The sequence below is a fragment of the Thunnus maccoyii genome, chromosome 15 (genome assembly GCF_910596095.1).
Source record: "Thunnus maccoyii chromosome 15, fThuMac1.1, whole genome shotgun sequence".
In the NCBI taxonomy this organism is placed as follows: domain Eukaryota; kingdom Metazoa; phylum Chordata; class Actinopteri; order Scombriformes; family Scombridae; genus Thunnus; species Thunnus maccoyii.
Window position 1 is genome coordinate 28,831,090 of NC_056547.1, and position 125,528 is coordinate 28,956,617.

The 125,528-nt window shown below is 39.0% G+C and overlaps 1 protein-coding gene and 1 long non-coding RNA gene across 2 annotated transcripts; both read right to left on the minus strand.

Moving 5' to 3' along the window:
- Positions 1–24,322: 24,322 nt before the first annotated feature.
- Positions 24,323–29,486, minus strand: LOC121912608. Its single transcript, XR_006100120.1, has 2 exons — positions 25,153–29,486; positions 24,323–24,705 (listed from the first exon to the last, which is right to left on the minus strand). It is a non-coding gene; the product is annotated as an uncharacterized LOC121912608 (long non-coding RNA).
- A 24,407-nt stretch (positions 29,487–53,893) lies between these two features.
- Positions 53,894–104,404, minus strand: nxph1 (neurexophilin 1). Its single transcript, XM_042435989.1, has 2 exons — positions 103,872–104,404; positions 53,894–55,860 (listed from the first exon to the last, which is right to left on the minus strand). The coding sequence occupies exons 1-2, from the start codon at positions 103,923–103,925 to the stop codon at positions 55,105–55,107; spliced, it is 810 nt and encodes a 269-aa protein (XP_042291923.1). The 5' UTR covers positions 103,926–104,404; the 3' UTR covers positions 53,894–55,104.
- Positions 104,405–125,528: the final 21,124 nt, after the last annotated feature.

Sequence of the window (125,528 nt, forward strand, 5' to 3'; positions counted from 1 at the left end):
ATAACTATTAACAGTAATGAAACAGCACCGTAATTGAGCTTCCAGATCAATGGTGTCCTCTGCCTCTGGTTAATATCTGTAGCACAGTGTTATAAATCCACACACAGGCACCACTTTAAAACAGTGTCACTCTAGTACAGACACCAGTGTATCCATGATGTTCAACCCATCATGAAGTGTGCTTGCACGCTATGGTAGCCTTAAAAATGCGAATATCATAAAAAAAACTTCCAAGTTGTTAGTAGGATTAATTTGCAAATATATTGGTTGGTTCTATGTGACATAATCAATCTATTTATATGGGCCTGAGGATAGTAATGCTGGGTAGTGTCTTTCCATCTAACACTTTGGTCCAGAGCAAGATATCTCAAAAACTAGTGGCCAGATTGACACTTCCTGTAGGATGATTCCAAATGTTTTTGTTGATCCCCTGACCCTTTTTCTGGTGCCAGTCTACAGCAACGCTAGCAGCTCTGTAAGATTTAACCTCAGCACATCTATGCTTTCAGCATACTAACATGGTCATGTTGATACTGCTAATATGCTGACAATATTTACAGTGTTCATAATCTTAGTTTTGCATGTTTGCATGCTAACATTTGCTAAGTTGCTAATTAGCACTAAGCACAATGTACAGCTGAGGCTGATGGGAATGTCACTTACATAATTAAACTCAAAACCACAACTTTTAACCTCATGGTGGTGTTTGTGGAAAGGTCAGGGAATCACCAAAGTCATTAGCATACATCACCTGAGATCAATGAATGTCTGTACTGATCCATCCAATATTTGTCAAGCTGAGTCATCTCCATTTTTGTCTCTTTCCTACCCTCTGGTGTGAATTTCACAACAAAAGTCAGTTTGATATGTCGGCTTGGTTAAAATGCTAAAAAAAAATTAACCTCAATAGCTGTACAGGATAAGATGTCAGCCAAAAGCTAATTTTGGCCACATGTATCCGTGATCTCATTCTTTTGGTCATTACCCAAAGATCATGACCATAGGTGTGGGTTGAAACATACATCGACTGGTAAAATGAGAGCTTTACCTTCTGGCTTGGTCTGGTCTCACCAAATGGCGTGTGAATAATACACTAGGGGTGTGCCCGAATACAAATACATTATTCGGCAAATAGGTTTTTTTATGAATGTTTGTTTCATACAGATTTTAAAAATTATTTGTTTTCAGGAAGAAAAAAAAACCATGTCAAATACCAGCCCACTATCTCAGTCTCTCTCTTCTGCTCCGCTGTTACGTCTATCAGAAGGTCTCAACGAGGGGAGTCACATCTACCTGCTACATGATGCACATTTCCTAATAGGGACATGACTCCCGGAGTTGGGGGTGTTCCCCAGAGATAAAGCTGGCCTACTGACACACGCGAAGTGCTCCCAAGGGACTCTCCATAACCTGTTGTTCCCTGTTCTCCTTTCCAAAAATTTAGGTTGTAAAAAATAGGCAATAAATGAAAAGTGCAAAGCAAGAATTGCCTTTGAAGTTCTTCCCTACATGTTACACAGTGTGCTGTCTCTGTGTTATGGGTGTATAAATAGGTAGAGGTCTGTGTGCAATGAGGCAATGAGTAAAGTTTTAGCTCAGTAGTCAGTACAGTCATCTATGATCTGGGAGACTCGAGTTCAGTCCCCAGTGTGGGGACCTCCTTCCTAAGGCAGTTCATTCATGAACACTTATTTTAACGCTTTAAATTTCTAAAATTAAAAGTGTAATAAAAACAAAAACAGGATTTTTAAGCCTCTTTCCCCTTTTATTCAAATACAAATACAAATAATTTTGTTGCCTTAACAAATACAGATACAAATAAAAATACTTGGCCCTCTGCACATCCCTATAACACACCTATTTTTTACGTCATTTCACATTATCACTACACATTTTTTGCTTTTAGCATGTCATTTCACACCATTTAGGCTGTAAATTCAGTCGGCAAAAGCATCCTATAGTTCCGTTTGAGTGACAGGAAGTGAGACATTTCAGATTTTGTCAATATACTGTGACTTTATTTTCTCTTATGAGGTGATTTTCGCTTATTAGGAGGAGGTAGTTTGGGTGGATGGCTAGACAGTTAACAGGCAAAAAGTTGCTAAAGCAGGAGGACAGCACTGTGTGAGGCATTTTACTATCATTAAATCAGACATTTTTACCATCATGTCAGGACATTTTAACCAGGCATTTTTACCGTAATGTCAGGCATTTTACTGCCCTTGAACCAGACATTTTTACTGTAATGTTTGCCATGCTCATTGGTATATAACGCATTCATCACTCTTGTATTGGGTTTTTTAACTGATGTTGATTTGTCTCTGTGCTGCTAAGATGCCTTCAGCCTTCTACTGTTGTAGAAGTATGGGGTTTCTCAACACCACTGTACATCCACTGGAGCCCCTCAACAGTAAAATGTATATGGTTATGATCACATGATAACAAGTGGTCATAAATGCCCTCCTTCGTCTTTGTCCAGCTGTCCAAGAACAACTGATCGATGACCTTCCCAGGGTGTACTAGCAGAGACCTAAAGGTGTTGAATGGTTTGTGCTAAGTGCTGACTTCTTGTGACTGAAAGACTTTAGGTAGAGGTTTTGACAGTCTAGCCACAGGTCCTTGGTGTGTTAGCAGAGTCCATTCAGGTCTTAAGTTGGGGCATCATCCACTATTGTACTCCTTTGCCTTGAGTGCCTCCCAGATTGGGGGCATCTCCCTCTCTCCATCCTCCTCTTCACTGATAAGATGTTGAGCTCTGTGTAGGAGGATCCTCACCACTGATCTTTTATGTTGCAATTGGTGGTTAAAGTGAAAATCGATATGTCTCCCCCATATACAGTACCAGTCAAAAGTTTGGACACACAAACTTTTGACTGGTACTGCATGAGCGCTTTTGATCACATCTATTGTCCCACACACCGGAGGCAGCTCCATTTATTGATGAAGACCATGAGATGCCGTTGAAAGCTTTGTAAATGCTAGCACATGGACCTTGAGTTAAGACAACATATTGATCCCAAGATCAAGAATTAACTTCAAAATCAAATATGGAATATTAATACACCTTTATCGATGTAGAATTTTTAGAAATCAGTATATGAGACCATGGGGAGCCAGATTTTTCCTCCATTAGATTCAGGTATTTTCATAAATGAAATCTCAGATTTGTAAAAGTTGATTTTTATTCATGCATTCTGCAGTGGGATGAGAGAAAGTGTTGGGTCCCACGATGCTTTTCATTACAGAGAGGATTGATCAGCAGATGGGTTCAGCTGCTGCTCTGAATCTGAATGACTTTTCCAAAGCTCATATTCTCTCAACAAGAATTTATTAAATACTGTACCTACATATGAAACTAATATGGAGCACTAAATCAACATATTAGGTAGCACTGTTTAACATCTTAATTGTGTATGTTTGATGATGCCACTTAAGTTAATTCAGAGGTGTGTACTTTTTATAATAATGAAGGGTATAATCATCTAACCATACTGTATATTGTAGCTTTTATTGCACTTGAATGTTACAATTAAATATTTATTTGTGGTAAATGCATCCATGTAACTAATGACTGCAAAAATATATTTATTGACCTATCTATCAGAATTTAATTGACGGTGCTGAGCGGTGAAGCAGAAGAAAAATAAATCTCTCTGTTGAGTGCAAACATAAAATATGAAATATATCTTGCAATAATAATCATATGGTACCAACATTATTAGCTTTGTTCCTTTGCATATTATTACTATGTACACTTTTTAATACATGCTAATTATACAGAAAGACGTTTTCAGACGTCAACAGCTGCTCAGAGTTTAATAACCTCCTCAGTGCCTCATATGAGTAATATTTTCTTGACTAATTCATCTTCTTCTGTAATTTCTTGCAGCATGCTCAAGATACATTCACTACACGTGTGAATGAAGCCTCACTGTTATCGATTATTATAATCGGGTGGTGTGTGGTGTATTGAAAATATTGTTTCATAAAAATGTACAGTACATTCCAAAACTGACTTTGCAATTATCAAAGGAATGAGATTTTTACACAAAACAATAAATATCTTTCGGATTTATTAGTATTCCTAATGGGGAACAGGTTGTGCATGACTGCATCCAGGGCTGCCCCTGGTCTTACTGGGGCCCTGTGCAGCCCCTCTTCCCGAACAAGTCCTCTAAACTAAATGACAATATATCCATAATCGGCAGCACAATTTTGTTTGCACTAAAGTTGATAAAGCCTGATAATAAGACCGAACTGACATTTTGTTTCACTTCATTCATCCAGTCTGACATTGTCTTCATGTTAGCCAATTTCTGTTTGGGAGGGGCTTTGCCTTGTTTTGCCAAAACAAATCAGTAGTGAGGGATGTATCTGCTCTGCCAACATCATTTTCAGTTGACATGGAAGCCTTGGTTGCAGTTGCAATTTATATTTCTGTAAATCAACCAGCTGTGTCAATCTAATCTATGTAAGTAGCCACTTTTAAAGCCATTTTCTGTCGCTATTTTCCATGGATGTAGCTAGTAGTCAGGTAGCTATGTAGAAAGATGACGTCCCCATTCTTGCTCCTGTATACCAAGCTCTAATTGGTTGATTGTTTCTCCAACCTGTGGAAACTTCAGAGGTCTGGAAGACTTGACTTGACTAAGCCTTCCCTGAGTTGAACAGTCCGCATCAACCCTTATGTGGCATCAAGGTGTGAAGGGCCGACAGAGGTTTAAACTCCTAAATCTCCCCACTAATAGTAGATCTGAAAAGATTTTTGAATCAGTAAAGAAGCATTAAGACTAAAACAGGAAGTCCAGTTGACTTTAAACCTTCAATATTTTGATATTAATAACAGATCGAATGACTATGTCATAGATAATTATCACCCAACTCTGCAGTTTCCCTCAGCTCTACTGAGCTTTTTAGCATCTTTTAGCTCATTGTTTTGTTTTCAATCCCTCAAACACCACTCTGACCCATGTCATTTCCAGCAGGCAGCTGTTTTCAGTGACTAAGTTCTGATAAACTCACTGTACACTACCTGCCCCGCACCAAACAGCAGACAGACACAGTTAGAAACTTCCTAGTAAATATAGTGGAGCATTTAGCAGCTAAAGAGACAGGAGTTGATGAAAACAAAAACTGAAAGAAGAGTGAATATTAGCTTACATTCATCACTTGAACACATGACTCCAACTGAATGTTTTGCTGTGTCTCCTGTTTTTTTTTTTTTTTTTAATATTGATTTCCAAAGGGTCAGACAACTAAGGATGGAAGAGCATGATAAAAATATATACTCTTTTCCAACTTTACCCTAAACACCGAACACATTCTCCACACACACAAGAGAACCAAAAATATTCAGATAATCAAAAAAAAGAAAAGAATAAAATAAAGAAATAAATAACAGAGATAAAACACCAAGACAAAAGGCTTATACACTTTTGTATAACAAGGGTAATCAGGCCTAATGATGAGATAATGGCATATTAAACATTAAGACCTACATGGAAATTTGCCTCAAGATCTAGGTCCATGCTAGTCCACAGAGTGAACTCTGAAGGGCCTGGGCCCCATCATTTCCAATATAGTCCAGAATGGGGTCCTAAATATGAAAAAACTTGAGCAAGAAGCTTATAGCTTCTAAAGGGATGAGTTCCATAACACTCCGGAAAAACCGTGGGGACAGAATCTGAAATCCACTGAAGAACACATCTCTTTGCACTAAAAAGAAGGACCTTATGCATCTTCAGTTAAGTGGGGCTAAGGTTCAAAGCTGCTGATTGTACTCCCCAGAATGCAGAAATAGGTCCAAGGCCCAGTTTTTTCTTAAATGTAATCTCAATTTCTTTACACACTTTGACCCAGAGTCATTAATAAGAGGGCATTGAAAAATGCAGTGGAAATATGAACTTTCAGCAGTCTTACACTTATTACAGTATTTTGAAACCAAAAGATTAAATTTGTTACGTTTCACCAGAGTAATTTGAAGCTTGCGTATAACCTTGAACTGCAACTCCCTGGCTTTGTTAATAAGCAACCTGAACGACTTGACCAAACACTGTCCCCCATTCATCATCTCGGATAGTCTCTCCCAAGTCACCTTCCCAGAGAGACCTGACACAAACCATGTTTGGGATTGACAATATTAGGATTTTGAATAACCTTATCCACAGCCAAAAGAGAAAACCCATTGGAGTGCAACTTAATAGCAGAAGTGATAAAGCTGCGTATTTGCAAATATCTGAAAAAGTTATTCTGAGGGAGGTTGTATTTCTCTCTGAACTGATCAAAGGACATCACAGTGCCATCCATCACCGAGTAGCCCACAGTCCCTATACACCCTACCAGACCATAAGGAGAAGGTGCGGTCCATCAGACCAGGGGGGAATTCTGGGTTTAAGTGGACAGGTGTTTTCTGTCAGTCTCCAGACTTTTAGTGTTTGTAGGATAAAGTTGCTCTTTAAATTAAGACGAACCCATTTCTTAGAAGCATATAAAATGTTACAGAGAGGAACAGGGGCCACTGGGGCAGCGTCCAGGGTAAGCCAGGTAAATTCAGGGTCATCTCTAAACCAATGCCACAGATAACTACAGAGGCATGCAATATGGTAGCATTTAATATCTGGTGCCGCCAAACCCCCTTTCCTCAAGAGGACGTTGCAGTGTAGTAAGTTCCAACCTAGCTTGCTTATTTCTCCAGAGAAAGGAAGACAAAGAGCTGTTTATAACCAAAAGTGATTTCCTTGTTAAAAGAGCCAGGATCATTTGAAAGGTGTAGAAAAACCCTGGAATTATATTCATCTTAAAAAGGTTCACTCTTCCTAGGAGAGTGGGCCAGGTCTTCTCTAATCTTGCAAATTAGGGGCCTTGTCTCCTATGAGTAGATGCAAAACAGTTTGTTAACACATTTGCCAACAACTTTATAAGGTGAAAATATGTCTGCGTCAGCCTGTTCAAACATATATTAATGCCGCTTTAAATTGGTGCCTCTATATATCCTGTGATGTGATATCCTAAATGACTAATAGACAGATGGACCAAAGTAATGCCAGATACATACATAAAATCCTGTCTCACAGTACCATAAACCCCTGTGCAGAGTTTTTGGAACTGCCTTCAAACTCATGGATCTGTTACCCATATGCAAACCCATCAATACAGCCCCTTGTATGTTATAAAGCAGCTTTTGAACACCCATTAAAATAAAATCAGTGCAAATCCTTTTTTTGGATGGACTGCAACAGCAGGGCCAGTCCTATAACTGCAGTTGTCTATGAGTGAGTGAGAGAGTGAGTGAGTGATGAAGTTTCCCCATTGGCTGTTACTCTTTCAAAATGAATCGGTGCGAGATGAAGGACGCAGTGACTGTGCTCTAAGCTCTGATGCTCTCATCTCCGGTGTTAAACGCAGCGGAGTTGGCTAAACTCCTATTTATACAGACATATACCAGCGTCTCCTCGTCTACCATCCAGTGTGATCAACTCTCCAGCGGACAGTGCTGTCAGCAGCCAATCAGGAGAGATGCTCCGCAGTGCATTTAGATTTTATAACTGAACTAATACCAGGAGACAAGCTGTGTATTTCTCTGATGTTTTCACATCACAAACAATGAACAACAGTATTAAACATGAGTCTTGCAGGTAAAACATGCGACTCAAGAGCTGTTATATCAGTTTAGTGTGGGGCGTCTGCTCTGCAGGTGCACTTGATTTGACTGTAACTGCAGTAACTGGGTGGAGATAAACCTCTTGAAAATGCTGTCAAAACTTTCTCACCACAGCCTCCTTAACTGGGAAAGAGGCTGAAAAAAGGTGCATAGAGGCATGAGGGAGTTAAAGCACAGCTGAAGCACCCCAAATAATCACTGTGACAAAACACTCAATACAGAGTGAAAAACGAGAGACATCCGCTGAGAGAAACAGATGAAAGAGCAAGGGGACTTAATAATAATTAGAACAGTCATAATTAAATAAAATTAATTCTCTTTCAAATCAAACATCCCAAGGTATGAGTGGAAAGTATTGTTCCTGCAACTGCATTTATAAGCTTTTTTTACTCATTGTGTGATGCTACTTCAGTAAATATTACTGGGGCCACGACAGAAAATTGCAGATGAACATTTAATATCCAGGAATTCACATTGTACACACTGACTATTCCTGTAACAAACTGGCCACAATTTCACACATTGACCATACATGGTCAGTCCAGCCATATATTAGGTTTTGACCTAGTCTTGTTTAACTTTAACTTGGTCTCTAACTCAGGGAGCATTAAGAGGAAGGGTTATGTACTTATGTAATTGGTCATACCATGTAATTGTTTGTGTAATAGCAGGGTAGCAGCTACTGTACGATGATGCCAGCTAATCAGGAATAACATAAAGAAATAAAACAGCTGAAACAACATTTAGACCACTGTGTTAGCCTCTGTATTGAACCCCAGATGAATTAAAAAAAAACTTGAAAGCAGGGTTATCCACCACAAAAATTCAGAAGAAGAAACTCTGGTGCACACGTGTTAACTCTATCCTCCTACATGCATCCAGCAGCTTTCCTTGCTCTTTGTTAGGTTGCTTCTCATTTTAATGACCCTGGTTTCATGCCAATTGTGTTAATTTCCTCAATATGTAAATTCTGTTAATGTGAACCCCCCTTTGACTGGCAAAACTGTCGAGAGTTAATGAACCTTTTGTAATTACGATTGCTATAGCAACAGCGGTACCTGGGCCTGGATGATATTACATGCAGTCTGTTTTCGCAGTCAGCAGACACAGGCGACCAAAGCCGATTAAAAATGTCTCATAATGCAGAGACATTGCCTCAGAGCGCAAATAGGTAGGAGCACAATGCATCGTTAGCCTCTGAAAAACGAAACACTAATGCCATTAGGCCCACAGAATGTAGCATTACAACGGGCCCGGTATTTTCACTTTAGCTTTTCATTAGATCTTGTTGTCTGGTGTCGGTTGGCCTAATGAAATCCACAATGAGCCAAATCAGGATTTAGCAATTTGGTTCTGACTAATACAAGAATCGCATAACACCTCGTAATTACTGAATTGAACGTGAGACATGAAAATGAGAAATAGAGAAATGATGGCCTGATTAACCTCCACACTGAGAGATGAAATGAAACAAGGAAATCAGAGGAGTGAGAAGATCTATGTGTCCACTCAGGTAAAAGTGGACTGGACTACTTATTGCAAATCTGCATTTCCTGTTTTCATGACAGTATACAATGATTCTCCAATTTCATATTTTGATTGCATATCGTATCCGAATGTATCACAGGGGACATGCATTTACATTAAACATAGACCTTGCAGATATTACTATGCTACAAATAAGAAGTAAGCTTTGCACTCTATCATAACCTACCTGATCATAGTTGGCAAAACAATCTCACCACAAAAACCATTTAGAGGCTGTTCACTGTTCACTTCCACTCATGATCTTCATCAGTAGAAGGTCAAGGTCAAAAATGAACCATGAACCTCTGCTTTTAAGTGGCACTCAAACCACAAATTGACATTTGCTCATCCATGCATAATAGGTTGGTCCAAAAGCTTGGTGATATAGTCTCTACTAGCAGGGCTAGTTGGTGAACTGCTGTAGCTGGTGCTATCAGTCACATTAGCTCCTGGAGTTACTGTCTACTTTCACTCTACTGTTCTGTTTACTTGCCCCTGGCATGAACTAATGTCCTAACCTAACAAACTTGCTAACAGTCAGTTAGCAAACTCATTAGCTTGTTAGCTTAACTCAGTTGCTAGGGGACAGTAATTTCTCACAGTTCATTTGCACAGTCCACTCTGGTCTTATAACTGCCTACAAACCACTGCTCTTTTGTTGAACAGTTTTTACTTTGATAGAGAAGGTTAAATAGAAGTGAAGAGTGCAACACAGCTAATAAGATACGATAGCTTCCTCAATTTTGGATGCTCTGGGTCTCTGTCTCCTCAAAGGTCAGCACTGTCAGAGAATTTGCAGGTCAAAGTTCTCCAAAGTTGAACTCAACATGAGAATGTGCCGATACAGTAATCTTGGTGATAAAAAAAAAACACAGATGTGCCTGAAAAATCCAAGAAGCATGAATGCCTCACATCACCCGCAGTCTGTGCTCAAAGTAATACAAGCCTAATTAATTAATTAATCAATTACTAAACTAATTAATTCAATGATTTAATGACATAACCGCTCACAGGTCATAAACATGGGGGTCTCTCCCATCTAGATTAAACTATGGACTAGGATAATCCTAGTAATCCCAGTGAGTAAACAGTGGATCAGAAAACAAACCACAGCTACATATACAGTTTTTCTTATATCAATGACTAAACTCAAGCATTTGAACTCTTAGTTAAACTGTCAACTAGTCATTGTACTGTTTTTGATTCTCACTAACATATATCATATTTCATTTGATAGAAGAGACAGATCTCAGTCTGGCCCCTCTAATACTCCCCTTTGTGAGCCACAGAGGGAGGCACAGTGATGGAGAAAGCCCAGCATCTGACAGCCTGTCATAGAATTAAACTCAGTGTCAGCCGGGCTACACTTTCCCTCTGACATTAATTGCAGGTGACAGGGCTAAGTAAGAGGCTCCACACAATGACAATGATGACTCTGGATGAAATTCTTCATGGTCTCCCCTACGTCTGCTGTGACAGGAGTGATTATGCAGACTAGGAACTTGTCAAGACCACAATATTGGACCCTGGCTGACAGAGGACACCTAATGTGGGACAAAAGATGGGATCCAAACATAACCAGAAACCTCTTTTTTTCACTCTAGAGGCTGAATTTAGAAATTGTTCTTGTTGTAGATAAACTTTTGTTTGTCTCCTTACTTCCTGTGTCTCACCCTCACTCTCTTAAATGACCTTGGCAGTTAAATTTGTTGATTTTTGATACTATGTATGACCGGAATCCTAAGGGAATCATCAGTAACAATTACAAAAACAACAAATACATCAGATGGTTTCATGCATTTCAAGGAATAAAAAGTAAAAAACAAACAAACATATATACAACATCACAGAGACAATCGACTACGGACACAGGAGTCAAATCTGAAGATAAAGTAAATATAAATCTTTTTTGGGTAAATTACCTTCAAGCTACAGGCCCACTATGGTTGTTCAGACAACAGCAATTTTCAAAGATTAATCTATATGATGGTGTCTAAGATTTATGTTTAACTCTATATGATTCTTTTGATATTTGATTGTTTCCTTAATGATATGTAGCAGCGTGACTTTGAATGGCAATGGCTAGGTGGTTGGTGCGAAGGTGTATATATTACTTTGATTCAGATTGGAATACTTCAACAAATATTGAATGTGATGACATTAAATTTTGTACATGGATTCAAGGTCCTCAGAGGATGAATCTTAATGACTTTCCACCTAGACCCACCATGACGTTGATATTTTCAGTTTTCATTGAATTGTCTGGACAACTATCAACTATCAATAATTGCCATTAAACTTGAAATTGATTTTCCCCTCAGGAGGAATTCTAATAACTTTGATGATCTCCTGACTTTTCCTCTAGAGCCACCATCTAGTCAAATTTCCAATTTCTCCAATATTTTGGTTTATACCTAATTACCTGCAAAACTAAAGCTGTACTTTGTGTTAAGTGCTAATACGACCATGGTAAACATTACCTGCTTAACATCAAATCTTAACATTGTAATTGTGAGCATGTTAGCATCAAGCAGCAACTACCACAGCTTGAGGCTGAAGTCAACGATAAAGTAACCGATGGCCACTAAATGCTGGCTCCACCTGACTCCCATTCAAAAAGCTTCAACTTCTCTTTAGAAATATTAAATCAATAATTTTTTTCAGTGAGTCACTATGGTCTCAATCTCTAAATTCAGGCCCTCTGAGTCAGACTGTTGTTGCAATATTTCACTAATTTTAATGTTACTGGATTACAATACCTGACGTGTTAGCATACTTTAGCTAAAGTAGATAATGCAACACACTGCACTCCTTATTTGGAAGGTCCTGGCTCCAAGCGGAAAAGATGGCAAAGCTGTAACTTTGGGCTTCAAAGTGACTCCAATGAAACCAACGGGTGACGTCACACCTCACTACATCTTTGTATGGAGTCAGTGATTCGCATGCTTACATTAGCATTTAGCTCAAACAATCACTTATTTAAAGGATGTGTTAAGACTTGGAAAAAACTCACCCCCCTTACTACATGTTTGTACTTGGGTTCGGCCAAAGTTGAGCATTAGAAGGAACAACATACTGTTGGACTAACCTACCACAAGACAGAATTTTTGTTGACATCACCAAAGTGCGTACTTGGAGCAGGACTAGGCCCACACCACTTGCAACAGGGTTTTACTGATGTTTTTTGGGAAGTCTTTAAAAAATCACTTATTTGGGACAGCCAACAAGCTGTCAACAAGAGTAATTTAATACATCTTTAAACATGCTGTGCAATGCATTCTTTGATCCCCCCACCCACCTCCAAACATGCACCACTGTAAATGCACACACACAAATACATGGTCCCCACACACCTTACCCTCATCATCCAGTCTTTTGCTCCTGTGCTTTTTCCAACACCTTAAGGTGTCATCTGTGGAGCTGTAATGGCTGTTTTAATGGTCCTGAGATAAGTGCTTTGAACTCGTTGAGCATAATCACCTTAGAAATTTCCCACTGAATCATTTCACATATTTGCAGCATTCCAATCACTCTATAATTTATGCCCTTAGTAAGCTCTGCACTTAGATTATGGGACACTAACACTTTCCACTGAAACTCAGGGTAATAACAATAAATGAATTGTAGTGATGGAAACTTAACGCAGAATTCTAATTTTTCATAGAATAAGTTGAGGTTCAAGCTTTCCTGTACAAAATCAGCGGGGTAATGAATTCTAAAAATATACTTTCAAGTGGGTATACCAGGGTCCAAGCACACATCACAACTAGGACCTGAAAGTATGCAGACTTGGAGCTACAAGGACACCTCGGACCTAACAAAAATTCAAAATGTGCACAATGCTAACCTTGTTCCTAAGAATGTTTAAACTTTTTTTCCATTGAGATTCAGAGAACAAGAGTGAAAAGTAGGTTTTGCATGTTTTGAATTGTTGCTGTAACAGTCAGAGTTTGCACTGTGGTTTTGATTCCAAATTGCATGTATGACTAGTGAATGTAGTGCTGTGGCTACCAGCTAACTAGCTAGCTATTGCTGGGCTTCCGCAACCTACCTTCACCTTCACTAGCCATGTTACACTGTGACAAAAATGTATGGGTAGAAATTAGTGTGGCCTATAACACAAGTTGCAGCAGCATGTAACTAATGACTAGTGTGAAAATGTCGCTCTTTCCTTTTCACTCAGCCATGGTTCCCAATATTACGTGTTTTTATGTGTTAAAGGTGCAATATATAAGAATTATGTAAGAATTTTAGTTTGAAACAATCAAAAATTAACCAAAACTATCAACAAAATGTGAAGAAATAATAAAATGAGACCTTCCCAGACTTTCTTGGTAGCCTATAACAGCCTATGGACTGATTTCTATGTAAAGGACTCGGGGCAGTTTTGCTGTGAGGATCCAAAGGATGTGACATTTATGCACAATCTTAAGTGCCTAGCCTCTCTCCTGTCCCCTTACAGTGCCAACAGGGTGCAACACTAGCTAACATTAGCTTAGAAATAGAGTCCGCTAATGTCAACAAATGACCGGCACCCACCATAACACAGAGTCCAACACAAAGTCCACCTAAGCCCAAAAAAACAGAAGTTTTATCTAGTGAAGCCTGTCTAGCCAAATGGCAATGTGACCGACAACCAGGGAAAACTAGGGTAAACATTGGCAAGGCATTTGATTCATGGAGGGACCTCTGTTTGGTTTTGGGGATCAAACCAAACCCCGAGCTGGCTTTCTTCCTATTGGACAGGTAAGCTAACATTACTGCAAAGCATGTGAAATATATTGTGATATTGTGGTTTTAGCTGGCTAATGTTAGCGCCGCTGCTCACTCGTGCTGACAAGAGTGCGAGCAACAGGATACTGACTGCAGCCCGCATAATGGCCACCGGTGTCATTAATGAGAAGGAATTTCTGATTCTTACATATTGCACCTTTAAATCATTAATTTCAGTCCAATGTTTCAGTCAATCTGTTAAGTTATCAGTCATTGTTAGACAAATAATACATGTTTCAGTTGGGTAATTTGTTTCACAGGGTTATGTTTTGTTGAAAGGCTTCAGTCCTGCTGTGATGTTAGTGTGGATTATCTGCTCTATCAGCAAAAGTGAAAACAGGTGTGCATAATTATGTGCACTAAGCAGTGAGTCACTCGTCTCTGTCAGATTGAGGGAGGAAATGTAAAACTGTTTTGTAGTAAATCTGCCTTAGTGCACTCATGGCTGTAAGTGTGTGTTTACGTGTTTTCCCATAGATATAATGTGACTGTCAGCAGCAACAGTAATCTTATATTCATGTTACTCTGGTATTATGTATTGTTTGAAAGCTTTGTGTCAGTCTAGGTTACCGTGTGGTAACCTGCAGATGGGAGGCTCCTATGAGCTGAGGGAGAATAGACTGCAGCTTGCTGTGAGGCTGCGGCTTTTAAATTGTAATTTTTATTAGTTGATTATTTTCTTTCAATTTTGAATTATCTTTGTTGCATTTCCTATGGTTATTTTTTTGCTTCTGTTTCATTAATATTTTTGTAAATAAATGCCACATACTCCTGCCTTCTGCCGTGCTCCTTCAACATCCCTTTTCAAGTTTTCCAGTGCCAAACATTTTCTGCCCTTTATATGGGGTGGTGGCTCAACACATAGACTCAAAGCATGTGAATATGCGAAGTACATAACAGTAATTAACAAAAACACATTTCTTTTTATGTCCTTTTATGGTGGACTTGGGTCTTTTTTTCTTTTCTTTTGCATCCAAACAGATGTCAAAATCTAATGCTGACCCTGTAAATTTCACCCTCACACCTTGGATTGTTCATGATGTAGAACCGCTTTTATACAAAAAAATGTAGTGATGATCATTATAAATCCAAGGAAACAATAGGGTTCCATTACCACATAATGCTTGGACCTCTAATAAATACATCTACTGTATCAGAGACAGACTACATTAAACAGACTAGTCAACATCGACTTCATGACTAATGTTTGGTTAAGTGTGTATGTCCTCGAGTGTGTGTTGAAGCTACATGGTGAATCTGCCCTCTGACAAATCCATATGAAGCAGTGGCCTGGTGTCTGCTGTGTGATTAGCCTGTCACAGGAGGAGAGAGCAGAGTGGATATTAATTCTCCTTTTGATACATATCTCTCTGCTCTCATGGAGAGTCACAGAAACCCTTGGCTCACTAAAGCATTCCATCTGATTGATGAAGATCGCATTTCAGATAGGCTTCCATGCTGGAGCTGATACCACCCTCCTGTCCTGCACATACTGCAGAAGCTGCAGGCTGCTCATTCAGTAAGTCTTTTTGGTCGCATTTTCTTTTACAGTATACTAATAAGATGCAATAAGAAGTACTTCATATCAAAAAGACAAAAACTAGAAATAATATGTTTTATATTAGACAGTAAACAAACACAGTTATACCCTAATTAGACACCATACAACTAAATTATGCTGTAAATCACCACGAGAGTTGAAAGCTGAGGATGTGCTGCTTGCAACAGGACAAAGAGGACAGAAACGGAACAGAAATAACCTTGTTGGGTAAGTTTGCTTTTATGTTGGCGTGTATGTTCTATAACGCTCATGTTCATGAAGAGTTTAGTGATTTAGTTTTCCTCACAGAGTATGGACGAGGACTGTTGGCAGCTCCTGGAGTTAGCATTAGCATTAGCCTGCTTCATCGCCGTGGTGGAAACTGGAGCAAAGTGAATCAGATGGAGTTAGAAGAGTTAAGAATTCAAACTGTTAGATCACCTACAAAAAGCTGTACTTCTGATGATTATCCTTTTCTGTGTTGTTTATTCAAATAAAATAAAAAAAAAAACCCAAATAAATGTATTGTCCTCTGAGGTCTCAGCGTTTTGTTTGTTATAAAGGGTATGTGTGATATTATATCTCATTACATTCATCTAATTACAACCTGTGTTGTCTAATTAAGCTATGATAGGCCTATGTTAGTAGCATTAAATGTGGTGTCTAACAACATTATAATTTGGTAGTAAGGGTAGAATAGTGTATTAACTGTAGCATATTTTGGATCAGATATGGCATTGTATTTGATTTCTAATTAGACTATGATCTTGTAAAATGGTGTCTAAGTGTATTCTTCTATCTAGGAACTTCTATTTGGTTTCTGATTAGAGTATAATTTGGTATAATAGTTTCTAAGTATAGTATATTTTGGGTGTAATACAGTATTGTAAACGGTTTTTAACTACAGCATAATTTAGGAGTATGGTGTCTCATTAGGGTATCCCTATGTTTGTTTACTGTCTAATAAAGAACATATTTCTAGTTTTTGTCTAATTTGATACAAAGTACGGCTTTTTACATCTTATTAGTGTACCCTATAATAAAGTGCGACCCCTTTTCTTACTCCTGGCTCTACTTTCAGGTTGCTCACTGTGTGACCTGTTCAACTCTTACTTTGTTTCTCTGCTTTTTGGTAGTATGGCAGGGTTTCATTCTTTGTCTTAAGGGATTCTATTTGGTCTTATTTATGTAGTTATAGCCACTGAAATCTGGAAACAGTTACTTTGCTAAAAGAAATCTGATGAGGCACAAAACAGGAACAGTGAGATGACTTTAGATAATCTGGCTGAACTGTTGATTTGTTTACAACTTGTCTCATCATCTGGCTGATCATGTTCCCTGACCCACTGGAGTTTGTTGTTATGTCGCCATGTTCTCAGCAATTACTTGATTAATAATTAACATAACTGATAGAAATAAAGGACAAAACAACAAAAAAGACCCAAGACCGAAGTTCTAAAAAGCATTAAAAGCTTAAAAAAATCACTTTAAAATTCAATGAACTTCACATATTTTTCATAAAGTTGTTATGGATGATGTGTTAGCAATTGGTTGCTTATTTACACATCCAGCAGACACAGAGCAACATTAGCATTCATTCGGAGTCGGTTTTCTAGCAAACTGATGAATTTATAGCCAATATTTATCCTTTATTAGCTCTGGTTCGGTCTCCAAAGCCCGAGAAATACTGTGTATCTGGCTCTTTAGCCAGCTTGCTAATTGTATCTGTTTGGTGCTGGAGAGGTAGTGTACAGTAGACTTTTCTGGAAAGAACGTTGATGAGAGCTGTTAATTTTGACATGTTTAAGTCATCAAAAGAAACACCATACTTATGACCCATACATGAGCATGGGAGAGGCCTGCAGGATTCACAAATTGATCTGAAATTTACGAGTGATGATCATTTGTGAAATGGGGTGTTGGCAACATTTGTGATCTGTGTGTAAGTAGTGCTTGCAAATTTCTTTTGCGAATCGGGCCCATGGAACGGTCAAGTTGCGGGCAGTAAAACCAAAACAATGAGATTAAAAAAAAGCCTAAAAGCTCTGTATATACACTGTTCCATTGCTCATATAAACATATTGATTAGTGCAGCTTCAAATACATTTATGAACAAAATCATTGCAATTTATGATTATTTTTCTCCATTGCAGTGGTCAGGTTGACACTGATTGGCTGATATCAAATATCTAATCAAGTATATTAGTGCCATGCGCCTCTCTCATGCTCATGTTTTATCCTGTCCTTTCACTTTGTTTTCTAATACCATGGACATACACACAAGAGTTGAATGTGTACAGCATCTGTATATAAAAAACAGGAGAGAGCATTCAGCACAGTTCTAGCTGCTGAACAACCTAATAGTCTTGTTTTGGATGTTCAAGCATGATTGCCTTTTCAAATGATGAATAATGTGATCAAGCAAAAACATGCAGCCCATTGAAGAGATGGGTTTCTGTACAAAAACAAGCTGCTTTGCATGGGGAGGCTGGGGAATTCGATGACACAATGTCAGGATGATATTCCATTAAACAGCATTATCAGTTATTCTTTGTTTAATCATGTAGTCTCATTGAGATGGAGCTGTGGCTTTTAAAGAGAAACAGAGAACGACAATGACAATACAATGATGACAGAAAACCATATGTTAGTCCAGGAATCAGCAATGTCCAAAGACCTAGATTATAAAACACAATCTTGATAAAAATCTTAACTCAAGGTCCACTCGCTAGCTTTTTCCCATTTTCTACAGCATCTCAAGGCCTTCCTCAGCAGATGGAGGCCCTGAGGGGTAAATTGGCTTACAGGGGGAAGTTTGCTCTGTTATCATGGAACAAACTCTTAACAAATGCCATCTGCTGATGAAGAACACAAGATATGGTTGAAAGTGCTTTTTTAATGTTAAACAATAAGACTTCATATAGTATTTTTTTCAAAACATGAAACAGCAGTAAAAACAAGATAAATAAAGTAAAAAAACAAACATTTCTAAGACAAAACCGTGCCACAAAAAAATCAAAAGTAAGGAATAGAAATTATAAAACAATGTGCCCACATATACATAATATAAACACATGTATATACATACACATATGAATATATACACTTACTGTATACCATGGCCACTGAGAATTCTTGGAAGATGTGGATTTCAGATATCCCTGGTTCTGGAAATAAAAGTTCCATTGATTTTTCCCATAGACAATGTTACATGACTCACAGTTAGAGCTCTTCTACGTCTTGAATCAACATGAAACTCTCCTGGTTAAAGTATCAGTACAAAAGATGAATAACTGTGTTAGAGAACATCTGGTTGTTTGATAAAAAGTCTAACATACTAGGCTGTGTACAAAAAACTTTGAGTAGAAGTTAACTATGACTACCAAGATGCCTCTTCTTCTCGGCTTAGATTCATGAAGGATCACGAAGGATGTTGAACATGCTTGGTGCAGACTCATGCGGCTGCAGGGCCTCCTGCAGCGGCCACAGTTGAATATCAGGCATGCGGGGGGTGCTGATGGGTCTTGGTTCCAGGTCTTTCTCCTTTGCCTGTTGGCCTCTAGGCTAGCGACTTGCTTCAAAGCTGGTCGAGGCTTGACAAGAAACATCCAGTGACAGAGCACAGAAGTGTTGTGAAAACTGATTTTACAATAAACAATGTAAATCAGTTCATTTTGAAGTGAATTCAGCAACTATGGCACCATGTTTGTTTACAACTGCAACAATGAAGCATTTTGAATTCATTACCACTCTGACTGGCTTCTTCTCCAAAGCAACGGCAGCCGAGGCTCATGGTAATTGCAGTATGTTTAGTTGTCCACGAAAATGAAAAACAACACATGATTTTTCAGAAATTATTCAAAATAATTTAAACCGATGGTCATAACAAATACGATTGTTACATTATCCAGGGGAGTACAAGTTTCTGTGTTAAGCAACAGTGAGGATATTGTACAAAGAAAAATGGGAATACAGAAAGGGGAAAAACACTTCTGGAACCAGCAGCCCATCCCACCTCACAATTGTATTTTATGATGATTAAAACAGAAGTGAGATGTAAAATGTATATAAGTGGATATATGACCAATATTCTTAATTTGATTACATATTGCATTTTGTGGGTTAATACCCTCCAAGTTGTAAGTTGTAATGGATGACGTGGAGGCTAAGAACCACCTGACACAAACTTGTTGGATATTATCCCATATACAGTACACATGCACATATACACATTTGCATACCTACAGACAAATATATAATGTTACATAAAGAAATGTAATCCTAGAGAATGAGTCTTTACAACCCCTGCATGTTTCGAATGCAGACAGGACAACTCTTAAATGACAGGACCAGCCCTTTCTTCAACCCCCTTGGATTGCTGGCCAAAAGACATCAGTGAGATTTACAATATCCTGCAAACAGCAATGATCAAGATAAGAAGACCCCTTTTCTCCTACATGGCCACTAAACCAGGCCACTGACCCAAATCACCTTTTGATCCTTCAAGATCTCCAAGAGCCAGCAAGATGGAAAGACCCATTCACACCCCAGTGTGAGCTGTTAGCACAACATGGATAAACGACTCCCACCATTGGCTATCAGCTATAACTCACCTCTAAGAGCCAGTCATATACAGAGACTAGCTGGCACCAACTTTAATCCCACTGTGAACTGTGATTTTCAGGACTTGAGTAACCAACCAAAAAACTGATCACTGGGCAAACCAGCATAAGAGCAGCAGACAGCTTGCAAGTCATCACCTTCAACAACAAGGAGAACTTCCTGCACATGTCATGTCCCAGTGACATACAGACACTCATGGACATTTACCAACACAATCCGCACCAAACATGTGGACACACACACACAAACTCTAAAATGTAATTGGGATTTTGGATCAAGGACTATAATGTAGTGCATTAGTATGTGTGTGTAACATGTGTTTGCCTTGGTTAGGCTTTCATTCCACTGCCTTTAAGCTAGGAAGTGTACCACTAACATTTTTTCCATCATCTTTGATAACACTAACATCATATTCAGTACCACTCTGCTTGTTTCACTCTTAAAACACTAAAGCTAAATCATGCAACTGTTAAACTGTAACAATTTTGATCAAAAGAGTGACAGCATTCAAGAGTTGAACCCCCGCCCCCATCCATGGACAGGACAACAGCCGAATTCCCTTTGGTTGCAAAATTGTACTGAAGAACAGGAAGACGTAACTGTTAGAGGATCTATGACCACAGTCACATGTTGTCTACACAGTCTGAGCTGTGTTTTAATAGTTAGTAATTATATTTTAAAGGGGACATATTCTGCACATGTCCAGGTCTGTATTTATATTCTGGGACTCTACTGTAATATCTTTGCATGATTTACAGTTAAAAACTCCTTAGGTATCTTATACTGACCCTTTACTTAGCCCCTCAGTTCAGCCTCTGTTTGAAACAGGCTATTTTAGCTCCTGTCTCTTTAAGGCCCCCCTCCTAATGAACTCATTCTGTTCTGATTGGCCAGCTCTTGGAAGCTTCCACTCCAGAGGCTACATTAGAAAACCATCAATCAGTGGTAGGATTTTATTACTTTTTCTTGTTCTATACTGGAAATGTTAACTTCTCAAATCCATCTGTGCATATTTGAGCATTTCTACATACATTACCCTCTAGTTTTAAAAATCTGACCGTGTTTAACATAGATATCTGACATCATAACAGTATATAAATAACCAGATAAAGCATATGTTTCCTTTAAAATAAATCCTACAATGTATTCTGACTGAGGGGACTAAAGAGAGAAAAAATAGAGGCCTGTATGACATTGTTCATATCACTGAAGGACAGGAAAGATATGATTATAGAAACAGATCATTATGAAAAGCTGTTGGGATTACATGTAAGTGTAATGGAGTGTTGGATTAATTTCCTTATATAACAGAGTTCTTTCTGATTAAGAACTGGTCGAAAGGTAGATATTCCACATAGAATTCCATTTTTAGAATATAACAGTAGAAATACAAATGACACCAAATCTATCATGATGGAAAAGAAACAGGCTGATATTTGCATTTATCTGGTTTGCTCAACACCTGCCTCTAATAAGCCAGTTACTGGCTCTCCTTCTTTTGTTTTTATTTGCGTATGATGGAAAAATTAGTTCCTGTCCGTCAAATCCCGCACAGCTGTCACAACCGATGAAGGAGTCCATTTGTTTCTCGACGTTCCCACGCTACACATTTACACCAATACCAGGACAGAGGGCAAGGTAGGCCAAAAATCAATAGAGATTGGACACAGTCCAGTTCCTGCCTCAATTCTCCTTTTAGACAGAAAGGCTGCCGGGGAAAACAAACCTATTGAGTTAAGAGGTAAACAGGCTTCACCTCCAAATTTCAATAATGGGTGTATTTACAGGTGGAAAAACTTTTTTATTAAGTAAATGGAAAGATGAAATAGAGTGAATGTATTTAATATTTTAGCATACGTACACAATACCTATAATAACCACATTTACATATCACTTCCATTTAAGTCTGTAAAGTAACAGTGGCACAGCAGTCTATGGAAATAAATTATGTTAACCATGTGTTTATTTGTGTGTGTCATGCTTCAGTTTTATGCATAACAGTGTATTAATCTCACATGCTCAGTCTAGTTTGTTTTATTTTAATTGATTTTAATTGTATTATTATTCACATGTTCAATGCTGTATTAAATCTGATCATGTCTACATTTATGGAGCCCAGCAGGTGCCATGGAGGAAAAAACAAATAACCACGGATGACTAGAGGTTGTTAGCCAATAGTTGTAGTCTTTGGCTGACTGGTTAGCGTAGCATGTGTGGTCTGGGAGACTGGGGTTTGAGACCTGGTGTGGGAACCCTCCTTTGCTACACATAGAGTTTCTTTTTTTTCCTCACTTTACCTACAGCACCTAATGACCATCTAGAGTAACTTATAATCACATTATAATGCACTATAACAGTGATTATAATGCTTTATAAAATGATTATAATGTATTACAACTATGACAATCATAATACACTGATCCTTGCAAAAAAGTGTCAGTGAGTGACCAGCAATGATGAAGTATTATACTTGACCTTATAAGTCATTATAAAATGCTTTAAATGTGTTATGATTATCGTTATAAAGCATTATGAATATATATGAGTGCTTAAAACTATAATTATACAGTGCTATACACATTATAAGTATGTTTATAATGCATTATAGACATGGGCTTCATAGAAATTGTCCAAAACATATTTTCTCTTGCAATTTAATTATACATAAATGTAATTTGTAGGAGACAGAGTTGCTTGACAATGAGAGGAGTTAAAATATTAAAAGCCTTTATTTAGTCTTGCATATAGGTTAAGACACCAATCAGTTTAAACTTCACTGGGTCACCGGGGGAGAAACGGTAAAAACAGCGTTACACCTGATACTCTAAATAAATGATACACAGGAAGTAAATATGGCATCGCATAATAAATTGACAACAGACACAAAGAATACAAATTTCACAATGTCCTCAAAATATTAATATCATTAAAAGAAAAACTATATAATGACCATACAAATCATATCATTCAGAATGATGCCGTTCCATCAAAAGGTACAATTAAGAATGTTTATAAAAAGGATTTCCTCTTTCAAACCTGGTTTAAAAATCCAGTAGATTTCCCTTCTCTAATGGACTGTTCAACACATTCTATTCTTTCTGCCCCCAAAAGGTGATCATTGTACCTGTGATATTCAGAAAAGTGTCATTCCATCTCGAAGTGGAGTCTCCCAGATCATAGACGACTGCGCTGATTACTGAGCTAAAACTTTACTCATCATCTCCCTGCAGGCAGACCTCTACCTATTTATACACCCATATGCCAGAGACGTGTAGGGACTTCAAAGGCAATTATTGCTTTGCACTTTTCATTTATTGCCTATTTTTTACAACCTAACTTTGTGGAAAGGAGAAGGGGAACAACAGGTTATGGAGAATCCCTTGGGAGCACTTCCCATGTGTCAGCAGCTCAGCTTTATCTCTTGGGAACACCCCCAACAAATAATTTTTAAAATATTTGTATGAAACAAATATTTGTATAAAACCCACTATTTGTGTTTTGTCGAATAATGCATTTGTATTCGGGCATACTCCTACTATATACTGTATGTGGTGTTAAAATGAATGAATAGTTTATTTTTGTATGTTTTATGTTTTTAAATCTTACAGGTTTCAAGTCTTTAAATAAATTACAGGTTGTTGTGGCTACTCCGGTTACTTACAGAGGAGTAGCCAGAGTAGAGCAGCAGGCTAGCAGCTGTGTTTTGTGCCTAGTAATGCTGAATTCATTATTCAAAATCATTAGGTGATCTCATTAATTACATTTGGCCCTGTCCCCTCAAAACTTTTTTAACCAGCTCGGATGCTACATTAGACCTTGTTTCAGCAATGCTGGCAAGCTTTGGCTGCTATCAGATAGCTGCACATATACTACGGTTGCTGATTTGTAATACTGATGTACTTTGATTTCATATCCAATAAAGCAATATACTATTTACTTTTGATATACTTAGAATTTTGACTTTAAAGGAGCAGTGTGTAGGATTTAGGGGGATCTATTGGCAGAATTTGAATATAATATTCATAAGTATGTTTTCATCAGTATATAATCACCTGAAACTAAGAATCGTTGTGTTTTCGTTACCTTAAAATGAGCCTTTATATCTACATAGGGAACAGGTCTTCTTCCACGGAGCCCACCATGTTGTGTGCAGATTCATGGATACATCCAACCAGAAAACAGAAAACACTCGTTTATACTTTTCAGTTTAGATTCAGTTTTATTATGTAAGGTTGAAAGTAATGTGGAAATAGTACCTGGCAAAAAGTACCTGGCTTTATAGAATGCTTCATTTTGGTGAAGCATTTTATAAAGTGTGGAAAAGAGTGAACCAATAAACTAGGGTTGATTGGTTTGTGTTTCAATATTACAGGTGTTGAAGGTAAAGTGAGTGTGCAACTCATTATGCTATAACTGTACAATGAAAATCTTAATGATGTCACGATCTTTACTAAAATGTACTTTGATTCATTACTTTGAAGCGGAGAGCTGGTAAATGACAGAGTGGTGTTTAATGTTATATGGCTGAGGGGTTTCCCCTGGAGCTGGATAAGCACTGGTCGGCCATCTGGTCAGAGCAGCACTACCCGAGAGAGCGTTTAGGGAGATAAAAAAAAGAAGAGGGAGGGGATGAAATACACACACTCACACACCTTGGGCCAAAAAAAGCACATGACAAAGCAGAATTACTATATTGGTACAGTGATATTTAATCTCTTCCCCAGACATTTTTTTGGATCTTTTCTCTGCTGGAGGAAAATAACTTTCTTTTGTTTGTCAATTACAGGTCAGTAAACTTGTAGCCATAGAACTGTTAATGTTGTTGTCATTCATGTTCACACTGATTACAGATAACTGTTGATTTTTGTCAATCAGTTTTGTGGACCCTTGTCTCATGTCACCCCCATCCCTCTCTCCACAGTTTCCTGTCACTCTCTACTGTCACCCAGGAAATAAAGGGAAAATTCCCATCAGTCCCACAAGAGCAGCGACGAACCATCTGTTGTTCCAACTAACTGGTGTGTCTCACCTGAAAATGAGATATCATATTTAGCTGTAATGCCTCCTGTCCTGTTGCTTTGGTGATCAAAGCATCACATACCCATCAAGTTAGCGTCCCGCTCTCCTGAAGTGGTGGAAGAAATTGTAAAGACTTAAAAAATATTGCACTGGTTTAACATTGCACACCTGAAACATTGTTAGACTCATGGACCCATCCAGCAGAAACAGAGAAATCGTCTTTTTTATTCCATGCGTTCTTCTTTGCCAAAACTTGGCACCTACATTACCCACAATGCAACTCAACTATGATCACTCAACTGTTCAGATTTGGGTTTGTGGTAGTAGTGGCTAATTTAGCCTGGAGCTGCTAGCCTCCGGCAGAGATGAGGGGTGGGCTACAGAGGTCTGGTAACCTAATTTCTTTTACAGTCTTTTCATTTTCAAACTTGTAGCCTTCAGCCCCAACTGACACTGATTCAGGTGACATCACTCGAGGCAATTTATCAGATTTAACACAGCTCCAAAAGACTTTACACTACTTTTTTCCACATATGCAGCAGTATTCCTCAACCCCTTGAAACGCATGCTGATGTGTAAAACTGGTGGAGATCCCCTTTTAGTACTGCAGACAAATATAGTTAGTTGTGTTATTTATTAGTCATGGTATGGCATAGGGCCTTTCTCCATACAGAGGAAGTTCAAAATGGCATTCTAACTTGAACTCGGTGGTCCAAACTCCTGCAAATGGGAGGATGTTGCACAGTTATCTTGTAACAAGGACAACAGCGTTCTTGCCTACATCATCAGCTTAGCTGGGCTCCGGTAATAGTTATCACAATTGTAAGACTGTTGTGTTACAAAATTATCTCAACTCAGAGGTTCACTTACTGTGTTACTTACTTTCAACCATCAATGTAATGGTTGGACTGGGATGACAGTACTTTTGCCCAACTAACAGGTCCATCTCTGAAAATGCCGAAGCAAATTTTCAGGTATTTATTTACTACTTGTTTTTGATGGTCAACTACATATTCAAAATTTCACCAATGAATTTCTCTTGGAACTGTACATATTCAAATTGCCACTCCTCTGAACACTACAAGGACTTATCATCCACAAGTGCATAACAGTTTAAATTGAAGTTCATTATTGACCTTGGAAACAGCAATCAAAACAATCTCACCACAAGGTCCATTTAGTGGCCCTGTATCACACAATCTTCTTTAGTAGCTGATGGTTTGCTAGTTGTCACAGAACATGATACAATGGAACATGACATGACTGAAAGCTCCAGGAAAGCTACTAAATGGACTTTATGAAGCTGTTTTGTCAATTACGTTTCCCAAGGTCAAGAGAGAATTTTTTAATCTCAAATTTAAATTGTAGTTGAAAAAAATCTCAAAACTAATTTTGGTTGTAGTGTTACGGTTGGACCATACTTGGCTGAATGCTGACTTTGAATTGGGACAGTTCTTGAGTGTGACTCCAGTACAGACAAGAATGCAGATTAAGAATGGCCTATGATTTGACTCCAGTAAAATCTGAGTAAAATCTACTTCTGGTTTGTTTCTGCAACAAACCTTTTCTGTGTCAGTCATGATGTTGTAAATCCATAGTTGCTGTCAGTTACACCAAATCCTCACAGATTTTAATATTGATTTATATTTAACAAGAGCATTTAAAAAGAGCATTTATTTTCTAGATGACCCTAAATTGTACATGTATGGTTTATAATCCATTAAAAAATGATTCTAACTAATCTAACTATTCACATCATATGTTTATTTTTCATCAAATCGTCCTGGTTGTCCTTTGCAATACTTTCATTTTGAAGCTTGTAAGAGTCTTTCAGAAGCAGATAAATGGAAGTAGTAAAAACTGCTTTTGGACTTGGACTGAATGAAAAAAGTGTTGAATGTGTGCTCAGTCAACCAGTTAATGCCTATTCTTAAAAATGGACATTTGCTCTTTGTCATGTTTTATTGTATCTGATGATTTTCCATCAGAATTCACATAAAGATGTCTTACCAGAGCAGAATCATTTTTTTTTTCTCTTGCTACGGTCAAATTGCATTGACATTTTAAGATCAACTCGGTATTGACCTTGGCGACTTTTATTTTGCAATCTTATTTAATAATATGACAGATGATGTGTGGTCTCATGAACTGTCTTTGATGTGAAGCTGTAGACATATCCCTTATTCTTCAGGATCCAGATCTGCCTGCGTTGACCCTGCAGAGTCACCTTGGACATAACAAATGATACAGACAGGTCACACTGACGGCACAGATGCAGCTGAGGCCATGTGAAGCCTATCACAGGTCACTTCTGGAAGGATATTTCTTGTTTGGTTGTTTTTTTTATTTTTTTTTTAATGAGGAACACAGTGGAAAACACCAAATGAAACAGGAAATATGTGATTCAGTTCTGGCTTTACAAACATGAGTGATCATCCACAGCTAGTGCTAAATGAATGGTAACCATATGTTTGTGTTGTAAATGTAACATTACCCTACTACAAATAATGTAGCAGAGAAGAAAAAATATAGTAAGAGAGGAAGTTATATATTTGTTTTTCATTCAAACATACATCAACAACATACAGATAAAAACACAATGCAAAAAGCGTTGTTTGTCTTACTTATAAATATACTGTTGCTAACAACTTAACACTAGAATATGGTGATGTTATGGTGTTAACAATAGTTACAGTGGTGACCCATGCACAATCAAATACAAATCCTGATGATTTGATGAAATCCATTCCATTTTCACAACCTGAAGTCATGTAACATTCAGACAGCATTGCAGGGTTTTAAGACTTCTAGATTGTAAATTGTTTTATGCAGTGTACCTTGACAGTGTACACAGTATATAACAGTATGTAACAAACAGCGGCATTGCCACCCCTAAAGCTCCGCTGCAAGCATGGCTAAAAAGCAGAGGTCTTCATTTGTTATAGTGACATGATTGTGCAGCAAAACACACTTCTGATCACACCCAACCTCAACCAGCGGCGATGCTTATGGCTGTCCAGTAAGTCATTTTTTACAGTGCAAAGAGAGTCTCAAGGTTTAGGAGATGTTTAAGAGTCATTGCATGGTCAGTAGTGACAGCTTGGGGATGTTCACTAAGGATTAGCTGCCTTTTTTTTGCATTTGTCCTAATTTACCAAAGGAAAACTGTGTATTTCGGCTCATGCAATATGTATTTTAAGTCAAACAGTAATTAATTGCTGGTTGGTCAAACTGTATAAAACCATTTGAACAACAATTCCTTCAGTGCATATTTTAGTATATTTGAGGAACTCTTGATGAAAAGTTTCCTCTGTTCAGCTTTTGGATCTTTCTGTTTATCAGTATAGTATTGTTTTCTTCCTAAAAATCCAACTAACTAAATATCAATAATAAAACAAAGCAGATAAAGAAATTACGGTTTATTTCTTTCTGTGACGCTGAGGAAGTTTAATAACAAAGACATATCTGCAGAAAAAAAAGAAGATCAGTCTTAATCTCTGAGCGGCACACAGCCAATGGACTCAGATCAACCTCTGGGTGTCAAACTAGAGAAGATCTAGTGTGAGTGAGGAAGTGGACCACAGTGCCAGCTGTCACACAGCTCACCTTAAGACTCAAAATACTGTGTGAGAGCGCTTTCTAACCCCCAGTCAGAAGACATCTAATTGCTAATCTATAATCCTTTTAATACGCTTTTGCCTTTTTCCGATTGATCCTTTTCCAACTGGAACAGCAGCACCGGGGGCTACATTAATCCTGTTATTGAAAGCCTGGAGTGTGGCTCTAGAAATCCAAATAGCTCTTTTACCCTTGTCACCCACACTCCCCACCCATTGGGTCCCCGGTTATTGTCTGTAATTGATAACCCCATCAAAATGAAACAAAAGCAACATAAGACAACAAGAGCTTTGTTCAGCTGCAGAAGAGAGGATTTTTTTTCTGCGTTGTATCTGTTGACAAATCTTTCCTTTTCATGAAACAATATGTATTGCAGTTTGTAAAGTGTAATACTTTGCCATTCATGTAATTGGTGACTCTGTTGAAATGTGGTCAGGTACTGTATGCAAATTATTTGCCTGAGGATGGGGGCTGCACCCTTATGTTTCATTTTTGAAAAAGCAAAACTCTACCCAATTATTATTATTATTATTATTATTATTATATTTGGACCCTCCCCAATATCTAAAGATAATGTGACATTATTGAATTGGTTCATCTGTTTGTTTGTTTTTTAAATAAAGAGCCACGAACAAATAAATCCATATTGCACACTAAAGCATTTTTAACTATAATCATTTTTTAATAATAAATTGCCTTTAAGTTCCTTTAATTTTTAATAGCATGAGAATTGATAATATAATATATATTAAGGATGTGCAGAGGGCCCAGTATTTGTATCTGTATTTGTATTTGTTGAGGCAGCAAAATTATTTGTATTTGTATTGGTATAAAAGTAGAAACAGGCTTAAAAATCCTGTTTTTGTTTTTGTTATGCTTTTAATTTTAGAAAATGAAAGTGTTACAATAAAATGTTCATGAATAAACTGTCTTATGAAGGAGGTCCCCACACTGGATCTCGAACTGGAGTCTCCCAGATCATAGACGACTGCGCTGATAACTGAGCTAAAATTTTACTCAATCACCTCTACCTATTTATACACCCATAACACAGAGAAAGCACAGCATGTAATGTGTAGGGAGGTGTTTCAAAGGCGATTCTTACTTTGCACTTTTCATTTATTGCCTATTTTTTACAACCTAACTTTGTGGAAAGGGGAAGGGGAACAACAGGATATGGAGAGTCCCTTGGGAGGACTTTAAATGTGTCAGTAGTTCACCTTTATCTCTGGGGAACACCCCCAACTCTGGGAGTGATGTCCAAATTAGGAAATGTGCATCATGTAGCAGGTGGATGTGACTCCCCTCGTTGAGACCTGCTGATAGATGTAACAGCAAAGCAGAGGAGAGAGACTGAGATAGTGATGTAACCCACCTGCGTGCTGGTATTTGAGGGGTTTTTTTTCTTCCCAAAAACAAATATTTTTCAAAATATTTGTATGAAACAAATATTCGTGAAAAACCCACTTTTTGTGCTTTGCCGAATAATGTATTTGTATTCCAGCACACCCCTAATATATATTATTAGAATTGATAATTAAAATAATTGTTAACTGTGTCTATTACAGTTATTTATCTATTTATTTTGTTTTGTTTTAATTATTTAACTGTATTTTACATATTTCTGTAAAACACTTGGGTCTACTTCTGTTGTTTTTAAATATATTCTAAAAAAATAAATTTGACTTGACATCACTAAATCTTGCAAGGTTAGGCTGAAATAAAATATTTCTCCAGCAGGAAGAAAAATTCCATAATTCCTCCATCCTGCCTAATAATTTTCATACAGTCCTTAATCTGAGACAAACATGAGGTCATCTTGGTTCAATTAATAATTGGATTAGAGAGCTCAACAATTCAAACCCAACTACAACACACTAAATGTCAGCACACTGAATAACAACTAACATTTAGCACAGGTAATGATGTGTGAGTGATACCAGCTGAACCTCAGAGAGCCCTGACATTATAGGGATACTGAGATTTTCTCACCTTTTGCCGTTTGCTAATCATCTAGACAATACTGTATTTCAAAGTAAAACATGTTTAGTTCCAACATCAATAAATCAGTAGCATTTTATTTTGGGACATTAGCAGGCACTGTGTTTTTTAATCAGGCAATCCAATTCAAATAATGTGTTTTTAGTTTTTGTAGAATCTCCTGCAAATCTCTGTAACCTTTGACCTAGACTGTCCAACCACCTTCTCGATTGATTTTTTTATATCCTGCATAGTGAAAGATTACAACAGAAAAGGGATGAATTTTGTTTTATTTTAACATTGCAGTATTGCCAGTGATAGCCTATATGTTTACTCACTCACACAACCAGGTTTGGACAGTGTATTAATTACCTGACAGTATCCATCATAATTCAGCATCCTCTGTAGCTCTAATGTTCATGAAACAGTAGTAGACAAAATGATCACAGGTCCGTTTAGTAGTTGTTCTGAAATGTTACATCATATATACATTGTAGATGTTCAGAGATCAAATCTTAAGCCCACATGGACAAGACATCCTTAACTCTTTGAACCCTAGGCTTTTTTTGCTCACTTTTCAATCGCTTTATTTACAGGCTTTTAGCAGTGTCACTACATGCCATGTATAGTTATTTTCAGAATACATTCGGCTACTCAGAAATGCCAGATTGCATGTGAGTTGTACTATGCATGTTTTAGTTTTTGTGAAAATTGTTTTGTGCAACTTCAAACTGAGTTTTTTTGTCAGTATGTCCACAGCTTCTCAACACAAAAATAACCAAATAACCAAAAATAGATCATATTACTGGATTTTGTTTTATTATTTTTTGTCTTTTATTGGAGTAATCTAGAACTATGTTTTGGAGCTACAGTTCCCATAATGCTGGATAAATGGATAAAGGCAGGAAGTGATGTTGCAATGGAGTCAGTGTGTGGTTATCTACATTCTGGAAAACTGTCAGTATGAAAAGTCCTGCTGAATGAACTATTAGCACTTCCTGTTTGCACTGTGACCATGCATGTTCAGACAACTATCACCGGATTACACTGACACTGAAGAAAACTCAAAACATGACGATTAGTGTACAAGGTGAGATCCGCAGTTATGGGGAGCGTCTTTTTTAAATTGACTTCAAAGCGGATTTATGATCGCGACATCAGAGATATTTATATCCCAGAATAGTGAAAATCACACTTAATCAATCAAGATGTGTGTCACGTCTGTGCGATATTCAGAGTTATGACTCTGAGAAGGAGTGTGCTTATTGACTCAGTTGCGTCCTTTGGGTGCGATGGGTTAAAGCGCTCAGAAAAATGAAAATTTGAACATCTACAACTCCATGACTACTAAGCAAACTCCATCTGCATATTTTTTTATTCTGGGGTGAATATCTTTGCATGATTTAAACTTCAAAAAACTCCTTATTTATCTTACACTGGTCCTTTATGCAGCCCCTCAGTTCAGCCTCTTTCTGAAACAGGCTGTTTTAGCTCCTGTCTCTTTAACACCCCCCTTCCTGATGAGCCCACTCTGTTCTGGGTGTAGAGGCTTGGCAAGCTTCCGCTGGCTCTGGAGGCTACACGCACTGAGTTTTGAAGCACATTTTCCGCTGGTCCAAATGAAAATCCACTCATATCATTCGGCCATGTTTGGATAGCACGTGATCGCCTGCTGACAGCATTTGATTTTCCTGAGGGGGACACAATGCATTGTATATTTCTTTATCCTGTCAACCAACAAGTTGAACACCGATCAGTCACCAGTCAACACCGGTCAAAAACGAACGAACGTGGTCTTTGCAAAAGGTAATGATGTACGTGTTTAGTTGCATATAGAGGACGTGAGATCCGTTAGATCAGATGTAGGTACACTTAGCTACATTTTGCGTTTGTACTCATTCTGTTTTATGAATAGTTGTGTTTTTTTTTTTTATTTATTGTTTAACGATAAAATGGTACATAAAAGAAGTCATCTTTTAAATGCTGTGCTGAAAATGTCTAAATCTTACCGCATAATTATCTACTGATTACACTAGCATTGAAAGGTTGTGGAGAGATGTCTGGATGTCAGTCTACAGTGGCCCTACAGGTTGGATGGTATGACTTCTGGTCTATTTTCAATGCATCTTAATCACATTTACAACGTATAAAATCCTGCACCCTACTTTTGTTCCCCCAGCCTGCAACATCACTGCTTACTGTTGCTATGGTAACAGATACCGGTTCAGTAGCTAATGTTAGCTTAGCTGAATCTACATATTAACAGTGAACAATAAAACTACAATACATTTCTAAACCAAAGCAACTATCAACACCAACAGCCATTCTATCAAAGACCTTCACCAGGGTGCTGTCACTTGTCATATCTAACAACAGTTAACGTAGCCTCACTGAAACAATGTAACTTCACTAAACACGGTTCAGTTCACATAGACATTACAACTACATTAGTAAGGCTCCACAACTAATAAGATGTGAAGTGCTTTGTGACTTTTACCCACCTGAAAGAATAAATGAAAAATATAAAGGATGAGGTGGCTGATAACTGCCAACTGAAGAAGCAGCCAAGCCACCGCTTTAGAGAACTAAACATTGCCCACAAGCATCCTCGTGCCTTTCATACTCAATGTACCGAAATACAGAAATGTATACGAAAGTGTGTGCTAGATAATATACAGAACAAATAAACACACACTAGTAATCACTGTATGACATTAACATAAAACTGTAGCCCACCTATCCCTAGTCTAATCAGGGAAGGGACCTAATTTATTTAATGTATAATAAATACTACTTAAATGTTTCTCTTTTGTTTATATACACTTTTGTATTTGTCTTGGGTCCCTTTATTCACTGTTAATGAACTGTAACTCACTTATTAGGCTCTGGTTTACTTAACTCTTGTATTAAATCTATGCACTGTAATCTACTTGATGAATTAGACTACTGCAATGAAATAGGTGTATCACTCCTTTAAACAAAGCTGTCACTGATATCCACTGATAAATATCTCTAGTTAAAGAAATGACCAAACATCAATTTATTTTAAAATAAAATAAACCCCCCGTTGCAGGCCTGATTCGATGCTTGGGAACGGAAAGGCCCAAAACTATTTGGCCGCTTCACTCAAAGAGCAACAAAATAAAATGTGTTACCTTGGTCATGAAGTGTGACTCCAATCAGCAGTTTCTACCAGCCTCGGTCTCCGGGAAGGAACAGGATGCAGTTTATACCAGCCTTGGTCTCCGGAAAGGAACAGGATACACGCTGAAGTCCAAAGATGGCGGGTCCGGCCCATGTAGTGAAAAGTCTCTCTGAGCGATGACTTGGTAGCTCATAGCACTGTCCGATAAATCCTCAGGGTTTCCACGACGAAAACGATTAACTAAAGCCTTTAGCATAAACTGGGTTAGCTACACAGTGGCTATAAGTCCATTCACTGTGCTAATGAATGCTAATAAATCACTCGTGTGTTAGCTATCCATTCTTTGTGCTAATGAATGCTAACAACACACGTTCGGCTAATGAGCTAATAAACAAACAAACGTGAACAACTGTACAACAAACTTCAAGTAGAAGTATCTTCAGCTGCTCGCAGAAAATATGTAGCCTGAGTATCCTGGCATAGACTGTCGGGTAGATAATCTCAGGCACCAGCTACACATTTGTTTGTAAACACTGCGCATACGTCTACTCAGTCCGTCAAGTTACATGACTTTTTCTCACACTCTACTTCCTCTCTCTCTTTCTTTACATACACCTGTGCGATCCCCACCCACTTCAACCAATGAATGACCAGTATTAAACTTACTCTGGAATACTACTTCCTTTTACGACTATGAACTCTTCAAAATAAAATGAAATATTTATAACCATACATCTGCATGTTTTTAAAACTTATTTATTACATTGAACTTTTTAATTTTTTTAGGAAATAGCTGTTTTAACCATATTTATGATGTATCTTTTAACTTTAATTAACTTTCTCTTAACATAAACTTTATTACAATATATGGTATTTTTAACCTGGCTACAAAACAATGAACGCACGTTACTTATCGCTGATTATTTAAAAAAACAAACAAACAAAAAAAACAGCTCATAGAAAGACTGCGTGCTCTTACTTTGAAATGCTGAAATGATGACATCAGCATGCGACGGCAAATCCACAAGTGTAGACCTGAGATCCACAAATGTTTTTTCGATTCACAAATGCCTGTTGGAAAGTTGTAAATGTTAGTAAGATATTCACAAATGCTTTTCATTTCATAAATTTCATTAATTAATGAAATTAATTAATTTAATGTATTCACAGATATATTTTTTTTATTTGTGGAATTTGTTTGTGTATTTGCAGATACGTTTTATATTTGCAAAATATTTTTGTGAGTTTACAAATCATTATTAGTTATTAATTATATTATTATCATTATGAAACAAATCTATCTCCATACATGACAAGCTGATGTCAGGAAAGTAAAAGAGACCGTTGCAACTGAAGCACAGGGCTGGCTGAAACATGGGCTTTGTCTAACAGGGAACATTTTTAGATGACGTTCACCTCAGGTTTTGGAACTTGAACCATGTTTCACATGGACATCTGACATCATAACAGTACAGTATAAATGAGAGAAAATCACAAAAGCTTAATATGTCCACTATAATATTTTTTCTGTCTTTCCTTGCTCCTTTTCTGTCTTTCTTTCTTGCTTTCTATTTCTCTTCCTCTCTAAGCCTGTACTTTGGCTGACTAGGTGTCAAGTGTCCAATCAGAGAGCTGAACAGCCACTTGCCCTTGCTTCAGTTGGCTCATCAGGGACCTCATCAGGCATTCCAGTCGCCCGAGGAATTACATTCATATCGGGCAACTCAGCAGGAAACGATTTACATCCAATGCCAACATTCACTGCAGAAAGTAGTGTACTCTTTACAAACATGGAGATGATGAGGAGCTTGTGGAGGGTCATGTAACATATTTGACCTTGATACCACATGTGGTGGCTCTCGTTCTGTCTCAGACCAACAATTCTTTATGTTTGAGCGGGACAATAATATTTCGCTCACCTTAAAGCATGTCATTGTTTCATTTGCAAAGCAGTAGCCACTGTAACCACAAGTGACAATTACAGGTTAAACGGACTGGTAAATGGACTGTATTTATATGGCACCTTTCTAGTCTTCTGACCACTCAAAGCACTTTACATTACATGCTACATTCACCCATTCACACACACAATTATATGCTGATGGCAAAGGCTGCCATGCAAGGTGCCAACCTGCTCATCAGGAGATCTAATCTAATACTCATTCACACATACTGATGGTACAGCCTTAGGTAGCAATTTGGGGTTCAGTATCTTGTACAAGGACACTTCAACATACTGACTGAAGGAGACAGGGATCGAACCAATGATCTTCCGATTAGTAGATGACCTGCTCTACCTCCTGAGCCACAGCCACCCCATAGTGGGATGGCCACAGGATAGTGCTTAAGGCTCAATGTTAGTGTTGTATAGAGTAAAATTTAGCATGAATGTGATTGTAATGTGGCACAAGCAGACAAGAGTTATAATAATAATAATAAGTTTATTTAGTATAGCACCTTTCACAGAAATGAAATTCACAAAGTGCTTCACAGGAGTAAGAGTTAAAAATAAGACCATAAAAACATACATAGAGTAAAAACATATGCCACAGGTTAAAATTAACCTTAAAAAACAAAAAACAAAACACAGGCAGCAAGGTACCTCAAGTAGAAACACATGAACAAATGATTATTACACATCACACACTCCAATCACACAACTCAAAAAGACACAAAAGCCAATTAAAAAAGATGGGTCTTCTATAGAGACTGCTGACCATATATGTACAGGAAGAGAGTTCAATAGTGTTGGAGAGATGAAAGGGACCCAATATTCTTAGCTACCTTGGGAGCTATACTGTCAGAAACAATAATGAGAACCTCTGTCTTGTCAGTATTAAGCTGTAAGTAGTTGTTTGACATCCAGTCCTTAATAGCAGTCAGACAGTTGTGCAGCGCAGACAGTTTATCAAGGTTATCAGGCTTAAAAGATACATAGAGCTGAATATCGTCAGCATAACAAAGATAGGAAACATAACTAAATTTGCTGATAACCTGACCTAGGGGGAGCATATATACAGCAAAGAGAATAGGACCCAAAACGGAACCTTGCGGCACACCACAGGAAAGAGAAGCAGTTTCAGACGTGTAAGGACCAAGCGACACAGAAAAACTCCTATCTGCGAGGTAGGAGGTGAACCAGTCCAGGGCGCTCCCTGAGACACCCACACATTGCCTGAGCTTTTCAGTCATTATTCTGTGATCCACAGTGTCAAAAGCTGCGATAAGATCCAGCAGCACTAAAATGGAGCACTCACCCACATCTGAAGACATCAATATGTCATTGGAAACTCTGAGAAGAGCAGTTTCGGTGGAATGCTTCTGACGGAAACCTGATTGGAATTTATCAAAAATGTTGTGTGCAGACAAGACAGCAGTGAGCTGGCAACAACCTTCTCTGAAATTTTAGAAATAAAAGGCAGCTTGGATATAGGTCTGTAGTTATTGGGACTGTATGGATCAAGGTTCGTTTTTTTCGGGAGGGGCTGAACAACTGCATGTTTGAAGTAAGCTGGGACACAACCAGATTGCAGGGAGCTGTTTATAATGGAAACCAGGCATGGCCTAATACACTCAAGTGCATTTTTGAGCACAGAAGTGGGTGAAATATCAACAGGGGAGGGGGAGGATCTCATACTACTCACCAGATCCGTGAGTTCTTGCATGGAAATAGGAGAGGGGAAGAAATGAGGGGATAATGCTAGCTCTGACATCTCTACTTTTATCAACAAAGAAGGAAAGAAAATTGCTGCAGTCCTTATTTGACCAGACAGGCACATCCGGAGGTGCCGGAGTTACGATGTTGTTAATACAGTCAAACAGGACTTTGGGGTTGCGCTTACTGGTGGAGATGAGGTTGGAAAAATAAGAAGCCCTCGCATCTTTAGTCAAGTTGTTTAGCTCGGTTAAAAGGTCTTTGAAGTGAAGATGGTAAACATTGAGCTTAGTGGATTTCCACAGTCGCTCTGCCCCCCCACATCTATGCCAGAAACAATGAATGGTGTCATTTATCCAGGGAGATGAATTTATGGATGGAACAGGTCGCAATTTATAAGGAGCCACTTTGTCCAAGATTGTGGAGCAATGAGAGTTAAAAGACTGGACTAGACAATCTGTGTCTGCTTGAGGGAACACTACTGCACTCGGGTTAAAAGCTGCAGAAAACTTTCCAGCTGTGAAGTGATTTAAGATGCGAGAGCATTTCAAACTTTTACTAGGCAGAGAATCTAGGTTAAAAGACAGGTTGAACAAAACACAACTATGGTCAGTAATAGGCAGCACCTCAGAACAAACAGAGTCAATAGATAAACCATGTGTAAAAACAAGGTCCAGGGTATGCCCCCTTATGTGTGTGGGCCCAGACATGTATTAAAATAAAATTAAAAGACTCAGTGACGTTAAAGAAATCAGCAGCAAACCTGCAAGTGACATCATCCACATGAATATTGAAATCACCAACCAAAATAACTTTGTTCAAACTTTTGATGGAGGATAAAAAATCGCTGAATTCAGATATAAAAGAACTGTTAAAACCAGGTGGTCGGTAAATTAAAATACAATAAAACAGATTAGAAAGACCAGCTTTGGTTAACTGCAGTTCAAAAGAGGTGAAGATTGCAGTCTTCACCGTCCGACTCTGAAAGCAGTTCTTCAAGGCCACAGCAAGACCTCCACCCCGGCCCGTGGATCTCGGGGTGCAGATAAAAGTGCAATCAGGCGGGCACAGCTCAATAAAAGGGCTGTAATCCATACATTTCTGCCAAGTCTCAGTCAGAAACAGAAAGTCCAATCCTTTTGAGATGAAAAAATCGTTCAATAAAAGGAATTATTTAAAATGGAGTGAGCGTTCAACAGTACTAACCTGAGGGGCACAGAGTCATTGTTAGCAGCAGCCTGGGCCAAGGGGCGCAGGTATCGCGGGTCTGATCCATCATGCACAGAGGAGCGTGGACGGGGTGCCCTGACCCTGATAACTGGAATCAGTGAGCCAGGACTTGAAGTGGGAAGATGGACAGGTGAAAGACTTACTGCTGGTGGAGGACAATAGGGGGTGCTGGCGCAGGAGACGATGGGATGGGATGAGACAGGAGAGGAAGAGGAGGGTTTGGAGCGGGTGTGTGCTGTGTACACAGTCATGCACGTGGAGCAGACTGGATCGCATGCTGAAAATTTGCCAACAGCATTTGAATACCCTGCCGGTTGGGATGAATCCCATCTCCTTTGAAGAGCTATGCACAATCTCAGAACAAGTTAAAATAAAATACAAGTTACAATAAAAAACAAGTTTTGAGCGCTACATGTGGAGTGGAGCCAGGTGTTCAGGCTGAATGCGGCTAAAGCGCTCAGCTTTAGCTGAATTTCCAGTGTCCTTTAAAAGGTTAAAAAGGAGATTAAAGTTGCTTTTGGTGTGCTCAGACTCCCGACGGAACGTGTCGTTCGTCCCTACATGCAGCACTATTCGTGTGATGGAGGGTGGGAGTGAGGGCAGCAAGTAGAGGAATTTATCCAGAATCACAGGTACTATGGCACCAGGGAAACAGCGAATAATAGCATTAGTGAAACAAATGTGCCTGGTTATGGAGGACGGCTGGGACGGCATCGGAGTGGAGCTGTGGACTGGGGCCATTCCCATGCCGACCTCCGGATCAGTTGGCAGCTCCAGTGCAGCGGCGGAGGTGGTGGTATCTGGTGGCCCTACAACCAGCTCTCGTTCGGAGGAATGACCATCTGCTTCGGCCTCAGGACTCTCCAGGTGGGCAGTGCCGGTGTGCATTGAAGGCAGCCAAGGAAGGGTGGCAGCAGAGGCTGAGATCAATCGTGACATCGGGTAGGAGAGCGATTGGGCCGCCGGGGCGATAAGGCTGGAGGATTGCATATGGCAGATATACTTTGCCTGGGCGGTGGCGATGGAAAAAAAGCTGTCAATCAGCTGATCCTTTTTTTGGAGTTCTGTCTTCATGTGGTGGATATCCTCCTTCAACTGTGAGTACTGATTATTGCAGTCCACACACAGCCATTATAGCTGAATTTACAGCAGAATTCAGGTGATTGAAAATCCGTATCCAGTTAAACGATAGGGTTAAAATGACCAATATCTAAAAGTGCATTAAAATGGATATGGCGTAAAACTGGTTAAAAACTGGATAAAGAAGCAATTTCTGACACAGCTTCTGGCGGGACACAGGTTCTGGCGGGTAAACATAGATGCCAACGCATGCAAGTCAGCAAACTCATATTGTCACTTACAGCAATATCTATCTTGCTAACATTAGCTAACAAGCCACCATAAGCTACTGGTCATACCAGACCAAGTAATCTAAGACTGTAGCAGTAAAACCCCAGTGATGATGATCAAGGTTGTGTTTTAACCGATAATGAACTACTCAACCAATTTAACCTTGCAATCTTACATCATTGTCAGACTTATGATGGACAGTTTTTAGAAAAAGGATCAAAATTAAAAAATCCCAACAATACCCACAACTCAATTCAACTTGATTCACTCAACTCCAAAGATTCAGGTGTGTTATGCTAGTAGAATGTTAATGTAGCCTCAAGCCGCTAGCTATGCTAGTACATTCACCATCTTAGTATAGCATGCTAAAATGTGGAACATCACTGAGGGAAATCTTCTGGATTGGCTTCCAGCACAAAACAGAAATGTAGAGCTGTTCCACCAGCACACACTGAGCTGAAGCTTTATGGTAATGGATCTATACAGTCTTTAATGTCCTTATATGTAAGGAAAACGTGGTCTTCATACCAAATTCACACCACGCTACTAGCCTAAGATAAAGTGTCTCATTAATTTACAGCAATTTTACCAAGCTATAACCTTAATTTGACAATGATCCATTGAAGCTTAAACTGATCTATGTAGAATATTTAAATGGTAACTAGTAAAACATTTCCATTTTAAGTTGATGCTGTATTTTCTTATTTAAATTTCACTTGTGCTGCTGTTATGGCTGCAGGCAGAGTATTTTATAGTGCGTGTGAACGCAGAGTGTAGCATCGTTTATCTTTTTATGGGCTTAGCAGATAATGAACTTAGTTCTAACTTAATAGTATTTTACTACAAGTGTGGAATAATGGCCTTATTTCTTAAATATCTCCATAACACATGCTTATAATCTCCCCCTATTACCAAACACTTGAGCCTGACCCCTTGAGGTCAAATTGATGTGTGGAGAAAGTGACCTGCCCTGCATTTGACTCTATTAACCCTCAGTCAGTAGAGCCTGATAGCTCTGCTAGTACTAGAGTTCATCAGCGAGAACGTTTATAAAGAGGAGCAGTTTACAGCAGTTATGGCAGGAAATGTGCTTAAATAAAGGAGAGGAGGAGGAGAAAGGAAAAGATCAAAAAGATAAGCCCTGGAAGGGATGTAGCAAAGAGGGGTGTGTACTTTAGCAGGTAATTAATTCTCCTAGATTAAAATGCTACATGTTTCATCAGACATTTTCCGAGGCCCTGAGGCAGTGCTCTTTTAGACACAATCAGTATTAATTAAATTGTTTTCCATAGTGTTATTGAACTTTTAATAAGGATAATAAACACCCATTGAGAAGCCCTTTATAGCTGTCTTGAAAGCTCTCTTGAGTCCCTTGGGAAATGTATATCATTAAATATGAGGGTAACCTTTACCTCTGTGTCATTTCAGACTCACTCATGTAGGTCTAATGGAATTTGAGAATGAGAGTGGGAGGACATCATAAGTTTGATAAAGTTTGTCAAGAAGCAATAATTCAGGTGATTTTCACTGCTGTGCCTCTATTATGTGGTCATCATATGTTAAATAATGATTATGTCAAAACATAATAGGTACTAAAGATGTCCTACATAAGGGGCGTAAGTGCTAATTCACTTGTTTTATCAGCCTAAAGAAAAGAAGGACCCCACTGATCTCTTTATAAATTCATGCTCATGCACTATTCAGATTCCAGTTAAGATCCCAAAAAATTTTAGGCTGAGTTTTTGGTGTTTAAAATGTTACACACTGGTAGTCATGAGAGACCACAAAATGAAAAGTATGAACAATCAGATACCAGTGAATTTCAGACTGACCACCATGTACAGTATATCTGAGTTTATCAGTCAAATTATCAAATCATATCAAAAATATTTATCCATCCTCAATCCATAATATTTAAAGCTTTCCTTATGTATAAGAAAATAAAGACAATGTAAAAAGCAATACATGGTATTGATATAGTCTGTGGAACTCAAAATAACTAAATTTGAAGCTGTACTGATCCATATTTTCATATTAACAATTGGTCACTGTAATGTGTATAATGTGCACTGTAGTGCCTGTAATGATAAACCCACAGAGAATTATCAGTAAATCTGTGGTTTGTCTCAGCTCTACAGAGCTTTTTGGCCTCTTTTAGCTCCTTGTTTTGGTTTCACAGCCTGCAAATTCAACTTTCATAAACCTTGTTTCCAGCAGCAGGTGAAAAAGCTCTTACAGTATATACTAGTGATGTCACCATACTGGAATTACCACTGAAGTTCCACCGCTCTCAAAACCTGATTTGATACCGTGGCAAAACCAGGACATACTCCTTTATTTAAAAACTTTTCATAAACATTAAGAATTGAACAGAAACATGTGTGCATACAGGCTGCATTAGAGTAAGAGTTACAAATTAAATGTTGGCATGTAACCTTCAAGTAGAAAGCAAAGCAGCCCAATAAACAGTCATTTCAAACTGGAGGAACTGTATGAAATGTCATGCTGTAACAAAAAAATACAGCTGTGTGATTCTGTGCTCTCATTTTGGTTTCTTGTAAGTATGACCGAAACTTTAGGTGTTTCAGCATTTAAACAAGCACACTCTGGCTATATTAGAGTAATAACATATAATATAAGAGTTATAGAGTGAGGTGTTCATACTACTGATAGGCCTAACTAAAAACGCTGGTATTAGTATTAATTTCTAAATGCTGGTATTGATTTGGTATCTATGTATCTGTGTATTGATTCTTGTGAAATCCCTTAATTATTGACTTTTTAATGTGGTTGTCGAGTTGTTTACAAGAATGGTTCCCAAACTGGGATCTGATGACCACCAGAAGTCCTTGAGAGGGCTGCAGGGGTTCCCAGCAAAAGCACAAACAGATTAATTTCACTTTTATTACACTAACTTCAAGGGAATGTAGCTTCTTAGGACAAAATCCTCTCAAACATGGGTCTGTGGTCTATTGTGCATCTATTTTGGAGGTCCTTCACATGAAAAGTTTGAGACTGCCTGGTTTCTCAAAATCCCAAGAGTTCTTGATTTTTCTAGCTTCCATTTATATCCATTGCTCACTTTTTGCTCCTTTGGGAAGCAGTTATGTTTTGTCAGGTCATGTCATGTAATGTCTTTCTATTCAGAACATTCAGAATTTGTAAATCTGAACCCATGATTTGAAGGTTTTTGTTGTTTAATAAATTAAATTCTGAATTAATTTTTTTTTTTTTTTTACAAATTTTTGCTTTGATTCTTTCTTAAATTTAATAGCTAAATAAGTAAGCATAATAGTATGCATATTTATAATATTTTTTTCCATTGTTAAACATTACCATTTAGGTAGAGGCATTCAAGTTATGAAAACAGAATAGAAAGTATTTTGTTTTACTTTTGTACGGCACTTTGCAGGTGGGACGTAGATCTTGATGGCTAGCATCATTAAGGTCTTTGATAATACAGTAGTCACCCTCAGTCCAAAGTGGCGGAGGCATAGCTCTGCTGCTGCACGCTGATGTTGCAATGGCTGATGAAGCTTTCACTTCTTATCAATGTTCAATGTTCTTTGGTGTAACTGCACCCCTAGGTCTGAGCCTAACTCCACTCACAGCATAATTTTGAAAAATACTAAAAAGTGGGCAAGGGACTGAGGAGAGGAGAGGGGAATGGAGAGGAGGGGGGAGCTCAGTGGTGTACAATAATAATAATAATAATAATAATAATAATAATAATAATAATGATAATAATAATAAAACCTTAAATCGTGGTGTAGCAGCTCTGCTCCACAGTGGACAGGTTCAGTTTCAGGTTCAGCTGACAGACAGGGCAGACAGTTTCGGTGGAGCTCCAGTTACACCATGATTTAACATTTTAAAACACAATTTCACCAGGGCGAGACGTGAGGAGGATTTCTGTTGTTTTTGTGGCTGCCAGCAACTATTCCTCCCGTGGAGAGTTGCAGACTGACAGACTGTAGCTGCCATTAGCTCCTGAAGCTAAAACTGTCTCTTTTGATCAGCATATATTTGAAAATGAGCACGGGGCTGGGGGAGATGGGCGTTAACATTCTACCATCTATATAAATTTCATGACGTAGAGAACTCCCAAACGCTCGACTCTATGTTAGCGTTGACTCCAACTTTTCAAGGCCGACTTGAAACAGCAGATGACAGGTTGAGCTATTTTCAACCATGAAATGCTGATTTTTTTTTATAAATTTGGTGTCAAAGTCACTATTAACACCAGCATTGATGTGTTTCATCACAGTACAGTCTAATTTAGTTTACAGCTCAAAAAACACATTTAAGTGTGTAATACTTCTTTAATGGCTCTCTGGTTGACTTTTTGAGCCCTTTGTACATACTTTCCATGAGTCAACAATTCTGAAGGCCAACAATACTGTTTTTTAGTATCTGTCTGTCTATCCATCACTGCCATTGAAAGACATCTACATGGAAAGTTACCTGCAGCTGCCATACTTTTTTGAATAAAATTATTTTTTGGTACAAAATGTCCCTTTCTTATATTTCACAAAATGCCAGACAGTATAAATGAAAAGCACTCCTTCAGTTTACTTTTGCCCTTTGAAAATGTCATGCAAATACTCAAATGCATCATTTTCTTTCTCAGTCACAGTCAGGTAACATTCAGGGACTAATGTGTTCCGCTAAAGAAAGAAAGTGGAAGAGCTCCTGCTGAGGACAAATATGACGAGATGCAGGGAGGAACACAGATGTAGAGATAGTTTGTTTCTGTGTAGAGAAGGCCTGAGAGCTAGGGGAACGCTAGGAGATCTGAATAACTATTCCAGTTGAACTTTTTCACTGTGCCGAAGAGACCTTCAGGGACCTCCATCTGACAACTTCCAGGAGCCTTTTCACCTACCAATCATACAAGGTCAGCCAGGGACGGGAAATAGAAATTGCAGTTAATATTGTATTAGTATTTCTGTAATTATATCATTTATTTCAGGTTTAGTTTAGCGCTGTAGAATTTCAATGCCCTTCTTAGAAACTTCTTAGAGTTAGGGATATGGGAGTTTCCTCCCATACCCTTTAGGGTGCTTCTATCCCTGAAATTGTCTGAATAAAACAAAAGAATCCTAGAAAACAAACATCTTAATGAGGTAAACATCTTGTCTGACCCAAGATGAACCTTTTCTTGTCACTTACAATTCCATTTGGCCTCTCCATCGACATTGTCCAAAACCTTTCCGCGAAGTGACGAGCAACGGTTTGGGGAGGATTTGTAATGGCCGGTATCTAACTGTGAAGATTCAGAAGTGATTAATGAAAACTAATATTTCATGGCAATTAAAATAATTAAAGCTGGAGGGCTTTTTGCTGTTAGGCTGGATTGCTGCAGGAATGAGGTGGCAACAAAGCTGAGAAGCAAATTGCATTAGTAAGTTGAGGAGAACTGTATTAAAATGCAAATGTACAGCTGTTAATAGTTCTTCAAAAACCAATAATCCCCCACAGTCAGTCATGTGTCAAAATGGTTAATGGAAAAATATCCCAGAGGCACGCGGGGTCCTTTTTCCATTCCGCTTTTGATTAAAGCAGAAATTCTGTTCGGGGAAAAAGCGCGGTTTAGGTCAGCATGGGATTGGCAAAGATGGCTTAATGTGGGCAAGATCCCAAACTCATTGTTCTGATGCCCTGATTTCACAGACATGTCTTCTCATGGGAAGAATCCTTATCATGAACAAGAGGACGGCAGCCTGCATAAGATCTGCAGTTATTACAGGCATTCATCATGCAGCTGAGTGGGACACAACCTGTGTGAGGAAATATTGACATGAAATAATGCTCTGTGCTGATGAATGAAGAGGGAGCGGTTCAGAATGTTCCAGTTGCATCACCAATACTCAATAAATGTTCTGTCAGATTAGGCAAATTACATAACTGGCAGTTAGATTAGTTAGTTAGAGTAGGTCATACTTTATTTCATGGTAGATTGTACTCATAGTCTACTCACTTGCATAATCAGGTATTTAAAATGGAAAATATTGCCATATTTCTTTAATCTTATGTACATATTGTCACAAATATACTATTCTAATACTCTTACACTCATTTTCAGGGTAACATTTATTGTACGGTCACATTCCAGCAACTGGAACAAGTTGCTGTTATAAACATAGTTATCATTACTTTGTTACTTGCACTAAATATTTGTTTTCTTATAGGCTTGTAAGTGATACAGTTAGCAAATTGAGAAAAAACACACAACACAACTTTACATCTAAAGTCCCATGAGAATAACCTTGTGGGTGCCATTTACATTAAATAATCAATAAAGGCATCATATGAACATTGAAACAGATTTTGCTTGTTCCTCTTGTTCATACTGGCTTTTAAGAGACCCCTCTCTCACATTCCTCCCAATGTAAGGGATGTAGGATGAAACCCACTGTCCTCATTCAGTGTAAAAATATATTCCAACGTTTATCTGAAGTTTATACAAGGCTTCAGCAGACTGTCTTAATCAAATCACGTGGATGTTTTCCAAAGTTACAGTAAGTATGGTAATTTTAAGGAAGAAACCAAACCAAAACGATAGAGGCAAAACAAAAAAATAAGGTTATGTGACTTTGCTGCATTTTCAAACATCAGAGCAGCACAAATGACACAAGCTGATGATGTGTCTCTGCTTTCATTTACTTTTTTCCATTTACATCGTAGCACAACATTTCACTACACATTCATCGCACAATCTGACAGCCTCAAAATGATAATGATGAATACAGTCTGATATAGATTGCAACCAAGATTTTATTAGACCCATCTGGTAGCCTACATGCAATAACATGCAATAAATTTACACTATCGCTGCTGTTGCACAGTCTATAAGCACCTTGACAAATATTTTGCTACTAAAAACACTGTGACTTTGCAACATATCCACTTGATTAATTTAATAATTTTACTAACACAGTCTGCTAAAGCCTTTTATTACCTATAGGTAAACTTTGGAATGTATTTTTGCACAGAACAAGGGCTATGGATTTTGTCCCCCATTAATTACATTAAGAAGGAAAAGATATTTAAAAGGCCAGTATGAACAGGAGGAATGATCACAGCAAGAAAAAACAGTTCGATGTTCATATGAACACCTGACTATTGTTTTAAGAAAGACTTGAAAAATTTTGAACCTTTCCTTTAAAGTGTTGGACAGAACAAACAACATTTTCATGATTTATTGTAGCTGGTTGTAGCTGCTCCAGCAGTATGGCCCTAGGGATGGTGGTCATTTGGTGGGTTGGTCGGTTGATTGGTGCACCACTTAAGTCCAGACTGAAATATCTTGACATCTTTTGGATGAATTGTCATGAAATTTTGTACACACATTCAAGGTTCCCAGAGGATGAATCCAACTGACTTTCTTGAAACCCTGATGTTTTATCTCATGCCACCAGCAACTTGCCATTTTTTGTTACGAACCTTACCTGCTGAGCATCAGCATATTAGCATTGTCATTGTAAGCATGTTAGCAAGTTGATGTCACCATTACATTCAAAGCAGTTCTGTGCCTAAGTACAGGCTTACAGCACTGCTAGCATTGTTGTAGACCTTGTCAGTTTGTTTGTGGATTTAGTATTGTTCAGTATTTGCTGCCCAGCTAGTATGCAGACCTACTGGCTCTCTGGCAGCCTGCCTTGCAGCAGCCGCATCACTATCCAGTACAATGAAGACAAAGGCACCGACAGGAGCCGAAAGTAGAGTCAACTGGCAGTATTGTGTTCCAGTTGCCACCAGTGCCAAGTGAAACTAAGTCACTGTGCAGCAGTACGCTATGGTGTGGACTGTTTTTGTTGGATTGTGTTGCTGCTGCCTGCCTTTGGCAAAAATAAACCGAAACTGTGGGGCACATAGGCTCTCCAAACACTCTAAGCAGTCATTATGATTAATGATAATTGTGTTATAAATACTTTTGCATACAAATTCCATGCAGTGGTCACAGGTATGGGATTCAATGTATTTAAGACTCATGTCAGGATATGTTGTTCCCTATGTTTTCTTGACATCATATTGCTGATAGTACACAAAACTAATGACCATGCAATAAAGCTGTGGTCAGATTGTAAAATAGTGTTCATGTTTATTGGAATTTGTAAGACAGCTGTTAATGTGCAGTGTGTGCTTTACACAAAGGTTGGATGAGGGGGTAGGTGTCTCTTTGGTTTTCTCCAAATATTCATCATTGCTCAATATATACGTATGTGGATAGTTGCAATTAATACCCATTTTTTTTAAACTTTGTTCTGGAGCTGACTCAAACATGAGTCCTTTCCTGGATATGTTTTCTTGAGCCTCTCGTTTAAAATCCTCCACAGTGGAAATATGTGGAACAAATATGTTTCAGTCCCAAATGAGACTAAGAAGAGTGATTGAAATCTTACCACCTTGAAAGGAAGCTTCATGGCTGCTGTGTACCACATTAAATTTGATAGTGGGTCTCACTGTTAAAAAATGCTATGAATTCACAAAGTGTATCCAATAAAGCTTCCCACAGAGGAAAACAGTCAGTAATACATCTGTTACATATAAGTATGTGGAAAAAATTAAGTTCAAATGTGTAAATTTTTTAAAATAAGTAGAAATACATATCAAACTAAAATAATTTTTTTGGTCCAGACTCTCAGAGCATGGATATCAGAAAGTGTGCGAGGGCCACATGAGGTATATTGCTATACAGTATATATACGCAGTATAATAAAAAGCATTCACAGTGACAAGATGTAGTGGGTTGAATATTTGAGTCAGATAAATACTCAAGAAACATATCTTGTGTCCTTCAAATAAGGACATCACCAGCAATAAATGTTGGGTTTGCATTTGTGGTAACTTAATACAGCTCTGATACAGCTGTGGGAGAGGGAACAGTAAACAATGAGGGTGATGTCAATGAGATACAACACAAATAGAAACACTGGATTACATGCTGAAGCATTTACTGTGAGTCTCCTGTGCTTGTGAAGACTGTTTGAATCCAGTGTGGGAATGGTGGACTTAAACAGGGTTGAAACTCTCTTCAGTCTTAACCATCCTGTAGTTGTGATGAGCAGATATTATAGAAACCAAGCATATGTAAAATGCTGGCATTAAACAATAAATTATGTCATTGGTCATATTTCAGGCAAGTGCAGAATCATCCAGTATCAACATTCTGTCTGGTGAAAGGTTTGGGAAAGCAAACATGACAGGTGTTTGTTTTTTGCCATAAACATGGACATATAATCCTTGGTAAAGCTGTCTGAAAATAATCAATCCCTATTTTATATGTCTCTGTATAGGATTCCATTTAGTTTACAGCTTTTTGTCTGTGCATCAGTCAGTCTGTACACTACAATGTCCTACACTTCAATCGCAGTTCTGATCGTTTTCCTTCCTTCAGCTGTTGTACCTCTTTATTTAGTTGGACACAATTTATCAATTCATCAGTTATAAAATAAATCTTGTGAAGTAACAATTTCCTACAGGTATTCATAGAATTAAATTAAATAATTTTCTCTGTGGCATTGCTGTGAGATAAAATTGGCATCTGTGTTCAGTACATTTAAACTGAACAAGAACACTTGTGTTACATGTTTACCTCCACAGTGATGGTATTTAGTCATATACAATCACATGTTCAAGAAATCCCTGCTGGCTTGTTAAAAGTGAGCATTGAGGGCAAACTTTTGGAGGCAGCTCCTTAATGAGGACAGCTATAAAAGCACCCCACGGACCGCCAATGAACACACAAACCTGGCATCCACTTTAATTACTGATAAGTTGTGAGCCAGCTAAAGGCAGCGGATTTCCCTCCCCCAGAGGCTCTAATCTGTTTAAAGCCGACTGCTGATCCTAACTGCCGAGTCGGAGGATTCGATGGCAGGTGCCACTGTGAAGTCCCAGAACAGACGCTATCAGTCTCGCATCCCAATCTCCACATCTCCCAGGGACTGAATACAAGTTTGCCTCTATGTGTCCAACTTTCTGGCACGCTCGATTATTAGGAAATCTGCTCGATCACACATGGTGCGAGATCAGAAGAAGCTCCAAGAAGTAATTATAGTCAGGCACGGAGCTTATGTGTACTGGTTCTCTCTTACTGAGGAGGCAAAGTGACGCTTTCCACAGACTGTTTACACTCTGTACACTATCCACATGTGAATTATGGAGGCAGTGTAATTTGTCATAACACATACCAAGTGCTCCGAAAAATCCATATTTAATCATTTAGTCATTTCTTCAGCCTGAAGACAGACTTACTATATAGTACAGAAATAATGTGACTCCTGGCTGTGATTATGCTGCCTTATAATGCCTCATGAGGAGGTGCAAAGATTTCCTATATGCTGTGTATTCATGTGTAATAAATGGGTCAGACTATTTAACTACACTAGTTTTTGAGTACTGTCTGATTTGTAATAATCAAGCACTGAAAGTGGCACAAAATGCAAGGTCACTGAATATTAAGTCATCCTGCATGCTGCAGGATTGTAGATCCAGAGTGGTTCCTTTCATTTACCAGTATTTTTTCCAAAGTCAAGCTCTGCACAGAAAGCTGTAAGTCCTGGCTGTTGTTACTGGAGAGGTCTTCAGTGTCTGCAGATGAGTTTTGGAGATGCTTGTTGCCCAAGAACAAAAACCCAGTGACTGCAGGACAGTAATCTCCTATTCAGTAACAAGATGAGGCAAACCTTCCAATCTAGTACCTGAAAGAATGTAAACAATAACTGTGGTTAGTAATAATGGCCTGATCATGCAAAATATGTCTAATGTTGGGTGGTGCTAGCAAGGCAATCTGATGCTATGCTTATGTAAATCAAAACCCATGCCATTGTTCGGGACTGCTGCATCAACCTCTGTAACCCTTGTGTCAGGTATAAATCCAGATTCATGTTATACAGCACTGTGCGAAGTCTAGGTGAATGATTCAGAAGTAGAATACCCCAGATGATTGGTTACCGGTTGAATCACAGTTGCTCATTGGTAGAGTCTTGCAACAGTGTCATCTCTGCTCTGAGAATGCCAGTCAGACTGTATACCTAATCTTTGATCAGGTGAAGTGACACTGTCATATACCAGTTGTTGATATAAGGGAAAGCACACCCCTGAAAGAAATATGGTTCTGCCTGGACAGATTGGAGGGCATATTAAATGGGAGAGTGGTTGGTTAAGGGGAGAGCAATTTAAGAAAGAAAAAGAGAGAAAGAGATAGAGAAAAAATCAGGAAATAAATTTTATCTATTTTGTTTAATTACTTTAAGAAAGCAAATTTGATTAAGAGAATTTTAAGATTAAGAGTTTTTTAAAATCATTATTATAATAACAGCATCTTAGTTTAGCTTCCCAATCCACACTGCATACCAGCTAGTGGCGGTAATGCACCATTTCGTTGTTTGCCACCAACCAATAAACCTCAAGAAAAAGAAGGTGAAGAAGAAGGGAGCAGAAAAGAGGATGTCCGTGCAGCTGTGTGCATGTAATCATGCCTAAATTTATTGAGATGAGTTTCCTGAGTTAAACCAGATTAAGTATGATTTGTTTGTTTTCATGTCATTCTTTTTGAGACACTTGTTTTTTCGTTTTGGTTACGTTAGTCTGAATAAATTACTTTTTTAAGTCATTGAAAAAGTCTCTGAGTCTTCCTTCTGTCACTTTCCTTGACGCACTGGCACACAGGGACAGTTTGGAATTTTTGACATTTCTCACTGGTAATGAAATCTAGTCACGTTAATACTGGACAACTCAGCAGTGCATGATTTATATCTGGTGCCAACATTCAGCGCCCGTGCAGGAAGTAGTGTGGCTTATCTGTAGCAAGGTGGAAAGTAAGGATGTGAACTGTAGTTTCAAAATCAAAATCAAAATCAATTATTATTATCTTTAAACATAGCCATGATATTTCCCTAATATTAATCAGTATATAATCTGAAAGGACCAGTGTGTAAGATTTAGTGGCATCTACTGATGAGGGTGCAGATTGCAACCAAATGAATACCCTTCCCCTCATCCTCCCCTTCCAAGTGTGTAGGAGAAGCTACGGTGGCTGCTAAACTTGCACAAAAGTCCCTCTCTAGAGCCAGTGTTTGGTTTGTCCATTGTTGGCTACCATAGAAACATGGTGGTGCAACATGGTGGGTTCCGTGGAAGAGGACCCACTCCCTGTGTAGATATAAAGGGCTCATTCTAAGGTAACAACAACACAACGATTCTTATTTTTAAGTGATTATACACTAATTAAAACATACTTATGAATATTATATTCCATTTCTGCCAAGTCTGTTCCACTAGACGCCACTAAAGCTTACCTCCTCCTTTAAAGGAATAGTTCAACATTTTGAAAAATATGCACTTTATTCACTTTCTATTTGTGTACAGCATAAATAAATGACATTCAACATGTTAATTAGCGAGCTTTAGAGGTGTAAGTTGATCTTTTGTTTTGTTTTTGTTTTTAATTTGGACAGAGCCAGAAGCTAGAGTAACCATATCCAGCTCTGTTAACACACAGGTCTAAGAGTGGTTATTAGATCTCCTCATCTCACTCTTGGAAGGAAAGTGAATAAGCAAATATCTCAATATGTTCAACTGCCTTATGTTATGGAATTTTTCATCTTTAGGGGTTACAAATTGGGTTACACTGGGTCAAGTCTGGGCCTTGAGGTAACACTGTAGTTCTTAAGCAGGAAGGAGACATATTCTCCTCTCCTTGAGACTCCAGCTGTCTGTGATGTTTTGGGGGAAGCAGAAACCTCTCTGATAGAAGGTAAATTAGCATTGCCATGGTCACCAAGGTCGGAGGAAGCTCTCCTAAACAACACAGATAGGTGGATGTGTAGATTCTATTGACACAGTCAGACATTCAAACCAAAACTGCTGAAGTTCCATGCAACGTGACCTGAACTGACACGGGTAAAATGCAGTTCCTTGTTTAGAAACTAGTGAACCAATTAGACTAATTTTTCATATTGTAGGCTGATAAAGACTAGGACTCAGACCTTCAGAGGACAGAACAGAAAGAGACAGCATCCGAGTTGCAGATGACTTCGATGTTCGCTATTTCAGTTCTCCTTGATCAAGTACTTCAATAAACATTTCCAGCTTTAAGACATCAAAGGCTCGTGTCCACTTTTCTCCACTGAGGTCCTGACCATCGCTCAAAATATCCACAACACCTTACCTTAACCATAGTTTATTTTCCATAACCTTAAACATCTTTTAGTTCCCAGTGTGGTTATTGTAGTGATAAATTGTTTTTGAAATGTAATGATTTTGTAGAATTATCCACTAACAACATTCTGTTTGGTGATAGTTGTGACATCAGTGTGTGAAGTCCTGTGGTCAGAGATTTGCAGCCTGCCAGTGACTGCTCAGAACAAAATGAACTGCAGCACCCTGGGCTAGAATACAACCCATTTTAAATTGCAACACACTAGTAACAAGATGTTTTAAGCATCCACAACACAGTGCACAGTGCAGTAAACTCCATTATTTTCTTTGTGCTGCTTAATTCTCTTGTCAGGAGCTCTCGGGAACTCAGAACTATTTTCTTGTAAGCCATTGTATTACTACACACTGGAGCCTGGTATTGTAGCTCCTTCAATCAACTGATAGGTGTAGTGATATGTAACCAAACTTCAACAACTACTTACTGACTCATTTTTAACAGCCAGACTGACAGAAAGAACTCACACAAACCAACATTCAATCGATAAAATTTACTGTATTCTTTAATTCATATGTACATCTCCATCCCTTACCACCCACCCCCAATAAAGAAAAACTCAATGAATACTTTTAATATATTTAGTCAGTTTTACAGCTTCTGTACAGGATTGCTGTTTTCATGAAATTCACATCTAGGGCAGCAACATCATTTTCTTTGTTAGAGGAACCAAGAACGAGCATAAATGGAGTGAACAAGAGCGGGAAGGGGGGTAAACACAGCTCATGGGGGGCATATACAGAAGCAGCGCAATTGGGATAAACTATGTACAATACAAACCATTCACACAAATTAGGTTCTAAGATATAGAATTCAATACATTACATTTGATATATTAAGTGACAATGAGCAAGCCCCCTCCCCCTCAAACAACCCACTGATAGATCAGTCAAGTAATCAGACATTCAATCAGCCAAGAATGAACCAATCACCCAACGAACTCAACATCTGGCTGTACTAGCAGGAGCACTCTGATGACAGCTGAGGATTGACAGTGTTACAGTATCAGAGCGCATTAATGCTGAAACTCGCCTGAGGGAGAAGTCTGCTCAGTCCCAGCTCACCCCTACACAGGTAAGACCACCTCACATCTCTAAAAGCATTAAACTCACATTAGAATCATCACTGCATCTTCAGCTGCCTTGCAAGTTTTGTAAAAACATCAGAGGATTTCGTTTTTTTTAAAATTCTTTTTAAATGAGGAGTTAATTTTGTTTTCCAGTTATGCAGGATAAACTGCAGAGCGTAAATAGCACAGCAGGGGCAAACAGTCCATATGTTGGTATCCAGAGAGTCAATGCATTGTATTAGGAATATACTGAAATAGCAAAACAAAGTTATTAACATCTAGTTTGACAAGGAGTGTGAACTAAACATTAAAGCAAACAACAAAGGGTAGAGTTTAAATAGTGATAACAACCCCAATAAAATGACCAATAATCCCCTGCTATCTACACATGGTTACACAGGGATAAAACATAATTCAGGAAAACAAATCTAACCGATAATAATCCTAGTAATCACAGAGTTTCTCAGGTAATTTTAAGCATTTTACAGTCTTCTTTTCCGCATTCTTTAACAGTTAAAAGCTGTCGCTGTGAAATTCAGAACATTAAATTGGGAAATTAGTTGGGATGGCTGACACTCTGATATGGACATGTTTAGGGACAGAACGGCTAACATACACATTTCTCTGGGTTAGGTAGAAGCCCCAGTCTGTGCTCCACTCGTCCACTATGCTGCATGTGAACGTATGGGAACGTCAGCCGGAGGGGAAGTAGGGAGTGTCACTGTGGTAGTTGTAGTCCGGGCACACTTTCTGCACCAGTTTGTAGTCGGTGCTGTAGAAGGAAATGAAGATGCAGATGACTTTGAAAGGTTTGGAGCAGAGCCAGGAGACGTGGCTCTGGGTCTGCTCCTGGTAGCAGGTCTTGGACGGGTCGAAGTTGCAGAGCGTGTTCTTGGCACCCTTCTCCACCTTCTCATACTCTATGCGGCAGTTGAAGGACTTTGAATCCTTGGCATCGATGACTGACTGCTGCGCTGCCACGTCAAACTCCACTATCTTGGTGGGAGGGACCAAGCTGACAGACACGTTACCCTGGCCTGTGGAGTTGTGGCGGAAGTAGACACTGAAGGTGCCATTGCCGTGATCTACGATCTTACCAGTGATCAGCAGGTTGAGTTTGACCGTCTTTATGTTGGAGTGGAAGTCCCCCCAGCCGAACATCTTCTTAAACTTCCCCGTTTTGACCATGGGCCGCCGTTTAGCCCGCGGCCGCGAGTCCTGTAGGTCTGTGGAGTTCCTCAGCCAGTCCCACAGGTCCTGCTCAGAGTAGGGTTCTGGAGTATCATAGCGAAGGTCCAAGGCTGTGCTGTTCTCTTTGCCATGCAGAGTCTGTGACAGCAGCCTACTGATGGACATATCCTTACTGCTTTCTGTCCATATATGCTTTAGTGTGGATTTGGGGCTCCCAGACTTCACAATGTCTGACTTTGAGGCGTGGGCACTTGTGACCTGGGGAAGAGAGAATAAAAAATCCATCAGCTGATGTGCAATGTGTTTGTGGCTCTCCTGTTTGTTCATTTGAACCTGTTTGGCATGTGCAACTCACACCTTTATAATTATTAATATAATATTAATTATATTGTTAGTTCACTGTATTTTAGTATTTTTTCACTAAAATACAGTATGTTCTTAATGTCTAGCACACATGTTGAATATATTTCCTTGCTGTGGCCTAAGGGGAAAACACCTACTGCAGCTACAGTTGGTGAGAACCACAGTTGTAATGGCCCCTCAGCCACAAGGCTCAGCTTTGAAAACTTACTTTGACAAGACAAGTCGCACAGAGGTGATACTTGTTTGCATGCTTCATCAGTTGTGTATCAATAGTGAAGAGGAATAACTGGTTGGTTTGGTAAATGTACATTGAGTTACAGGCGCAATGTGTAAGACCTGCGCAGAATTTTAGTTTAAAACATTCAAAAGTTAACTAAAATTATTAACAAAATGTCAAGAAATAATAGTTTTACTGCAGCTCTTTGGTAATTTACCGCTGGCTCTAATGTCTCTGTAAAATTTTTAATATCTTGACGACACTATAGCACAGTTTCACTTTAAACAGTAAGCTTTACACTACATTCAGTGAGTGATAATGGGGGAAGGGTGAGGGGGACTGTGCTTTCTGGTGATATGCTGCCCCCTATTTGTTTGGATCAGTGGCCAATTCTTACACATTGCACCTTTAATTTTCCAACTTTTCTTTAAGTGCAGCACACAGCAGCTCCTGTAAGCTTTTGTACAGGAATCAAATGGGTCTTCTGTCTTTTCCTGATGCATTTCAACCTTTGTTGGTATGTTAATGCCCCAACTTTCAATCGGTGAAATAGCGTGAAACCATTAGCCAATGTGTAATGTTGCACACATGCATATGTGTTCTCATTACTAAAGTATTACATACAAACAAGACACTTTTCCATAGCGCCACTGATGGCCAAACACACCTTAAAGCAGAGGTCTAATCAGCTAGAATAAGTGGAGACACCTGTGTGGGTGTAGATGCCCTTTAAAATAACAGCTAATTAATTCCTTATGCCACCCAACAGCCCCAAATCCTCAAATTTCCTCTCAGCTCATTGTTAATATCATGGAAGTCAATGCATTTTTTACTTTTTACTGACTTTGAAAGTCAATGCAATTTTTACTCTCCCAGCGATAGTTTTGTCTTACAGTATCACTTGTTTATAATTTTAAAGAATCATGTGTAATTTCAAAAAGGTGGATGGGGGATCTCAGTACAGGACCCTAAAAAGAATTGGGCTGGCCCTGCCAATACAAGAATGTACTTCTGTATCGGGAGAAGTGATGCTTCATGAAATATTACTTATCTATATCATCTATATCATTCAGGAAATAATGACTTTCACATTCAAGCATGCCGTTTTCTACAAAATTGACCGATCAAATGTATTCTGTGGGGGTTAGAGATAATCAATCTTTGCTGCAAGCTTCAATTTCAAATCATGAAGGCAGACAGCTCCAAATTGGGAATTATAGTGCAGCAAGCTGAGCGAGAAAGAGAATACAGCAATCAAAGTAAAACATATTGCTCCCATCTCCTCCCTCTGTCAAATAGAGGGAGTATCCGCTGGCTCACACAGATAAAGGCAGTAGCTGTTCAGCAGGTAAAGACCGGCCTATTAACTAAAGAGTGCTACTTGAACTGATGATTGATGAACCCAAGGGTTTTCACTATTTAGTGCCGATGAGTGGAATTAGGTTCATACAGGCCCCAGTGGAGGTATGTGACATTGATTGCCTGATTTCTACTGTAAGACGTGACAGCAGATCCGTCTTGCTGAGGTTTTTGCATTTTGCGGTTTGCCCCCAGGATCGATACTTAGAAAATAAGGTTTCGCTACCAATCAGTTGGCCCTTCGAATTGAATTGCCTCCCAGCGCGTCTCTCAGCAGCACAGGGACATACAGTCAGCTTTATACATAATGTTACAAGGAGAATATACCGATATTGTGAAGTATGGCACAGATTTGACACCAGAATGAAAATAAGATTGGACTTGAAGGGGTTTTTAAGTTTTGGATTACGTTTTATAACAGTGTTTGTGTTGAACTACTTCTCTTGGCCAAAGCTATAATTGTGATTTATAAAATAATACATGTAGATCTTTCTTCAACAAGTTGGGGCACTCATTTTCAGTTGTCGTAGGTGTAGGGGTAGCTAATAAGAAGCATCTAGCATTGCGTTGCATCTTTGCCATAATGTTAGCTAATGTTTCCAGTTCTTGGAAGAAAAAATAACAGATTTATGAACATTTATTAAAAAGTAAACTAATGTTAGCAGTTCTAAGAGGGAAAAAGGGAAATTTATAAATTTATAATTGTATCACAATACCACTGACAATGAACCTACAAAACTACCAAACAGCTGGGAGAAACTATACAAAGAAGCAAGCCAGCAAACAACATTTATAGAAAGGAAAGCTAACATTAATGTGACAAGCTAGTGGTGATGTTCATGTAAGATTAACTTTGAACATTCACTTTAAGTTGGTTATCTTTCATATATAAAGGCTATGAGTGCAGGATTAATGTAAAATGTGACCTTTCTCTTTCTTTCTCTATATGTTCGCTAAAGGAATAGCATCAGTGTTATACTATGCTTTAGCTGTTCGTCTCAAACTAAACCTAGACTGTGAATACTACTGTAGTGATTCCAGCTTCTGAATGATCAGCTTCTCTACCATGGAGAGCACAGGTAGCTGCAAGAAGTAACCAAGAACAACAGTGAGTTTGGGAATGACTGCAATTACCAAGGAGTCTGGTATAACAGTGCCTTTTCTATTAATCTAGCAATGGATGAGAACATAACCACCGTAAAATGACAAAATGTGAAAAAACAAATATATATTTTTGTCATACGACTAAAACTACATCAAATTCATGTGCTAAAATGAACACTGATCATCAGCCAACAAGCTGTGGCTTTCACAGGTACAAACTGATGGCTAATTTGAAAAAAATAACATTAAAAGGGTATTCATTACATTCAAACCTGTAAGTACAAACTGTTAAATCACAAGCCAACTGGAGATCTTGTTCTACATTAAACATGAGGGAAATCAAAAGTGAAGAAACAAACAGAAGCTGACTGAACTTAAAAGCCCACTCAGGGGAGCTGAAGAGGGTCTCAGGGGATCTATCTTTAGCGCGAAGGGTTAAACTCAGAGAGCACTTGGCTGCGTGAGGCAGACACACTCAGCAATCATTTCCTATTCAAACAGGTGAGGTGGCCTTCTCATACTGAAGAATATAACAGCACAGTTGAGGGTGAGGATTACATTGGAATGGATTTATGATAATGTGCCTGCTTATGAAGAGGATCGGGAAAAGTCCCTTTTCTCACAGTGCATTCAATGGAATTTATTAAAAACTGAACATTAAAACACAAGACAAAACGCTAGAGATGCAGTAGCATTGAGGGGAATCGTCTTTTTTTTTTTTTAATCCTCATAGAAATTCAGTCTTTGAACATTTAGTCAGCTGTAGAAAATGACATAAAAAGCATGAAACAAGCCAGCAATACAGTGGTGTGTAACCTTGTTTTTTTTTTCATCTTAAACAGCAGAGTAAAAATATTCTGTTGCATGCAGGTTTCTTGCATTTAAGATTTTAGTACTGACAGCAAAACTGTATTATAAGTATCAAAAGTAACATTTTATTATGCAGGATGACACCTATAAGTATTATGTTATACATTCTATAATTGAACAATATTACTAATGTATTAACATGTAAACAGCTCTGTAGCAGGTGGAAAAAAGTGCCAATTTTAAGTATTTTATATACTCCTGGGTAATATGATATATAAGAATGTCTCTCATTATTTGCACATAATAAGTTTTTAAAAATTTCTAAAAAAAAAAAAAAAAAAAGAAGTAACTAGTACAGCTAGTAAATAAATATAATGGAGTAAAAATAATAAAATATAAAGTAGCATTCAATTGAAATAGTTAAGTACAGCACAAGTAGTCAGGTACAGTAAGTGAATGTATTTAGTTACTTTCCACCACTGATACTAGCCTGTATGTAAATGAACTTAGACATCTACTGAATGTAAAGGTATTGGCTGGTGTTATTCTGTACTTTTCTTATTGTCAACAAATAGCATGAACAGACCCAAACCAACAGTCTCCCCATTGGTTCCTCCTGAAACCAAAACATGTAAATCTTTAAATTTATCTCTCAAAAATATGGTTTTATTTTGTTTTATGGGCTACGTAATGTCTGGAAAAAGCTGGGTGCTGTAGTTTTTAGCTGATATTACTCAAAAGTAGAACATAGTACATTTGTGAAGGAGAGTTTCAGCACAGGAGTTAAACACATTTGGTGCTCTAGTGAGTGTTTACAGCAGCAGGAGGGTTGATGTTAGCCTGATCATCACACTGAATTCTGATTGCCTTTCACTTAATTTATTCAGCCTGACTTTGTGTTCATGTTAGCCAATATCTGTTTCGAACAGTTGGAGAATTTTATTCTATTTTTTTTCCCTAAACACTCAGTAGCGAGTAATGTATTGGTTACATTAATGAAATTTTAAGTCACCACGGGGGAAGTAGCAGCTGGTAGTAACTGTTAACTTTCTTTTTTTCATAATGATAGAAGAAATGTTTTTTTTGTCACTATTTTCCATGGATGTAGCTGGTAACCTAGCTAGCTATGTAGAAACATGTCATCCCCAGTCTTTATCCCATCAACAAAGCCCTGATAGATCGATTGTTTCTCCAGATGGAGGAAACAGCCATTAATGAGCAAAACACCAGACTTCTCAGATGTGGGCAGTGATTCAGGGGTCAGGATCAAAATATGGTGTATTTGGGATTGAATCAAAATAAACTTCATTGTCCATGGTAATGAGGAACATGTCACCCAGTGCAAAAATTTTACGACAACGGTGGAACTCTATGGCACAGAGGAATAAGATATATCAGGGTTTGGATACACACACAGTTCTTGTTACTAGTAGATCAATTCATTGTTGGTTAAATATAGAATAACACCATCTTATCCTATATGTTGTGTTTTAAAGACATCCAGCTGTTAGACATCCAGCTGTTTACATGAAGCCTGTTAGTTCATAGCCAGAATAAGAGCTCCATCACAATAAACCACCTCACATTTCATAGAGTTATAAAGAGGCAGTTTAAGCTTTGCACAGTCTGTTCAGCAGATGAAACAGTGCTTTGCCTTGCCTCGATTACTTTATATTTTCAGAATATCTACATTCGTTTTGTGCATAATCATCCACTTGAATTAGGTCAAAGATGTTCCCCTGGGAATACGCACCACTCTGTCTGTGAAGATACTGATATTGATAAATTAATGTTTAAAAAAGGGTATACCATTGAAGAACTAGAGTGTCTTTATCCAAACTAATTGCAGCAGTGCTATATGACTGCCACTGAGCATAAAGTGTGCAGGCTGCAGCTGTTTATCTGTGCTCATTGTTTGTCTTGTCCAGTGGGTGGGCTCTATGCGGTGCATACAGACATGTTTATCTGTGCAGTTCTCAGACTCGGGCATCATCCAGCATGTTTTGGGATGAGGGCCAGTGGGTTCGCTGGATCCTGGAGCTGCCAGCTGTAGTGCGCTCACCTGAGGGAACAGTGCATCTGGTAAACATGGCCGGCTCCGCGGCCAGCACAGGCCTCGCAGATACCTGACTACCAGCCAGACAGCCAGTTGGTTTCCCCCAGGCAAGGAAGACTGCTGGGCAAGGCAAGCCGCACAGTCTTTGTCTGTTCTGTCCAGTCCAGACATGACTTCTATACTAAAGTCTCTGCTCATGCTGCCGAGCACTTTCTACATTTCTTGACTGCTATCAAAAGTTTGCCAGTGTTTTCATCTAAATAAGTACATCTTTACAGTGCATGCCATTAATAAACCTCACATTTATTCACCTACAAAGAAGGAAAGCAGACATGTTGACTGTTTACCTGACATCTTTCTGTTAGGAGATGCACCTTATGACATAGCTTAAAGATACACGCCACTGATTTTACACGTCAGTTTGCTCATAGTATTACAGTTATTACTCATTTCACTCTGTGAAATAAGTTGTATAATGTCTTCTGTGGCTCTGGAGGAAGTCTTCTAAAGATTGAGAAAATCAGAAATGGACTTAAAGACTACACATTTTTAAAAAGAAAGCCTGTGTTACAAACTGGGGACGTGGAGTTTAAAAGTTTACCAAGCAGGGAGAATGTAACAAAAAGATGTTATTACGTTGCAGAATAGGAAAGGTTTGACCCATTCTAGGGACTAAAAGTCAGGATATATTGGCCACTATTACTTCTATTTTGATCATTCATTTTTAATGTCTCTTTAAGGTTCACCTTCATTATACAATGGAGAAAATATATTTGTGAAGTGGCAGGATGAAGGGCTCATGATTTCAAAAACCTGGTTTGTAAGTTGTCTTTATTTCTGCAACTAAATGTGATCATCAATACAAAAGTTTCAAACGTGAAAATGATGATTAAATGTATAGCGAAAATTGGAGTTAGTTTGTTGTTAGTTTAGTTAGAAATGCTCTGCTGTTGTTTGTGGTTTTTTGGGAGTTTTCTCCTGAAAAAGATGACAGCATCAGTTGTTTCAGCAAATGCCCAACCTTAACCAGGTTTGCTTGTGCTCCAAAGGTTCTTTATCCCAAGTCTGGATTACCAACCAAACAACTGACCCTCAGGGGGCCCAAAGGCTCAAGGTTTACTGTATGGCGGATAGTCTGATGAATTGCAAATTTGCATTGTGCTGTACTGTATGCACCACTAAAGCACCAAATAAACCAAATGATAGGGCCTTTACAGTGGCACCTGCCTTTTTTTACATAATCTTGAGGCCCCATCTTGTACAGGGGCTTTAAGTCTTTTATTTAAGTTGATACTGTACTTATATGTTGCATATGTGTTCCATATTCCTAAGTAAATGTGTGTCTTATCAAGTCACCACAAACTTAATCTCTATAAACAAATATCTGTATATGAATGCAGAGTCTGTAGGCAACGGTCAAGATTTTGGCACCGGAAGCCTTCTGGTTTCCATTTGAAGTCCGAGTAGTCCACGTTTGAGCAATCTTAGAACCCATCAGCTATCATGTGACCACAATTTAGCAATTTTTGCATTCATATGCATATATCTGTTTATGAGATTAGCCGAAACGTCGTCTATACCGTCTCAAGTTACTAATCAGACTGTAAACAATGACTAGTGAACAGAAGAGAAAGTCTTGGCCCAGATATGTGTTATCCGGATATCTGCTGGCTACACTGGAAGACCCAAAATGTTGTCCATTGCCTCCAGACACTAAATAGTCGTCCGACAGATAGCCAGCGGGTTTCAAGATTCCCACAATCTAATTACTGACAAATAAATGCACACTGCACAGAGAGTGAAAGAAATAGTGGGTGGGGGGCAATGCGGGCCGATGTGTAATTTTTACCCCAAGGCCCCTTAGAAGATTAAATCATTATAAAATACATTCATAGTCTGTCACGCTTAAGTTTGATTGTCAAAACTGCTGTAACTGAGCCCTTAGATTATAATGTGAATTAATCCAAAATGTTTTTATTTTCATTGTTTTGTATACAGCACATAAAGAGATATCCATGTGGAAACAAGAGACTAATATACTTGAAATGCTCGGCCTGTTGGTGGGTCATTCATTAACCAGACATAAAAGCATCATAAAAGCTGCATGCTGGGCAGCTGCTGGTTTACAGGACCAACTCCCAGCGCTGTGGGGCTGAACTGTGTTTTACATCATCATATCTTATTTCTGAATACTTTTTGCTCTTGAACCAAAGATTAAAATCTCAATAAAACTTTAAAATAAGGCAATTATCTCCCATTCCCTGCCTAAGAGCAACAGTTGTCTCAATTTGCTCTGACATTACTGTACACTCCTCTCCCCCTCTGTGTTGCCTAATTCCTTTCATTTTTCTTGACCTTTGATCTCAGCCTTATACCAGCTGGTATGAGGCAGTTGTATGTTGTCCTGTAGATGTCTCAGCTGTTTCCAGCCACAGGTCATGTGGAAAAGAATGTGTTGCAGTGCATTAGTGTTAGTGTGTGATGTAAGCTGTCTGATAACCATCAGATGTGCTCTCTGATTGACAAGCTGTCACCACTGACAAAGCCATCTCTAATACTATCCCAGACACACGATGTGGGTACATATTGTAGGCTGTGGCGGGATACAGTGATTCAACAGTAGGAACTAGAGCCAGGATGCAGCATCACCTCACTTTAACTTAAATGCAGTGTAACAGATTTTAAAACATTACCGTATTTTTTTCTTATTTTGTTTCCATTTCTGGTGGTGTTTTTTTTACATTTTAAACTCAGTATGCACAGTAAGCACACATTGTTCTAAACCACTATTGTGATTTTTTTCTTGGCAACGTGGGTTGTCAATATGTAGCATTTATTTCTATGATTTGAGATTTATGCAGCTTAATGTATTTCATGTGTGTGCTGCAGAGTTTTTTCCAGGAAAGATTAGCCAGGCAGCAGGTGTTCAGTACAGCATTATGTAAATGTAAATACTTCCATAAACTGGCTACATGCTTTTAATATCACTCATAGAGATGAACAGATTTGGATTAGCAAGATTAATATGCATGTTTATGACTGTTGGATATTATTACTAAAATTATAGGGTATTAATTATTCAGGTGTTAATTTTAATTCGAAATGTTTGCCTCATTAGGGCGACAATGTAATAACACAAAAAACCACAACCTGGACCAGTGTGAGCCTTCATTAGCCACTCAATAGCACTTATAGTACTTGCACTATTAAAATAGCCATTAAAACTAGATTTCACAACTCAAAGCCAAATTGAAAAAAACATTGAATAGGATGCTGAATATCAAACTTATAACTTAAATCATGTAAAAGTAATATCTCTTAACTGTTTGAGATTCAGTTAGTCATGATATATATTGTCGGATTTACACTCAGCAACAAAAACGGTTGAGTGGTCAGACCAGATATCCTGAATGAGAGGTGAATCTATCACTTGTTTAATTTGGCTGGACATTGGAGAGCTGTGAGATTTCATCAGTGGAAGTTAAATCAGATGGAACTCTGCATGAAGTGAACTGGGTGGGATCATAGGGAGTGCCTGCAGCTTAAGGGGAAGCCAGTCTGAGATGCTTAATGAGTCTTGTCTAAAAGTCCAGAAGCAACCTGCAGGATTGCAGTACAACTTTTTAGCTGAAGTATGTAGAAATTCAAAATGTAAATGGACTGCCCCTACCTCACACTTTTAACCTGACATTCACCTGTGCACACACACTTTTACACCTTACAGATTATAATTAATAGATACTGACTTTCAACCGTCAAACCTATCAAACTTTGATTACCTGTATGCATCTATTTGAGAGGGCTCCCACTATTTCTACCCCTCTAAAGGGGTTCTTGGTCACTGTTGTTTGCAGAGATTAACAGAGGAACTGACATTTACACCTCCAAAATCTGCAGCCCTGCACTTCAGACCAAACGCTGATGTTGTTTATGTTGGTTTTGCCCACTTGCTTTGTAATGCAATAATTATTAATCCACTGAGTGTTTCATTATGCCAGTCTATATCAGACTGAGTCAAAAATTACTCTATATGAATTTTAAAATCATGAAGGTTTAATATTTGTAAAAGACGCCAAGTCACTACAATGTAAACTACACTGTAGGACAAGGGGGCGGGCTCAGATAAAGAACAAGAGCCAGTTCTTGGGGCTCATGGACTGAGAATTCACATTGTTCCCCCAGATCCCAACCACCCTCCAAACAGATGACCCAACCAACCAGTAGGAAAGAAAGGCATGATCCCTCACTGACTTCCCACCTGCCAAAATCAGGCATACAACTTGAGCATACAGTTAAACCCGGCTCAATTCCCTATCTTTAAGAACTCGTTATGCCTCATTTGGATCAAGGAAAAACACTGATAATAAAAATCATCTACAGATTTACCCTGTGGTGCCCCGAACTCCTAGAGGAAATCCTGGAAGTTCTTTCATTTGTTCTTGTAATTAACTTGTCGCTTTTTGCTGAACACACGGGTATTATTGATGTGGCTGTGTTTTGCCAAGAGCTGAGGAGTGGAACAATAAATCAGATCTCAACACTTGCATTGCAATCCATGTTGTATTGTGAGCACTGTAGTAATTTGCACCTCAGTGACAGGAGAAGGAAATGGCCTGAGAGGTTAGATTGTATTAATTCATACTGCGCACACTGTAGTGGTTAGGAACAACAAATACCTGAGGAACATACATCCAGGAACCATGCATTGTAAATTCTAGTTTTAACATGAGTTAATAACAAGAAGGAAACTGAGTCAAACAGAATTACATCCCAGGTTTTGGTTTCTAGAAAATGAGTGGGGCCGGCACCATTTGCTTTTTTTTTTTACTGTTGAATAAGACAGAAGACAAAAGATCTGAGATGAGATGAGCTCCAGATTCTCTGGCTCCTTTGTAAATTTCCAATCATCATATCCATGCAGAGGGAGCTGCAAAGCAGGGCCGGAATAAAACGCTGGGCGAAGAATGAAGGCTCAAGCACAATGTGGTGTATGAAAGAAGCCTCATAAAAGCTCCAGGGAATGAAAACAGAGAGGGAGAAAGAGAAAGAGAGGACAATATGAGGGTGTTAGCTTTACAATATAGGAAGAGGAAGACTGAGGAGAATTGACCCTGAACATACGGACAATTAACCTTCAGTTGAGCAGAGTCGTATAGAAAACTGAGCCATCTCAGGCTGTACACTGATAAATGAACGTGGTAGAAAGGTGTGGAAGGATGTTCTTTTTACAGGGTGGGCCATGCACATGTGCTACAAACTGGTTTTGATGAATCACAATTTCCTATTTATGGAATCATGCAATAATCATTGACTGTGCAGCTGTTTTTGTCATTCAGACATTTAGCTAGTGGCAATAAAAGTCATCAGTAGGTATGAGTTAAAGGATTAAAATTCAGACTACTTCACCCATTGCACATAAACTACTTCATCCCTTGCACTATTATCACTTCTGTCGTGGTGCCCCACCCTGTCCAACACAGCAGTGCTGATAAGACAGCTGTTAATGAGCCTGACCCAAGGCTTTAATTTCAAATAAGTGTCTCTGGTGGCATTGCACCTTAAGATGCTTCTACACTGGTTTCAACCTCAGGCTTTGGTACTGTACTATGTACAGTATGTAAGTGATTGGTAAGAAGGTGCCAGAGGCCAACTTCTCTGTTCCTGGTTCTCTTTCACTTCTCCATGCTTATTCGATAAAATCAGATTCTGCAGTGACTCAGTATCTATTCAGCCCAGATGTGATATCAGTCATTAGCTCCTCACTTATTATTTCAAGTATTTAATACAAAATGCCCGACAAAATTATTACATCCCCAAAGACAATGGTAAACATTTTAGCTAGTCCCCAAGGATGGGACTGGGGAATGGATGACTGAAATGTTGCAGACTGTGTATGCTTTATAGGTTTAAGGCAAGTGGCAACATCTGGGGCTGTAAAATGAAGCCAATGCAGAAGTGCCAAAAACTGCAGTTCCTTGAATGGCCACTTGAGGCTGGCTCCAAAAGTGAGTCAATCCCCATAGACCCCCATGTTAAAATGCCCAACTTTACAGCAGAAATAAACATGTTTACAGCCTGGTACAAAAAACGGTTTTGGTCGCACTGCCAAGATGGTGACGGCCGGAGCCGCTCACTTTGAGCTTCAAAACCGCTCTTCAGAAACCAACAGGTGATGTCACAGTAACTACGCCCATATTTTTGGATGTAATTACTGTTACTGTTACTTTAAGGGTTAGTAATATCCATCTAAACAACTTATGGCTTCAGTTACTGCCTTTGATCAGGAGGAGTTTGGGGCAATTGTGCTTGGGAATAAATATTAGCATCACTTGTTAGCTTCTACTGGTAACTAAGTTTAGCGCTCGATGAGATTTATGATACTTAGAGGTGTGCTGTACATGTACAAAGAAATCTTCAGCCTGAACTGACTGATTAATTATTGGCACTGAATGAATCAATAACTTTTAGCTGTGATGCTCCTCACAACTGTCAGCTCAGCTGTGATACACAGCATGTCATACAACTTAAAAGCTTACTGAAAGACTGCAAAAGCAGCAGAAACAACGAAGTAATAACTATTTCAAATAGTTGGCTGCTGAGTTATCAATTTAATACACAATGCTTGTGTAGTACTGAACTGAATGTAACAGTATCCTGTATGTAACAGTATGAACAGGTAATATATTGAACTTACTATTGAACTGAGCACAGTCAAGAGCACTCTGAAGGACACAGTGTTAAGAACGGTGATGCATTAAATTCCGATGTATGTACCTTTAAACAGTTTATTAGCTCAGAGTAAAACAGACAGTGTGCTTCACAGTTATTATGAATCTTTGCTGAGTTTTTCTCACTGTTCTGGCAACACTGTATACGGTTTAAGAATTTTTTTTCAAAGTGGACATTTTTTAGTTGAGGCCTGATTAGAGATGTTAGCTAGTAGGGCAGGGGTGGCAGACACTGAAAGACACATGCTGGCAAAAGGCACAGAAGCACAGGGAATAGCAGATAGTTGCTTGGAGGGATTGTTTTATTCATAGTTGTATCAATATCTGTCAAATTTCACACCGAATTTGGCTCAGATCTGTGGCTGTGTATCTACGTAGCCCTTTGACTGTATTGGATTTTGTTCAGTGTTAACACTGTTAGTCTGTAGTGTAAGATTGTGCACAGCAAGTACCATATGTTAGATTTAATTGATATAAAAGTTCTATCGCACAATATAAAGTAAACAGAAACTCAGTGCCATTCATTTGGGACATTTCGGTGCTCAGCACAAATATCACTGATCATTGCTGAAACAGCACTGAAGGAATAAGTAATATAACTCAAAAAATCCCTTTCGAAGAGCTGCCCAAATAAATTCTACATTTGAGGAAACACTTTTGTGGATGTGTGACACAGATTACATCCTATTCTCAGATGTGTTTCCTGCTCTGGTACATTGAGCAGCACATTCAGACATGACCAAAGCATTAAGAGGCTGCTTTCAGTCCCAGTGTCCACATCTCATAAAGTGTTCCTCAGAGAGCATAAGCCATGAAACACAGCCACTAACAGCTATCAACATCCACACCACACAATATGAGTTAAACTATTGGTGCTTGGCGCCACACTGCTGCTAAATACTGCTGGAATATCACAGGTTGCCCATGTACTGGAGCTGTCTAATGGTCATGTAAGCCGAGTGTTCAACACATCATTAGAGCAGACTGTCTTGGTCCGTGTGAATACAAATGTGCAGACTGTTTGTGTGTGTGTGTGTGTGTGTGTTAGTTTCTCTCCCTTGATCTATTTGAGCATGTTTATTGCATTCAAACACAAATTTTAAGCAGGTGCACAAATCCAGCTCATATGAATATTAACAAAGAAATACAACAAGCAACATAATGAAGAATGACTGTTCTTAGACCTGTGCAAATAATGGGACTAACGACGTTTTCACACCTGTGCTTTTTAGTCCGGTTGAATCAAACTCGTTTTCCTCCTGGGTGTGATTTGTTTGGGCGGGGCTGGACACAGTAATCGTACTCAGGTGCAGACCAAAACAACCAAGACTTAAGAGGAGATGGTCTTGGTCCAGTCCGGAGGTCTATGGTGGGAACGTGATCTGACCTTAATCCAACCCAACTATTAGGTGTACCCTGTGAGTTTGAGCTAAACAGCTCCCATAGCCAGGTGTGCTTTGCATACTGGGATGCAGATGAGCGAATTTAATTTAGAAATTTTGGCCTGATGTTGTGCAACTATGACTGAGTCATCAGGATTTCCAGAAATGATAATCAGATTCATGTCCATAATGATGTTGTCAAGTTATCTACACTCAGTGGCCGCTTCATTAGGTGCACCTGTACAGCTACTTGTTCATGCAAATTAATCAATCAGCACCTCAGTGGATAAGAGCAAACAGACGCAGTCTAAATGTTCATTCGCTGTTCAGACCAAACATCCTAATTGTAAAGAAATATTAATAGAGTGGCTTTGATTATGAGATGATGGGACTTTTTCATTGAAGACATTTTGACATGTGACAGTAGGAAAAGCAATGATGGCTGAATTCCAATTAGCGGCTTCAGTTTCAGAGTCCTGATACTATGCATGTTCACACGCTGTCATGTTTTACTGGAACACTTGAATAGAATGGAGACATTGTTGCTACCATTAACATCTGTACTTTTCCTACTATGATAAGTCAGAAGGTTTGCTGTGAATAAGGTCTATTATAGAAAGGGTGCTTTGAGAATCTCAATCTACTCATCTCCTGGGTTTACAGAGAGTGATGAAAAAACAAAAAAAATTCCGGTAACCCCTTGTCAATGAGAGAGGTCAGAATGGCAAGATTGGTTCAAGTTGACAGCAAAGTGACAGCTACTGAAATAACAACAGTGCTACAGTATGCAGACGAGCATCCTAGACCTGACAACACGTCAAACCTTGAAGTGAACGGACTACAAAAGCAGAGGACCACAGCGGGTTCCACTCCTGTCTGCTAACAACAGGAAACTGTGACAACAGCAGGCACTGGTTCACCAAAAGTGGACAGAAGAAGAAAAAACATTGCCAAGTCTGACGAATCTGGATTTCTGCTACAACAGGCACGTGATACGGTCAGAATTTCATGTTAACAACATGAATCCATGGATCTTGTCTTGTGTCAGCGGTTCAGGTCGGTGGTGATGGTGTAATTGTGTATGAAATCTTTTCTTGGCCTCCTTTAATACCAACTGAGCATCATTTAAATACCAAAGTCTACCATGTCCATCCCTGTATGGCTACAGTTTACTAGGACTACTCTAGTGATGTCCGCAGTCTTCAGATTTCAATTCAATACACCTTTTTCACTGCAGACAATTTGACTTGTCATATTAGGAAAAGAACAGGTGTTACTGATAACATTTACCATGGCTCTATTCTATTTAAGTGTCTCAGTAAGCCATGACAGTATTTCCATCCACTTGTTTTTATTTTGCATTTTCAATTTGAGCATTAAAAAACCTGAGTGGAAATGCAGATGTTTTTTTTATGCTTGACTAAGGTGGAAAAGTAGGTGTATCAATAAAAATGAGACAAAGTGCAATGGTCATGTGACTTAAATATCAGTGAAACCTCCACTGAAGAGATGAAAACATCAGATCTGTGTGGAGCGATGAGGACACATCAAATGAATACATGAAACAAACAGAAATGTCATATTTCCATCACATTCTCCACATGGTTTTACATCATTTAAGCTTTGACTGCAGCTCTTTGAATGACATCATCTTGTTGTGTCCTCTCTCCTACTGCAATGGTTTAATGGCACTGAATGGAGAATTAGCTCCACCAACTGTTTATCTTGATGAACCAACTCCTAATATTTGCATTTGCAACAGTAGTGGATGGATCCTTTTCATTTGCAGATTTTTTTAGAAAATTGGTTAAAAATTACATTTGGACTGAAACCTAGCTAGTGTGCTAAATGGAATTCTCATTCATTTTATTATTTGCACCTGTGATTTTCCTGCTTTGACATCAGGCCAATAGAGCATCTTTGGATGAGATGTGCTGCATTACAAAATTATTGACAAAACTGCTGCATCTGTGGATGCTATCATGTCAACATGGATCATAATCTCTGAGGGATGTTTCTAGCAGTTGAGTCCATGCCATGAAGAATTCAGACTTTTCTTGGGGTAACAGAAAGGTGTAACTACAAAGGGGGCATTTAGTATAAGTTGTGGTGGCTTTTGTATGGTTCTTTTACATAAATTTATTTATTACTTTTGAATTACATGTGCTCCACACCTGAAGCAACTCATCACTGATACATAGAACAATGAGTGTCTGTCTAAACTAATCAAGAGTGTTTTTGCACATAGTGTAAGTTGTTACAGCTCATTCGGCCGAGTTGTAGCTTCTTCTTTTTCATTTTTCAATTTTTACTACAAATTCCAGTAAAATATAAAACATCCTCCCCACTCCTGTTGTCTTGGAGTTTACAAGTGGAGTTTGTAGGCTTTGCTGGTGAAATTCAGAAGCTAATACGTCCCGAGGTACCATAAATCAAAGCAGGCTTTATTTTGTCAGCACGCAGATGGCCCAAATACACAGCTCACCTCAATTAAGACCTGAGGAGGGGAGCTAAAAGGGAAAAGTGTTTGGAGAGGAAAAAGGGCACCTGTTCACCTGTCATATCCGCAGCTCTTCTGATCAGCGGCTTGGAGCTCCCCCCTGAGCTGTTTCAATGCTGAATTAATGATGGCAAACAAAGCCAAAGCCTCCTCGCAGCCCCTTTGTGAGTTCATTCTCTTTCCACTTTGGTCCCTCTCAACTAATCTTCAGTGTCACACTTAATGAGATTTTCAGTTTGTAAAGTAAGTGGAGCAATAACTCCCCCAGCACACGCCGCCGTCGCCATTCCCACCATTGCCTCCAATGCTTTTAAGCAACCACTTCTGCACCTTCTGTCTATTCCTCCTCTAAGTAAAGGATGCATTATGAAGGATTATTACTTACACAAATCGCATTAAATTATTCACTGTGCAAGTACGCAGCTGAAAGTACAGTATGTGTGTAATGTGTGGCGTTATTTGCTTCATTATTCATAATGAGCAGTTTCTGCAGCTTCTCCAGTCCTGGAGAAGAACAAACAATGACTCATTACACATCATGAAAATGAGATAAATATGCATATCAACATTAGTTGAATTAAATAGAAATGAACAGTTAATTCTGTTGCCATCTGCAAAAAGCTGTTTTATTTCATGTAATTAGTGTTTTGATTAGTGTGATGTTGAAATTAATCTCTCAGGCTACTGAGAGGATCTAACAGAGAGCAACACATTAACATTTTGACGTGTGGATACAGAGATGTTAGCTTTTACTAGATCCTGTTGTTCCCCCTGTTTCTGTCATGAAATTGCATTTTCTCTCTAATTGTTAGTCACTCAGTCACTTCACTGCAGGGCTGCAGCACTCACATACAGTGCAGGCCCTGACTTATTTTTTCACTTGTCTCAGACTTGTGTCTATCCTGTAGGTCTGCCCCCATATTTAACAAACTTCTAAGAATAAAGGTAAAAAAAAGTTCTTGGCTGAATGTGAGCAATAATAATAATAAGACACATTCATCAAGAAACTTGCACTACTTACAGCAAACTGTAAAATTAACTTTTAAGAGCAACTCCCAAGTGTTCACATGAATCATCACGCTTCAGAAAGAACTGCAGCGCTGGTGATTTCCTGTTTCCATTATAGTGTTAAATCCTATGGATTGTCTTGAATTAATCTTGACAGAATAACTGAACTCAATAAGTGAGTTCCTCTTGTGTGACTTAATAATACACTTCTATTTGAATCTCCAGAAACAGTATGACTCTTCCTATATCCAAAGAGCATTCTCAACACAGCGAGGACGGACTTAAACACTGTGATTTCAACTAATGTTTGTTCCTCCTGCACTTTTCACTAAGCTGTTTTTAGTGTTTGCATAGTATTCCCCTAACATAAGAGCTGAACTTGTAGGTGAAGGAGTTTGTTTCTGTTCCCCAGTTAGTCCGCTTAACACACAGATACACAGCATGTTTGAGTTTGTTCCAACACTTTGCTGTGGGATTAGTGTAATTGTTTTGATTACTAATTTAGCATTAGTATAATTCACAAGTCAGTTCAGGACTTGTGTTCTCCTCACTCCATGCATGCTCTCCAGTAAATAAGACCTTCCAGCAGAGACACTATTTAATGTGCTGTCATTGGTTCAGTCCAAACCACACCCACTTGCAACATAGGTCCCGCCTACCATGACTGAAATACAGATACACATAATCATATCCTGCACACCTGACTGCAGAGCATTCAAATGTGAAAATCAATCAAAATCAACAACCGTTTACAAAATATACGTCACCACGATGTCATGACAGCAGAAAGAAGTGTACGCTGTCCCTAACAGTTACATTTTCTTCAGCCTTGTGAAAGTATAATATTTGAGACATAATAAAGTTTTTTGATGTATGAGAAGTTTCTTAGCAGAAAGTAATGCACAAAACAAAATCAATATCATGCTATTATAACAGATGTGTTAACAAACATGGGATATATCGTCTCTGCATTGAAAAAACTGAGGGGGGACATGTTTTAACAACCAGCCTTTTGTTTCTATTATTTTAGTCTCTGCCGTTATTTGAATACCGGCTTGTATTTGAAAATTTACAATATTATACATAAAGCCATGATTGCAACCCTCCAGTACATTTAAAAAAACCCATCATCAGCTACATCAGTACAAGCACAGCCTACAAAAGAAAATAACAGATGGTCTGCTGAAGGACCAAAGACCACAACACGTACTGAGAGCAGTCAGAATGGAACAAAAAAGGGGTGTACAAATTATTACATATTTTTTCAGCTCTTTTATCTTTATATAGCTCATTCATATTAGGAAGATATTAAAGTTTTTACTAGGAAATTGACACGGCAGCAGTCATGGATTACTTTTGACATCATTTCAGCTTTTATTTGGACGCTATATATACTTATGTATAAACGGCCTATCACAGCACTAAAGGGTTGATGAACTTAGTTTACTTGGAATGCCATCCAAATCCCCCCCATGTTAAACCCCACACATTTTCTCAGTCACTGAGACATGCAAAATAGATATTCAGCAATAGGATGGAGTCCAGTCCGGTGCTTTATTTGATTTACTCTTACACATGAGATGTGGAGGGCTGAATTGAGCGTGTGTGGTGGAGCTGACCTGCGGTTGCTATGAGGATGGGGTATAACTGCAGTCAGGTAAAGGGAGAGTCACAGGAGCGCAGCCACATCTCATTACTATGCAGAGTTGTTGCCTGAAATCAAATTAAACCCATAATCCAATAAACCACCATTTTTGCTTCCACTGACCCCGAAGGACCTCATCTCAAACCTGTGACAAGCTGTAATCAATATGATATAAATGCTGAGGGTATAACTAACTCAGCTGAGACAATAAGATGTAGTTACAGGGTCACTCCAGCTCTTTGTATTGGCTGCCTGTAATTGCATTTCAGAAATGCTTTTTAATTCGCTACTGTCTATCATTGATTTTCAGGTCATGAGGTGACAGTAAAGAGGGAAAGGATGGGGGGGCGGGGGGAGCGGGCAAAGATACAGCACTGATGCATTAATGCACATTCACTGAATCACAAATTTTTAATTAAGGTTTCTCAAGAAGCATAGTCAGTGGATTCAAGAATGATCAGCAAATAAAACTAGGAAACAGAAATTAAAAAATAAGTAGTGGTGCTTATTTTCATAATCAAGTATTCGACTGATTATTGCCATGATTATTTGCATGGCAGGATTAACCAGTTAGTGTTGGGGCAAATTTCTGTTTCTGAGCCCCTATTGAATCAAATACAGTGCATCTTGATCCAGGTGCATGAGAGTATGCAGGATTATCAACTGGGTCCAGGTCAGTTCATTCTCTGTGTCAATTAGTTTGAGCCAATTTGATTAAACACAACTTAACGTAGGAATATGTATCACGTAAGCACAATATAAACAGTCGGTTTAGTCAGTTGACTGCCATTTCTGCTTTACTCGGAGACTAAATAAGTAGTACTTCTAAACGGCATCACATTTCAGGTCCACTAGTAAAACCACTACTGACACATACAGCATTTCTAAACTCAAGCTCTTAGCTCTCCTAGCATGGCCCAGTGGCGCCCTAGCTCTCAAATTTAAACACTCCCAAAATTCCGATTTTCAATTTTTTGTTTTGTTTTGTTTTTAAAGGGGCACCCATGGATATTTTTATATTTACAATGAATGAAGAAACTATGTGTACTATGAAAAGGATCACTCATAGTAACAAACCCACAGAGAACTGTAACAATTTGGTGATTTCCCTCACCTTTATGGAGTGTTTAAGCATCTTTCAGTTCAGTGTTCTGGTTTTTACAGCCCTCAACTCCATTGTTTAGTTCACTCTCACCACTCTCATAAACCTGGTTTCCATCAGCAGCAGGCAGCTGTTTTCAGTGAAAACAGTACACTGTACACTACCTGCTCAGCACCAAACAGCAGACAGACACAGTTGGAGACTAGCTGGTGAACATAGTGGAGCATTAAGCAGCTAAAGAGACAGATATTTTTCTCAGGAGTTGGTGGAGACCAAAACAGAGCTAAAAGCAGAGTGATATTATACCTACATCTGGAGGACATAATGCCTGAAAATGAACGCTAATGTTGCTTCATCTCTGTTGGATGTATAAATAATAATAAATACTGAGAGAATTGAATTAGATTCTTACAGCCTCTTCTGTAGACTAGAGACAGGATCCAGACCATCATCAGGTCATCAGCTGAACTTTGGTTTATGACCAAATACCTGCAAAACTAACTTGTCCAAATTAGTGCTAAATTGCAAATGTTAGCATGCTACAGTGCTGTGAACATAGATGTGAAAGGTGGTGAACATGTTAAATATTATACCTTCTAAACATCAACAAGTTAGCATGTGTCTAGAGCCACTAGCAAGGCTGTAGACTTTTAGGGCCAAATCCACAATGAATGGATTGTGTCCTACTGTCCTGTTTTAAGGTCCTATTCACAAAAGAATGCACTAATGATATACTGGCGCAAACACACCCTTTAGGTTTTGCAGCTGAGTGCAATTTGTCCTTGTTTTGCATCTGATTGAGTGAGCAGAGCTGTTCCCAGTGTTTCAGGCTTTCCTCCACATTTCAGCACACAGATTGGTCCATAATGAAAACTGCAGAGGGCACAAAAATTGTGTGTCTTTAATCAGCAGAGGTGCACATACACAAAGCTCTCCACAATCACAAACCAACTTTCATGTATTTTGCTTCTTTTACCTTTTCGCATCTATAACATGATCTACTGAACTATCAAATGTCAGAATACAGCTATTAATGTCACTCAGGCAGGTCTGAAATGTGTTAATGTCTAAATCTTACAATAATGTTGTTCAGGTGTCACTGAATGTATCTGGGATTTTGCAGAAACATCAGTACGTATGTTCTGTTTGTTGCCCACAGCTGGCTGCATGTCACAGCTGGCTGCAGCACCATACAGCAGCTGAAACGATAAGTGCGTCTCCAAATTGAGGAAGAGGCTGTGCGCATTTACGCACGTGGCACAGCAGCAGTAACTTAATGTATAATGTGTTTTGCTACACATCTACATAGATCAGCTGTTACATACAGATTCCAGGTTTATATGGTGGAATTGCAGCCCCTTACTGTATGGATGAATCCTCAGCTCCATCAGCATTGTTATTTTTATTTTTTAATCCAAGATAAGCCCACAACCCCTCTTGATCCCCCCCATGTCTGACTGTAGATTTCGCTCTTAATATCATTCTAGCCTCACAAACTTGAAGATTCAGGAGAGAGAGAGAGAGAGAGAGAGAGAGAGTGAGGAGTGAGTGTGCGCACAGTTAACGCCGACTATCTGAAGACACTAATAACTCCGACCAGCAATAAGTGCTGGTCTTTGTGAATTGGACTGTTTTTGCAACAAGGCTTATTTGCATAGAAGGGGGCCAATTTTATGCTGAATGTATGACTATTACCCAGTTTATATACATGCAAATGGCAAAGGCACACCATGACTCAATATGTTTGGCAGCGCAGTCTGTGGTGCGTTTCAACCTTTGCGGGTGCTTTGTGAATCACATGCTATCTTTTTGTCTCATTTGCACATGTTTAACGACCTCAAAAGCTGAACAATCCTTTTGTGGATTTGGCCCTTTGTCTTGTGTCTGCTAATGAATAGAGATATAATATATTAATCCATGAGAAGAACTTTTTTGTCTGCACAAAATACTGCAATAATTGCAGATCATTTAAGTGTGATACAAAGAATCTAGATAAGTAGCTGGAGTTCTAGTGCTGATATTGTTCATACTTGTCTGTTCATTAATGACCTTTATTAGAGTATTTATGAGCATAATGTAACACCACCATGTTGTTCACTGCTGACAAAGTAGAAATTATTACAAGACTGGTATAAATACAAGAAATGAAGCAAAATGATTTAATAATAATAATGAAAACTCGGGAGATAAACACTCTCAAATCACTTCTCAGAAGTCAAATTGAAAGTATTCCCACAGCTTTTTCAAAAGAAGTAGAATCACAGTGATGGCCAATAGGTGGCTTTTAGCCAGTCTTATCTTTCTATTCCAATTAAATTCACACCAGCTGCTTCCTATTCAAAGCATGTTGCCCATCCGCACTTCTTGAACACACTACTGTGTGGGGGGAAGTTCATTTTCATTCCAATAAAGCTAACCGAGTGCTCACCTGCATCTCAGAGCTGCAGCAGCCTCTGAGAGGGCAGGACGAGTGGATATAAGGCCCGCCACACAACATTAATGTGGATTCTGGGTAAGCTCAGCTGTAAATGAACAGCAGCTAGCTTGAGATTAGCCCTTATCAGGCTGACTGAAGCCCATGTGTGAGGGGACGGGAGGAGGGGCTGTGGGGTTAGGCTAACACTATCTCCACTGCTCATTTTTGAACATCATAAGCCAGGTAGGTTTAGGCAATGGTTCCTCTATTCCAGCTGCTAATGGGAAAATCAAAGGCCTGTGTCGCAGCTGAAGCCAGAGGGTGGAGGCTGCTAAGTGAATGCCACGCTCCGGATTTCATGCCATGTCTGTCTTTCTCTCTCCGCCTCATCAAAGCAGAGCAGCACAGGAATGTGAGCTGTTATCCGTTACCTGAGGACTAATTGGCCCTTTAATTCCATATCAGATCTCTGTTCACTTCAGCAGCTCTGAACCGCCTGAGTGGCCACACGATGTCATTGTATCAAAGCACTCTGTCGAGGTATGATATAAACCAGACCTGTTAAACAGTCACCCATCCTTTTCAGATGAGCTTCAGGCTCCCGGGAGGTACGTCTGGGGGCAGTGGGGTATGTACTGGTCACACTGCCGCAGACAGGCTGTCACTGTGACAAGACGTCTGACAGAAAAAGCAGTAAAATGACCTACAAATGAGACTTGTCAAAGCACAGATATAAGGGAGGAGAGATATTTGAAACATAATACATACTTTACTGTCCAATGATGTGTTAAATGAATAGGGGATCAATAATTATTATAACATTTGTCAATTTTATTTCCTATAACAACCCATCACCAGACTCACAGTAGATTATACAACCTAATGTGATGTAATGAATGTACCTTGAGATGACTTGTCTTTCACACACATATGCAACTGCACATTGTACAAGGTAGAGTGCAAAACAGCTCACCGTGACTCTATGGACTATACTGTAATGTCATGTAATTAATGTAATGCAATTTTTGTAACTGTCCGAAACAGACAAGCTGACAATCATGTCTACTTTACGTGTGATTGGTCAGGTATTCCGAGGTGTGAAGATAGGCAGGGTTTGATTTTCTCCCTCAAGCTCTCTTTTTCATTGTTTACTCTATTACCTCCAATGCTTTTTGTTTGAATTTTTGTTTGTTTATATCCATGTTTGCTTACTGGCAGCCCCCTCTTGGTACAGTGCTACATATGCTGGCACATTACTGCCACCAACAGGGTCTATGAGCAGAATGACAGAATGTGAACTGTGCCATTCATTTACTTGCATATGTGCATCCTTGTGTGTGGGCAAGGTACAAACAAAACATGGACCCACTCATAAAAACAGAACTCCACAGGGTACCTTTAAAATCAAACAGATATGTCCTGTTGGGAGCATGAACATGCAGAGCAAATTCCGTGGCAATCTGAAAATGAGATTACAAGATGCGATGTGTGCACAGTTAACTGTTCATGCTAATGGTGGAGAATTTCATCCTCTGGGGAACATGAATGTGCTCAAAACATGTCATGGAAATCTGCCCATTAGATTTTCATATTTCTTTTGTACAAGTCTGCATTTTGACTTGAGGAGGAGCCTCACAGGTTCACTAAATTCATTGGGATTCATCCTTTGGGGACCATGAATATCCACTAAAAGTTTAATGATGTGCTTTATTTCAAGATGCCTTGTCATTGACTAAAGTGTTGGTCAAAAGGAAATTTAGACCTGATAGGCTGGGGGAAAAACATTAGGATTCATCTTCTGGGGAGCATGAATTTCTGCAGTGAATAACATGGGAATCTTGCCAATTCACTGCAAGATTGCCATGTTCTTGCAATTCATTGAGATACATTACTCTGAACCAACATGCAGGACAGCTACAGTGATTTGGTGTCTTATTGACATTACCATACTTTTTACTATCTTTTTTATATTCCCCTTTAATGCTATGGAAGAGAAAAAAAAGTAGATAAAGTGTATGTAAATGGCATTGATTTCCACTACATCCATGCTGCTACATGAGTGTGTGCAGGAGTATGTTACCACCTCTGAAACTTAATATATTTCAAAATAAACCTCTTCACGTTGTAGGTCACCAGTATGCTCAACCTTGCATACATAATGAGGATGAGAATAAAACCTATTTGCAACACAGTCCATGTTTTTGAACTCCCCATTTGTAAAGCCCTCGCTCCAAAAACAAGTGCTGATATTTGAACAAAAGATGCACAGGTTGACTTTGTCTGTGTCAAGACCTTGCCTATTGTCCAGCATCACGATGGGGCTTTTGTAGGAATAATGTCCATTTAAAATGCTCATTGTCCTCCCAGTGTGCCTTTCAGCCTGATGCTGTGTACCATTAATCACAGAGGACAGCAGCCGGCTGACATCCTCAGACTGATGGGAAAGGCAGGGCTTAATCGTACAGGCCAGAGAGGAAGAGGGTGGTCCTGTGTATATACATGGTGGTGTGTGTGTTGGGGGTTCAGGGGTGTGCGACAGAAAACAGGCTGAAAAGCCAGCTGTCTTATCAGCCCAGTGTGGGCAGAACAAACAATACTAGCCCTCACATTATTAGACAAATTCATTTCCTGAAAATATGCACTCATAAAGACACCAATCTGTCTTAAGAGTAAAATCCAAGAAGTTCTCCAAAGAAAGCTAACAGTAGCTCAACTTCATCGCCACCTCTATCCCCATTTGAAATAAGGACAGAGTTTTGACCACCAAACCCTTAAAACTGAAAGGCTGGCCATGTATATTCCATATTTTTATTCTCATCAATAAATCTAATGTACAGACCCAAACCAACCCTAACCCTAACCCTAACCCTAACCCAATGCATTGATTGTGTGAAACTTTATAAAACTTTATTGTTATCTACAACCAGGGTCTTACTGTCACAGATTTGGCCAGGTTTGATTACAATGTCTTATCATCTAACTGCCCAGCTGCAGTTGCCTCTTCACTGTACGAATTGCTGAATAAAATGTTCTGATAGGAGTGATGGTTTGTAAAATACTTGCATATCCTGTCATGACAGGGCCTGTCTTTAACAGTTTGTGTTTCTCAGATTTCAACCCAGTCTTGTGGCAGTTTGTGAAATAGTCATGAAATTTAATCTATAGATTTGTGTACATGGACATGAATTTTCCACTTTTTTTTCGTGACACTCAACATGACTTTCAAATCAATGTATTTCAATTAGTATATTAGTATTTCAATCTTTGGTGCTTGCAGCCAGTCAGTCAGGACTCAGGAGCACAGAGGCTGTATTGTTTTTTTCTCATTTGTTATTCACTTTTTAACTATAACCACTCAACCACTACTCAACTACGGACACAACACACACACACACACACACACACACACACAATGTTGGAGTGCTTTATTGGATGACGTGGCTAAATATTAATTGAAGAAGCTATGTTTTAATAAACATGATTAAATATCTTGAGCCACATATTCTTGGAAATATAAAATTAAATCAGCAACTTCACAGACTGATGCGGACCACTGAGTGTAGGCTACTGATGAAATTAATATAAAGAAGCAAAAACAAGGATAAATCTTGGGATTAAATATTGAGTAATGTAGTGGTTATGGTAAAAAATTAATAACAAATGAGGAAAAAAAAACAATACAGCCTCTGTGTTCCCGACTCTCGACTGACAGAAAAAAGTGGTACAGGCACAAAACATACTTCCAACTGAAATACATTAGTTTGAAAGTCGTGAGTGTCACAAAAAAAATGGAAAATTCGTGTCCATGTACACAAATCTATAGATTAAATCTCTCTAGATTAAATCTCACGAATCTATAGACTAAATCTGGGTTGCAAGTTTAATACTATATTTCCCAGAAACGCCATGCTTCCTGTGCTACTACCCTCCAGGTGTCTCTTTTTTTTGTCACTCAGATAAACATGTTAGAAGCAAAATTTACACTTCCAACATTAATGTTTACTATTGATAATTATATAATAATAACAATGTCTCAAAACAGAAGTGGTTTGAAAGAACACACACATGTGTTAGATTTTTAAAATCTAAAAAGTCAAAAAGAGCTTTTGTCATGATCATGGAAAGGCTATTTTGGAATCCTAACATGGCATATTTGTTATTATTATTATTATTATTATTATTATTATTATTATTATTATTATTGTCACAAAATTTGGCATTCATGAGAAAATTGTTTTGAGATTTCATTATGACTGTGACCTTGATGCGAAATCCATCAGTAATATTGACCGAAACATATTCCTAATGATGAGTAACAAATCTGAGGATCACAGAATTATTTCATGATCTCAAGAAAACAAAACATTAGAAATAACTACATGTCTGACCTTCCATATCCTATTTTAGTGCTTTCATCCTGCAGCTGTCAGTATCATTACAAGCCATACATTAGGTGTAAAATAGGGGATTCACACAAAGCAACACAACAATGGATCTCCGACAGATAGCTGGCTCTGCTCTGGCTGAGATATTCACAGCAACTTACACTTACAGTCTGTGATACACAACTTGTGAGAGAGAGGAATGCAGATTAGCTGGGAATGACTCACACTCATGGCAGGGCAGGAAAAGCAGCGGGCTTACAAATGAAAGTCGATTTAAAATGCTAGATTTAACCTTAAATGGCATTCGCTACACTCTGTTATCACTCGACACGATGACACATGGGGGGGGGGGGGGGTCAATGCTGAGATTTTCTCGTAGGAAATGCATTTTTCTGTGCAAAATTTGATCTGAATTAATACTGGATGATGCTGAGTTTCTCCACTGTGTCCTCTAGTGCTGATTCTTTTACATATCACTGCTTTTGCTGTGTGTCTGCTTCCACCCTCTCCTGTCTCCATCTTGTCTCCAAGGTGCTCCAACTACAAGTTCATCTTGTTTTAGGTTACAGTCAAATATTTGAAAACTATTGTACCATCAGGGACACCTCATGACTGGCCATGACGTGTCTTGGAACCACTTGAACTGGATGACAGTGGACTTGAACAGATGTTACTGCTAACAGATGTTCACTGGAACTACTTTCTAGCATATAATTGGCAATATAACATCTGTTACCAAAGAGACACTGACTCTTAAAATAAATGTTGCTGTCTATTTTTAAATCAAAATTTTCAATGTTGCGAGCACCAAAAGAGGTTCATGGATCACATGACCCTGTATGGGCTGGAAGTATGGTTATAGAAACACAAACAACCCCATAAGAAAGTATAACTTCTTGACAGCAGAATCAGCTTAAAAAAAAATGAAGCAACTCCATACTTGAAAAATAAGCCTCACATATTATGCATATTACATGCTTGTTTCCATAATATAAAGCTGTACTCTCTATCAATAAGTCAGTGATTCCAAGTGAGACACATTACTAATCCATACAGAAACAGCTGTCTTTATTTGGCAACATCTGTGATTTCCGCGGGCTGAACTAAGCTGTGTCACATCTCGCCTGCTTGATCCACAACTCATCCTGCTTGACGGCACACACACTGCGTACAGTCTGAATTCTTCTCCTCTATTTGAATCTGGCACAAAAAAAAATGTCTGATGTGATGTGGCAGAGTTAAACTGCTAGATTTTCCGCAGTATTTCACAGTCATTTGAACAGCTGCGGTATTAGCTGTACAGGGTATTTCTCCTGGTGACTGAGAGCTGCTCAAACCTATTGAGGATTTAGTCCAACTATTTAAAAAGGGAAGGATTAGAGAGCCAATTCCATCCCTGCATTCCCTACTACAGGCCAGTGCTGGAGCTCAGCTGGTGTGTGTGTGTGTGTGAGTGTATATATTCAACCCACTTTGCTGTTGGTCATAACAAGCTAAATAAACAGTGGGAGAGGGGTAAATGTGCATGTCTTACAGTGCAATAACAAAGCAGCAGCTGAATTTCAATGCATGATTCATTAGACACAATCCTCGGGCTAATGGTTAGAAACATTTCCTTGTGTAAAACATTCATCCAAATACATAAACCTTCCTCTGGGGCGAGTAATACATTAGTAAAAGAACTGCTGCTAATGTCTTAATAATGACAGAATGTGATTTATGATTGACAGGTGCTTTTTACGTCGTCGAGGTAGAGCAGGCAAGCGAGCACCAGGGGCTTGTAAGAAATGTTACTCAGGTGTCTGACATGGTGAGGAGATCCTGCTTTCCTCTGACATGCCGGCGAGTTGTTACAGATCTGTCAGTCATGACGGAATGACATGGCAAGCTCTGTATCTGGCTCCTGACTGGTCAGAGATGGAGCCAGATTGGCAACCTCCAGTGCCACTGCAAATTTCTGTTACCTAACTGGCTGAGCTTATTACCTACAAATGTATGTGACACACTAGGCTGGTGGGGGGCCAGTCTCCAAAGTGACTGTCAGGTAGGTGAGGCAGAAGCCTTAAAGAAGAAGTCCACCCTCAGATTCTGTGAGAATCTTCTTTCACAGGATATTAAAAAAATCTAACAGAGGAGTGAGGGGGCAAACAACTGTATGAGACTTTGTGGCTATGTAGTGTGTGATAACATGAGGGTGTGGGGCAGTGTGGTGGGGTGGGTAGTGATACACTGTCCACCACTAACCAACCATGAGCAGCTACTATCGGGTTCTCCTTTTCTCTGTTGGAAAGACAGGAAGTCTGCCGGTGCTTTGACAGTCTGAAAAGGCCCCCTTATGCCTCTTTGACCCCATTTACACCTGCCATCAATATGGGATCTGTATCTGGATATCCTATCTGGATAAGGAGAAATGCATGTTAATGACAGGTGTAAATGCACTCAGAACACATTGTGATTGGAATGCTATTGGTTTTGTGGTCTGGCTTGCATTGTATTCAGGTTTTATCCAGGAGTAAATGCAATCTGTACAGCGTGATTATATTCTTAAGAAGAAAATCCACCCAGGAAGGTGATAGTTCCCCTAACCAACACGTTCTCATTCTTGGTTGTCAAATACCAACATTTTGTCAATGCCTGTCAGTGTCTGATATCAACGCACCCTTTGGCGTCTGTATGAGAGGCACCAAGCTTTCAACTAAATCCAATGTAGACCCATCCTTAGCAATATTACATGCTCAGAGCTGGTGAGGTCTGGTTAGGTTTAGGCACAAAAACCACTTGGTTAGAGTTAGGGAAAGATCGTAGTTTGGGTTAAAATAATCATTTGAAATGTTGTCATGGCAACAGTAAACACAACAACAAAAAACTGTCGTGATTGGAAACATGACACTCATGGTTGGAAGGGAGAGGTGAACAGTGGTCCACTTTTTGTCATCTAACTATCCAGCCATCCATCCAACCCACCTCCTCCAAATGTCACCTTATATAGACGTCATCGGTCTCATGGCGTCTGATATTGATGCAGAGGGATTGACATTGGAGTTACTTGAAAACCCAGTGTGTCTCATACAGACACCAAAGTGTACTTTGTGCGTTGGTATCAGATGCCGAGGGGCGTGACAAAGCCTTGATATTTGATGCCGTGCGAATGGGAATGGGCTCCCCTAACTCAGCCTCTTCCTGCTAGCTTTAGCAACCCTAGCAAAAGTGAAGTTGTAGTGGTAAACAAGTTCTCCCTCATAAAAAAATGAATGACACCCATCAACAGCATTGCTTTGCTTGACCTGGAACATGTCATGTTTGTTGACAAGTCCGCCACCCTTGCCTAGCTAATTTTCATATTGAGATCCAATGACAATGTTGGTAGAATCAAGATAAGAAGAGTGCTTATTAAACCAGGTGTAAATGGATCACATTATCTAGATAATGTATCCACATACAGATCACATGAACAGTAGGTGTAAATGGGGTCTTTGAGAAAGGGTCTGTGTGTGTAGCTGTGTTGTAGTTGGCTAGCAGTTCTACTAGCAGTGTGTCTTTGGGAGGTACCAGTACCAGCCCTGCTGTTTATCATGGCTAACATTACTGTTCATCAGCCCTGAATATCTTGAAGTTCTGAATATAACACAGTTATCAGTGGGCTCATGTGTTAACTACCACAAAAAAGGAATAAATATCTTGTTCATACTGTTAGCGCTTAATGCTAAAAGCAGCTAAATTACCATTCAGTGGGGGTCACTTATGGTTATTTTCGATTCAACTTGGTATTAGCTGCACTGTCAACTGTCATTATTTACTCCAAAGTGCAAACTGTAGGAGGGACATAAAAAAATCTAGAGGAAAAGGTAGCACATTAAAGCTGTCTGTCTGATTCTGTCTCAGTGTTTGCGCAGACGATGCAGACATCCTTACTCCACAATCACTTCACTCATTAAGAACAAAATAAATCAGAACATTCAGTTCAACATCAGTAAAGCTGCAGCTGCCACTGTGGTCTGGAACTGACAGCATATAAACTGCCATATAAGACATATGGTTTATAGAGCCTACAATGTTTTTCAACAGATTTCTTTTTTGCTTTTTTTTTTTTTTTTTTTTAAACTTTGACATTCTGTTGTTTGGTTATTCTGAGTGATATGTCTTGTTCTCTGAATAGTATTTTTATCATTTAAATAGTATGATTTATGAGTCTACAATAAAAATGTTCCTCTTTTGATTTTGATTTACTTCATTTTATATTAATTTACAATATTCAAATGATCAGTCATTAGTTGTTTTTGATAATTACACATTTTTTTCTCCCAACAGCCTGGCTACCTCGTCTAAAACAATCCAAGCAGACCAGTGTGGCGGTCTGCTCAGCCACTATCACTATAGTATTTCCTGTCCCATCCTCTCTCCTGCTCTGCTGCAGCCTAAACTGTGCATTTATGCTGACTGTAAGAAATCTGCAAGAGCAAACACATTCAATTAACTCCACAGCTCTTTTTTTTGTTCTTTTTTTTTTGGAATGGCTTTACTGCCTGAGCCATTAACTTGAGACTTAGAGCCAAATAGTTTTTAAATTTTAGCTGAGTCGAAGATATAAACTGGAGTTTTATTGGGAAATGTGCAACTCCAAGAGACACACTGCAACAGCAATACTGCATCCAGCTCTATTCAATGTTGGGCTCATTACTCAAAAAGTAATTTTACTATTTATTACTGTCTGGCAGTAGTAATTCATTACACTTCATTACACTCCTGCTTTACTGATACACCTCTGAAAGCACTGAAAGAGAGTGTATCTGTTCACATCTTCAGATATCAGCTCAGTTTCTTCTGATGGGAGGAAGAGTTCCAGTTTATTAATTTGGTTATTTACTCAGTCAGCAGGCTCCCTCTCTTTCCATTACAGTAGTATGACCAAATGTGCATCTAGATATAGAGGAGCAGTCTTACTGTACATATACAGACATCTTTCATCAAATTATAAAAACATGCTGCTCCACTATTCAACTTACAAAAGTGTGATGTAGAAATTTGAATCCTCCAGTGCACAAACACTGAGAATTGAATTTACAGTGAAGTAGGAGACATCTGGTGTCCAGCAGTTCAACTTCTGAAATGAACAATATTTACATATTCATAGATTCTGGAATTTTCAATGAGAGAGAAAGAGAAGATGTCATTTTAAGAATTTTTAACAAGGGAATAAAACCTTTTTGAAGACTAGACACAAATTATTATGCTAAACAGAGTATTTTTATGTCTTAAAATATTTAGCATGTATCCTCAAATGTGTAACATACAGTTATGTATGTATGTAGTTTATAAATATATGTATATTGTACTTCATAATAGAGATACAAAACACAGGCATATATGTACTGTAAGCACTGGTAAGCATGATATGATATGATATAATATGATATGAGATGATATGTAAAGCATCTAAGTATTTAAATATTTTATATAATATTATGTAATATACCTGCAGAGGTAAGTATAAATATAACTATATGTGTTGATTATATAAGTATATATGTAACAATTATAACAGTCACAGTCATATTATTGTTTTGAAGGTGCAACCTGACAGTAATAATATTAATCAACAGATGAATAGTCAATATAATGAATCTAATAAAATGTTTCTGTTTTGTTGATGAAAATTTTGTAAAAGTATTAATATTTCAATCAGGTAAAGTTATATAGCACCTATCATGCTGATACTGTAAGTGCAGTATAAACAGCATGTAAATACAAATGTGAGTGAGAAAAATAATTCAAAAGAAATATAATAAGAGCAGTTACAAGGATAGAAAAGGAACTGATTTAAAGAAGATAGAAAATAAAAACAATACAATAAGACAGTGATTAATGATGCTGGAGGAACTCAAGGCAAAAAGCTGGCTAAAAAGTTTCAGACTGATGTTTAAATACAGTGTGTGACATTTTTCTGCTCCCCACAGGTCCTCAGGGAGGAGGTTCCAACAGCTGCCAGATTAGAAACTACAGGCAGCCTCACCACAAGTTTCCCCTCTGCACTTGGGAACAGTTTAAAGGTTCCCCGGGGACCTGAGGGGCCGTGCTGGTTCATACATATTCTCATCATCTCCTGAAATGTCTGATGTGAGGATTTCTATCTGTGACTGTCCACCCTCAAACACACAGGAGCGGTCACACAGAAACCACTTGTACATCATGATGGCGGAGCTGCTCGCCGCGTCCTGAGCAGCTAATGTTTTAAGTAATGGCTTGTGAGGCCTGACAGATCGGCCGCGCTCTCCCCAAGCTGCAGGCCTGACGCTCGGAAAGCCAAGCGAATCCATCAAAGCGACAGGATGAATTAGTGCCGAGACACCTCACTACCTGTTAGGAGGAACTCCCATCAGCAGTAATTGATTTGATAAATGCTCGAGCATACACAGAATGAGAGACGAGGGGAGAGATGGAGAGCCACACAGAATGAAAGAGAGAAAGTTCTATACTCAGTTAAGGTTCGTTAAAACGGGACACCTGTTTCCAGTGGCTAACAACTTTTTATTCACCTCTGACACCTTCACTCCCCTCAGCCGAAATTAGATTTTCAAACAGGATCTGACTTACTTAATAGCCTTTACTGCCTCAAAACACACAGCGGACAGGAATTTCTTCCTCATTTGGAGTTTATATCAGGAAGTCAAACCTAGAAGACGATACAATGCATGTTTTACCCTGAAGGTTTTACACGGTTAAACCAAGGCGATGGCTTCCATCTTGGACGCTCAAGTCATGACTTTCTAGGGAGTTGGAAGTTTTAGCAACTTGCTGAATCATTCTACAATTGAAAATGTTCACATGGTGACTGATTCCAGTATTTTTAGACTCATATTTAAATTTGACTCCTTTTCCACTTTCATGCTGAGGAATAAAATGCTTTATTTAACCGTAATTTCCTCTTAATTTCCCCAGGAAGTTGTCAGGAAAGAACTATTTAATCTGATACCAATTATAGAAAAGCAGAAAATAATTATGAGACAGTTATTTTAATCAGAGTTCGGTCAGTTTAGTTTATAAGCAGTCATTGATTTCCAAAAGTATTTCCTTGAAAGAACTGCTCCTGAACTGCTAACTCAGTAAATAAAATATGAAAAACACAAATGATTAAAAACTTTAGAGGCTTTCATTTTTTTGGTGTCTTAGAAGAATACACAATACACTCATTTTGACACTTAGTATAAATTGTAAACTTGATATACAAATGAATGAACTCTACCTTTAATTAATACACGTTTTATTAACCACTGCATCACTGTCTGCAATCTCTTTTACATTTGCATTGTGGGACAAACGTGTTCATTAATGCCACACTCACAAATGAAACAATTACTATATAATCAACGTGATGGAATTTTATAGAATAAAGTGTACTAAGATTCATCCTTTAAGCCTTGCTTTTTCCTAGAATTAGTTGGGTTTTATTTTTAGAATTCCGAAATAATTTTCATCTGTTTTAACCTTACAGTGGGCCCTGCTTTATGTCCTGACTTTAAAACCCTGACTTGACTCAAAATCTAGTTTTAAGTTCTTTAATATTTTAGTTTTTAGTGTTTAGTCAAGTCACATTATTCCAGCGTAGACACTGTAAAAAGAGGATGAGTATTGGGGGTTTATTGGAGCAGCTCGTTCTTGCCCCACGGATCCCGAACAGGTTAATCCGGCTATGAAGATGACAGATATTTGACTAACAAGCTTTTCTTACTGAGGTATATATCATTTTGATATGTCTGATTGAATTAGATATTCAGCTCACTGGATTAGCCAAGAGCAGGCACATCATGATATGAAATGACATATATTGTGATAGAAGATTTAGATTCACATCCTGTTTGCTGTGACCAAACCACTCTGGATAAATTGGTAGAGTTCAGGAAGTGTACAGATAATAAAACATCATCATTCTTAATATAAATCCCTCTTTAACTGAGTGACAAATATCATCTTCAACCATGGAAACAGTCATTTGAAAAGAACTGACTTAATCTCCGCCTACAATGTTTTCCCCAGAGCTTTCAACCAGCAGAGGTTTGCTCAATTACTTCCTGGACCATCCATAAAAGAGGTTCTCTGGAAAAAGCCAGTAAGTGAACCTTAAGTTATTGTCAAGCCTCAGTAACCTTTGTTCAAATCAGTTTTAGCTGTAGAGAAGAATTCAACCAGCTTTAATAATAAATCTAATAAGAACAATACTCTTGTTAATTAACAGGTTCTGATGGAATTATGTTGCACACACAAGCAGCAGACTTGATGGAATTTCACCTGCACATTAGCTGCATTTCTGTCCTGTACTGCAGCATAAGCCGCTTCACTGACAAAACACTGATAAATAAACCAAACAGGCTTTATATTCACAAGCAAACAGACACATAACAGGAGATTGTGTGCCTCTGTAAAGGTGATGCTGACTGAAAATGAGCTGACTTAGGAAAAGTATCTCCCTGTCGGGTGTGGTGTCTCCATCACCTGCAATACTCTCTAGCACAGGATCTGAATTCAGTCTGTTTTAACAGAGAGCGTCCAGAAGGCTGACAGTAAACAAGGAAATTCATGTGAGCATGTTTACACTGTATATTTGACCAACGCCCTGCATGGAATTCATTTTCTCCGCCAGAGGTAGAAAAACATGAATTGATGGCGATAGAATGATAAGAGGAGGGGGAATCTGGAAAATGGCAAACAATAAGGAGGAGTGCATCTGATTCCCGGGAAGGAAGGGAGCGTATGAAGTCGAGGGTCAGCTCGATAAGAAGAGTTATTCATGTGAGTCTGAGGAGAGAGTGTGGAGAATAGAAAGTCGGAGGAGAGTGCGATAACCAGACAAGGAGACAGAGAGAGGCGGTAAATGAGAAAGAGAGATAAGGGAGGAACGGAAGGCCTCCTCTTCTTCCTCCTCGCCTTCCTCTAAAAGGATGACTCTCATCCTGCTGACACATGATTGACAGCTGTCAGCCACAGAGATGCGCTCCTCATGGCACTTTTCTCTGCCCCTCCGCTGTGACTGGAAACCATCCACAGGCGAAAAAATAGAATTGTAATTGTGAAAATCAATATGGCCGCAATCTCCAGGGCTGCTGTAAGTAATGAAGCCCTGTCATTTGCTGCATTGGGGAACTGATAAGGACTCTGATTGTTCTATTCCATCATCACTGCGGCCTTTGCTTCAGATAGAAAAAAAGGACACAAAGATCTGTGCTGTAATATATCGATTAGTGAACCAGGATAAGCTGCATTTAAGTGTTTGCTGTGAAATTATATTTGTTATCATTGAAGTAACACTCAATAATTTTGCTGAAGTGCCCAACAGAGTCCCCCACCCCTTCCTCCTCACCCGGTGTGTGTATCCTGAAAAAAATACACACATAACAGCAATTTAAACCAGCTGCAGCCTATTTAACCCAGTGGGGTGTAACTGATTGATAGCTGGCAACTTATGTCTAATCAATAATAGCAATTATTCACTCACTTTCAGAGCAAAATATAATTTTATGAGAGATGAGACTAGTTTTAATCATGGAGCTACTCTGTAGTGCTGTTCTGCTTTTTTCAAAAAACTTTTCAAAAAACTATAATTTCCGACTATTTAAGATCATTACTAGCTGACTTCTAAGCAATAATAAAAATCATCCACTTATGCAGTTGGAAACCCATTTAAACCAGGGGGATAATATCGCTGCATGTAGTCATGAGGTTACAAGAAAGAAATTATACAAAAACTAGACTTATGAAACCTTTTCACTGTAAAGCCAATTACATGCATTTTTAGATGTACAATGGTCAGGCAATAAAAAGGCTGTTTTTCTTAGATATGGAAAATTTGACACATTGGAGGTGACCACCTGATTTGACTGTTATCAGCCTATTGAACAGGAATTATCATCACACATCTGTCCCAAATATATGGTCTATTAGGGGCCTACTAAACCTACTAGTAGGTTCAGGAAAATAGGTTGCTTTAGGCATGTGATGAAACAACCAATGCTGTCAGTCTTTTTATGAGGAGTCTTGCTAAAAACTTAAAGGATGGGAACACTGATACTATTCTATTTCCCACAGTAAATTTGTCCCCTTAGAATTACATTTATGTGCTATTAAATGGTTTTGTGAAAAATGCCTGGATTATGTTCACTGACATTTGGTTAAATATTGAACTAGTAAACAAAATCTGTCTCATGCTTCAAGTCAGAGTAGTTTAAACATTTTATGACTTTGCTTAACATTAAAAATGTTTCCTTATTACTTTGATAAAAATGTAATTCTGGCAGCATTATGTTTCTTTCAGAAATGTATTTGCTGTTCCAAAATAGTAGTATAAAAACATATTTTCTGTGAGGCAGGGTTTCTCATTATGGTACTGTGGATGTGCCCAAGTATGTCTATAAATTGGTTTACTTTTATTTCCCAAAATGTGTTCAGGGAGCCATATGCAAACAAAAGCTGTTCCAAGAAATATAAGAAATTCTCCATTCTGTGACCGTTTGAGTTAAAACTCACGATTGGTTGCTCAAATCCTCAGTTTTCCAGCTCATGACTTTTACTTAAGCACCTCAAATGTTTCCTTCATGCCGACAGCTGCTGATCTTCACTGCTCTCACTACCTTTCCCCATCTATGAACAGGGAGCGAGAGAGGAATAACACCGACGTTGTCAGCTTGTTGTTAAACCTAACTGACTTTATCATTTGTTCCTCTTCAAAAAAAAACCCCATCTGTGTTGACAATTTGCAGTCTGCTTCTCCTGCGCTGCATTATATATCAGCTTGTTTGCTCGGAGTGACAGCGACAGCACAAACAGCCCAGCCTGATAGACATGTGGGTGTTGACGACAAATTGGGAGTACTGTACTCGTAAAGCAGCCCGAGCATAAAAGTCACTCACGCTCACCTCCCTCCTCTTCCCTCTTCCTTTTCCTGTCCTGTTCCACGTCTCACATTTCTCTCACTTCATCTGGCTTTGCACTACAAAGTCTGAAAGTGAACCACGGTTGTCAGAGAGAGTTGCTGCTTTGAAGGTTTAATGCTGGGATTTTGCTTTGCTCTGATTTGAAGATTGGAGGGGAGAGAACAGATATAGCTCATGGATAACGGTAGTATTTAACAAACAGGCCACTTCAGAGTAAGCACTTTCACCATCTTACAGATCTCAGAGTTTTTTTCTGATAACTGCAGCCCAAAAGGAATGAATTTGCAGCACCGTCTCTGAATAATTATGATGCAATGTGTGACTTTGGTATGTTGCAAGAAATGATGGCTTAGAAATTTCAAGAAAAAAATCATCTTTGCAAGTTTTAGGTAGAATTTTAGTAGGTTCCGGCGAGTGGTGAGTGGCAGATATCTGGGAAGAATATTAAATATCTAGAGAGCAAATTCTACTCTGAATAATCTCAGGAGGTGTAGCACTTCCAACATTCTCCATAAATCAAATAATTAGTTTGAGGTACTTTAAATTGGTTGAAACTGGTTATACAAAATGAAAGAGAGCATTTTGGGAGGAAAAGAAAGTTCCAATTAGATTAGATACTTTGAAAATGTTGGTTTGTCAGTTTGTCAATGGGATAATGACATTTAGTCATTTGTTCAAATGCCTTTAAGACTACACAAGAACTAGAAACTCCAATGAACTGTGTGAAATATGATTGTTTGAAGTAGCATGACATTGCTATTAGCAACTCAAACTCTCTTAGAAGAAGATCAGGGTGAATGGAGGGTCAACAAAGTGTCCGACTAGGACTGCTGTTTGTATCATGTGTCATATCTACAGTCAACATAGGTTTTCTTAACCCTAACCATTTGTGCCTAAATCTACCCAAACCTTCACCATTGCAATGGCAGATTAGGAAACGGTCATTCAGATCAGGAAACAGTTATGGCAGGCACTGACAATCAATATCAACAGCATATTTAGTCTTTGAACTCTGGGGACCTGTTGTTTGTTGAAGCCAAGGTTTCATTTTATTTGCTCCTGACTTGTCATTAAAGTTCAGAGGGTGCACTGTTCATTTATATGATACAACACTGATGTAAAGTACACATTAGTTGCTTTGAGTTCTCAGGTTACAGTGATGGAACTGAAGTGTAACAGACTACACTAAACCGACAGGAATAATATGACTGCAATTTTACTGCAATTAATATACAACAATAACATGATTTTAGTTACTAATATGATTAGAGGCCCTATATGTTTGGAAGTCAAAAATTGCTCCTGGCTGGTTTGGGCTGCAGTATTAGTTACCACAGACCAACAGAGCCTAGCTTGAGCTCAAGCTCACTGTGAGAACAGTTAAGCCCAAGGTTAGCTGGATAAAGCACTAATCCTGCATCATGACACACACCGCAGGGCTCTCAACAGTGGCTCTGAACTGGAGAATTTCATGAGAAAAAGGGCGACTGTTGGCTTAATTTGCAATCTGTCATCTAATTTGACAATCCTCACAAATAACAGTGTTTGATTTTGTACTAGTGTTTTGTGATGACAGGTTTGCAAACTCCTGGATAGACTGGGGGGTTTTAGATCAGTTGAGTATTTTTGTGCTCAAAATGTTATAAGCATCCACTGGATTGCTCAAGGATTTAGTTTTAGAATGGTAAAGCTACTGAAACAGCACTTAGAGCATCAGAAACTCAAACTCTCCAGTGAAGCCCAGACTAATAGAATTCTTTAACAGCTCTTTAGACAGGCCGAAGCTGGTTTCATTGCAGGTTTTACACTGTTGAGTAAAATGCTCCCACATTCCACTGCAATGATTTCTCTGCTACAGAAATAGTCCAATATTGTCAACCAATACATGGGTCTGAACCTCGCTTTGGAGTGCTCACATGAGTGTTCATCACTCATTGATTTTTTTATAAGTCATCCATACATGTCTCTGGAGCGGGGCGACAGCGCCCGCATGGCCAGTCACTGTAACCTAACAGGATGGAAAGATCTAAAGTGGAAGATAACGGACATGGCTGGTAATTCCCATCAGCGGGCGCCGTGACTGTCGGACTGTGCAGCAGACGTGAGCTCCGATGGCAGATCCATCACTGCCGATGCAGTGGAGGGAAGCGTCTCTGCACCCTCCCCGCCTCCTCCTCCTCCTCCTCCTCCCCCCCATTTCCACTATTTCCACCTCCTCCTCCCCTACGGAGTGCAGCATCTCAGCCGGCTCTGTTTCACTGGTCAGTCAAGCCCATCATCAGGTTAGAAAGCAAGGCAATCCATCACTATACAAGTCCAAATTCACTTCCTGTATTGCCTTTGTATCCAGTCACTAGCAGAGTACAGACAGTGTTGCTTCTTCTGTATCTTTCTACCGCAGCTAATGACTAAACTCAGCCTGAGCAACTGGAACTGAAACACTTATCTCCTCAATATATGGATGTTATGAGACTTGGTCATGCACTGTAAAAAAATTCAAGTCATTAGTCTCAATTTCAACCTTCACGACATATTTGTCTTAAAATAAGAGAGAGAATTCTGCCAGTGAGGTGAAATGTTTCCACTTGGCCCCTGTTAGATTTCCCTTGTTTGAGGAATTCTCCAGTATATTGAAACAAATAACACTACTATAACAATAACACTATCATGAAATGCATTTTAAAGGGTTATGTTTTTACTTCCTAATGGCACAAAATAACTATATCTATGAGGAGTGACTGAATAAGAATTTCACTTATTTCAATAAATCAAATCATTTGTTAAAGCTCCAGATTTTTTTCTACAATGTGATTTTTAATTGTCATCTTTGCGTTCAAATGGAGATAGCTAATATCATGTAATTATTGCAGATATTCCTGGATTCTTTATCTAATCCTGTCCATGAAAATGCTGCCACACAGCGATGTAGATAAGGGTAAATATACATAGAGTACATCTTCTCATGATCCTAAAATTATACACACTCTACTCATGCATTCTGTATTAAACCTTCTGAGAATTTAATTGGATATGTTTGCTGGCTGATTTCTCTATAACAGATGAGGGCAGCTGATTAGGGCAGAACTAGAAAGCTGTAATCACAGTCAAATAAAGAGATAGGTGATCCATTTTATTAAAGGTTAAGTGTGAGGGTGGTGTTTTGGAAAATGTATACCTATATCTTTGGAAAGCTCTTGATGAACTCTTTGATGATTTGAGATAAAACAATAGAAAAAATCCGAAAGACTCAAATTATAACTGTTTATCCTTATCTGAATGAAAGGTTTAAGGAGAAAGGGTGAAGTATGTTGTACAGATTGCAAAAGCTAAGAAAATAATCATAATAATTTGGGGCTATATAGGAGAAGTAATGTGAAAAATAAGGTGGTGGGTGCAAGCAGCAAGGCCTAAAAACCAGTCAGAGTGCCATCAAAAAGACTGTTGAATCATCTCATGTGAATGCAGATATCAGTGTGAGCGTTAGAGGGGTCTGCTGTATCACTTCAGACGTGACGAAGTCGAGCATGCGGCCGACTCTAGAGTCACAGGACTACCTGGAGATGTAAAGCAGGTTGGACGAGGTTATCTAGTCCTGCCTTCAGAGACACTTCTCTCCCCGGGCTGCTTCAAAGTGCTGCTATCAAGGTGCCACACGCTTTGCCATAAAAGGATTGCTCTATGCAGAGAGGGAAGCGAGAAAGGGGGTTGAAGCTTCCCTCAGGATCAAACCTGGGTCGCGGGTCGGGCTGGATTTTCCGAGAACAACGCCCTTCAACGATCAGCTCCAGCTCTGACCTCTGAACTGTGAATGCGATTGAAAATCTGGAGCAGCACGTGGAGGAGAGAATAGAGGCTGTGGTCATTAATCACAGATGCCTACCACCTCAAACATACCATCCCCACACACACACACACACACACACCCACACGACACTGGGTGCTTGCTCTAGGAATATTTGCAAGGAGATTCCTCTCTAATTTAACACCATCAAAGATTCAAATCCGAGACAGATTTTCCTCATTTTCCCCCCCTCTGGATGTGAACAGTCATCCCTGCAATGATGCATGCAGAGAAAAAAAATAAGCAGGAACCCAAAGCGCCGATTCCAGACACCACAGTAGGTGCTATTATCATTGACTTTATGGCCAAGCACCAAGGTCAAGTGTTGTTTTGGCTGTTTGTGGGGGCGTGGGGCCGCCTGGGGAGGCTGAGCTCAGATCAGACGGCCCAGGACTCGCAGGCAGGATCAGAGAGGTTACAGTTCATGCAGGATAAAGCACTACAACCAGAATGAGTCACCTTGATGTGTCAGTTCCAGAGTTGTGGACCATCAATTTGCCTGCCAAGACGCACAGCAGCTCTTTGATTGGAGGTCAAAGGTCAGCTCCACACAAGCAACCTCAGTTTCAATTGTATTTAGATTTCAGACGTGATTCCATTCGAAGAACTCTCTTTCTTTCTTTTTTTTTTCTTTTTTGGAAAAGCTTCTTATGGATTTCATTTTTTTCCCTTTGTTTCTTTTAGAATTTTGACAGTAGAAGCCATGGGAATTTAACCCAAAAGTTTTTCTATTAATTAGTGAGAAGATGAGACAACAGGTGAGTAAACAGAGGAGAGTACAACAAAACATACTATATGCAAAGAGACAATGAATTAATTACTAAAACTACAGCTGAAAGAATTAGTCTATAAATCAATTAGTAGATTGGCTGAAATTGTACTTTTTTTGATAATTTATTAATTGTTTAGAGTTTTAGAAATTTATCAAGCAAAAACATCAAAAAGCTTTTGTAATGTTAGGATTTGCTGCTTCTCTCTGTTTTGTATAATTGTACACTGAGTATCTTGGTTTTGTTGGTTTGAAAAAAAATGTAATTTGAAGATGTCAGCTAGGGCTTGGGGAAACTGTAACGGCCATTCTTTACAATTTTCCGACATTTCACGGACTAAATGATTAATTGATGATGATGCTGCAATAATGAAATTAATAATTAGATACTTTTATTGTAGGACATTACAAAAATTAGAACCCAACCAATATAATGTTTTTTAAAATCCATTAACAATAAGTTATACTGAATACGATGTATAATGTTTTACTTAAACATTTTTGATAAGGATCCATTTAATTTGGTCCTTAAAGAATTATGGCTGGTGTGTATACAGCGTAAGAATAAACTTGTCAGTACTCTCTGGTAGTTTGAGGTTTCTGACATTTCTTGTTAATTAGCAAATTTACAGAATATGATGATATCAACATATCTGCAATAAACTAATATTGACCCTGACTGTTCTACCAAAAATGCACATTTTGCAGTGACACCAGGTGTATTAGATGAAACTCTCCTACATTCAATTTTGGAATCAACTAACAGTTGTCTTATTTGATTGTGTCTTTTATTTCAGTTTTGAAAGGCATAAATAATATTTTCATGTAGTTATTTTTTCTTACTCTTCCTTCTCTTCAATAAGCAGCTATGATAACTGATATAATTACATTTTATGCTATTAATCCTATTTCCTCAGTTCACATGAATCATTTGTAACTTAATGTCAAGCTCATAATCATAATAATATTTGAAAACTGGGGTTCAGTTCTCAGCATTGCTGCCTCTGACTTTATCATGGTCTGGTGTGGGTGGGAAGCCAGTGAGGGATCATGCCCTTTTTTTTTTTTACTGCACATTAGTGACTCCTGCTGGTTGTCAGTGTGCCTGCACAGAGGGTGTTGGAATCGAGGGGGTGTGTGAACCTTTGCATTCATTACATTCTCCCAGTGAAGGTCCTCTAAGTCAGGTAAAAAGAAAAAAAAGTGGCTGGGATCACTTCATGTCAATGAGCCAGGGATAAGACAGTACAGCTAATGGATGGATGGATAGTCTGTGAGCATTCATTTTGATTAAAATGTGAATATTTTTAATTTTATAGATTCAGTGTTTAATTCAACAACGGTGTCGTTGTAGAGGGGAAAATACTAGCGGTGAAAGTGAAACCTTGGATTAAAATGACATTCATAACCTCTCTTGGTGGGATCGTTTGTAGTAAATTAAATTGATCCCATCTTCATTATACTGGAGCTGCTCCGTGTCATCCTCCAGGACCCGCAAAAACATCCCAAAGTCCTGTAAAAGGAGGAATTTTAACGCCCTCAAGGACTCCTCGGATCCCACCAATAACTTAAAGCACCACCAGAATGACCGCTTAAACACTCTGAACTTCCCATGAAACTTGCTAAAGACCCTCCTTAAGAACACCTGCAACCTCCTTAAAAACAAGACATACCCCTTCAAGCACCACTGGAATCCCTCACGGATGTCTAAAAACCCCTGTTAAGGCCTCCTGGAGCCCCTCAAGCATCCAAGGATCTCCACTTTGAGAGCCCCCGACATATATGAAAGCATTCGCCGCAGCTGGTGACCACTTGTCACCGCCTCACAGGCAACTGAGTCAGTGAGAAAAAGCCGGTGCATGTAACAGAGCTGGGTAACTGGGCTGAGCTGAGGTGACTGAGACGGCAGCGGGGGAATTGCAGCGTTGTTCTCCGAGACTGAACTCTCAGCCCTTTTGTACTCGGCTCTCTCCAGCAGCCAGGCTTGAATAGCTTTAAAGTGACGCCTCCGTGCTGCTTTAAAAGCTAAGTAGCACAAAGGTTGAACAAGGAACTGAGAGAAATGTTCACTTACTCGACATCTGGGATGAAAAAACACAACACACTCACTCCACGGTTCCCACTCTGATGGCCAGACAATGCACTTGTCCGAATGCGTGCAACCTGCGTGTGTATATGTGTGAGTGTGCGTGTGTTCAGTCCACAGCATGTGGGCATTTGCGCGAATGCCTTTGCTATATAATTTAATTAATACTGGCTGCTCTTGATTTCAGCTTCAAACAGCTCAATGAAAACACATTCCGTTTTCATTATTATGAGTTAATTTAGAAGTCTGTGGATTGAAGAGGATGTGTGGTGTGAGATGGTGGTCAGGGGATGGAGGTGTGTGTGTGTGTGTGTGTGTCGGGGGCGGGGGGTGGGGGGGGGGGGGGGGGGGGGGGGGTCACGCTGTGTGAGCTGTGCTGTAGTGATCTCAGTGGGACTTTCTTTCCCCCCACTGCACAGACTGCTTGACACTGCAGGCCCCATTTGTGCTGTTTGATAATAACACTTTAATGTGACTGGTATGACTGTTGCCAGTGGGACCACTGCATCTGCTACTCCCAGGGGATGGGAGAGGGAGGAGGGCTTAAGGGGGAGGGGGGGAAGGAGGGGGGGGGACCAGAAAGACCTCCATGCCTGACTTGAAGTCACAACACTGCACCGAGGCCCAGACGAGAAGCACATCTGCCATCTTTTTTAAAAACGCTGTCAGCAGTGTCAACGTGGCTAAAATCCTTAAATCCTTCCTGCACTCTGAGTTTATATCCCTGACCATAGGAGAGAGTGATGAGGTAATCATGATCAAATCTAATTGAGTCCTTTACAGAAAAAGAGTCACTGCAGCAGCAAATGATAAGGAGATAAATTAATATAAATACTATTAGAGCGCATGAGGAGGATCAGCATGTGCAGAAATGTCAAAAAGAGCAGTAAAAGATGTACATAACTAATAAAAACATTTAAAAAGATTTAAATAACAGCAACATCTATTAAAATGAAAATAAGTGGATTTTTAGCAAAAAGGCCAAATTACAGAGCTGTTTTGAATTTCAGCATTGAAAGCCTCTCCATCCCTTTTCTGAACAAATGGATAATTACAGTATGTTACCAACCACACCACAAATACTGCGTCTATTTATAATTAATACATATGAGAAAACTTGTTGACTTATTTTGTCAAAGGACAATTATGGTATGTTTTAAAATTCTGGTGAATTTAAAAAGGATGAACTATAGTTTGATTACGTGGCAGTGTAATGTAAACGCTAAACCGAACTAAACACAACATCTTTAACTTTTTAATCCATATAAACTGCTCTGAATGAAATATATAGAAGCGGCATTAAAATAAGGTATTGACGGAAATCATGACAATCCCAGATGGAGTTCTGCTGTCCATGAAGAGGCGCGTTAATTAAATAGTGGACCCATAGGTGAGCGTCCCGCTCTGCTTTATACTGTATTGCTGTCTACCTGGGCTGGGCTGTTATCGGGGTCAAGGCGCGGCTCTCAGACAAGAGGCTTAAGCAGAGACAAGAGCCTTTAACACGAAATAAAACCATCAAAGTTCAGCTCTAATCCCCGCTGCTGTGGATAAGGCTGACTGTTAACGGGCTGCACAATAAGCTCGGTTTACTCTAGGCGGGCTGCCTTTGTGTGTGTGTGTGAGTGTGTGTGTGTGTGTGTGTTTCCCAGCTACACAGTTCAAGTCAGACAACACGGCGAACAGGATTTATTGGGAAAGCCGAGTGGATTTTCATCACCAGTGCGCAGTATTTTTTTTTTAAACACACCTTTCCCTCGTCACAGTAAGAATTTCAAATAAATGTATGCTTGTGTTTGATGTCTATAAACGACACCAAGGTTCAGAATTAAATTCGGAAAGGGGAGCACTGAGATATGAGGAGAAATATTTCAAGAGGAAGAAGAGTAGCCATAATTTGGACTCCGCAGGCAAAAATGTGAGAATGGTGTCATAAAAAGGTCAGACTATACAAATTCGGCTTGAAAGACTTGTTTTAAATATTAAAAATCCATTAAAAATCTACTTTTTCATTTAAAACACGATTATAGTTAGGCCTGTTATTATTCCCGCTGTGACTCAATAAATCACACTTATTGTAAGTCGTCTGATATTTGAAGGGAAATGTGTTTACATACTTTCAGCACCTTGGAGAGCTCCACATCCGCCAACTGTATGTTTCCACTTTCGGTTTTTTTGGCTAAACGAAGAAATGACACATTTACACACTAACACACGGCGGGCACAGGCTATATACTGCCACAATATGCACATGTGGGATTACATATAAGAAAGCCAGTGAAATATCAGTGTGAGTAATAACTACATTTGCTAGAACTGTCATTGGCTCACTTCATTAGATGGATGTGCAAGAATTCAAATTTAAAAGTGATTACACCTGTTGGCAGTGGGCTGAAATCTATCAGGCGAGATGTTTATCAATTAAAATGAATGTTAGAATATGTATTAAAAAAATAAAATAGAGCTTTGCATTAGTGGCTCTTTGGGGTGTGTATGTCTAATTAGAGAAGAGCAGGAGTTTGACGTCTATGTTTTCAGGCCCGACTTTCCAAAGAAATAACAGCAACTAAATGTAGAGTTTAAAACATTGAAAATAATGTGTTTTCCTCTATTTTTTAAATTTTCTTCTCCGTGTTTGTGCAGAAAATGAGAGCGTTAATTAATATTGTCTATTTGTAAAATTAATGTAATCATGCAGTAAAATAAAAACAACTAAACTCCACTCTGTGTGTCGGTATGAAAACTAAACTTACACGTAACTACTTACACTTAACTGCGTCTTAGGGCATATTTTTATGTTTATACCCAAAGAGAAATTCACTTAATTCTGGAATTAAGTTTTAATTAACTCGCGGCTTTTTTCCCCTGGATGACTCATTTCAAATACGGAGGAGAGTTGAACACTGAAAGCATATTTATCATAACTTATGTTTTCTTCTGCACTTGCCTCCTAAAATACACAATCAAACAAGGCTCCAACTGGAGTCTGTCACAGTCTAACCCGCTGTAGAGTATGTGCTGTGTCTGTCCAGGCAGCCTGACTGTCGACATGGAGTTTTGGTTTGTAATGGCGCCCCCAAGAGACGATCTCACAGCCTGTGCCGGTAATTAATCGCTGCCAGATTTCTAAATATTCAACAACAACCTAGAAATATGCTAGAAAAATTTAATCTTCATCAATTGGAGTGTTTTTGACAATTTTCCATTTGCATTAAAGTATTGTTTCTTCAGTAATATGAAGTGACTGCATTTTACGCACAGCGGCATTGCGCACAGGGAAGGCCCACCTGGTGCAAGTTTCACTTTCAAACAATTATTAGTGTGCAAATAAAGTTTGGATTCCTCTTTTACATATTTGACATTTTTTTACACGGTGCCCAGTGAAACCTCCGGACAGCCGCGCCTTTCCAGCCGCGGTGTAAACGCATTTGGAAAGCGCACAGCGGAACCTAGAAAAGTCATCTCATAGTGAGGTGAAAACAAATAACAAACATGGCTTTTACACTTTCTTTCAGAACGGAGAAGTGGAGAAAAGTTGAGAGAGAAGTGCAGACTGCGCAGGAGAATCCAACTCACCAGGCAAAGTGCAGGCGTCAGGAGGAACACGGCGCACCAACTCGTCACCTGCATCCTCCCGGAGCTCAAACTTCCACTTATTTCCCTCGGCTGGTAGTTGCGGCTTTGCGGACCATAAATCCACCTGGTATCCGCCTCACAGCACGGCCAAGCCCCTCAGCAGCCAAGGCAAAAAGGACACGACGCACCCCATGACCGCAGAACAAAGCAGAGAGTTGGAGACTGGGGAGGGGGGGGGGGGGACAGGACAGAGAAGCCGGTGAAGAGGCTGCTGCTGCTGCTGCTGCGGGTGAGGGTGGTGTTAGAAGGGGCGGGGGCGACAAACAGCGGTTACTTGAGAGTTAATCCAGGTAGAGAGAGGAGCGGGGTCATAGCTGTGAGAGGGTTCAGGTCCTGATTGTCTGATAGCTGACGCGCGCAGCTGTCGGAGCGCTACGATCTGAAGGGAACGGCGGGGCTTTCCGCTTTATAACGCGCGCGCCTACAACACAACCAGGGAGACTCTCGCTCTGTGGGGGAGGGACGAGATGAGGGGGAGAAAAAAAAAGGCAGGAAAAGACGAATAAAACGGGAGGAGATTGGTCCAAGACGCAGCGAGGATGAAGAAAGCGAAGTTTTCTCTCTCTCTCTCTCTCTCTCTCTCTCTCTCTCTCTCTCTCTCTCTCGCTTCCTCTCTTTTTTTTTCTTAAACAGATGCTCGTGAGGAAAAAGCGTTTCACCTTGGCTGCTGGTTTGTGCGCTTGATGTAGATAAATGAGCTGACATTCAGAACTCCGCTGCCAATAACTCCAGGCACCCCCCCTCTTCCTCCTCCTCCTCCTCCTCCTCCATCCAGCCCAAAACAAGAGAGCCTCAAACCTGAACAAATACAGCACAACAGCTGTTGTTCATGATGCAGGTCCGATATATGAATACTCATCATCTCTGTCAGTACCCGCTGTGTTACTGCTAATATTCATGCAAGTAAGAACATTTTAAACATCTGCTAATGTGTGTTATGAATTCACACGCAGATTCACACGCGCACGCACACACACACACATATATGCAAGAGGGCGCGTGGCCCTTTTGTGCGTTACACTGCACAAATCTTCATCTTATCAAATCATCTCTGTCTACATTTGAGTGCTAAAAATCCGTTGATATTTTAAGCTTTTGCCAGCAGAAATCAACTTCTTTCACTGAATTTTCTAGAAACCAGTGACAGGTTCTTGAAACAAGAAAGTGTAAGAAGCTGCTGCACTATAGAATCAAGAAAAAATGACTTTCTTTTTAAAAAATAGGCGACTTAAAGGAAGCTGATTTACACTGAAAACCAGTTGAAATAGTTTTTTAAATTGTAATCCTTGAGGTTTTCATCATATCAAAGCCAAATGTATTATTTATTTTTGCTATCTCCTCCTAACAGAAAACGACAGCGTCAGTCGTTTCAGCAAATGTATAAAAACGAGTTATGTTTAAGTGAAAGTGACAAAGCCCTCTAGCGGCTGTAGGAATTATGACTCCTGTCGATCGGGACCAAAAGAGGAAGCAATGGGATGCTGTCAGCAGGAGGAGGATGTCGGGGTGGATTGATGGGCCAACAAAACATCAGACTTTAACATGACAAACCAGTTTGTTTTCTGTTTCTTTCCAACAGTCCACATTGCTATTTTTTTTTATACAATGACTGTTGTCAATCCCGAACACTGTGTGTTTATTATTGTAACCATGATGACGAAGATCCCCTAACTATTAGCTGACTCGGGTGCCCCTGAGGAAAAAAAAAAAAACCCCATGAAAGTGCCCTCTAATGTGCCTCCACAGCAGAGTAAACATGATAAAATGCCTTCTAAGGTGCCCCTACAAAGGAGAAAAATACCAAATTTCTGTAATTACAGTAAATCAGGATGAAGTGCCCTGTGGAACATCTCTATATATGTGACAATCTGGAATGAAGTGCCCTCATGGGTGCCCTTTCAGTTGAAGAAAATGTGATAGTGCCCTGTAAAGTACCCCACAAGATGTAATGCAGTGCTGTATGAGTTGCCATCGTAATGGGGTGAGCTGGAGATTGGGTTCCCCTTTTACTGAAAAAAAGTGGCAAAAATGCCATTTAGGGTGCAGAATTGGGTGCCCTTTCAGTGACAGAGAGGGATTAAGTGCCTTCTAGGGTGCCACCAGGTGTGAGAAAACATGATGCCATGATTAGTGCCCTTTTGAGCAAAAAACATGGTGAAGTGTCCTTCCAGTGAAGAACATGAGATACTGTGCTCTATAAGATGTCCTTATGATGGAGCAAACTGGCCATTATGGTAGAAATTAATGTGTCCTTTATGTAGGCTGACCATTAGGAAAAAATAAAGTACCCTTAAAACATTTTGTTATAGCTGACATTATTCCATTCAGTTGATTTTGGTACAGTACTACTCACTATTTTGCTCAGCCACACCCCCTTTAGATTGTTCTATTGTCTTTGAGTCAGTGCAGTCTGAGTTGCCAGTGGTGACTGAGTCAGCTGAGCGATCATTCTCCAAAGTGAAGCTGATCAAGACCCAGCTTAGAAACAGACATGGAGAAGGAAGGCTCTCAGATCTTCTGCTCTTGTCCACTGAGAGGGACATCCCAACTGACCTTAACGAGGTCATTAACATTTACAAACTCATGGCTAAAAAGCTTGCTTCCCTGACAAGATTGCTCAAAGCAGCTAATTCTCAAAATGTTAATAGTTTTTACTGCAGATGTGTTTGTGAAATAAATATTTAAAATGTTACCCATTCCCTTTATTTTATTACAGAGATGTTTGCAAAATAAAGGTTTAAAAAGGAAATCTTTTTTACTACAGAGGTGTTGTTTTCCTTACATTCTGAATCACCCTATAAAATATTCATCTTAATTGGGGATGTAACCTTTTTACCAAACATGCATCGTTGTTCTCTGTTGATTGGGACCCATTGAATGTATCAGATTCCCTTTATATGTTTTAGTCTGCCTGTTTAGGGTTAGGTTTAGGGTCATTTTAACCCAAACATCTTCTGATGATCTTTTCTTGCCCCCAAACCAAGTTGTTTTTATGCCTAAACTGAACCAAACCTTATAACCACAGTGTTGCATCATAGAACAGTTATATTTTTTTAATGTCATCCTGCTGATAGTGTTGTAAGATCAAAAAAGGCCTTTATGTATTGTTCTTGAGTGCATGGCCTTTAAATAGAGTTACACTTATTACTCACTTATTTATATAGTAGTTTGCATTGTCAGTGGTGGAGTCCACCATATCTGCCCTGGATTCAAATGCAAGAATTCGCATAAAGGATTCACAGGAAATGGTGCACGCACATACAGGACAAAATTGGGAAGATAAGTGTCGGCACATGTGCACATTGCACATAATTTGTGTGTATGCACATATGTTATGATGTATTCCAGTAGAACTGATCAGCTGGTCCCCTGTTATTTTTCTGACAGCACAAGTTGTACTATGGCTACAGTGATGTATTTGAAATCAACATCAAGCAGATATTACACTATCCCTGCTGTACTTATGCCAACATAGAATGATTGTTTTTTAAACTTACAAAGTGGGCAACACATTTTCAGTTCCTAACTGAACGTTAGAGCTTGTCATTTAATAAACAGTGAGTTAGTTGGATCTTAAAAATCACATTTGTTTATAATTCTTATAATGCTCTTTTAAAGTACAAAAATTAGATTTGTATTTGTTTATACAGTATGTTTCCTACTTCCAGTAAATAATGTCCTGAAGTATACATGAAGCTTCATTTAGGAAGGATGTCCTTCATTTTATACAGTAATGCAATGGATTATTACATTGTTTGCTTGCACTTACCTATGTCTAAGTAGCTACCTACCAGGAATGTGCAACCCCTTTAATGTCATATCGTTACAATTGTTTAAGTAGTAAGCCATGATCGATAGTATCTTTTTTTCTGAGATCAAGAAATACTCCCACTGTATATTTATTATTTTGTATTGCAGCTGACAGTGAATGTCAGCGAAGTAGTTCTACCACTCTATTTCCAGTTTTATATATGACTACAAATTGCAGATAATTTTATATTTAAGTACAAATTGCATCACTTGTCACTCCATCTTTATTGACAGGCTCAATAATCTCCTTAGCTAAATTAGGTCCAACATTAACAAAAAATTCAACTCTGCAAACAAATTCATGTTTATGAAAAATGAATCATTTTAAGAAAATAGGTTGAGTAACCTGCTTTCCTAGTTTTAATATTTTTTTAATATTTTCATTAAATCCCTTCATGTTGTCCCCCAATCATTTACTATAATAATCCTTTTTGCTGTATTTCATAATACATCTGTTTTTTTTCATGCCTTTTCCCTCCCATTTCCATTCAGTGTCTTTTGCTCTATACTTCAAAAGTCTTTGTGTACCCTTACTTAACCATATGTATCAACATATTTTACTTTATTTTACTTTACATTCTACATTATTATAGACAAAAATTTCTCATTAGCTTCATCTACACAATATACTTTACTGCAACTTTGTTTAATTAAGTCTTCCTTAAGAGAATTGATGTGCTACTATAAAGTAGACTTTGAACTGTCATCATGCAGTGTAAACAGATACACAAGTTGCTTGTGTCTTCTTCTGTTGTATTTCTGGCAGAGAAGCTGCTCAGAAACACAATTCCTGTTCCCAGTGACTGAAACAGGTCAGTTTCAGTCACGTGCATAGATAGACCCTAAAGGGGGTTTAAACACCTGCCGTTTGGCCTCCTAGAGTGAAAGTGCCCTTTTTCTGGGGTGTTTTTTTTCTTTTTTAATAAATAAATGAATTCCTGTTTGTGCACAGCCTGTCCTGCTGAACAGATATACTGATTGAATCAAAATATCAGGTCGGGAGATAGGTGCCTCCGGGCGATGCCCTCTACCTTCCCTCCTGCTTTCCTGCCACAGCGGCAAGCACTGTGTGGGCACCGAGCCTTTCTACGGTGAAAGAACGCAAGCACGCAAAATTGCATTCACTGCACTTGACATTCAGCATGAGTCAGTCAGTGTGATGAGTTACTTTGAAGCAGACATCAGGTATTTGGCCAAACAAAGTATAAATATACTGTTCATTTTGATGTGCTTGAGGAATTGCTTGACACTATTTGGCAAGTAGGGTCTATCTATGCTTGAACTATTTAGCAGCTTGAAATGTGCCAGCTAGCTATCATTAGCGTTGACACCTTTTGCTAGTAATGTGTGATCAATGGAATAGGGTGAAGTTCTTGTGTCTCATCCAATGAACTTAAAAGAATGGTCCCATCGCACCACAGCAGTTTTAATGTTGTCTCATTGTCTCGATAGCTAGTTAGCTAATGTAATACGTTAGCTAGCTAATGTTAGCTCTCTCTCTCTCTCTCTCTCTCTCTCTCTGTCCTATTAAAGACGCTAATGGACTTAAACAGTAACTGTTAAAATCTTTATCTTAAGTCAATAAATAAAAAAAAAAACAGATACACCTGCTGCTTTTTAGAATTGTGGCTGAAATGCATGATGTCTTCCTAGCCTCAGTATTTTGATATGATATGTCAATTATATTAAACTAATTTGTTGGCACATAATAGTATCTTAGTCATACAATATCAGCATCTTCTTATTGCCTATTATTACTGAAACAATTATGCCATCTATTGAGAGGTAGTAAGAGGTAAGAGAACGGCTGGTTAACATGTGAGAAGAATTTACTGAAATACACTTAATTTATTTGAATTTATCATTAATCAACTGTCATGTAGCAGTGTTTGAACCAACCTCAGTCATGGGTTTGTTTTAAATACTGGATTTCCTGAAATCGTGGTCGGAGCCTTTATTTATGTCAACTGCAGAGGGAACCAGGCCTTTATTGGAAGCAGGCTTATATTAGAGAGTTACCCTGGTTACCCTGGTTACTCATGCTCATGTAGTGTCGCTGCCATCATTATTATCCCCGTATTCAAATGATATCACGTCTCCTCTGTCCCCCTCCCCTCTCTGTGATGGTTGGCTTGTTGCCTTGTTTTTTCCCCGGCCTGTGTTTGGGGCCGGCCTTTTATTGTTCATGTCAAACACTTTTTTTTATCTGACTACCATCTTTTATTTGAGGAAAAATAGTACATACATTTTAATATCCCTTTAACAGTGTCACAAAAGTAGTCATTCCAGGCATATTTTTATTTAATTATTTGCAAAAATAATTACACAATAAAAACACATTCTGCACGTCCCTCGTCACTTTGAAAAGGAACTGAAGCCTCTTTATTCTTACACTATTCCAGTGATCTACAGGTGGTTGTAATGCATCAAGAAACACAACAATGCACCAGCAGAAGAAGAAGACTGCAAGCTAGTAAACACAGATGTAGAACATGCAGGATTTAAAATACTTTAAAAATCAGCTTTGCAAATGTTTCATGAGGAGTGAAATGCATTCAATGTGTTTGTTTGACTTCAACGATACACACAATGAATTTTGGTGAGTAACACTCAATGGAAATGTTATTTTTGTTTGTTTACAAGAAAACACCACAGGGCCCATTTAACTAAATCAAATTAAAGACAAAACTCCTGATGAAAACAGGGCCAGATTGACCTGCCAGGGAGCCCTGGGGCAAAAATGAGCTGTGAGCCCCTGCTGAGCACCCCCCCCACACACACACTACCCCAATGCAGTTGTCCCAGAAAGCCACAAGTATGTCTACACTGGAGGCTGTTCACCAAGGAAAAATGACACAATAGATTGTAATTTCGGTCAAAAACGACATAGTTACATTTGAGTGACATCTATCTAGCTGCTGTAGTAATTATGACAGTCTCAGGCAGTCTCACATATTACCAAGCTAATTTACAATTAATCAAATTGCCAAAAAGTAACAATGACTACATTTACATGCACAAAATATTCAGTTTTTTGCCCTTATTCTGAAAAAGACAATGGGCCTTATTCACTAATATGTGCGTAGAAATGTTCTTATTTTGTGCACAAAACAAGTGTGCACACAGAATTACTGTCAGATCATGACACGTGTGCGTATGTTAGTGAATCAGAATCATTCTAAATTGACAGGCGTGTGCCCACTACTGGTAATTAGCATACAACCACATCCCCATTTCTCAATATAAGGAGAGCTCTGTTGGAGCGGTGCAGCAGTGGAGAGAGCTGTCACTCATTGCAAAGAGGGCTGTGATGGTAAAAATGTAGAAAAACTTTACTGTGAGTGAAATGCAAACACTAGTTTCAGAAGTAGAAGCTAGAAAAGGCAGATTTGAAGATTGTGAAACCTGTATACAGCCTGCATACCTGTTGCACCACTACCATGCAGTAAAAGACGTACTGCATGGTAGTGGTGTCTGTGTAAAAAATTGGTAAATGTGTAGATTTGTGGAATTGATCTAAAGAAATCTCTACTGCTGTGTCAGGTGTGCATCATGTTTCATCTCTGTCCACATCAGGCTGTGATGTAGTGAAAGCAGAGCGTCCTCCCTGAACCACTACTGAACTGTCAGGCCGCTGCTTGACCAGCTGCATATATCACAACTACATCTGATGCTGCACATTCCAATATGGAAACTCAGATATATAAGCTATTGTCATCTAAAAGTGGGAACAGAACAATGTTAATATATTAATAATTTCATTATATTTACGATGATGATTTATGGATTACAACATCTATTAGCTATTAATTTTATAATTAGTAAACTTGTGTATTATTTCAATTTCACACTTTTAAATGTTGTATATTTAGGCCCAATCATTTTTTAAATAATTGTAGTTCTAATATATTCAATTCAATTCAATTTTATTTACATAGCGCCAAATCATAACAAAAGTTATCTCAGGGCACTTTTCACAAAGAGCAGGTCTAGACAGTACTCTTTAATTTACAGGGACCCAACAATTCCCCCATGAGCAGCACTTGGAGACAGCAGCAAGGCAAAACTCCTCTTCAAGAGGAAGAAATCTCAAGTAGAACTAGGCTCTAGGTGGGACATCTGCCATGACCGGATGGGTTGAGAGAGAAAGAAAGAGAAGGGGCAGGGGGCTGGAGATACAGAGAAGCAGGATAACAACAATAATAACAATAATAACAACAAAAAAAAATAAAATAAATAAAAATAATAATAATAGATATATGACTAGCAATAACAAATAGCAGCAATAGCCGGAGAAGGACATCCCTGCGGCGAAGGGTTTCCTGCAGATGAGAAAGCACAAAAAACTCAGGGGAAGAAGCCAAGTTAGTAACATGCACTAATGGTACATGAATGCATACAGATGCATACAGATGATATACTGTTTATGTTGAAGAAATATTGACTAGATCATTTTTTAAGACTGTGGGACATTTATGATTGTGTATACACATGGCCTAAGACAGTTCTAAATTTGTTCGCAGAGTAAAAACAAATTCAGGTAAGAACATGTTGAAGAATTCTAGATTTGTGTTTAAAATGTTCGTGAGCACAGATTTGTGTGTATGCACTGTTTGTGAATGAGGCCCATTATTCCTACTAAGTTGTTTACATGGCTAATGAAAACTAATATTGCACTAATATTACATGCAGAGGATTTTCAAGGTTTCCCCCATGTGATTCCCAGTGGGAACGGGAATCACAAGATCTCAAGAAACCAGTGAGGTGAAAAACATTAGTGAGCTGCTGCCTGATATTTATTTATAAGTGAGACTGATATGACTGATATAAATTTATAGTTACAGGCACATCCAGTACCTAGCTTGTCCCATGATGTTTACTACGCTGCTGATTGTTTTTGGTGCATCACACTGAGTTGTCACCGTCGGTCAGGATAATAACCAATCCCCTCCATCCCTATTGTGGAGAAGGAGCACTCTGTTTTTCCAGCCTGCCCTGAACATCTCTCCACTCTCCTCTCATTCCTCTCCTCTGTCTGCCTTCCTGTTCCAGCATATGTCATTTTGCCTGTGCAGGGGTGCGTTGCGCAACCAGCACCATCATGCATCTCTATCCCAGCCTTGCAAACTATTTGCTAGTTGGTTTGTTTACAATGCATAGCGCTGACTGTTAACAGGCAAGAGGCCGTGTGTTGCAAACTGCAGTAAAAACCTCAAATGAGATGCATATTCTGAACGTGCTGTATACATGTCCAAAGAATGCTCCTAAAACCAGAATATCAGTATGTCCCACGTCTTAATCGTAAAATGCTACAATTCTGAATATCCAAACAGAATATGCTGTTTACATGACCTGTGTCAAATTAGGAATATTGTCATATTCGGAATAATAGTGGAATATTAGTGTGCATCTAAATGTAGTCAGTGACCAGACAACCTAGGGCCTTTGGGGCTCCTAAGAGTCTGGGGCCCCAGGAGAGTTTCCCACTTTGCCCATTTGGTAAAAACAGTTTTGGATGATTTTTGCAGTGTGGGAAATGTCACATCTGTTATTTTAAAGGTTCTATTTGTAAGAACCAGAAATTCCTTCTCATTAGTTACACCGGTGGCCATTAAGCGAGATGCAGTCAACATCCTGGTGCTTATGCTCGCACGCGTGCTCGCTCAGTGGTGCAAGACTATTGAAGGTGACTTCTTGTAATAACATAAAAGATCTCTAATGTTGTGTTTTGCACTGTTTCAGCAAAGCATCTCTCACTCCCAGTCAGTCAGTCCCCCCCCACCCTGCTACAGTATGTGCACATGCTCGCTCACACACAAACACACACACAGAGGCTCCTGTTGCACTGTGGCTGCTGGCCGGTGAGAGCCAATTCACACAACTCAATCCGCAAGAATATGCATCAATCAACCACCCAAACCTGACCCAACCCAAAAAACGGCAACTTTTTTTTTTTTACCAACTGTGTGAACACTGGTAGGCTCAGTGAACTGTGGCCAGGGAGCAACCCGCTGTGGCCAGGGGGATCAAAACCCTGTGGCTGGGGGGGATCAACGAGCTGTGGCTGGGAAGCAAAGCACTGTGGTTTTGTTGTGAAATGTTTGCTTATTACGACCTTTGGACTACCACCAGAAGAAACAAAAGGGGTAAGCTATGTTCTGCTATCACGCTGGAACTTGTTTTCTGCTCTTTTGTTGAGGAAATAATGTTGTTTTAGCTGTGTGTGTGCTCGGGACTTCTCATTGCAGGGGTGTTTTATTGTGAAATGTGTTGTGGTTGATGAAGGCAGCTAGCCTTCTCATTAGCTGGAGAGCTAATATCGGCATTGTGTTTCTACTCGGATAGCACTGTTTTTGTTGTGTTGTTGTGTCTTTATGCCGGTTGTTTGTTGACAATATTGGAAGAGAGGCAAGGCACTCGGGAGCGCGCAAAAACGTCACATTCTTTGGATTTTCGGAAAATCCGGCCCGGGTCCTTCACATAGAAATCAGTCCACAGGCTGTTACAGACAACTGAGAATGTTGGGGAAAGTAGCATTTTTTAAGTTACATTACTACCCGTTCACTCATTGGCAATAAAAAAACAATAATGTACATGTAAATTGCTTCACAATTCTTGCATATAGAACCTTTAAGACTTTTTTAACACTCAGGTCACATTATTATAACTGAGCCTATTGGATTTACTGACAAAGAACATGAGATGCAGTTGAAAGCTCAGAAAAGCTCAAAAAAGGGTCAAAGTGGACCATTGAATCGTGAAAATTTTGTCACACAGTTTAAACGTGTGTGTCATATGAGAGATTTCTCATGTAAAGAGAAAAATTGCACATCCAAATTTGTATAGAAATCAAGGACCAAAAAGAGTCCTGTGTGTGTGTGTTTGTGTGTTTATTGGTGTGTGCTTTTGCCTCCCGTCAGTCTGCCATCCATGCCAGCAGAGGCAGGACAAGGTGAGTGAAGCCTCCTCAAATGCTGAGTGTGTGTTTCTGGGTTGAGGATAGATAGATAGGATCCCTTTTGTCGGGGAACAGAGGGGGCGAGGAGGTTAGCAGAAAAGAAAAGACAGGAGGGGCTGTGCTTTAATAAATCCCCAGCAGTCTCATTGCTACAACATTGCAGTGGTCTGGCATTGTCACCATAACTCAGCCAGCAGGGCTGATGGGATCCTGCTCTGAATGGCCCAGATAGCCTTCACAGGCCCAGCATGGCATGCAGTCACAGAGCAGCCAGAGATAAATCACCAGGGGCCGGCTGACTTCCATTGTGGCTGTAATGAAGCACAATCTGGGCTACGGCAACTTAAAGGTCTCATAATTCAGGATAAACTCAACATTTCGTCCTTGTTGATCAAAGATGTTAAATCACAGCGCGCTCCGGTAGTCTACTGGTTAAGGCCTATGCCACATGACCCACATGGTCTACGGTTTAAATCCGACTGCGGACCTTTGTTGCATGTCACCTCCCATCTCTCTCTCTCCCTTCAATTCCTGTCATATCTACACTGTTACTATAAAGATGCCCCCCCACCAAAGAAAAGATGTTAAATCAAGATATTGACTAAAATTTTATTTAAGGACATGAAAGTCTGAATTTCAAACAAACATTCATGTTCCTCAGAGGATGAATCCTACTGACTTTGATGACCCCCTGACTTTTCCTGTAGCAACACCATGAGGTCGACATGTCTCAACAACTGTTAGATGGATTTCCATGACATTTACAAATTTAAGGTCCCTAGAAGATACACTCAATACAACATAAAATTTTGGTGATTCTCTGATTTTTTCTCTGGCTCCACTAGCAGGTCAAAGTTTTCACTTATGCTGTGATACATGTCAACATGTACTTCAGGGATTGGCACAAATTGGAAACAAAATAGGAACAAATGTTCAGATGTTCATGGGTCCCAGGTGATGTATGACTTTGGCTGGACTCTTCATCTAGCTCCACCATGAGGCTGACTTCTTAATTCTTCATTGAAATATCTCAACAATTACTGCATGGATTGCTGCAAAATTTGGTTTACAAATTCCTGTTCCCCAGAGGATGAATTGTTGTAATTTCGATCCTCTGACTGTTCATATAGCACCATCACAAAGTTCAAATTGAATTTTGTCCAATACTTATCAATAGCAAAAACCTGCAAAACTCATGACATTCCCATCAGCCCCAGCTGTGCTTTGTGTTTAGTGCTAATTAGCAAATATTTGCATGCTAACACGCTAAACCAACACAGAAACATGACATGCATTATACCTGCTAAACATCAACATGCCAGCATTATCATTGTGAGCATGTTAGCAATGCTTATGTGTGCATTTAGCTCAAGTACAGCCTCACTCAACTGGAAACCTCTATGCTGCAGGTTTTCCCTGAAATGCTGGTGTCATCCAGGCAGAGCCCAGTAAGGTCAGAGCTTAGGGTCAAGTCAAGTCATTTGCTTTATAGAGCACATTTCAAAACAACAAACGCTGACCAAAGTGCTTTACAGAGAGATTAAATTATGGGATTATTTGATTGATGATTATAATCAACAAAAACACAGGAATGATCAAATATAAACACAGACATAAATAAGAGGATATAAGTGAATCAATTAAAGCATAGCACAAACAGCATTGCACAAACAACAGATAAATACAAACAAATAAAAGCCAGAGTGTGGTCAAGCATGACTTCATGACGGGTCTTTAGACAGTTTTAAGACATCAGCGGAGGGGGAAGATCACTTTTGGTTTTTAACTGCGTGTGTGGAATGGAGAGCAGGGATTGGTCAGCAGATCTGAGGAACCCAGTATTCCTAAGGATTACATTCATACTGGATAATTCCAAAACCATGAACTCTCCCTAACCTTACCCAAGTGTTACTTAACCTTAAGTCTTCAGTATGTTTCAAACAGACTTAATCTCAAGGCAAAAGTGTCAAGACTTTCTCAACATGATCATAAAAAGTGTCTGAGGGAAGCTAATTGTGTGAGAAGAATGACAAAAGAGAACAGGAATTCAAAATGTGCCTGCTTTCACACCTGGCCAATTACTGGTGCTGAAGTGGTTGTTATTGTCGGATTGTTGGTTTTGGAAAGTTCTAAAAAGATTTTGATGCAGCTCGGCCCCCAATTATGCAATCAGAATGGGGGTATTAGATGCTGTTAGACAATCTGACAAGCACTTTGTAGCATACTGAAGCCTATAACCATAACTCAAACCAAGTAACACAAACATTTTAAAAACATTGTCACTGAACATCAAATATCAGTGTTGTTGTCTTATAGTAGAGCTGGAGGGTCAGTGATTTTGCATGTTTTAACCCATTTAAGATAAATCACATGTTTTACATCAATGCTGACCATTTTCCACACTGTACTACAGTGTACTATGGTTTGAGATTTTGAATGTGTTTTCCTACCTACCCATCAAAAAACAACATGCAGACCCTTGAAACTTGCTTGAGTTAAGCAATCCATCAAGTAAACATTATTACAATACATAATATTTATTTCTCAAAAGCTTTTGTCCAAAGCAACATATAATAACTGTTACTTGTTACTAAGTGTTCATACATAACATTAACATGGTGGGGTAATGCAGTTGTCAGTGCAGATTTATTTAAAACATCTCAACTGCATTACCATTTAAGGATGATGTAACACTGACAGCAATACAATCATCTGATCAAGTCTCTGCAAGTTGATTTCTGCTGCATAGTGAAAGGATTAGGATTCCTTACAGTTTATGTTATATGTTAGAAATTCATCAGGCGAAATTTAAAGTATAGGCTACATGATTCGCATTAAATTAGTTAAAATCAGGCAAAACCACCAGTGTGGACTGTTAACTAAGCTATATTCACTTGAAAAACATCATAAAGAAGGTTATTCTTTTCCTGAGCTGCAGTGATGCAAGAAGAGGACCGGAGAGGGATTTTATTTCTGTAGTCAGTGGGGTTCATGAAGGAAGCAGACCAAGTGTCTGAGATGTATTTTGTTGAGGGCTGGTGAGTAAAAAATTGTGTTCATGAAGCCAATATCTGTTTCCAGCAGAATGTTGTCACTGGACATAAATGTTGAGGTGTGGAAAGGTCCAGTATGAACATAATTCCTACAGGGCTGATATAAAGTCTGTTTGGTTTCATGCCTGCAAGATGTTGAATGGTATAAATAGTTAGATTAATAAAACAGACTATTTGCATGATTGTAAAAATGTAACACTGGCTTGCACATACATCAAGTAAAGAGAAAACTCTCATCTGAGGCTAGTTTGGCCTTGCTAGTGTCAAAATGTATGTAATAAAAGCATGACTAAAAATGGAGATACTCTTTAGTGCTTTGACTAATGCTTTGGAATGTGCTCCCCGTCACTAACATAGACAGTCAGCGGGGAAGTATGAGTCTCATTGCATTTCAAGGGCACTATAGAGCATCAGTGAAGCACAGAGAGTTAGAACTGAGCCGCTGAGTTGTGTCAGTGTCACAGAATGAGAACCATTCACAAGAGTGATGTGAACACAGCCAGGGCCTGCCGACCAATACAAAAAAGGGAGAAAGAGAACATTTCTTACTTCTCAATCAAACACCTGCTCTCCTTCCTCTTTTCAGCTCCAGATTGTCCCTCATTGATAGAGTATAATCAGGAGGTCAAGTTGCTAATTTTCCAAGCACACCTTTTGGTGCCCATTCAGTGCCGGGGGAGAAAATTACAGGGTAGTCTCTTCCTAATAGCTTACCATTGGGCTGCAAAGAGGAGGGCAAGAGATAAAGACAAGAGAGAGGAAGAGGATGATTGCCCAGCTGAGTGACGCTGGCGTCCGGTGGCATGAATATGTTCGCCTGGCTCGGTTCCATCACCGATTGTGAGGGCAGATGTTGCTGCGGGCCCTCAGGCGTGGCCCTGACGCGGTGGCAGCAGGTTTGCCGTGGCTGCTGCCCAACCAGCTGCCATCTGAAGTGTCACTCCACATCCTCGGCAAGGGATAGGAGTCAAACTGGGCTTGACCAGAAGGGCCGAGGGCGCGCTTCACGCCATGTGTGGCGACAAAAGGCCCGGTGGTCTGCAGTCACGGTCTAGGCTGCCAGTGCTTTTCAGGAGGATGTGGAGGGTGGGCGGGCTGAGGGGGAGCTGACAGAGACAAATGGCTGAGCAGAGCGTCGGTCACAGGATGCAGCTGCTGCGCATCAATCGCTTCCTCCTCACAATTAGAATGACTGCCGGCTTCAGCACAAGGAGCAGGGACGGAAACTCAAGTTTCCATTTGGCTTATTGAAGGGTGTGAATACAAGTCTTCAAGTAAAAGACAGCCAGAGATTGAGAAGACTTATTTTCGTCTAAAACTTTCAGAACTAATCTTGGGTACTGTATCTTGGAATGCCTGCTTTCTTTATGCTGCTATAAACCATTACTGAGTTTTCAATAAAAGGTAGATAATTCTTGAAGGACAGGAGATTGACTCATAGGATATATCTGGTTTATTACAACCTGGGTCTTATCTTTGTAGCTTTGGCCATCATTTTTATCAGTCATGGTAACATTGTACATGCAAAGTTAATTGCTGAGATATGGGAATGTGGTGAAAAGCCCACTATACCTCATTATGTTCATACTGAATCAATCTGCCGCTAAAAATGTATGTGCTTCGCTAACGTTTAGTGCCAGTGTATGACGTATGAAGTGGTGGATGTGGTGGTGGATGGGTGGAGAGAGTTCAACTTAAATGTGGAAGATGAGAGATGCCTTACCTTAAACACATTTCATTTTCCACAATCTTACTCTAATCTACAACTAGCCACTACTACCATGGTTGTACTTAAGTACTTAAGTAAGAAAGAATTGTAAAAGCATTGGCACAGAATGTTAAATAATGTTACCATAGAAACATCTGATACCAAGAAGAAAGGGTTGGACTTCACTAGCACTCGGTCAGGTGGTAAACAAGACAACAGGTCAGTCAAATTACCTAAACAACTTTATTTAGAGGTAAAACTGAAAGTATACCAAGTACACCAACCACCAATGATGTCTATAATAATCCCTCATTGCACAGGAAAACTGTGCACACAACTCTGGTAAGTTCAGTAGGTTCAAGTTGAAGCAGGAAAGCGGCGTAAACTGTAAACTGTGATGGATGTATACAACAGACTGGGAAATAATCTCACCATTCACCTTTGTTTTCTCTTCTAAATATGTTTGTCATACCAGGAGGGTTTGTTTAAAACCTTTTTGATCTTCTGACTACTGTGTTGAGTTTCTTGCCCTGTAGGACTTGTTTTTAGTGATGCTGCAGTGTTCCAAGATCTCAGCAATTTACTTGGTGAGAACAATGTTGCTTTTATAGCAATGATGACCAAAACTACAAAAGTAAAACCAAAGTTGCAACAAACCAGAATTATGCTTTAAGGTCAAAGTAGAGTATAATAACTCCAATGGAATTCTACTTTCAGATCCTTCTCCAGTCACAGGAAGAAAGAATGTGAAACTTAAAAATCAAATAAAAAACAGAAAAAGGTGAACTGAAAATCACATCTTTAGCTTCTCTTGTTCTTGCAGCTTGATGGTAAACATCTGTGTGCTGAGTCTAGTTTACTGATGTCAATCTATGGGATTTCTCAGGATTCTCAAGTTCAAAAATTAATGTCTTACCATCATTTGGGTCTGTGAAAATTTTTTTTTTTGTCATCGGCTGGAAGACGGCATGAATGATATTTTAATCAGAGATGAAGATGACAACCTTTTTCTCTTGCACACCACTATATTTGCAGTCTTCTCTGAAAGCCGTTTTTAAAACAGACCACCAGTTTCCTTGATTGAGGCAGTGCTATATTTTTATCAGGAGGAGATTATCAGTTAAAGGAGACATCCTTTATCTTTCGGGCTGCAGGGAACAGAACTTAGAAACAAAGAATGCTGCGTAGATGATCTTTAGTGTTTGACCTGGTATCCTTAATCAAATTTTTCTGCCAGATCTTGATGTCTCCGAGGTCGCTGCAAAGTCACTCGTTTGAGGAGGGTTTTACAACATGACTTAATTGATTAGGGCAGCCTGTAGGACTTCCTTTTCTTGGCAGAGGGAATTTAATTGGAAGACACAGACATGATTACGTGAAGTGCTGATTAAATGAGAGGACCAAAACCATGTAGCCTGTCTCTGTTTTACTTCCCAACATCCGATCATAATCAGGGGCTCTGATGATAAAGGCAATTACATTACTTCAACAAGCAGAGGACAACAATTTAACCAATAGAGGAAAAGAATAATTAAGCTCAATTGTCTACATGGCTGCATTAGGACAGAGTCAGAGCTTTCTGGATCCACCCTTAGCCAAAAACACAATGTGGGTAAAAATAACAGAACAATGCATAATGTCAGTCTACAACCTTCTAAACCAGTAGTAGATGCTTGCCCTCAGTGTGTGTAACCAGTTTTTTTGTGTCTTTAGACACATTTCTCATGACAGAGGTTAATTTGCGCTGACCCATCCCTCTCCAGTGAAGAATTCCTCTTTTGTCTCTTAGAGAGCTGGAAGTTTTACACAAGCTATGAGCTCAATTCTTCAATAAAATGGAGTGCTGCAAATATTGTCCCAGCTCTATAAAGGCCACCAGTCCTCTCAGAACAGTGATAAAAATGAGACACAGTGTTCTGAAAGTAGTTCGAAGATTTACAGCCCTGCATGTGTTAAGGTAGGTGATGTGACTGCATGTCAGACCAAAACTCTGCACACCTTTAGCTGTCTTTTACTGACATCTGATGGTGAAAAATAGTATTACAGCACTTTTAGACTTCTATTTCCTGAAAAAAGCAACTGCTATCTAAGATTTTATGCTTCTCCTTTATGATTCACCTATAATGCAGTACACCTTAATGAGCGTATTTCCAGTGCTCCACACTAAAACTGAAACAAACACAGCACAGCAGCACAGGGCAACAACTGGTCCAATTTAGGCATGACTGGATAGACATCAAGCTCTGGAGCTTTGGATTAACCTGGTTGTGTACATTTTTTCTACGCTGAGATTTTACTTGACTGCAGATTTGCGATGTGGTGATTTAATTAAACACATGAATTCAATACGCAATATGTAAGTAGAAAACTGACTTAATGTAGGTATTAAACCTAGATTTTTACACAGGGGCCCTTTTCAAGATAGAGCCTCAAGATTGTAAAATAAAACAGAACCTGCCGTAATGACTTTATCATATCAGCTGATATCTTGCTCTCCTGCTGCATGTTCCCAATCACAATTTCAATGAATTTAGTGCAAATCAGTTGATACATGGCAAGCTTTTGAGTCCCCAGAGTGTCAGGGCCCAGGCCAGCTACCTGCTGAACTGGGTTAGTGATCCAGCTTTGAGATCAGGTGACTGGGGGACTAGATCTCTCGTGCGGGCCTAAAACACAGACCTGAACCGGGTCTGTATTTGAGCCTATCAGACATGACCTGATAGAACCTGCCAAAACCTGACCTGAGACCCAACACTTTTATTTACAACATTTTTATTAATATTATTTCAAGGACAAAGTAATATTACTTTGGCAAGGCTTTCTCACACATAAAAAATAACTCATCTGACAATGGCAAATACAGAATATAGCATGGCAGCCTACCAGCACAAAACATATAGCGTTACAACTTCTGCCATCTGATTAGCTGTAGGTTTAGTGGTAATACACACACTGCACTCAGCACAGAACACTTCAGCACCTCAAAATAATAAATGATTTGTCTTACTGGTTAGTATATTAACTTTGCCTTTTTTTTGAATATTGACCAGATTAATGTGGCTGGTAAACTCCAAACATCTTTTCCAGCTGAATTTGCCAACATTCCAAACCGTTATAATCCAGATGCAGGTGATCATGATGCTCTTTAAGAGTTGTGGAGGAAGGTTGGAGGTTTTTATTTGTTGTACAAGGTCATAATGTCTCCAAAATGCAATGTTATCCCTGAAACATTTGGAATTTTAAGACATTCCTCTTCCCCCTTCCTCCCCACTGTAGCCTGGCTTGAAGCTGGTAACTAGCCTTTAATAGTCCAGACCAACTCTGCGGTGAAGAATAGCAGAGAGAGCTGTTGTCACGTTGCAAGAACAGGAGCTTTATTTCTACTTTATGCTGTAGGTACCCTGAGCTTATCTAGACACTTTATTACTGACTATGGTAACTTAACCACCCTTAATGGTATGCATTAAGAGAGACTCACTTCCCACAACAAGCCCACTAAACTACGTCACACACAGGTTACCCACAAGGCCACCTTCCTAAAGGGGGAAAGGCTTGGGTGGTAACACACTGGTAAGGCTCCATTCAGGAATCAGCTGGTTTAGTTCAGAGTTGGAGGCTGTGAGAACAAAGCAGCATCACTGAGGAGACAGGACTTCATGCAGTCACTGTGGCTAATGTTAAGCTAGCTGATGATGGTCAGTAATTACCTCCTACCTACCTGTTTAAAGGCATTTTTGATGGAGCTGAGTGGACTAACATGAGTAAATAAACATATAACAAATTACTTTTGCTGTTGAGTTATTAGTAATGTAATTACTTTTTTAATGAGTAATATGTAATGTGTACATTTTTCATAGTGAGGCTGAGGAGGGCTTTGACAAAGATGGGGGAGATATATGTGTGAAATAGAGTTAAGCCTTGACAGATTGGAAGGCCTATTTAATGGAAGAGTTGTTGGTTTGAGAGAGACACTTTCAAATATTTCCCTTGTTTATTATCAGCAATTAGTCAAATACATATAAACAAACAGTAGGAAAAGGACAGAGTTCATCAGCGACTTTGTTTTTCACAAGGTTATCAATATCGCTTTTAGCACACCCACATTCACGCCTCCATTTTTTTTTCTTTTTGCGTAACATCTTGTGCAGTAAAAAAAGGAAACATATTATGGTACATGAACAATAAATTAAAAAAAGAATATTTTGCACTTTATTTACAACTCATATTCCAAGAAATATAAATTAAACATTCCGTTAACTTACTAGCAACAAACTCCACAGAATATTAAACTGCCATTCACTGGCAATGATATGATGTTTCAGTACTAATAAATAATACACTGTTCACTTTGGGTGACTGGACTTTTATCTTACACCAGGCAGTTTGTGATCCCATTCTGACCGATGCGTTTGCATATGCAGCGACAAAATAATGTCAGTGTGGCATCAGAGTTGACTTTGCTATTTCTGATTTTCCTTTCTGATTTTCATGTCAAAATACCCTCATACAGTGACTCCTTTTGAATCGTATCTTTAAGCTCCTGAAAATTATTTTACACCATAATATGACACTAAAAGTCACCCAGAGTGATACAGTTGTTAAAGGGCTGAAAGCTCTTTAAAACAGGGAGACCACAACAACTTTTTATTGGTAAGATCTCTCTGTGATACGTGACTGAAGATTCATTTGGATGAATGTCACTAAACACTTGAATGGGTGAATAAAGTGTCAAAGACTGGACATATTTGAATGTTTTTCTGCAGCTGTGAACATGGAGGAGCCACCATCATTTTAGAGATGTATGACATTGTAGGCTAATGTTTGATTACTGAGTAAAAGCCCAAATCAAAGAGAAAGACATTTCTTCAGTGTTTCTATTTCCTGGTGTACCCCGGTAAGTTCATACAGGACATCTCAAGTACCTGAAGACCTGTGTAAATTCAAAATGAGTCAACAATCAAACTGCTACAGAAGAGGGCCAAAGGAAAAAAGTTAATTATGTCAAGGTACCACCTCATAAGAACATATTCTTTAAAAAGGGTTTATAAGTGACCACCAATGTCTTCATTAATGGTTAATAAATCATTTACTAATGCTTTGTTTATCTGTTAAAAGCCATTGATAAGAACAACTTTGGGTGCCAGATTTCCCTCCCCTTCCCAATCATCTGAACCACCATTCATTTAGGAACATGTATCACTATTTACAACTACAGACTTGATGGAGTGTCGTAAGATGGTTGCAGATTGGACAGATTTTTGGGGAAAACAACAAAACAAAACCAAAAAACAGCATAGACTAACATTTGTAACTATAAACTCAATGGCTTATAGAGGATAAACACAAGCCAAAGGGATTGTTCACAATCTGGTAACCCAAAAGTTTTTCCTATTAATGGCTTAGAATATAACTGATCTATAAAGCATTAGTAAATGATTCATTCACCATAAATAAAGCCATTAGCTACACCTTCTAAACCCTTAAAAAAAAAGTGGTACCAAAATCAGAATTCTGAGTTCTGTATCCTAAGTCTGAAGATGAATCATTCCTAAAACGTCCAACAATTTCCAAAGCAGATAATCAAACTATCATACCCATTTTGCACAATTTGCTTATTTTTGTGTGACACCATGAATGCTTTCAAGGAGAGACTGTTTGAAAGTGTGTGCTGTTATTCCCATGTGTACCATCAATCTCGTTAAGACTAGACACGCAAAATTCTTTGAGAGAGATCAGGGATTACCCAATTTCATTTGCTACTATCGGCTGTGAATGTCCATGTCTGGATGTATTATTTTCACTTTCCCACTGCCTCTCATTAATGGCTACTGATAGAAAGAGAAGACTGCTCCCCTTATAACCCAGGGGCTATTCTCCTATCTCCTTCCAGACCTCCCAAATCTAAATATCATAATAATTAAATAATATATATGCATCAATTCACACCTGGATGCAGTTAAAAAAAGCTCTCTAGTTCCCCTGATGCCAATCTGCCTTTCAATATTTGAAGAAGACAAAAAACAGAGTGTAATGCTATTTACGGATCTTTGTTAACATCATAATGCAGG

Bases quoted from the DNA above. Each gene is read 5' to 3' on its own strand.
- nxph1 (XM_042435989.1), bottom strand. From the start codon at position 103,925: ATGCAGGTGACGAGTTGGTGCGCCGTGTTCCTCCTGACGCCTGCACTT. The intron at 55,861-103,871 runs GTGAGTTGGATT...TCTCTTCCCCAG, and splicing joins TGACGCCTGCACTTTGCCTG to GTCACAAGTGCCCACGCCTC.